Raw genomic sequence first — 144,179 nt, forward strand, 5'->3', positions numbered from 1 at the left:
ACCCAAAGGGTAAACTCTTGTGCAAAGGTTAAAGGGATAACCATTGTCAAAGAAATGAATGCTTGATGAGACCCCTGGGTTAGATGAGGGTTAAGTTAGTCAAAAAGTCTCTAACCATGCCACTAAGGGTTAGTTAACCATTAATGGTTTGAAGATTTCGGGGACAACTTTGTAAGAGTCCTTCCAAATTTGGGGGTATTCAACAAGTTAGCTTGTTGAAGGCATAAAGGCTTTAATGCCTTTTGAAGACTTTACTCCAAATTTGAGAAGTGACCTCCTCAAATTTAGGGAAAAGGGATAATGGATGGGTTTAGGTTAATTGATTAGGATTAGATGGATTCTAGAAAAATTTAGGAAGGGGATTAGGAGACAAGTGGGAGATGTAGGATTTTGCAAGTGGGTGGAGGGGAATTTAATTAAAATAAAATTAATTTATTTCAATTGTGGTTGCAAATTGGGGATTTAAATAAATTAGATTTACTCAATTGGGGTAAACTATTTAATTAAATGTAAATTTAATCAAAAAGTATAGAAAAGGGATTTAATTAAATAAAATGATTTATTCAATTAAATGATGTAAAGGGCTTAAGTGAATTTAAATAAACAAATTGAATAATTTATTTAATTAAATAGAAGAATGTGGGTGTTTTAATTAAATTAGATTTAACTAAATAGAGGAATGAGAATAAAATGAACATTAAATATTCATTGAGGAATATGGTCATTTTTATACGTCTACAGTATGCATATACAAGATTATACAAGACTCAAAATTTACATGAAAAACCTTGCATGAGAAAACCCACCACCGAAAGACATTCAAAATTATATTACTAGGAATCAAATATATATTACAATATGTCCTTAAAAAAGTCTTAATCTATAACATACTTCTTTTGCAGACATTCTAATGTTTCACACCAGTAACATGCTCAATCCAATGCTAACCTATTTGGTTTGTACAACCATCCAACTTTGGTGCCTTCACATGAGATGATATATATACACGTGGACATAAAAATTGTGATTGCCTAATTGTACAACCAACACATGGAATTTACCAAGAGTCGTGCAATTATATTTTGATCATATTTGATACAACATATTAAACTATCACCAAACATGATATCTCTGCATGAATAATTGCCTAGCAGATATAGTCAATGCTACACAATATGAATCAATATTTACATGTTGAAAATAGTCTTCTATATAACCACCGATACCAACTTCATGATTGTAGTAACACATTACTTTTGACTACTTGCAATGCCTTGAGCCATCTTCTAAAACATTATCCTACTCTCATCTTCTAAAACATTATCCCTCTCTCATATTGTACTACATAAACTTTAGCTCTATCGCAAGTGCTTATGCAACATTATTCATGGTCCTAGCAAACACTATTTTCTATATGAAATTATAAGTTCTTCTCCAAGTAACTTGCAATTGGTGTCAAACTACCACCACATGTAAAACAACATAGATTATGTACCACAACTTACTACCACCACATCACCACATGTAAACTAACATGCATTTTGTATCATAACAGTTAAAAACATAACACATTGCATTTTGTAGACAAACTCTTCTTACAATGACTTAATTGCAACTAAATATAACCCAAGTCAGAACGATTCACAAATTGCATTCACTATTTTTTTGCTTCCAATGTGACTCACATGTGACATATTATGCTTTTTTTTTCTACCCTATGCAAGTTGACTTTCAAAATTATTTAGTTTTTTTTTTCTAAATTTATTATCATATTCATGCTTCTCTTCTCTTGTCTAGTCCAATGGTGACTTGGGTTTGTTCACGAGCTTGCCTAATTTTTGGCAAGTTGAAGATCAATGAACAATTCACCAATTTCTATCTCCATAATCTTCTCAAGTATGAGGAATGTATGACATAGTCAACTATTCTTTGACCATTTTAGGTTGTGCACATGTATCTCCCTAACCTTGACAATCACTTCATACCATTTCATATAATAAGATTGTGTCGGCTATACAAGTCAAATATTTTATTTTTTTATATTGTATCAATTCAAATTACAAAGAATGAAGCTACCAACATGGAGCTCAAGGAAATAAAACATTGTCTAGACAAGAGTACAAAGTAGCCACTAAATGGCTAAGAAAGACATTCATTTCATATATTGAACAACTTTACATTGACAAAAGCTAATATCAAACTGAAATTGTAACACCTGCTCTTTAATTTGAAGAAGTTGATCCACGACTTTTGTATTCTTTGTACATTAAGGTTACAAAAACAAAAGGCCACATGTAGAAAAATGTTAGAGTAAAGTCTTAAAGTGCTAGTTGTCTAATGAATTCTTTTAGAAAACACTGTAGAACATATAGATTTCCAAATATGCTTTAAGAAAACCTATCCAATAGAGTTAGAAATATCATTGTTATGCATGCCAAAACCAAAGATAGATTCTTTCCAATTAAGCTCATGATAGGAGATGGAAGGAAATTTTTCAAACCCAAATGTCCATAACTTCTTAACAAATATATAATCCCAAAACACATGTCTCATATTCTCAACACATAGGCACAAAGGGCAATTGATTGATTGAACCGTTAAACATTTCAATCTATCCCCAATAGGTAGCTTGCAATATAAAATTTTTCATGCCAACACTTGCGTATCAAAATCAGTTTTTGAGTTCCATATTTGAGCATTCATTTTGATCCAAAATATAGAGTTGAATCTACATTTCCACTTATGATTAAGACGAGGAGTTATCGACCAACAAGACAAGATTTGAAAAAAAAACCTTTTTCAAAGGAAAATAATTAAATGAACTATATGACAGCTATTTCCAATCTTTGAAAAAATTACAATCTCTAGAAGTACACAACTTCATAGAGAGATCAAGAGGGACTAAGGATTGCACAAAGATTAGAAAATGTTTGAATTTTTCACCCAACCCATACTTCTCTTCGATATATTGCTAAGAAGCCCAATTACATGTGTTGAAATCCCAAATATTGTTGAATTTGTGGACTCCTTTGTTAAAAAGATAGTAAGCATGTCTCGAGAAACTAATAGCAAGTGGCTTTTTATGATAACTAATCGGTCTATTCCACCAAATTGAGGTTGAGGCGGAATTGAAACCATGTTGCAAGGAAGAGTTATTCCATTCCAAATAAAAACAAACTTGTTGCCAAGCTTTCCAAATACATTGAAGAGGAAAGGATGCTCTGATTTTAAAGAAGGGAGCCATTAACATTTTATCTAACCAATTAACTTCTTTCCGTTGCTTTATAATTGATGCTTCTATTATTGGATGACAAACTAAAATTTTCTAAGTTTCATCTCCGCTAACAACCTAAATAATTCATTTTGCCACAAGACAAAGTCCTTGAATTATACCTAAAACCAAGTTACATTATTTTGTACATTCATTGATTTTCTTTCTATATTTTGTTTTTGTCTTCCTCTAACCATGTTGAGTGTCCCCTTTAGTTTTTATAGTACTAACGTGTTTATTTGTTGTTGGAATATGGAAATCTCTTTTCAAAAAAGTTCTACTAGAATTGACATCTTATTACTTTATTAAAATTTAAGCATAAATAAACACATCACATCATCTATCTACTTAATTAAATTTGTCAATATTTATGTAATTTATTAAAATGTAAGCATAAATAAACACATCACATCATCTATCTTTTTAATTAATTATTAATTTTTATTAAAGACAAAGATGCCAATATTTATGTAATCCAATTGTTCATATATGAAACCATATGATAAAGATCTAATATATCAATTTGCCAAAGGGAGGGATGGGACTTACCTAGTGGGAATTGAAACACCCGAATAGACCGCCATTTACAGTGTGATTTACAGAGGGAAAGAGTAGAAGCTAAGCAAGCAAGATGCTTTGACACCATGCATTGTTCTGCTCACGTTGCATACGAGGCAATTTTTGATTGCCCATATCTTCTAATTAATTGTTTTTCCAACTTTGTCGTATGGTGTGATCATAACAAAGCATTCCGAGGTATAAATGCAGGCGCGAAATCCATCCCATCAGTCGCATTCATAAAGCAAAACTTGTAGGAGAATGTTCCCCACCGAAGTCCATATCCGTTTATAAAGCTTCTGTAACGAGCTGCAATTGTATCTGCTTGGAGGGTTCTGAGAGAAGTGATGTGCAAAATCATGGATCCAACAGAGAAGGGTGTGTGGTGGAAAGATGATGGGCAGTGGGTGCGGTACCCACCTGAAATGGCTGCAAAAATCGAGAGAGCCAAGAGGAATGGCGATACAAACGTTATGGTGGGTCCTCTCATATCTTCTCGGTACCCATCGGGAACGAATTATGCGATTGATCTGCTCACAATGAAGCAAAAGAATCTCACCACGGGCTTCTCCAGAGATGTTAAGATAATCCCTGCATCCTCTGCTCAGGTAGGTCATACATTTTAAGGCTGCTTGAATTGCCATCTTAGTCTTCTGACATAAGTGTTTTGTTTCTGATCTGTAAAATTAGGAACATGAGGAATCCGAAGAAGATGTTGATGATCCCGTGTCCCCAATTCTTCGAAGAATGGGGAAAGTTATAAACAATAAAGAAGAAGCAGGGAAGGATGTTGTTCGTATGGTGCCCTCCATTACTGTAGACCTTCAGAAACTGAATCCCCACTGCATCGTCGATGGTCAGTGCAATCTGGTTTTAAAGCTTCCCAAGACTGTCGCGCATTCGGAAAGGCTTAACTCCCTCACCAGAAAGGTTCCCGCTATCTTTTCTCATGTTTTATGTAGTTTTTAAAACCGTGTAATTTGGGGTTTTCATATTTATCTAGGGTTTTGGTGTTCCAGACTCTGGCATTGCTGCTGGAAAAGCTTACGGCGAGAGATTTCATTAAGAGCGTCATTGCAAGCAAGTCGCAGGGTTTCAGCCAATGTAATCACGTCTGGAAGGTCCGTCAGTGTAATTCGTACACAGTGGGGAGAGCAGAAAATCCGGAAATATATTCTTCGTTTCTGAACCACCTCTGCGCCTTAGCAGAGGAAGATGATGGGCTTGTAGGTAAGAAAGTAGCCATTTTTTGGGTTTCTGAAGCCAATTTGGGACTGTCAAACAGCTACTGAGCGATTGCATGTCATATGATTTTATCTATTTTTTTTAGGGTTTTACTGAAGACTCTTGGTTGAATTGCAGACGCTCTGTTTAGGGTTGCAGAGAAGGGCAACACAGGAGCGGGCGACCGTGTTGAGTTTGTGTTCAAGGGTTCTTCTGTGGATGAAGGGAGGAGTGTTTTTGAGCCTGCAGAGAGTGGTGTTGTTACTGGATACACCAGGCTTCTGCCATTGCCAAGCGAAGGTGGAAGGAAAGTCTCTGTCTATCTTACAATGTGTGAGTTTGTTCAAGGAACCCGCTACCTCAATGTAGTGAAGGGTGCATCTCTGTTTATTGCTCAGCTTGTGCCGACTTTAACTGAAATGTGAGAAACAGCTTTCTGATTAGGGATACCATGTACAACCGTATATAACTATATGACTTCATAAGATTATAGAATTTTGGGTTTTGAAACAATATAAACTGCTGAGGATGACCTCGTTTATATGTTATATGAAGTATATATGTTCTGCCTTTAATCGAAAGTAGAAATATTTGTTGCCTTGTTAATCTGATGGTTTCTTTGCTACCATTCTTTGATGATTTATCATCCTTTACCTCAGTCCTCAAGTTCAGATTGTTTTTTTAATCAGACCTTGTGATCTGGCTGTAACTGTTCTTTTTTGTTATTTGTTGCTACTGTATCTTATTATTTGAATATAAAAGGTTTTACTTTTACTTTGTAACTGTTCTTTTCTGTTATTTGTTGCTACTGTATTTTATTAATTGAATATAAAAGGTTTTACTTTTACTTTGTAACTTTAGATTAACCTTAAAAGAGTTCGGCAATTTGTTGAACTGCCCTCGTCAATTTTGGTATACTGTACTCTTTCAATTCTGCATGGTAACTTTCAGTTGCATTTCTGAATTGAATATTTTTGGGCTGTATAGGCAACGAAATGAAGAGCTATCTTTTTATCTGTTAGTTCTGAGATTACTTCATCTTCTGATAGCACTAATGATTCCAGCTTCATTGTAATGAGTTGAACTAGTGGGTCTGGCAGTCTATTATGAAGGCACTAAGGGTATTACATCGATAAAATCAGATACTTTTATGGTGTACGCCATTCTTTTCCCATTCCAGATGGCAGAGTTTGATGAATGTTTGCAAGTGTTTTCTTTTTCAAAATTTTCTCTCTTTGATATATTTTTTTGGTTAAAGTAGACTCTTGTAGAGGAGACTTAATCTCACTGCATAAATAAATGCAATCAATTAGTAAACTATTATAACTTCAGATAAATAGAGTTGGAACATATAATTGTAATAGATATACAAAAATTAAATGCAATGGGTAGAGGTATTCAGGCTAAAATCAATGATGTAAGAATGATACTGAAATTGTACACATCTATTTGACAGTGTTAGAAAATGAATTCACATTCTATGATATTATCTCAATTTAGAAAGCTCCATGATTCACTCTTAAGCACACAAACTATTATAACTATAACTTTGATAAAGAGTTGGGACATATAATTCACATTGTATGATTCTATATCAATTTAGAAAGCTATACAATTCACTCTTGAGCACGGTGAGTTTGATCCTAATAGTTGCAGATTTATATTTGTTGTGTACATTTAATCTGTGTTGTCTGAGATCAATCCGACATGATATGCACTTGAAAACTTGTTTGTTTGTTTTCTTCCAATATCAAGGTGGTGTTTAGGACAGCATTGAGAAGTTTGTGGAGATGATCCCTTTGAATGAGTTTTCTTAGGTCAAACCCCCTAAACAACTTACATCAACAAATACAAATGATCTATATGCAGAATTGTTTTGCTTCTTTAAAAATTATGATATGATCTATTTGTTCAATTCTGAATGGTGACTTTTAATTGCATTTCTGAATTGAATATTTTTGAGCTGTATGGCAACGAAATGAAGAACTATCTTGTATCTGTTAGCTCTGAGATTACTTCATCTTCAGAGAGCAGTAATGATTCCACCATCACTGTAATGAGTTGAGCTAGCGGGTCTGGCAATCCATTATGAAGATTAAGCAAGCGTATTACATCGATAGGATCAAATACTTTTATGTTGCATGCCGTTCTTTTCCCATCCCATATGGCAGAGAAATATACAGAAAGCAAATGGAATGGGTAGGATACTTAAGACCTATCAATAATGGAAGAATGGTATTAAAATTGTACATATCTTTTTGACACTGTTAGAAAATGAATTCACATTCAATGATTCTATATCAATTTAGAAAGCTGTATGATTCACTCTTTAGCAGAGTGAGTCTGACTCCAATAGTTGCATACTTAGATTTGATGTATACATTTAATTTGTGTTGTTCGAGATCAGTCTGGCATAATATGTACTTGAAAGCTTGTTTCTTTCTTCTTAAAAAAAAAATTAACATGTCAAGGTAGTGTCTAGGAATTCATTTAGGAATTTGTTGAGATGATAACCCCTTAAATAAGCTTGGATTAACAATTTCACCAACATGCAAATGGCTTATATGTAGATGCAATTCTCTTGCTTCTTTAAAGTAAGATATAATGATGTTCTCTTTTTTCTCATTATGACTTAATTGCACATTTAAATGTCTTTAAGTATTGTCACGTGCCAATGTATGGAAATAGCATAAAGGAAACAAGACTTTGCAGTTTGAATTTATTCCAACATAGCTTGGGATTGAAGCGAGCCAATGAAGAGTTCATGACAAATATATGTGTATGGGTTAGATTGGGGAGGGGGAGGGTGAAGGTTGTTAAAGATTGAGTTATGAGCCAAACCAAGCACAACACTATGCCACTTGTCAACATGTTGTTGCATTAAGACACCATGTAATAGTGGACACAAAACTGAAAGGGAAATAGCTTGAAAATACTAATTTTACCATTATATTTTGCTTCCATTTTGATGTGAGTGAATCCAATAAAGTATGCATTTCAAAACATATGGACATTTTCCATCCACATGAAAAGTAAATATTTAAATACAAAATAATGTCATTCTTGAATTATTGTTATATTCTCTTTGGTATCAATGCTCCATTGAAATTTACAAAGCAACAAAAAGCTATGTGATGAGTAACATCTCCCACACGATCAAAATAAGCTCAAACTACAAGTTTTCATTTCTATAATGAATGAAAAGAAGAGAGAAGGGGCAATTTTTTTTCGTAAGTATACAAATTGATAAAAAAATACTTCGCACAATGTGGCCATGTAATGTGCTAAAGCTCTATCTAGATATGATGAACCGTTTCTATCTGTCACAAGGAACTATCTAAAAAAATGATCATAAAAAGTGTTGGTGACAATACATGCCCCCCTCTAGTTGGTTACATACATAGTATGCAAGGAATTGAAAGAGAGAAAGATGATAAATGATGGTAAAATGGTAAAAGTAATAAGGTATGCATCTAAGCATGTAAAATTGTATCATTCACTAGAGATGAGCATCAAGACATAATGAATGTAATTGAATGAAAAGATAAATATGATATAAGTGTGAAGACACAAGAATTGTTGCCCACAATATAAGACAATGTGATAAAATGAGGATGGCCATAAAGGCAAGATAAAGATCATATAGGTATTAATGCATTGCATGAGATAAGTTTGTGTGACAAAGGTATCAAATGATTGATCATAAGATAGAGCATGATAGATATCATAAGTCATAATAACATAAGCATAAAAGTATAGAAATGGTAAGATCATAAGTATACAATGATAAACATGAAACTATAAGTAGGTAGACATTATAGAGCTATCATAATTAAACATATATTATAATAAAGCTAGGGACAATGGTCGTGGCACATAGTAGATACTATAAGTGTGTAGTACAATTGACATAGACCATGAAAATATATGCAAAGAAGGAACAAGTGAACATCTAAAGTGGAAACATGGAACATAAACAATGATATAATTTACATCAAGCATGTATAGAAGTAAACAAAGAAACATAAACAAGTTTGAAAAATCAAAACATGATAAATGAAGTCAAAGAACAAAACATAAACACGATATATAAAAGTGAAAGGTAGAAAAAGAAATAGGTTGATGCTATTATAAACTATGTAAGTAATAAAACAACTATACTTCTATCTTTTTCAATGTTGAATAAAAAAAATAAAAAAACTTTAAGATTTCAAACAAATAAGGCCTATTTTGATCTATATCAATTAAAAGAAACAGTAAGGAATTGGATAATACATCATCAAATTAGAAATACTTGTCAGAAAGGAAACTCAAAACGACCACCTTAGTTGGTCCCTTGTTGAGTATATGTCATTTTTATACACAAAAGAACTATGAGAAAGGGATGAATGCAATGTGCATAAAGAGGTGTAAACACAAACCCTAAGGGTAGATCTAGGATTAAGATGTGTAATTGTGATGTAAGAGAGGGAATACAAATGGTAATCACAAAGGACAAGCAAAAGGGTAGAATATTTCAAAGATGATAGGGGATTCAAGGACAACGATTTTCACATTTAGAGAGTTTGACCTATGGATTATGGATGAAGAAAATAGAAGGAATAGATCATGAATATAAAATTTAGAAGAAATACTATAAGGATAACACAAATCAAGGGCTCAAGGGAGACTCCATAGCTTTGAATATTCAATGTTAACTTTGTCACCTTCTTACCTTGACAATGTACCTACAAATTTAAAATTTTAGAAGGGGAGAGAGGAAATTAATATGGAGTTTGACAAGAACCTATAGATTATGGATGGAGAAAACAAGAAGAATTATGGAATAAAAATATGAAAGAAATATAACAAGGATAATTCATGGCTCAAGAACTCAAGGGAGACTAAATCTATTACCTCCTTGGCTTGATAATGCACCTACAATTTTTTGTTTTTGATTTGGAAGTGGAGAGAGGAAATTAAGTTTTCAATTGATAAATTATTTCTTAATAAGTAAAAAGTGGTTTTAAATGTGAATCTAAACTAAAATTTAGGGTTTATGATAAAAAAACATAGTTGTGATTAAATCAATTGATTAGGAAAGTTTGGTGAAGAGGTTTTCCTAGGACAATGGCCCTAAGAGGGTACATGTCCTATCATGTGTGCTAGGGAGTATGGACACCCCTTTAGGACATGAAGTTCTTTCTTCCTAAAGATGGTGTAGGATGGTTTATAGAGTTTTGAGACCTTGTATTATTAGTCCATGACCACCAAGGAGGCTTGAAATAGCTATAAAATGAGCCTAATACACAGACTAGGAAAATGAACACAAAAAATATATAATGTGGAGTTGCAAAGTATGTAATTTATCCTATTTCATTTTGCCCCCACCTTTTTGGGTTGATGACATTAACTAGAAGACACATGCTATAATAAAAGTATAATATATTTATCATTGCATAATGTAAGGATATACAAAAAAGGATACAAGTATTCAATTTTTTATCATTTGTTATTTCATACACATGTACATGTTCTTATAATGCACCACCTTAAGGCAATGTAGTCACCATATTGATACAAGAATGTATATCATTAAATGTATACACAAATATTTTCATGTTTAGTTTATCTAAGTCATATATATATATGATCACACAATTCCCATGTTTAGCATGCCTATTGTGGCAACAATAATGGAGAAATAGGATGATGGTTCTTAGGGGATCACATGATGAGAGATGGATGGATGGGTGTGATTGGTCTATGTAGAAAATGCTACCTTATCGATGGTTCAAATACATCATAGCCATTGAGATGCAATAAAGAGGGTAAGACCAATGCTTATGATGATAAGAATATGATGGTTGTGGTAATCACCTAATTACATGTGGTTGAAATCCAAATTAAGCCAAACTAGGCCTAAGTAAAACAATAAAAAGAGGCCATGTCACCCCCCAAAATAGTAAAAATGGTGATCTTAAAAGCTATATGGTAGCCACTAAAATTGATCAAGAGGATAAGCTAGGCCCAAATAATGTTGATATCGATATTGTTATTGTCATGATGTAAATAACATATTGGATATAAGCACCCCTCTACCACAAATTTATTAGTGAAGAAATATAGATAGCAAAGTTAAGGTAGATGATAAGGGGATACAATATAATGTGCTAAGGTATATATGATGATAGGATATAGTAGAAGAAACAAGATTTTTTTTTAGGTGATGTTCCCCTTGGTTCAATGCGTGATATATATGAGTTTCAAGAGTTATAAAGGGTAATTGAGTGATGAATAGGATACTATTTTGAAATATAGTTACATTAGGAGAAAGGAAAATGTCAGTAAAGTAATGCCCCAAATCCTAGAGAATAATGATATGATCCCAATGAGAGAGTAATTATGATGAAAATAGAAGGGAAAAGTGTTGACAGATATAAGCGAAGGTAAAAGTTGATGATGAACAATGAGATAAAGGCATATTGGTGTTAAATGGTCTTAGAGAGTGATAAATGTATAGAGAAAATGAGGAACTAGATGTAATGTGTCTAAATAAATATTATATAGAGAATACATGAGATAGTAACAGAGACATCTTCAAGTGAAAATGATATAATAAATATAGATGGTATGAAAAAAAAGTATTGAAAGGTTAATAATTGCATATATATATATCTTAAATTCATCTATTTAGAAAATGTCAAGAAGAGTTGTTTTATTTACTTTAGAACCATTTTATTTAGTATATGAGCACACAAATTTTTGTCTATATTTAAGTTATTTTATTTTAGCTTAGTTTATAATTATTTATTAGCTGATAGGCTATTTTTGTTGGGAAATTGGTGTCTCAACCTTGCATTTACATGAGGTTACTACTTATAGTAAGTTTTCATTTGGGAATGAAATGGCGTGAAATTCTCTTCGAAGCTTCTAGTTGCCTAGATAACATTCTGGTAAAGTTACGTTGCAAGATCACAACTAGTTTTGAAGATATTAAAGTTTCTGTTTTGGAGGGGTGCAATGAAAGGTTTAAATTTGATTTTGAGGTCTTTAGAGGCCCCAAAATGACCTAAATAGTTGGCGTAAGCAGCGTAGCTCTTATGAGGCAATAAAGCCTTTTGCAAGATTTTTGGCACTTCAAACAACTCATCAATAGGACACACGGTTCTCAAGTTATGGCCTTCAGAAGTTTGTACTCCTGAAATAGAAAATATAAAATACATCGGACACATAAATGAGCTGTAAAAGAGAGGAACACGTGTTGATGTGTGTTTTAACACGTCACAGGGCATCTAGAAGGGCGATAAGGTCGGCTACACCTTATTGGGTGGTTTTAGCCCATGGTTTTGTAATACTGTTTGACAGTTTCTTGTATTGTATCTCCTATATATGAGGTGCGTGAGATAGAGGTTGTGTGTAAGAGTCTTATGGTGATCGAGTTACCACTGAGTCTCTGATTAGTGGTACTCCTGCGAAGAGCTTGCTCTATAAGTATATTATAATCTGTTGTTGCTTGTTGAATAATATATTGAGCCGCTTTTGGAGTGTGGGGTTTTTCTCCTGAAAGGGTTTTCCCCACATAAATCACTATGTTGTTGTGTTGTGGTATGCATGATAATTTGATTATTTTTGTTAAGTTTCTATAACTGCTATAACGATCTATAAAAGTTTTTGCATTATCCTCCTCTCAAGGTTAGTGTAGGAAGTTTTTCTACTACTTAACTTCCTTACAAGTGGTATCAGAGTCTGATCACCTTTGGTTTTAGTTGTGGGTTGTTAGGTTTTTTGAACTAATCCAGATTTGAGTGGGACCTTGTGCAGAACACACTTTTTGATCTTGTTGCAGGAATTTTCAAATGACAAGTTCGTCAGGGATAATAGAGGTGGAGAAATTTAATGGTAGTAATTTAGAGATGTGGAAGTTGAAGATGTAAGATCTATAGATCCTACTGCGACTTCTCAGTATGATGTTATGGACCGAAAAGATGGGTCTAATCAGATTATGCTTGACAGATTCTATTTTGATCGATGTCCACGAAGAGAACACCGCAAAGAAGTTATGGACTAAGCTTGGTGAGATGTATCAAGCCAAATCTTTATTAAATCAAAATTTCTTGAGGAAGAAATTATATTCCTTGAAGATGGAAGAAGGTGGACGAATTGCAGACCACCTAGAAGCATTTAATATGTTGGTGGCTCAATTGGTATATGTTGGTGTTAAAATGGACAAAGAGGAGAAATGCCTGATCTTGCTTTGTTCTCTGCTTGGTTCGTGGGATTCTCTTGTTATGGCTATCGGTAGTACTTCTGTTGTTTTCAAGTCTGAAGATGTGGTGAGTGCCCTATTTGGTGAAGAGATGTGAAGGAAGGTATCCATCAGTTTGAAGGAAACCCTAACTATTCATGGAAAACCTAAAGAAAAAGGCAAGAAGAATGAGAAGCCCAATAAGTCCAAATCCAAAGGGAGATCCAAATCTCCTGGAAAGTCCAAAGTTATATGCTGGAATTGTGGTAAACCAAGTCACATTCGTAAGGACTGCAAATAAGAAAAGAAGTAAAAAAGAAGAAGTTCGATTCTGATTATGAGTTCGAGAAGGAAGATGGTGATGCATTCATTGAAGCTTTGGCTACTCATGCAGGTAGTGACGCATGGTTAATTGACTCAGATGCATCTTTTCATATGACTTCCAATAAAGATTGGTTTTTTGAATATGAAGAATTTAATGGAGGCAAGGTGTACTTGGGTGATGATTCACATTTAGACATTGTTGGTCGAGGTAAAGTTAGGATTAGGTTTCCTAATGGTAGAATAAAAAAGATTAGCGGTGTGTTGCATATCCCTGGATTAAAAGGAAATTTATTATTTGTGAGAAAACTGATAGATGTGGGTGTGCAAGTATTCTTTTCTGATATAGGATGTATGATGATTAAGGGTGCTATGGTGAATGCTAGAGGTGAAAGGTTCAATACTTTGTATAAGCTAGAGGCATACACTATTGAGTGTAATAGCACTTCTATAAAATGTAAATTTGTGGATACTCCGTCAGAAGATTTGAGGGTTTCACCTTCAGCGGATGGACATGGCTTTTGGGTACCTAAGGGTGCTCTTTCTTCTGAAGCAAAGTTACCTGCATGGAAGACTATGTTATGCACCAAAGACTTGGCCACATTAGAGAAAAGGGTCTAAGGACCTTGAAAAATAAAAACCTTGTTGAAGGTTTGAATGATTGTAATCTTGACTTTGATTTCTATGAGCATTGCATTTATGGAAAACATAACCACGTTCATTTTTACTCGAGTTCTCATAAATCTTGTGGCATTTTGGATCTTATTCATTTTGATGTGTTTGGTCCTATAGATATTCCTTCGATTGGAAAATCCACATATTATGTTTCATTTATTGATGATTTTAGTAGGACATTGGTATATTTTCTAAAGAGTAAATCTGAAGTTTTCAGTCGTGTTAAAGAATTTAAAGCAATGGTTGAGTTTCAAAATGGAAAGAAAATTAAATGTTTGAGAACTAATAATGGCGGTGAATTTTGCGGTAAAGACTGTGGTGTTAACAGACATAAGACAACTCCGTATTATCCACAACAAAATGGAGTTGCAGAAAGAATGAACATGACATTGATGGAGAAGGCTAGGAGTATGCTGAGTGCTAATGGATCTAGAACAATTTTTTTAGGTTGAAGCTATTTCAATTGCTTGCTACCTGATTAATAGGTCTCCTACATCAACTCTCATTGATAAAACACCTATGGAAGCATGTTCAGGTCACAAGACTTCATTGAGATATCTTAGAGTTTTTGGTTGTGAGGCATATGCACATGTGCCAAAGGAGAAGCAAACAAAGTTGGAGAACAAGGCTATGGAATGTATCTTCATCGATTACAATTATGGTGTGAAAGGATACAAGCTTTGGGACCTCGTTGCACAAAAGGTAATTCATAGTAGAAGTGTTATTTTTAGAGAAATTAAGTATCCTTTTGTTACATTGCAACCAAAATAAACTAAACAGAAAGATGTGATTCAATTCCTTTCTACACTTGAAAGAGTTGAATTGAGACCACTTGATAGGTAAGAAGTTGAGGAGATCTCATCTAGATCTGAATCTTTAGAAGAGGAGGAAGAACCTCCAACTTAGCTTGTTCGAAGGTCTACAAGACATAGACAACCACCTGAAAGGTATTCACCTGATGATTGGAGATGTATTTTTTCTTTGAATACAAATATGGATGAACCTAGATCTGTAGAAGAGGTATTAGGTATGAATGATGCGGAATCCTAGAAGGTTGCTATGGAAGAAGAAATGACAACTTTGAAAAAGAATAATACATGGGATCTTGTACCTTTGCCTGAAGGACAAAATCCCGTTGGTTGTAAATGGGTGTTTAAGCAAAAGTATGGTTCAGATGGAAACATTGAGAATTATAAAGCAAGGTTGGTTGCAAAAGGCTACTCTTAGGTTGAGGGTGTTGATTATGGTGAGATATTTTCTTCTCTTGCAAAAATGACATCCATTAGATTTTTGCTTTTTATCGTTGCTACTTATGATTTAGAGGTTGAGAAAATAGATGTGAAAAATTCTTTCCTTCATGGTGATTTGGAGGAGGATATTTATATGAAACAACCAGAGCACTATGTGGTGAAAGGTAAAAGTAATTTGGTCTACAAATTAAAGAAATATTTGTATGGCCTCAAATAGAGTCCTAGGATGTGGTACCAGAAATTTGATACATATGTGTTGAGTTTGGGATTTGATCGTTCTAAATCAGGTCACTATCTTTATTATAAATTTGATGGTGATCATTTCCTGTACATTGCATTGTATGTTGATGACATGTTATTCATTGGTAAAGGGAAAGGTATGATTTCAGAACTAAAGTCTCAACTCGCTGCTAAATTTGAAATGAAAGATCTTGGTGCTACAAAGCACATTCTTGGGATGGAAATTAGAAGAGATAGAGTGAATAGAACGCTATGGCTAGGCCATAGTAAGTATGTGAATTCAGTTTTGTAGAGGTTCAACATGCAAGATTGTAGACCATTATGTGTTCCTTTTGCAGTTGGAACGAAATTATCTGCTTCGGATTGTCCTACATCCCCATCAAAGATGGAAGACATAAGTAGAGTGCCTTACCAGAGTGTTGAAAATTTTATGTATATTATGGTCAGTACTAGACTAGACATTGCTCAAGAAGTGGGAGTTCTTTCCAGATATATGTCTAATCCTTGTAGAGTTCATTAGGATGCAGTCAAAAGAGTCTTCAAATATTTGAAGGGTACCTTAGAGTATTTTTTGGGTTATCATGGTAATTTGGTTGGTGACATGACTTCCCTTGATATTCATGGTTATGTGGATTCAAACTGGGTAGGTGATATTGATAGTAGAAGATCCACCAATGCTTATGTGTTTACTTTATTTGGTGGTGCAATTAGTTGGATGAGTAAGCGACAAGCTGAGGTTGCTTGGTCCACTACTAAAGAAGAGTATATGGAAGATAATCATGCTTGTAAAGAAGCCATTTGGCTTAAGAGACTATGTTTAGATATTGGAATAAAATAAGGTACAATGACAATTTATTGCGACAGTTAGAGTGCGATTTGCCTAGCTAAGAACCCGACAATTCATTCCCAGACCAAACATATTGATGTTCAATATCATTTTGTCAGAGATATGGTTGAAGATGGCAGGGTGAAGCTGGTTAAGGTATAAAATTTGATGAATGTGCAGATGATTTAACTAAGGCTGTGAGCACAAAGAAGTTCAGATAGTGTTTGGAGTCTATGGGCCTTATGGCTCCTAGCAATTGATTTATTGTGTTGATACTCCCTTTGCTCTTGCAAGGTGTTCGACAAGTGGGAGAATGTTGGGAAAAGGTGTCTCAAACTTGCATTTATATGAGGTTACTATTTATAGTAAGTTTTCATTTGAGCAAAAAATGGTGCGAAATTCTCTCCAAAGTTTCTCGTTGACTAGATATGCATTCCGATAAAGTTACGTCGCAAGATCACAACTAGTTTTGAAGATATTAAAGTTTTCATTTTGGAGGGGTGCAATGAAAGGTTTAAATTTAATTTTGAGGACTTTAGAGGCCCTGAAATTCCTTGAATAGTGGGCATAAGTATCATAGCTCTTATGAGGCAATAGAGCACTTTGCGAGATTTCTGACACTTCAAATGATTCATCAATAGGACACACGATTATCAAGTTATGGCCTCCAAAAGTTTGTACTCTTGAAATAGGAAATATAAAATACATCAGACACATAAAGGAGTTGTAAAAGGGAGGGACATGTGTTGATGTGTGTTATAACATGCCATAGGGCATCCAGAAGGGAGATAAGGTCAGCTACACCTTATTGGGTGGTTTTAGCCCATGGTTTTGTAATACCGTTTGACAGTTTCTTATATTGTATCTCCTATATATGAGGTGCGTGAGATAGAGGTTGTGTGTAAGAGTCTTATGATGATTGAGTTACCTCTGAGTCTCTGATTAGTGGTACTCTTGCAAAGAGCTTGCTTTGCAAGTATATTCTAAGCTATTATTGATTGTTGAATAATATATTTAGTTGCTTTTGGAGTGTGGGGTTTTTCTCCCAAAAGGGTTTTCCCCACGTAAATCACTGTGTTGCTGTGTTGTGGTATGCATGATATTTTGATTATTTCCGTTAAGTTTCTATAACTGCTATAATGATTTGTAATTTTTTTTGTATTATCCTCCTCTCAAGGTTAGTGTAGGAAGTTGTTCCGCTACTTAACTTCCTTACAATTCTTCTTCAGAATGCCATCAAAAATGTCAAGTCTCACGCTGGCTTATTTTTTGCTTTTGTCAGAAAAGATGGATGAAAAGATTGTTCTTGACCTAATGAGCAGTACTAATGGAAGCGTACATAGTACCACCATACTAGTTGACTCATTTTTCTATGGATTAAAAATAAAATAAATAAATCATTTTCTGAAAGTTCTGACATTTCATAAAATTTGACTTCATACTCGCTAGATTTTTTTCCTCTTTTCGCACAAGAGGTGCAGATAGTCGTTAAACTGGTTCTTCCCAACAAGCTTGCAAAGTATGTAGTCTAAGTGGGAACCAAGGTCATTACCAAATTTACCTCCGGTTGATATATCACACGTCTGCATTTAGTTATTTAATGACATCTAGATAGTAATGTAATTCTATTTCTATTTTCAGCTATATCGTTTTCATCAATTGAAAATGAGTGGAGGGTTTTTTTAGTTTGTAGCATTTTTTATAGGTTTTATTATAGAAATCATTTTGGATAGTATGGTACATTTTGCTTCACACACGATGTTTGCTATGTGATATTTGAAACATTAATCATGTAGTCATGACATGATTTTATTGTTCTGGTTTTTAGGGTTTACCGTGTATTAAATTGAAAATGCATTTGCCTTATGTGTGTATCCCTAACTTATAATCTTTTCCTGAAAGCAAGTGAATCCATTCAATTATTATATGCTTCTTAGAGCCTCAACTGTTTCTACTACCACTGTTGTTGTTGATTCCCTGAAACAACATGATGGTCTTCACAAAAAAATTGTGGGAGAAAAGCTTAATGTAAGCCTGACAACAAAAAATGAAATAGGGTAGATCTGTAGTGCATCATTATGCTTCTAATGTCAAAGTTATGGCTACTCAAATCAGCAACAACTTGTTGAATGGAGTAATATTTAAGCCATTTACGAAGGTGCAGAGTCAGATTACTCAAATCTTGTAGTCATAATCAGACTTACCAGGTAGAGGTTTTCAGATCCTTGTGAAGCCGATCTCAATGAACAAATGAAGTAATGTCCCGATTAGGGTTTTTCATTTTCAATTTCTTGCGGATGTAAACAAAATCATACGTAGTAAAATCTAGTGCAATAATGATAATGGACTATGGAAGTCTAATCTATCTTATTGCTTTAGCTATTGAGTTTAGCAACCCGAATTAAATCTATTCCTTTTGAGCTAAATGATTTATTGCAATGTAATTACATTATGGTAGATGGTAATTGTATCGACTTGAATTTCATCCTCAGAATGCTACCTGCAACAGGTTAGTTTCACAAAATACAAATGGAAATGCTACAAGAAATCCAAACTCAACCAATGAAACTACATGAAATACATATGAAATAAAAACATTAATATTACCTTCATGGTTTATGTCTCATTGTGTCCTAACTCCACTGTTCCTGGTTGCAGATGATGTGCTCTCAGACAATGCACTGATAGCTTCCAAGATGACATATGAAAAATGGACTGATAACTGATAGTTAACAAATGCTATGATATGAAATACTACATGATTATGCTAAAAATATTATGCTAAAATGCTAATTGCTTCAAGATTAAAACTCAGAGATGCATACATTTTACAATTGATTTGCTTGAAAATACACTTGAAGTCTCTTGAAGTCTAACTCTCTCTCAACTGGAGCTCTTGATTTTATAGACCTTGAGAGGATGAGATGATGTGGCTTAGGTCAATGGTCATGATCAGATCTGCATATTTGGATGGTTGTGAGCAAAGGTGAAGGTTGAGAGAAAGGGGGAAGGAGAAGACAAGTGTCACTCATTTCACCTTGACTGGGTTGCTGACTGAGAGAATCTAGGGATGGTTGGAGAAGATTTAGGCATGATAGGACAAGTGGACTCAATTCCTTCCTAAGATGTAGGGAGTGTTAGAGATAATATAGGAGATGGTTATGAAATATGTGTACGTACACAATATTCATTGAATTTGGAGGTTGGAGATAAATGATGAATTAATATTTAAGAAATATTAATTTCCTTAGCCACATGTTTGATGAGTTGGCAAAGGGAAGATGAAGTGGAGATGGAGGGTGAGTTGGAAAGGAAAGATTAAATAATTTCAAAAATTATTTAATATTTGAGACTATAGGATAGGAGGATAACCATTAAATATCAGATATTTAATTGATTGGAGGAAATAATTAAATATTAGATATTTAATTAACTCGGTTAAAAGATTAATTAAATATTAGATATTTAATTAATTAGAAGAATATGATAGATGAATTAATTAATAAAATATTAATTAATAGAAAGACATGAAAATGAATTAAATAAATTAATCTTTTCAAATTAACTATTTAATAGAAGAATAATTATTAAATAAATATAAAATATGTATTTAATTTCTCATAGCCATTTTTATGTGTATACATTTTGCCCCTCTTTGAAATGATGTCGAGAAAACATTGTTTCAAAGATTAAATCAAGTCTCGATAATGCGCCTGATGAAGATTGAAAATTCTGATTGTGTGCCACCTCAGGAGATTGATCGTGAAATTGTTGAAAACTTTGGTTTGAACGATTGATCTCATGATAATTGATAAAAATTTTGTCAATTAAATTAATTTGTAAAAAAACAAATTAAATTGCCCCATTGAATAACATTAATTACTCTTCAAATAGTAAATATAAAATTAACCAAGGCTAATTTTAATTTCATTGTTATCCTTGTCAGCTTGTGAAGAAAATATTCTTGGTGAGGTGGTGAAATGGTGATTCCTGTGGAGAACCATCGTTTTGAGCATGTTCGACGATATCAACGACCTTCTGAGTATGGGTATCCGGTATGTATTTTATCCCAAGCTTTGTTTTCAACTTGTCATGCAACTTTTCATGTTTTTAGGCGCGTTTTTGATTTTTTTAATTTTTTTTTAAATTTTTTCGGTATTAGGTTAGCGCATTTGCATTTTTATTTAGCACATATGCAATTAGGTTTAGTGCATATGCATAGAGTAGCGCTTATGATCATTTTGTTAGCGCTTATGTTAAGTATGATATCGCATATGCATAGGATAACACTTCTACTTTGTTTGTTTGAACTTTTGCAGCTAAAGTTAGCACTTTTGCTTTGTTTTGCACATATGTTCTTAGGGTTAATGCTTTTGCTCAAAATTGATGTTTTTGATAAGTGAAAAAGCTAAAAATCACTTTGATGATTAGATTTATCGTGTTTGATGCACATGTATGATGAATAGGGATTTGATTGATTGATTTGATTGGTTGATTGATTGATTAGCTCTAAGAAATCGATTTAGTTTCTAATGCAAGTGCTTAGCAGAGTTTTGATTGAACTCAGTGATTGATAGAAAATCATGATTGATAGGTTTTAAAATGATTTGATAGTTTAATTTGCTTCAATTTGATTTGATAGATAGATAGCGTAAGTGTGCTTGAGTTTGATTTGATAGATTTGTGATCGCTTTGATGTGATAGATAGATAGTTGATGATTGATTGAATTCTCTTGGAAAATAGGAGAAACTTGATGTTCTCCAGTGTCGAGAGAAATTACCGACAGTATGTCATTTAGTGCCAGAGCTGACATAGGCTGAGGTTAGACATATAGATTCCTGTGGTTTATGCCATTTGTTGTATATGCTTGAGATTACGCATAATAGAGGATTGTTGACGGTGTTAGCCGAGAGATGGCATAGTGAGCATAACACTTTCCACTTGCCCATTGGTGAGATTAGTGTGACGCTCGAGGATGTGTATAGGATTCTGCACATCCCAGTGATTGGCGAGTTAGTGCAGTATGATTTTCAGGATCGTATTGGGATAGAGGCTTGCAGAGCCGTGTTTGCTTATGATAACATCGCTAGAGGAGAGATCTGATGGGAGGATATGGTGATGTATTATGAGACTCTTCCTGTGATTCTTGCTGGTTTGATTGGAGGATTTATTTGTCTTGATAGGCGATTGTGAGGTTTTGCTGTTGGATGGGGTGAGATTCTCTTGAGTATGATGCAACATTGTACTCGATATGCTTAGGGTGTTTGCATGCTTGCACATTATATCATGATCTTCATGAGGTGGTATATGATGAGAGTGCTAATTTGTCTACAGGATGCACATTATTACAGATCTGGTGCTGTGAGCACATTGCTATTACTTAGCCTATCCATCATAGAGTGCGTGGAGAGAGACAACCATATGTGTATTTTTATCCAGATATCCTTACTCAACATAAGCTGGGTAAGATGGAGTATTGGTGTTGGGTGCTTGATTCATTGGATAGAATTACTTGGAGACCATATGTTGATTGTGAGCCATGGATGGATGATGCACAAACATTACCATTTGTCATGTAGAGTAGATATCTCATTGGTCAGACTCCTTACTTTGTTGAGCGATAGTTGATTAGTTGCATTCTTAGACAGTTTGGTATCATTCAGCCTATGCCTACTGGTGTGATGATATATGCTCAGTGGTATAGAGATAAACAAGATTGGGGACCTTCTTTATCATTTGAGATTGCTTGCATAGAGTTTCTGGCTACTCCGAGAGTGGCTTATGATATGAGATTGCACATTCTTGATCCTGGGGTTATTGTAGATTATGCTTAGCATATACTAGCTCATCCATTTCCTCGTATTACCAATCTAACAGATGCTCCTCCCAACTCAAGAGATGAGGATGATGATTTAGATGATCTAGGTGTGAGGAGACGTAGATGGAGACGAGAGCTCAGAGCTTCTCAGGAGGCTGGGGGAGGTGGAGATGAGGGTGGTGATGGAGGTGGTGGTGGTAGGAGACCTGGATGGAGGGGAGGTTGATTGAGAGTCCATGGAGGACCGTTTGGACCAGTTGGCAGGATTGGGAAACCACGTCCTATGGGTGGGAGGGATGTTGGACGGATTGGGAGGGAGCATGGTAGGGTAGGTATGAGATCACTGAGAGGGTTGCCATTGACAGGAGGAGGCAGGGTGAATGGACTGGATGGGGGTTGCGAGAGAGGCATTGATTTTGGTCAGATTCAGCCAAACCCTAGGGTTATTGTAGCTCATGGTGGAGATGATGAGGTCCAGAGGATCATGCTCCCCTTATTAGATGACGAATTGTGAGAGCTACTTGGACAGAGATTTCAGTAGTTAGACAGAGAGGGGGTGAGGAGAGGATTGGGGTTCATGCACCACAACAGGATTTGCTAGAGCAGGATGCACCAGAGCATGATATGCTAAAGTAGGATGCACAAGAGCATGATGTGCTAGAGCAGGAGACCATTGATAGTCTAAGAGCATAGATTGATCAGCTTCGAGCACAGGTGCAGACTCTTATGATAGAGAGGGATAGAGCTGTTAGGAGACATAAGGATACTCAGGGCCTTCTTGATCATATTCAGCAGGTTGGATTAGGTACTCTCTCGGCTGACATTGTTAGAGCATTAGTTCGGGCAAGGAAGGAGACTTCCCATTGGTGACGATGATATGAGGAGGTAGTTGGAGAGAGCCAGAGAGCAAGTAGTTATCATACCACAGTGTTGATGGATACTAGCAGTGGTGGGGTCATGGGACCTCCTCAGAGGAGTGGTGATCATGGGAGACATGCATTTGGAGGATCTTCTCGCCCACAACCACAGAGATGGACATAGTCAGGTGGTAGTGGTACAAGACATCCATGATTTGATTTGGAGGCACTTGTATTGTTTATTTGATATGATTGTATACTTGGACTTTATTGTTTTATGATGATCTATATGCAAACATGGATTCTATATGATGATGATCTATATGCTTTGATTAGATGGATGCATGATTAGATGGATGATGTTTCGATCTTTATGCATGTTACTCTATTTGATGATGATGCTTTATATGATGATGAAATGATAAATGCTTTTGTTGATTTTCAATTTTGATGATCTTGGATGCAAATGAAAATGATTACTAACTTAAATGATATGTAAATGATGCAAATGCAATGATATATATGGAAATGCAAATGAATGATTGATTTGCTTTTGATTTATGATGATGTAAATGCAAATGATCTACATGAAATGTTTTTGAGTTTTTGTGTAATGCTTATAATGATTATGAATCTAAGTGCAAAGATGCAATTAAATGATCATTAATGGAATGATAATGCAAATAATAATGATGATACACTACATGATGAATGAAATGCACTTAATTAAATGCAAATTAATGAAATGGATGATGATTAAAATGTTTCTTAAAATGAATACACCTATAATGATTAAATGCAAATTGTTTTTGTTTGTCCAAGTATACTCAATCTTTATTTATGACCATTGATCTGTTAATGAAATGATATGCTTATAATGCAACTGACCATGAATGCTTATAATGCAGACGAATAATGAGCTAATCCAAAATCATCTATCTAAAAATTGTACTGCCATTCTTCATATGCTATCTTGTAACAATGCTTGATTTCATCATTGAGCTTTAAAATGTTGTAAGAAAATACAAGCAACTTGACATAATGATTCAAGATGACCTAAGTATTTCTTACATGAATTTTGATATAGCAAGTTAATACAAGAAACTTGATATAATGGATCAAGTTAATTTGAGTATTGCTTGCAAAACAAACAAGGGTTATCTCCTTTCTTGCATGACTTAGAACGTTCTCCTTGATCTTTTACCGATCATATCCTGAGACAAGTTCATATCGTAGTAAGAGATAAATCACAAACAACAATCAAAGAAAAATAATCATACCCCATCATAGCTTCTCTAGTCATGGACATCCTTGAGTTGCATAGAGTACATGATTAACAATAAAATCAAGATATAAACACTGAATCTTGCATGTCATTCACATGTTCTTATGGTCATTAACTGATATAATCATCTTGATGAATGATCTTTGATAATCCTTTATTACTTGTTGATTGATTCTTCGGTTTCTAAGTTTCATGATTCAGTTTGTTGATGAAATGCCTTGATTGATTTGTTGCTTTATTGCTCGTTATCTATTTCAAAACCCTAGGTGTTTTTGGTTTTTCTAAGCTTTTTGAATGTTTTGGATTTTCAAAGATTCAAAAGATCACCTTAGCAAAAGGAATTAGGATTTTGCACCCAACGGAAACAAAAATTTATTATGGATGTATGAATTGATCAAGATCCAAACCATGGAGGGATACAAATGCAGATATGATTGGTTTTGAAAAAATCTAGGATACTGACTATGACAAGTATGTCAAAGATTTATAATTGTTGGTAAGCTGCATATTTTCAGCTAAATGGTTCAGAGCAATGGATGCAAATGATAGAATGGATAAGCTAAGGTAGATGGAAGTGATAGATGCGATAGGATGGAGTGGATAGGTGCGCAAAGCGATCTCATAGATGGAGGAACTCACTTTTTAGATAGTGCCTGTTTACTAGGTTTTCACCATCTAAATTTATTGCATTTTTTCCATATTTTGTATATATATATATATATATATTTTAGGGATTTTTTGCTTTTCGGATGTTTCCTAATTTTTTCAGGACTTTATATGCTTTTTATTGATTTTTTTCAGGACTTATATCTCAAGCATAGAATTTCTTGAGATGGATAGAATTGATAGGTTCATCAAACCAATCACCTTCAGGGGTAGATAACTTGTATGCTCCCGATCCATATGCTGCTACTATGACAAAAGGTCCTAGCCAATTTGGTTCAAATTTTCCCTTCTTTTCTCGATCTTGCTGATTTCTTGGAATCTCCCTTAGAACTATATCTCCAATCTAAAAAACTGCTCGGCTTGAATCTATGGTTATAGCTTCTTGCCATTCTTTGTTGATATACTTTCAAATGATATGTTGCATTTTGGCAACGTTCCTGAATTAGTTCTAGTTCCTGGAGTTGAGAGACTCGTTGTTCTTCTTCTGGTATAAGACCTTGCAAGGATACTCATAGAGAATGTATCTCTACTTCGATAGGTAATATGGCCTCTGATCCATAGACCAAACAATATGAAGTTGTCCCTGTTGGAGTGCAGATGCTAGTTCGGTATGCCCAAAGAGCAGGATTTAGTTGAATGTGCTAGTCTTTTCCAGCTTCATTGACTGTTTTCTTTAAGATTTTTAAGATAGTTTTGTTTGATGCCTCAACTTGACCATTTCCCTGTGGATAATATGGAGTAGAAAACCTATGTTGACTATGAAGTTGTTCACATAGCTCCTTCACATCTTGTTTTTTGAATGGTCTTCCATTATCAATGATAATGGTCATAGGAACTCCATAGCGACAGATTATATAATTCAAAATAAATGATGATATTTGTTTTCTTGTCACTGTTGTTAAAGGCACTACTTCAATCCATTTAGTAAAATATTCAGTAGCTATCAAAATAAACTTATGTCCATTAGAAGATGAGGGATTTATCTTTCCTACCAAATCAAGGCCCCATTGTGAAAATGGCCATGATCCTGTCATAGGATATAACTCTTGTGTTGGCGCATGAATGAGATTCCCATGGATTTGACATTGTTTGCATTTTCTAGCATATGTGAATGAATCTCTCTCCATAGTAGGCCAAAAGTAACCCATACAAAGAAGTTTCTTAGCCAATGTTAAACCACTTGAGTGTGTGCCACAAATACCTGCATGAACTTCATCAAGAACTTTCTCAGATTCTTCTTGTTCAAGACATCTTAATAAAGTACTATCTAGACCACACCTATATAGGATATCAGAAATTATAGTATAGCGAGAGGACTGGCAAATAAAATTCCTTCTCTGATTGTGAGATAAATCAAGAGGAAGGATATGTTCTTTTAAATACTGATAAGTTTGACCATATGAGGATTGACTGGGTCTTGATATATGGCAAATTTGATAGGTATGCTAGGATTGAATGGTAGGGGTTAAGATATCTTCCATGAGAAATTCATAACATTGTTGATTCTCCTTATTTTGCAAGAGAGATGCTATTGTAGCCATTGCATCTGCTACTTTATTCTCATTTCTTGGAATCTAGGTGAATGATATTTATTTAAAGTGTCCTTTAAATTCCTCTACCAGCTGTTTGTATGGCATAAGCTTATCATCCTTTATTTGATATTCATCATTTATTTGATTGATGATAAGTTGTGAATCACCATAGACATGTAGTTCTTTGACATTCCATTCAATGGCCATTTTAATCCCAATAGCCAATGCTTCATACTCTGTAGTATTATTAGTGCATGGAAAACATAGTCTATATGATTTGGGAATTGTGTGTCCTTGAGGTGTGATAAAAAAGATTCCTGCGCTTGATCCATATTGTGTATAAGAGCCATCAAAGTACAATTCCCAAAAGTTTTTACTTATTGTTAAGATATCTACATCAGGAAATTTGATGTGCAAAGGCATGTTATTTTGTAAAGGTGCATTAGCTAATTGATCAGCGATAACTTGTCCCTTGATAGCTTTCCGGTCAACATAATCTATATCAAATTCACTCAGTATCATAACCCATTTGGCTATCTCCCTATCAATGTTGACTTTCTCAACAAATATTTGAGAGGATCTATCTTTGCTATTAATTTCACAGAATGAATCAACATATAATGTCACAACTTCTGAGTTGCAAAGACAACTGCTAGACATGTCTTTTCTATTGAGGAATAATTTAATTCATAGCCAACAAGCGTTCTACTGATATAATAAACTGCTCTTTCTTTTCCTTCATCATCATGTTGAGCTAGGAGGGCTCCTAATGATACATTTGTTGCTGAGATATAGAGCAACAATAGTTTCCCTTTGGTTGGTGATATCAATACTGGAGGACTCATAAGATATTCTTTTATTTGCAAAAAAGCTTCTTCACATTTTGGATCCCATTTGAATGGAAAATTTTTATGTAGAAGATGGGTAAATGGAAGACATCTATATGCTAACTGAGAAACAAATCTCCTGATTGATTGCAATCTTCCTTGTAAAGATCGCAATTGACTTATGTTCCTAGGTGACTCCATTTCCATGATAGCTTTGACTTTTTCAGGATATACTTCAATTCCACGGGCTGATATAATGTACCCAAGGAGCTTTCCAAAGGTTACCCCAAATGCACATTTCTTTGGATTTAATCTCAATTGATATCTTTCCAGCCTGTTAAAAATCTTGGTTAAAATGTTCACATGTTCTTTTCTTGTATGAGATTTTGCAAGTATGTCATCGACATAATCTTTCATAAATGTATGCATCATATCATGGAAAATTATCGTCATAGCCCTTTGATAAGTCGCTCCTGCATTCTTAAGCCCAAATGGCATAACATTCAAGCAATATGGTCCCCATGCACATGTGAAAGCTATCTTTTATTGATCTTCAGGTGCAATTCTTATCTGATTATATCCTGAGAAGCCATCCATTAATGAAAACATCTCATGCCCTGCTGATAAGTCCACTATGATATCAATGTTTGGTAGCAGAAAATCATCTTTTGGACATGCTTTATTCAGATCTCTGAAATCTGTACAAACTCTTATGCTTTTATCTGGTTTTGATACTGGTACAATACTTGAAACCCATTTTGGATAAGCAACAAGTCTTATAAAACCTACTTCTAATAGTTTCTTCAGCTTGGTTTTTACAAGAAGAGCAATGTGTTGAAGCATCTTTCTGAACTTTTGCTTAATTGGTTTTTCTTTTAAATCCACATTAAGATGATGCATGATAAGATCTGGATTAAGTCCTGGCATATCTGCATAGGACCAAGCAAAATTTATTTTCCTTTGCTCAAAGAATTCCATGTATTCTTTCCTCTCTGTTTCTGATAATGAGGCAACATAATGAAGTATTTTAGGATCCTTTGATGTACCAATGTTTACTGCTTCTGTTGGTTCTATCAGGATAGCAGATCTCTCCTAAAAATATACAGGAAGAATGTCAAACTTTCCATCTTTTGGCGCTTCAACGAGGTTTTCACCATCAGATACGTCCTTTGTTTTTGCTTTTGATTGATCTAGTGTTGCCATGAAATGGTTTTCAACAATAGGTCTCTTTCCTTGTTTTATTTCACTTTTGTGACTGGAAAGTTTGGCATTCTCTAGACTATGAGAAACATCACTTGATTTTGCAATGGAAGATATCTTAGGTGGGATGGGTTCAACAACGTTAAGGTACACGACTAAGTCATGATCATTGGAAAAGACATTCAGTTCAAGGTTATCTAAATTATCCCAATCAATCAGTTCAGGATGGAGAAGGGGTAAATCATAATCATTGTCATCATTAGGTGTTTCAACGTTCATGACATAATGATCATAACTTGGCATAGAATAGGTACTATCATAGATTAAATGTTTTTGAGAATTGTCTTTCTCAAGCGTCTCCAAATTAGTTCTAACAAAATCAATATTAGCATTTTGTAGTTCACACTCAAGTGGTTCTTCAACTGACGTTTGTCCCTTAAATGAATGGATTATATCAACACACACATCTTTAATATTGCAAATTCCTTCGTGATTGACCTCATTTGCATTTTGGAGTTGACATACTTGTGTACATGATAAAGAGGATTCTTTTGCTAGATTTTGTTTCCTTTCAAACTCAACTTCTTCTAGACTAATAGTCAATCCAACTTGACTATCTCTTAATTCCTTTATGGTTCTGCCACATTGAGATACATCTTGTTGCTCTTTTGATGATAATATTGTATTTCCAGATGCTTGATCTATCCTTTTTGTACTTCTTGTGGCATTACTTCTTTGTCTTTGTCAGTCCCTTTCCTTTTTGCATATGCCTCTTTTCTCTGAATTCTGAGTTTTTCTTGCCTTCTTTCTAACTCCATCTTTTGTTTTGCAATAGACAAGTCTTCTTTTGTGATAGCTGCTTGGTCTTCATTGTGTTCCTTACTTGATGTAGTAGATAAGACATCTGGACTCTATTCATATTCTTTTGAATCTGTCTCTGAATCCTGGTCTAGTATTACTCCACTATACCATACTAGAATGTCATATGGTGTAAAAAGTTCTCTGATTTCTGCCATCTCTATTTTTACTGCTTTTGGAATATCTTGTTCAGATTTTGCATTTGTTTGTATTTTCAGAACTTGTTGACAAGATTTTTCTTTACCTTGGATGGTAATCTCCTCTTCTTTCTTTTCATGTTCTTCTTGCTTCTTTTGTTTATTGGTTACTATTTCGGCCACTTGATGTAGCTTTTCTTGCCAATTTTCTTCTTTAGAAACTAATTTCTTTTCCCATTTGTGTTGTTGATGATTATGTTGCCTTTGATTGGATTTTAGATATCCAAGCCCGAATTTATCTTCTTTGGATTGCGAGTGTGGACAAATAGATTCTGAAATACCTTGATGTTGCTTACCAATTGGTCCTTTTCCTTCATATCCCATTTTTTGCATGATTTCATAACCTTTGCCATATTGTTTTATGGGAATATTGACTTCTGCTGCTATCGCTATAGTTTTATCTTCATCCTTATATAACCAACCAAGAATGTCTTTGTCTTCATTTTCTTCTTCAAGAGTTCCAGCACTAACAAATGTTTCTTTAAACATATGTTTTGATCTTTCTGATGTCTTTGATTGAATATCTATAGGCTTTCCATATGAATTAGGGGAAAGTGGAAAATTATGCAAATAATATTTTCCCATTCCTTCATCATTTAATTTGAGCTTTTCCTTAAAAGTTTCCCATAACTTTGCTTGAATTTCTTTGGTAGGATATATTGATTCTATGTTATGTGGAACTCTTGTATCCTATGTGGGCTTCAAATTATTGCAATATTGACTCGAATGTGCAATTATAGTGATCTCTTGTCATTCATGAGGAAATTTCACACATTGATGATATGTAGAAGGAATTGCTTGCATTTTGTGAATCCATGGTTGTCTTAGAAGAATGTTGTAAGAGAGGTTCAAATCTAAAACCTGACACAATGTATCCCTTTCCACAGGTCCTATTCATATTGGTAGCATAATAGTTCCTTTAGAAGAATGCTCTACTTCATCATAAGCCTTGATGGTTATTTTCTTTTTCGGGTCCACTGCATTTTCTGAATATCCCAAAGCTTTTATCAAACTTAATGCACAAATGTTTAATCTGACTTCTCCATCTATGAGTACACGTTTGACACGAGTTTTATTAATGGAGACTTTAACATGTAAGGGAGCATTGTGAGGATGTTGTAAGGATGCATCATCATTTTCAGAAAATGATAAGCAATGAGGAGATATAAGGTGTCCTACCATGTTTTGGAACTGATCTATATCCAAATCTTTTGAAACTATTGTTTCTACTAAAGCTTTCTCCAAAATTTCCTTATGCATAAGTGAAACCTTGAGAAGTTCCAGAATTGATATTTGAGCAGGTATTCGTTGTAATTGCTCTACTAAATTGTATTGTTGTGAAGTGGATGTTGGGTCTTTTGCTATACCTGGAAAGGTAACCTTTGCTTTGCTTCTCGTAATAACATTGATTGGCTCTGAAGATGGATTATCTTTAACAATGATTACATTTACCACATCATCATATGTATAAGTGTAATTCACTTTGGCTTTTCCTTTGTCATCTTTTATTTGGGATGGTTCACCTTTGTCATAATTCGGAAGTGGAGTTTTGAAAGCCAGGTGTGATTCATTTGTCTTATGGCTATCCACTATGATGGTTCTATTATCGATTAGATCTTGGATAAGGTGTTTCAATCTTTGACAATCATTTGTTAGGTGTCCTTTATTCCGATGGTAATTGCAAAAATGATTGTCATTCCACCAATTTGGTTTGACTGGTGGTTCATAACTTCTTGCTTCTGGTAAAACACAATTTGTTGGCAAGCAGAGTTTTTAGAGCTGATTCCAAAGGTTCTCCAATATTTGTGAATTTCCTCCGAGGATTGGAGAAAAAGGACTTGGCTTTATTGTTTTCTCGATTATTATTGCTTGGGATTTGACTTGATAGATTAAAAATTGGTTGTTGTTGTTTTGTAGTACTATTATTGTCATTTCCTTCATTGTTGACATTCCTATTCTTTGACCAGAACTTGGGTTTGTCATTGTTGTTTTTATTGTGGTTGTTGTTATTGTTGTAAAGTTTTAGCTCTCCTTTCTTTACCATTATGTTCTCTATTTTTAGACCATTCTCGATCATTTTGGCAAAAGAGGGAGGACATTGCATTCTTAGTCGATAACTCATTTCACTGATAAGATTATCAATGAATATGTCCATTTTTTCTTGATTGGGTACATCTCAGGGATACCTATTAAACATGCGTTTCCATCATTGTAAGAAGATCTTAAAAGATTCACCATTCTTTTGTTTAACATTGCAGAGATCCAACATCGTTATCTCATTCCTTATATTGTAGGAGTATTGTGAAATAAATCTATTCACAAGTTCTTCAAAAGACTTGATTCCAGATGGTAATCTTGAAAACCACTCCATTGATTGTCCATTTAAACTCCTAGGAAAAAGATGCATAAGGTAAGTTTCATCGTGAGAAAATTCCATGCTCATAGTACAAAACTCCCTAATGTGATCCCAAGGATCAGATTTTCCATCGTATTTGTCATATTTAGGAATCTCGCAATGTTGCGGAAATGGTATCATATTCATATTCTTATCGAACAGATATGGGCATATATCTTATAATGAATACTTCTTAGAGCTTGTTCCATTTTGCATGTCTTGTATCTGTTGTTGTAAAGTTTACATTTGTTGAGTAAGGTTTGACAATGGATTATCCACATAGTTTCTCCTTGTTTCTTCGTGAGTTTTTTTATCACTACGTTCTTTTCTTGTGTCATCCCTTTCTTTCCTTGTTTCTTTATGAATTTCTTTGTTCACATCCTCATTATTTGGATCATCTATGTTTTGGGTGTTACTTGCCTCTGCATCTTGTTTCAAGCTTTCTATGTTAAAGTCTTGTGGTAGTTTAGCCCTAGATTTTGCCAACATTAAGAGATATTTCTGTTTTTGCTTTGCCAACAATTTTTCCATTAGCCTATCAAATTTGAAATCTTGCTCGAGGTCTCTAATGGTGCTATTGACTGCTTCTTCGTCACCATCGGTAAACCCACAAGTTTGAAATACAGGATTATCTTCTTCCTCCATTTGTTGTTGTTTTCTAAGTTGTTCGTATTGGGCTCTAGTCCAAACTGGCTTTTGATTATTTCAAAGTTGTTGAAATTTCCAAAGGACAAGGCCAATAGGCGATTATTGGTTTAGGAAGATATGCTTTGTTGATTTTACTGCTATTGTTTGTTTGTTGTGATAAAACGTCTCTTTTTTGAAAAGAATGTCCTTGTAAAATTTCTCCGTCAAACTCTGTACCGCAGCCACGTAAGTAGTGACAAAAATGGTGTAGGAATGTCCTATGTTTTAATAAGATCTTGCGATTGATATACAAGAATCTTATTCTTTTTTGAGTAGCTTTATAACTGGGTTTTCTTTTCTTAAGGTGATAGTTAAAAGTCATATAAGCACTTGATAATTTACAAGTTTGTTTGATTCCAATGTTGGTGCAATTCTGATTTTGATATATCCTAGGTTCAAAATAAGAAAGATATATCCAAGATTATGAACCTAGTATAGATTGATCAAGCTTCGTGATAGAGGATTTGATTATCCTAATGAGAAACTTGATAATGATGTTGATTTTTTTGCACTTAAGATGTTTGAATCAATATCTTGTTAAATGTTGATGTTTATAGAACTTCTTGGGAATAACCTTTGGGATTAGTGACCTAGTTGTTTGAGCTAGTTTGACAATCTGTGATGGTATAGAGACAAACCTACTTCAAGAATAATTTTGATACTGACGTTTTGACACTTTGGTTTTGATATGGTGTTTCAAGTGTTGGAAAGCTTTTTGTATTACCATTTTGATCAAACTTTTTCAGCAATTTGTTGGATTTTTGCTCACGCGTAGATGATAATTTTCTTCAATTTTTGACCATTTGGAACATGTAACAGACATAGAAGACACAATGTTTAATAAACAAAATGCATAAGCAAGTACAAATCTTATGGCAGGCTGAGACAATAGTTGTTGAATCTCACGTGGGGTTTCCCCCGAGGCTACGCTATTCAAAGCGGATATTTAGATGCTTGACCCCACTAGCTCCACCCTCGGCACTCACTTCTTCAGGGCAGCCAAGCACCAGTTTCCATGAAAAATCCTCATGACAAACTTTATATCTCTACTAGGAACCGTATGTGTGTGAGTCGCTTCAGAGGTCCGACCTCCTACACCAACAACTAGAAAGATTTTGGCAACTAGTACAAGTGGTTTTTAGTAAAGGCTTCTGGTCATGTGGCCATACATGCGACACTTTTAGCTCTATAAATACAAAAGGTTCCTAGCCTATAGAGGTTACACTCCATAGGGTTTATGGGGAAACATAGTGTCGGTATGAACTTATCAGCACATGTTGTTTGGGACTTTCGTCACAAACACGATTTATTTATAGTGGATTGGAAGGACTCGGTATTAGCCTGTTTCCACTTTAGGTTGTTCCCCTTTCACTGGCCGCCTCAAGGCAGCTCGGGAAGACAGACCCTATAAAGGATTTAATTGCTTGAAAGTAAAGAAAGCATAAAAGAGTGGGTTTGACTTTTTGGTTACCCAATTAAGGGGAGAGCATATACCTACCACTTTCGAGACACAGAATATAAGTGTTCTTTTTAAATTTTTCAAAGCAATTGTTGGCTAAGTCCTATTTGGAGATGTTGCTCCAACAAGCATGGTGATTATTTTAGCCTTTTTAGAAGTCTATGTGCAACTATTTTAGAGAAGTTACTAAAAATGCAAGTTGCATGCTGTCAATTTATCCTCTTAGTTAGACTAAATGAACAAGACATGATATATTACTTCCGAAAATAAGGCTTTTAATTAACTAGATGAGGAAATGCATAAAATTTGCCTTAAACACCACCCTGCACATGCATGTTAGTAGTTTGAAAAATCTAATTTCTTGGACATTCAGACCTGCAAGAAAATTTTGTTAGTTGGAAACAAAAGCGCTATTCTACCATATGCGCTATCTTTTTCCTCAAATGCACTAATCTTTAGAGAAAAAGCACTAACCTAGACTACAAAAGCGCTGCTCTACGGATACAAAAGCATGATTTTTTTAATAAATGCGCTAATCTAGAGGACAAAAGCGCTAACCTAGAAGACAAAATCGCTAATCGATGATGCTAATGTGCAGATTTTCAGACAAAAGCGCTAACCTACATGGCATATGCGCTAACCTGTGATGAAAATGCACTAACCTATGAGAAAAAGCGCTGTCAGAATTCACATATGCGTGAATCTGCATTACAAATGCGTTAATTTTACTTTTTGCGATATTTTTAAAGGTATATGCGAGGTCCATGAGCCCCACGGTGGGGCCGAAATGTGTTGACTTGAATTTCATCCTGAAAATGCTACCTGCAACAAGTTAGTTTCACAAAATACAAATGGAAATGCTACAGGAAATCCAAACTCAACCAATGAAACTACATGAAATACATATGAAATAAAAACATTAATATTACCTTCATGGTTTATGTCTCATTGTGTCCTAACTCCACTGTTCCTGGTTGCAGATGGTGTGCTCTCAGATAATGCACTGATAGCTTCCAAGATGGCATATGAAAAATGGACTGATAACTGATAGTTAACAAATGCTATGATATGAAATACTACATGATTATGCTAAAATGCTAATTGCTATTTTGCTAATTGCTTCAAGATTAAAACTCACAGATGCATAAGTTTTACAAATGATTTGTTTGAAAATACACTTGAAGTCTCTTGAAGTCTAACTCTCTCTCAATCAAAGCTTTTGATTTTATAGACCTTGAGAGGATGAGATGATGTGGCTTAGATCAATGGTCATGATCAGATCTGCAGATTCAGATGGTTGTGAGAAAAGGTGAAGGTTGAGAGAAAGGGGGAAGGAGAAGACAAGTGTCACTTATATCACCTTGACTGGGTTGCTGACTGAGAGAATCTAGGGATGGTTGGAGAAGATTTAGGCATGATAGGACAAGTGGACTCAATTCCTTCCTAAGATGTAGGGAGTGTTGGAGAGAATATAGGAGATGGTTATGAAATATGTGTACGTACACAATATTCATTGAATTTGGAGGTTGGAGATAAATGATGAATTAATATTTAAGAAATATTAATTTCCTTAGCCACATGTTTGATGAGTTGGCAAAGGGAAGATGAAGTGGAGATGGAGGGTGAGTTGGAAAAGAAAGATTAAATAATTTAAGAAATTATTTAATATTTGAGACTATAGGATAGGAGAATAACCATTAAATATGAGATATTTAATTGATTGGAGGAGATAATTAAATATTAGATATTTAATTAACTTGGTTAAAAGAATAATTAAATATTAGATATTTAATTGATTAGAAGAATATGATAGATGAATCAATTAATAAAATATTAATTAATAGAAAGACATGAAAATGAATTAAATAAATTAATCTTTTCAAATTAACTATTTAATAGAAGAATAATTATTAAATAAATATAAAATATTTATTTAATTTCTCATAGCCATTTTTATGTGTATACAATAATGATCTACATTGAGTTATTTATATTGATTATAGAAAATTTTGGATTCATTTTACTTCTACATGTTTAATTTGACACCATTTAATTTTTGGCAGTGTGGAGTACAATGTCTCATATGTATATAATGCTCTATTTGCCTACTTTGATGGAGACAATGCAACTTTGCCAAGATTTCCAAAGCACTTTGAAACATGGGTTCCGATGACTAGAACGCATGACAAAAACTTTGCTCATTTGTAATTTAAATTTGCAAGCACTTCAAGGAGGCTAGTGATGAGGAACGAAATCATGCAGAAATGCTAATAAGATGTCAGGTTTGTATGAGACCAACACCTTTTGTTTGTGTTCCTTGTCTATTATGTGACATGTTTGTTGTTGCTTTTGTATGTGATAAAACATGAGAGATGACAAATTTGTCCTACAATCCATTTTGATGCCTATCATGGAGTTTGACCATCCCCATAAAGGAGATGCCCTCTATGGTGAGTTTTATATACAAAACAATCTTATATTTAATTATTTTATGTTGCAACATTGATTTAATGTACATCACTGTATTCCATGTTTCTTGATTAACTTTTCCTGTTTTGATTTTTGATAACAACCATGGAACTAGCCTTATCTCTGGAGAAGCTAACTAATGAATAGCTTCTTAACCTGCATAGTGGAAATAGTCTTTCCTTTTCTAATCTTTTGAATTTGTTAGGTATAAAGATATTCCTTGGTTACATTATTAGGACTATGTCTTTAATTGTGTGTTTGATTTGTTGCAAGTAGGTTGCTCAAGAAGCTAATTACGTCGAGAGGTGTGTTCTACAACGACAACACAAATTGAATCTATTTGTGTACATAAAAAAGAAGTCTCAATAGTTACAAACCCATGGGAGTGGAAGTGAAACATTTGTATATCGCGTGAGAGTGTACACATGGAAGTGCTATATTTTCATGTGTAGAAGAACAACAAAATGAACAATGCATTTACCCTTTCCCGCCCAAACCAAACCTCCAGTTTGCTTTGAGAAATATATTTCAAAGAAAAGGTGATAACAGTAAAGGCCACAATTTTATGAAGCAAAGGTTGTTGATTTTGGCATTTCAAAGGCTCTCCAAGCTAGCAAAAAAGAAGCTAATAATCGAATAGTCCTGGTAGGCACTCATGACTACATTGCTCCTGGTGCACATGACCTTCATTTTCTTCCATTTGACATAAATTTCAAGTTTTTTTGGGATCCTTAGACTTCAAATATTTTTATAGATAATTTTTTTCTATAGATTGAAAATACAAATTCCAAGTGATTTTAAATTTTTTGAAGTGTTATAAATCATTTTGGAAAGCGTACCAAGCTACTTTGTGTCTTCGGTTTAAAAAATTGTATTAGAGGATTGATTATGCCTTTCTTCATAACTTGGGTTTGTTGTATAGTTATGTTTGAGAATGAGGTATTTTGTGATTGGAAATTCTTTGGTGTTGGTGTTAATTTCATGACAAAGTTTCCACTATTTAATTTCATTTTAGTTTTTTTCACCAAGGAAGTGATCTTGTCAGATTAAATCGCAAGGTTTTGGTCATTGTTTACTATTTAATTTTAATTTTGTCTTCTCCATTTAATTATTTTATGTTGTAAGGTAAGAAAAAATAATGGTATCTAAGTTAAAAAATAAGCATTTTTTTCACATATAGAGAAATCATTATGAACAAATCTATTATTTTAGAAGAACCAAATTCTTCAAGCGCTGATACCATTTTTGCATAGAAAAAAGTTAGTCTAATGCAAATTTGATATATGTAGCTATTGAGCCATTAAAATTCTTTACTACCATGGAGCAGTAAGGGCTCTTATTGTGTATGACATTACTTGATATATGACCTTTCATAATGTTGAGAGATGGCTCAAGGAGTTGAGATGTTATATTGAGAAAGCTTTCAAACAGATTTTGAATCAGATTTATAGGGTTACTAGCAATAACACCTTAGAATTCATTGAGGAGCAGAAAAATATTCTTGGAAAGACTTAAACAATCCATATTAACAGTAAGATGAAGTTACAACAACTAAGAAGTCTGCATGTTCTTGTTGGTGTAAATTATGTCTCATAATTACACCTTACTTAAGTTGACTTAGGCTAATGCATTTCATAGTAGTTTGGATATGAGACACTTAGGGAAGTGTGCACATAGGGATGATATTTGTAGAAGAAATTCCACCTTTTGTGGTCTTATCTTGTTGTTACATTCTACCTTCAGTGGGTGATCCACCTCTTACGGAATATTATATTATTTCTCCTACCTACCCCTACCTACCCTTGTTTCTCATTGAGCCACATGTCATGATTGTGTGCTCGCATATCCATATGGCCTTTCCTTTATAAGAAGGCTCATCTACATTTTATGTAATTTTGATGATCCAATTGATCAATATTTTGCATTTTGATTAAAGAATATAGTTTATTCTCATCAAATCTATTTGTCTCTCTTTTGTGCCATTCAATGTGCTCTTGATCTTGACTGTTTTCAACAAATTCTTACATGCTATCAGAGCCTATAGGGTGTCATGGATAGTCATTGGAGAGATCTTGATGCAGTTTGAGGCTGATTGGAATCACCATTGTGTCCAAGAGGCCGTTTCCATAATTTTTGACTACAAATATGCCTATATTTCCGGTAAAATTATTTTTGTAGCAATTTTTTTTAATTGAAGGACCATTAGGCACCCTCCCCAACAACAGTTGCAAAATTTTTGTTTGTGTCATTGTTTTATCCCTGCAAAATTTTATTAGATCTGGGAAAAATTCAATATTTTAGGTAAAATGTTTATCTCAGGCAAAATTATTTGTTTGGAACATTTTTGTATTGTCAGATAGATTATTGGGCTCATTGCCAATTCGCAGACCCAAATCTTGTTTGTCACCTCAATTTTTTTTTCCAGATTTGCACTATCTCCTTGTAGGATCGTGGCATACTTTTGTAATCTCTCTGTGATCAACAATTTTGATTGTTTTGTGGCACGATCTATTGTTTTGACTGGAGATCCCAATTTGCACCATTTGTGGATCGAATTATTTAATGATTTGTGGTGACATTTTGGATAGAGATCCAATATGGGGGGGGTAGGGTTCTTTGATTGATTGAATGGGGGAGGGGTGTCTTGTGTGATTGTGGCTCTCTTTTCTTAATGATATTTCATTTTATTGCTATAGGTTCTCCTAAATTTCTATTTTTAACTCCACATAACTGTAAAGTGGAAAATTGGATCCTAGTGACTCCCCACCTAGGAGAGAGAAAGGAAGCCACTAGGATGATTTTCACTTGGAGGAACTTTACATTCAAAAGAGGGGATTGAATCCACTAGATCCAAATCTAAGGGAAACAAGGATGTGAATTCCAAGTGGATTGCAAAGGTTGAAGTGTGATTTACCCTTTTTTGTAATTGAGAAAGTTGACTTGTTGAGTATGTGGAAAAGAGAGAGGAAATGAATGAAATGAGTGAAATGAGGAGCTACCAGTTTGGGATCGTGCTGTAACTTTGGATCTGAGCTAATTAGATCGATATGGACCTGCCCTGCAAATTTGGAAAAAAGTCGTCGGGATTGTGATGGGAATGTACATGGTCCTCCACAAAATCTGTGAAAGGAAAAGGGTTCTTCCATCTCTGCAAATGAAGCCCAAACCTAAAATTACAACTGCGCACCTACAACCTACACATAGAAAAGAGAGGAAAGGGGGGTTGTGGATAGGAGTTTGCCTCAATCAAACCTCGATTGAGGAATCAACCTTGAAACAAAGTAATTGCAAATGCTTCGATGCAAACAATAAAATTGTATACCTTGTAGATTTGCAACTTGTTGATGATGATTGCTTTGCTTCTTGAATGTAATCACAAGTGTTGCATGGAATGGCATGTAACATGACAAAACCCTAACACACATACATGCTTGAAAATGAATGTTGAAATATTTCTCCAATGGATGAATGAAGAAGAATTGAATGCTTGAATGCTTGATGATGTATATCTTCGCCTATGCTTGTTTATCATCCCTTCGCTTGAATTTGAAGCAGTCACCAACGAGGAGGGACCTCAAAGAGATCAGTCCAAACCAGTCAGCAAGAGTAAACACAACGAAAACACACAGATATAATGGAGGCAATGAAGAACATATAATTGCATGAAATTTAATTACATCCAACTGGTAACAACCGGGTCACAACATACCGGCACATAGGCCTGGTAGAATAGGTCACATCGGGGCCTTGAAACAAAAGATATATCTTCTAGGCACAATCTATCTATCTGATACTTCTTGATTCTCTGATTGATTGCATTCTAAAGAATGATTACAAATATATATATATATATATATATATATATATATATATATATATATATATATATATATATATATTGATCCAAAAGATCTAGTCTGCCCAAAAGGGATCAAAACCTGAAGAACAAGACCTAATGTGCAAAGATGAACAAGGTTGGCCTCCGCCAAGAGATTCCTCTGAAAAATCCAAAGGGTGAAACGAAGAAGGTCGACCACACACCAAGAAACATTGAGATCAACATCCAAGTCTTTGCAAGCTTCGGAACGGGTTCTGGTAGATCACCAGAATAGGTCTCAGGTAACCAATAACAAAGGAACAACCGGTAACAAGAAACTGTCAAGGAAACCAATAGCAATATCTTGCCAGAAAGTGATCCAAAAGAGATATGGTTTGAAAGCAAGAAAGATGATCAAGTCTTCAAGTAGAATCCAATTCCATAGGATCTAGTGAGCCAAAACACGGACACACAGAAAGGAAAACTGAAACTGCAAACAAAAAACAAAACAAAAAACAAAAAACAAAATGTTTTTGGTTGATGCAAGATTGCTATGAACCGGGGATGCTCCTGCATCAGACATCCAGGGTTAATGAAAAAGTGAGCCTCTCACTTTGTTGGGGTCAGAGGGAAACCAAGGCAGTTTACCTCTACCTGAGAAATCCAAGACGAATCTTCAACTAGTCTTCTCTTCCACTTCACAAAATATTCTTTGTATTGATTGCTACGGGTACTATGTCAATCCTACTGTCCAAAATCTCTTCAATTTGATCTGGTTCCTTCTAGGGTAATTGTCTCTCAAGGCCTGCAATATTTTCCTTACTAAATTCTGGGTCATGGTACTCATGAAGATCTGAAATGTTAAATATAGGAGAAATGCTTAGATTATCCGGTAGCTCTATTTCATATGTATTTCCAGAACCGAACTTTCTCAAAATCTTACAGGGTTTGAATTTCTTCATCTGCAACTTATTATAAGTTCCAACCAAGAATCTTTCTTTTCTCAAGTATACCATCACTTCATCGCCAACTTCAAATTGCTTGTCTCTTCTTCTCATTTGCCTTCTCCTTATATTTTCTATTCATGTCTTCCAAATGTTGTCTAACCTAAATATGCAATGCTGCCATGTGATATGATCAATTCTTCTGCTTCTGAACTCTTCCAGTCTTCACTACTAATGTCTCTCAATTCTGCTATTCCTCTAGGATGCACTCCGGTAACAATCTCGAAAGGTGTTTTTCCAGTACTTCTATTCACGAAATTGTTATAGGCAAACTCTGCTTGTGCAAGGATCAAATCCCAACTTCTGATTTTATCTCCCACTAAACATCTCAACAAGTTTCCCAAACTCCGGTTAACTACTTCTGTTTGTCCATCAGTCTGTAGATGAAAAGTAGAACTGAACTTCAAATCTGTCTTCATCTTCTTCCAAAGTGTTCTCCAAAAATATCCAACAAAATTAGTCTCTCTATCTGGAACTATTCTCTTAGGTAATCCATGCAATCTTACCACTTAATTGAAAAATAGGTCTGCTATATGCAATGCATCTGATGTCTTCTTACAAGGTATGAAATGAGCCATCTTTGAAAATCTATCCACTACCACAAATATAGAATCATTCCCTCTCAGTTTCTTAGGTAATCCAAGTACAAAATCCATGCTTATATCCTCCCAAGGTCTTACCGATAATGTCAAAGGTTTATACAATCCCACATTTTGACTACTACCTTTTGCAACTTGACAAACTCTACAACTCTGCACACATCTCTTAACATCCTTATGAATCTGGGGCCAAAAGTACTTCTCACTCACCAATGCAACTATTTTATCAATGTCAAAATGTCCAGCTAAACCTCTACTATGCTTCTCTTTTATCAGGTTCTCTCTCGTGGAACTCTTAGGTATGCATAACTGAACTCCCTTGAATAACATACCTTCTTGAATGAAATAATCAAACCATTTTCTCCTATCAACCATAACCAGTTCTCTACATGCTTTCCAAGGTTTTACAAAATCTGAATCTTCATCATACAAGGTCTTCAAATCTTCAAAACCTAATACCGTCACTCTCATTTCTGTCAGAAAATTCCTTCTCCTACTCAATGCATCAACAACTTTGTTAGATTTCCCACTTTTTTGCATCAACACAAAGGTGTAACTCTGCAAGAACTCTACCCATCTCATATTTCTCTAATTCAACTTACTCTGACTGTTCAAATACTGCAAAGCTTGATGATCTGTATACAACACAAACTCTTTAGGCAACAAGTAATGTCTCTATTTCTTCAAGGCTTGAACTATGACATAAAATTCTGATCATATAGTGAATATTTCTTCTAGGCATCATTCAATTTCTCACTGAAATATGCTATTGCTCTCCCTTCTTGACTCAAAACTGCTCTTATTGCTATTCCACTTGCATCACAATCCACTTGAAATACCTTATTGAAATCCGGTAAAGAAAACATAGGCTGCTTAGTCATTTTCTATTTGAACAACTCAAAACTTTTGTTTGCTCCAGTGGTCCACTTGAATTCCTTCTGATCTCCCCTCATGGTCTCAGTTATAGGGTTACAAACCTAACTGAAATTTTTGATAAACTTTTGGTAAAAACTAGCCAATCCATGAAATGATCTTACCTCTCCAATGCTTTTTGGTGTAGGCCACTCAACAATGACTTTCACTTTCTCAGGATCCATCTTTAAACCATCCTCAGATATCACAAATCCTAAATAGACTAACTCATCCTTCATGAAAGTGCACTTCTTGATATTGATCAACAACTTTTCTTCTCTCAACCTCTGTAAAACTTGTCTTAACTGCAACAAATGCTCCTCTTTTTCCTTACTGAAAATCAGAATGTCATCCAAATACACAATAAAAAACTTACCCAATAATTTCTTCAATACCTCATTCATCAACCTCATGAAAGTACTCAGTGCATTAGTCAATCCAAAAGGCATCACCAACCATTCATTTAATCCTTCATTTGTCATAAAATCTGTCTTCCACTCATCACCTTCTCTGATCCTGATCTGATGATATACACTCTTCAAATCTATCTTTGTCAAGTATTTTGCTCCACTCAAGCAGTCCATTATGTCATCCATCCTAGGCAAAGGAAACCAGTATTTCATTGCGATCTTGTTTATTTCTCTTGAATTGGTACACATCCTTCATTTTCCATTTTTCTTAGGTGCTAATACTACTGGTACTACACAAGGGCTCAAACTTTCCCTGATCAAACCTTTCTCCAATAGTTCCTACACTTGTCTATTCAGTTCTATATTTTCTGCCGATGTCAACCGGTGTGCAACTTTGTTAGGCAAACTAGCTTCGGGAACCAGGTCCATGCAATGACTAATACTTCTAACAAGTGGCAATCCATAAAGTATATTATCTGAAATGATGTCCTCATACTTTGTCAACAAATATCTTATCTCTTTCGAGTGTTATCCTTCCGGTTCCGGTCTCTCAGTTGATGCAGAGAGTCTTGAAGCCTTGTTTGATACAACTTCTTGAGTGACTTGTCCTACTCAACCGTACAACTACTCAAGTCCTTCCTATGGCACTTGGCAGGGGTTATGATAATGAGACCTCCAAGGTCTGAACCTTATTGACTTGCCTCCTAGGTATAGCCAATGGTTTCTGGACAATTAACTCCTCCACTTGAGGTTGCCACCTCAGTTACTCACACACTCCTCTCCTGGGCTCCAATCAGTCCTGCAATGATCTTAACACACAATCTCTTCCTATGGTTTCCCAATGCATCAAAAAGTTGTCTTCAATATATTTTTAGGTTTAAGACTCACCAAATCCATCGCCTTGGCTTCTTAACCCTTCTAGGTCTCTACCGACACCTAATTAGGCCTAATTGCATTAGCCATCCCTAGGCGGTTTTAGGGGTTTAATTTGCAAAAGTCCCAAACAAGCCTAGAAATAAATCATGGATTTGAGTACCCCTTTGGATGTTATAGAAAATACTGGAAAAGTGCATCTGGGTTATCTGTACAAGTGGGGTTTCCAAAGCTACACTAATTTGAAGGGTTTTAGGCCTAGCCGGTGAATTGGTAAGATGGGTCTAGAACTCTTCACCAATAAAATCTCCTGGTCCAAACACCTTGGGAACCTTCAAGGGGACTTAGAGGGATTTCCATTCATATGCCACTTGGACCTACACCAATCTTCATGTGCTCACAAATCACACTTTTCTTGCTGTCCTAACTCACCTACTCCCAGTGGTGAGCCTAGGGCTTCATTGTTTCTCCTCCTCCTGGACCTGCAACATCACACACCCTATTCCTAAGCTATGTATAGAACCTAACCTAGCATTCTTAGTGATTTCAATAGGTGCCATCAAATAATTCCTAGTGTTTATGGTGAAAATGGATACAACAATAACAATATTGAAAGGCTAAATGAATTCAACCACAAAACCCTAGCCTAACAACAACAAAGATCCACCATAACATATGAAGATTACCTAAGACAATGCAAATCACATGAAATCACAAAGATTATACCATCACATGTCCAATAGGGTTTTGATCTCCATTCTTCCTATCTCCATTGATCTTGCTTGATATATATTTGCTCTCAGATTTTATGTGCACAAGAGCTCAACAAAGAATGGAATGTGGTTGCAAGTAGGATCGTAATGTAGTCAAGTCCTCCGAATTGTCGATTAGGATGAATAGAACCATTAGGGTTTGATAATGAAGAAAGCATCTCCTTAAATAGAAGACACAATATGAAATGGAGGGATAAGATTGAGAGGTGTAAAAAGGAGGTCGGCTAGGATTAGAGGGTAGGTAGAAGAAATAGTAAAATAATGAAAGGGGTAGGTAGTGTATGAATTAAGAGATGAATGACATGTGTCATGGGTAGAAAAAGCTAATGAATTAATTAAATAAATAAAGATTTATTTAATTAATAGAAGAAGTGGGATAATTAAATAAATAAAAATATTTATTTAATTTAGGAAAAGGATAATTTAAATAAATAAATGTATTTATTTAATTGAGAAATAAGGCTAGAAGAGGATAAATGAATTAATTAAATAAATAAAGATTTATTTAATTAATAGAAGAATTAGGCTTAGATAATTAAATAAATAAAATATTTATTTAATTAGACTGGACAATTTTAGGTGTCTACATTTTGCCCCTCTTTGAGACAATGCGGCTTGTCGCGTTGTTTCAAAGAAGATAAGATGAACTGATACAGAGTTGCCCCAGAATGGGAATGATATGCCCCCTCGAGAGATTGGATGAAAATGTTTGAAAAGATTGCAGACAATCTCTTGATAAGAAAGACAAGATAGAATGGATTGATCGGATAAAGTGACAGAGTCACGGGATAACGAAGACTGACTCAAAAAATGAAGGCGAGGGCTAGGGTAGGCTATAAGATAGACCACGGGGGAAAATACATCCTCATTGTCATCTACACATTCACAAGAGAATAGTGCAGAGCGAAAATAAAGCAGCAACAGTCAGCAGCGATGGCTTTTGTTCACAGATTCGACCGTGTTCGCCGATTCTAGAGGCCAGCGGAGGCAGGAGAGCCGGTGAGTACCACAAAACCTCCTCGTACTTTGATGCATTTATTGTTGTCATTAATGCATGCTAGGTAATGTAATAAATGCACGTTTATGTCAGGAAAGCGCGTTTGTGTCCAAAAATGTGAATTTTTGTCTTCTTGGTCAAATCGACAGTTCTGTGATGAACATACGCTGTCGATTGGATATGATGCTGAGAGGATACACTCAAGTAGGTCCTCTAGGAAGACTAGGATAGATCAAGGCACTTTGTGATGAACATTGAGTACCAAGATAAAGTACTTTGTGATGAACAGGGAGTACTAAAATATGAGCAGCACTTTGTGATGAACAGGGAGTGCAAATGTGAGTAACACTTTGTGATGAACAGGGAGTGTAACACACGTAGTACTTTGTGATGAACAGTGAGTACCACTAGGATAAATAGCAACACTTTGTGATGAACAGTGAGCGTCACTAGGGTAGATAGCCATATGCATTTAGATAGCGAGTAGCATTTTGTGATAAACAGTGAATGCCACTATAACTGACATGATTGAGTTGCTTGACTGCAGGAGTATTTGCCAATGCTAGAGTCACGAGAGAGATGCCTGTCGACGCAAAGGTTGCAACCTGAGTTGACAGTCGAGGACCGAGCTACGATTGAGGTTATGGGTCTGTGACATATTCTGTATGTGCCTGAGTTTCGGGCGAACATGGGACTGTTGACTGCGCTGGCAGAGAGATGGCACTCTGAGACATGTACATTTCATTTGCTGATGGGGGAGATGACAGTCACCCTGGAGGATGTATACAGGATTATGCAGATACTGATTGATGGGGAGCTGATTTCGTACGATCGAAATGAAGACAGGGATGCCCTTAGATGAGTGTTCTAGGAGCCAGGACTGGAGATGAGGGTGGGACAAGTGGCATGGGATACCATGACATGGACAGGATTAGCACTACCAATAGTATTGGCAGAAGTAATGAGTGAGTTCCTCTGTATCAGTTTTGTACCATTTTGTATGATGATGTAGACACCTGCGGGTGATTGTAGCCATATGATTTTGACATCATTGTATCATTACATTATATATATATATATATATGAGATGATTCATCTTTGCGGAAGCTATATGCATGCATACCTATGTGATGAGATGTTCTTATGTGATGCTTATGATATGGATGCAAATATGTATATGATGCAATGTAATATATTTTTGTTCTTTTATGTTTTATATGTGTATGCATGATGCAAATGTGAATGTATGTGATGCAGATGAATATAATAATGCAAATGTAAATTGTGCTAACAGGTGTTGTGTGCAGGATGTGATGCAATTGTGATATCTATATGTATGTATGAAATGCTTATATGTGGTAATGTAGGTGCAAACTACATGAAATGCAAATGTTTTTGGTGTGTCATTATATTCAGTCATGTGATAGCAGGCTACATGGACTCAAGAAGGATGATGGAAGTCAATCAAGAAAGGGGGATGAAAGATAGAAGATATGAACGTGAAAGAGCTTCTTGTGCGTTATCATCATTGAGCTTTATTATGGCAAGTAGGTTATGACAATCGAGGCATATGTTTGACCCAGAAAGTCATTGTACCTGTTTGCATGGAGATAAGACAGTCACAAACAAGGAATGCCCCAGTTCATACTAGACTCATAGTGTCCTCATATCCTTGGACAAGTCATAGCATTACTAAAAGATAATCCACAGACAACAAATACAAATAGGTGACGATATCCCATCCTCACCTTTCTAGTCAAACACATCCTGGAGATAGAATCTCTAGTCAAAGACATTCTAGAAAAGCTAAAAGACATGTCACCAAAAGATAAAATCAAAATAAAACCAAGACTCGACACCAACGTCCACTGTAGTCCTCAAGTTTAGTGTCTCTTGTCACTTGTATAAGTCGAATTTTGATTGTGGTCACAATGTTTACTTTCACAAAAAGGATAGATAGCACTGAACCATATGTTGTCTGAGTCTATTGAAAGATTTGATTTGTTGAAGCCCATTGTTGCTGCTAGCTCATCTGAAACTGACTGAATCCATGAAACTGATACTTTATTGCGGAGAAGACGAAACTTTATTGCGGATCTGTGATGCAAATGTTGCTTTATTGCGGATTGTGCGCGGATAGACTTGAAGGAAGCTGGAAGAAACTGTACTCCTTGAAACATGTGATGCTCTCAGTTCCACACCCATCACTAGATGTAGGAATTGCCTTAGCCACAGATAAGATCTGACTTATTATGGATGGAAAGGGAGTGAAAAGGGGGGTTTATTATGAATGGCTAACCAATCTTGGGTAGATCAATAACAAGCCATGATGGGAATGGGTAATTTTATTATGAACGAATAGGTTGTGAGTGTGTGCAAAGTGAAATGATGAAAGAGAATCCTGAAGGAGGGAGGAGCAATGTCTCTACGCATGGTGCTGGTGACCCAATTTTCACCATGGTACTTGCCCAGGGCGCCACCGAAGTGGTTTTCACCGTTGGATGAAATTATTTCTCTTTACTTTTTTCGATTTTTCAATTTTTTTTTGTGTCACAAGGCGCATGTTTGCCAGGTTTTCACCAAGTAACGATTTTTTTATGTTTTATAATTTTTTTTGTATTTTTGAATGTTTTTTGATTTTTTTTTTTTTTTTTTGTATTTTGGATATTCCAAAGAGCTATGCGTAGAACCTACGAAGGTGCATGCTATTGATAGGATCCTCCAAAGGTTCGCCTTCTGTAGTTGAGAGCTGATATGCACCAGATCCATATGCTGCTGTAATAATGTAGGGACCAAGCCAGTTTGGTTCGAACTTGCCCTTCTTCTCTCTGTCTTGTTGATTTTTAGGATTTTCTCTGAGAACCAAATCACCTACCTCAAATGTGTGAGGCTTGACTTTATGATTGTAGCTGCATCGTTCCTTGACTGAATGGTGTGTAGCTTGAGTGACTGTCTTCGTTGATAAAGGAACTGAGATAGAATTACTAGTGTGTGGACTACACAGGCCCATATGCGTGTCACCTGAAGAAGTTTGGGCATCACTGATAGCAAAGTCCTTCGAGGAAGCTCCATTAAAGGTCCATGATGTATCACTAGAAGGGAAAGGATGTGTGGAACAAGTGGATGAGTTATGAAGGCTTATGACTGTGAAAAGAAGTGAAAGTAGGATAGCATGATGGAGACTTAGGATCAACAAGTATGCTTTTTGACTTAAAATTGTAGAACTTTTGCCCCCAGTTATTTTGATATTAGGGGAGATCAACTCTTGCTCTTTTTTCTTCATATGATTTTTATCCTTGACTTTGATTTTTGCAGAGTCCAATAGCTTTTGATTTTGATTTGGACTAAAGGACTTTTCTTTATTATTGACTTTTAGATTTTTCTTTTCAAAACTTGATTTTTGATCCCCAATGAGTAAGGGCTTTTGTAATTCTTGTTGATCCAAGTTTGGGAGCAAAGTGGAAATGGAATGAGTGGATGAAATGGTAAGGCTATGTGAGTTATCAAGAGGGCTGGCGATATGCTCAATAGATTCTTCGCAGGAACCACTCTTAGGACTATTGATATCAAGAGATGCTTGCACCACTAGAGGAGATTTGCATTCAGACTTAGTAGCCACAACACTAGGTGGTTCACACCCAATTCCTTGGCATTGCAAATTGTTTGTAGGTTGTTCCTGTCGACTGAATACCTTAGGAGATAGTGGGAGTTGGTCAACATGAAATATATACTCACCACATCCCATGTCTTTAAACTTGAAATTTTCTTTGAGTTCTGCTTGTTTGGATGTAGAAGCTTTCAAGGATTCTGGATCCACATATGCCGATGAAGGAATAGCTTCTCGATTGACTGGTATTGTTATTTCTGATCTAGGTCATAGATTGTTGCAATATATGAATGGATTTGGGTCAGCATTAACTGTTATTTCAACTCCATTGTGAGGAAACTTAATGCATTGCTGATATGTAGACGGGACTGCCCTCATTTCATGAATCCAAGGACGTCCTAGCAATATGTTGTATGTGAGATCCAGATCAAGTACTTGACAAACCACATCCTTTGTAACTGGCCCAACTCTGAAAGGTAAGGTGACTGTGCCTTTGGATGAACGCTCTTCATCATCATATGCTTTGATACTAATTTTGTTTGTAGAATTCACAGCTTTGTCAGAATATCCCAATTGTTTAATAGTGCTCAATGTACAAATGTTTAGACCTGCTCCTCCATCTATCAGGACTCGTTTTATTCGATGTTTGTGAATGAAGGCTTCAATGTGTAGTGGTGCATTATGTGGCTGACTTACAGAGGCGTCATCGGCTTCTATGAATGTAAGGGAATGTGGAATGGAAAGGTATCCCACCATGGCTTGAAACTGGTCCACGTTCAGATTAGTAGGAACGGCGGTGTCTCTCAAGATTTTGTCAAGAATAGCTTTATGAGCGGGGGATATGCGTAAGAGCTCAAGTATGGAGATGAGCGCGGGTGTCTTCCCTAACTGTTCTATAAGGTCATACTCAGGCTTGGTTGATGAGGAAGCGGTGTTCTTGGCTGGAGCACCTTGCAAAGTAATTTTACCTCAGTGGGTTGTAACATGACATTCAGAGGTATGTTCAGAAGAAGATCCAACACCTCTTAGGACAATCTTGGGTCTCTGAGGAGGATTCTCAGGGTTTTTGTTCTTGATGGTAATAGTAGAGATATGATTGTCCATCGAGATATGATTGATAGTTGAATCATAGTTGTAAGGTGCTCTAGTATAGTTGGCCTGATCATCTGTGACTTTGGCTTTTCCCTTGTCATGCTTTGGGAATGGTTCCTTAAACATCTCATGTTCTTGATTGGATGAGTGTCCCTCAATCTCAATGTCATCTCTATCAATGAGATCTTGCACAATATTCTTCAGTCGATGACAATTACCTATTTTATGACCCTTGCTCTTATGAAATTCACAATACTCATCATCATTCCACCAATTTGGTTTAACCTTTGGTTCATATGGAGGAAAATCTGGAACTGTGATCACCTTGTTTGCCACAAGCTTTTTGAAGACTGATTCAAGTGGTTCTCCCAATGGGGTGTACTTCCTTCGTGGTCTAGAAGTTGTTTGAGTATTCACTTGATTGTTTGTAGAACTTGATCCCGAAAAGATGAACTTGGGTTGCACTGTGTTAGCATCAACAACACCATCATTGACTGTGTTCTTGTTTTTATTCCAAAATCTTGGCTTCTCTTTTCCTTTAAAGTCATCTTTGTTTTCCTTGAATATCTTAATGACTCCTTGTTCAATTAGAACCTTTTCTGTTGCTAAGCCTTTTTCAATGACATCCTTGAAGGTGGACAAACAAGCTTTCCTTAGATCATAGCCAATGTCTTTGTTAACATTTTGTGTGAACATCTCTACCATTTGTTTCTGTGGAATTTCACAAGAGCATCTGCTAGCTAGATTTCTCCATCTTTGTAAAAATGATACAAAAGATTCTCCTTCTTTTTGCTTAGTGTTGCACAAAGTAGTGATTGATATGTCTGTCTCTATATTGTAGGAGAAATGTTGGATAAATGCCTCTGCTAAGTCAACCCATGACTTAATACCAGGTGGTAGTTGAGAGAACCATTCCATAGCTTGATCGCCTAAGCTTTGTGGGAATAATCTCATCAAATATGTTTCTTCTGCCGCTACCTCAATGCAAGCTGTGACAAATTGTCTTATGTGTGCCTTGGGGTCTCCTTTTCCTCTATACTTATCAAATTTAGGCGTCACAAAGTGTCTAGGAAATGGAGGCATTGGAATGCTCTTGTCAAATGGATAAGGACATATGTCTCTCATTGTGTATGTTGGTTTTGGTGTATTTATGTCCTCCATTTTCTTTTGTAAATCTCTGATTTGTTGCTCCAAATTGCTCTTAGGTGGAGATCGACTTCTTGAAGCATACCCCATGTTTGAGGCACCCATTGGAGGAGGGGCATATTGCATATATGGATGATATTGATCATACACATGTTCATATGGAGGAGGTCTATATTGATGCGGCATATATGGAGCACTTGGTATAGCTTCATGTTGAAGAACCCCATATCTATTTTGTGCATGTATACCATATTCTACAGGCATGTCATGTTCTATTGTGTTGCCCCCAAATTTGACACGGGGTTTCCTTGTGTCCAAATTTTGAGCATGCCTTTGAATGTCCAATTGTTTTGGTTGATCCATAGCTTGAGCATATCTATCTGCATAAGACTTCCATAATGGTCTTCGAAGGTAAGTATCATACGTTTGAGCATGTGTATGTGGGACTTCTGGTTTTTGAAGCAAAGCTGATGGTGATTCAGGTACCATATGTGGTCCTCTATTTCCTCCACTATTAGGTCTCCTTTGATCCATGTTGGAGTGAGTTTGGTGCAAAGGTCGGTTTTCCATAAGTTGAGACATGTCAAAATCATGAGGTATCTTGGCTCCACTTTGTGCCATCATGTGTAAGAAGTATTGTCTATCCCTCATTATTTCTTCAACCAATCGATTGAAATGGGGATTCATAATGGATTCTTCTACATCTGCTGAATGTATTGAAAAGTTGTCCACATTGTCATTGTGTGTAGCATTGTTGTTTGTAGTGTCTGCGTTTTCCACATTTGGAATGTTTCTATAAACATCCATGTCAGGCAATGTAGTGTGCTCAGGATTGAAAAATAAATCATTGTCATACTCATAAGAACTCATGTTTGTGGACTCTTGAGCTTCTTTAGCTTTTCTCCTAGATTTTTGAAGACGGGTTTCAACCATGAACTAGGTATTGACCAAGATGTGAGAGACTAGATGAAAATGGAAAGAGTATGGAAGACCAAGAGTTGTATGGAGTGTAAATGAATCTGAGGTGTACTTGCAATGTCCAAAATGTAAGACCAAGTATGTATGTAGTAGAGTAGGTGTGACTTCCAAAGAGAGGATAGTTTCTCTTGATGAGGTAAGTTGACCTTGACTCTAAGTAAGATCAAATGAGACCCAAAGGTAAGAAACCTTGATGAGGGACCACTTAGCAAAGTGTAGTTGTATGTAGTGTGTTGACAAAGTATGATGAGGACAAGCAAGTGACCTTTTGACCCAAGTTTAGACAAGTATGAATGTAAAATGAGATGTGAAGCAATGATGGGCTGTGTGAGACCCAAAGACAGGTTGAATGCTAGATGAAACTTGAAGAAACAACCTAGGAAGCTCAAGTATTCCGAAACTGATTTCTTTTGTTTGTTGGACTGTAAAATTTTTCCAATTTGTGAAGTTGTTGGTTGTGACCAAATCTGAATGTTTGACTGTTTTTCGTGACAAGAGGACACAATGTTGATGAGGACTCAATGTTTGCAAGTGTTTAGACTGACAATGACTCCAAGAAAAGTGTGTTGTTTGATGTAAAATTGTTTTGCATACACTTGAAGACACAAAAGACACAATGTTTTGTTGTTTGGTCTTGAATGTTTGAATGTTTAAAATAAGTCAAGCACAATTCTTATGGCTGGCCAAGACAATAGTTGTTGATCCCACATAGGGTTTTACCCCCGAGGCTACGCTATTCAGAGCGGATACTTAGATGCTTGACCTCACTGGCTCCACCCTCGGCACTCACTTCTCGGGTCAGCCAAGCATCAGTCCCCACGAAAAATCCCTGTGGCGAACTTTGTATCTCTACTAAGAACCATATGTGTGTGGGCCGCTACCAGAGGTCCGACCTCCTGCCCCAACAACTAGAAGGATTTGGGCTTCTAAAACAAAAAGGTGCTAGTAAGGGCATCCGCTCGTGTGGCCATACATGCGGCACTTTCAGCTCTGTAAATATAGAAGGCTCCCAGCCGGTAGGGGTTACGCCCTACAACTGATCAAATAAATTTGATCAAACGGGTTTATGGAGAGACATAGTGTCGGTATGAACTAATCAACACACGTTATTCATAGTTTTCACCATGAATACATTTGATTATAGTGGTTCGGAAGAGGTGGGTTTTCCTCGCTACCACTTGGGTCATTCTCTTCTCACTAGTAGTCCTAATGACCACACGGGAAGACAGGCCCTCTAAAGATTAAACAAAAAGAGCCTATTGCTCAAGACACAAAAGACAATGATTCAATTTTAGTGCACCAATTGAAGTGTTTGCTAGTCTATGAAAATAAGGTACACAATAAAAATCCAAAAACCCTTGCTAAGGACCTACAACAAAGATTTATTAGTAGTTTGGATTGTTTCAAATGATCACCCCTTCCTGCAAGCACACAAGTTAGGTAAATTTTAGATCCAAAAGACCTTGTGAAATAGGGGCCTTCAACAATGCGTTTTGTTGACCAATTCAAAGACCTGATTCATCATAAAAAAAGACCACCTGTAAAATTTCAAGAAATTTCCAGAAATGTAAGAAAATCCAAAAAATTTGCTAATTTGCTCCAAAAATTAATTTTTTATGAAATCATAAAAAATTCATATAAAATGCAAAATCGATCCAAAAAATCTGAAATTTTTACTAGAGAATGATTATGGTCTTCCAAATGTGCACAAATTTTTTTTTGCAACAAATCCAAGCAGTTTGTGAGATATGAGTAAAATAATGCAAAACCCTAATTTTCAAAGATCTGATTTTTGAAGAATAATTTTGCATCAAATTTAAAATAAAAAATAACATATCCTGTGTATAATTCTGAGATATTTTCAAAAATGTAAGAAAATCCAAAAAAATTTCTAATTTTCTCTCAAAATTAATTTTTTATGAAAAATAATAACAAATTCATATAAAATGAAAAATCGATCCAAAAAATCTAAAATTTTTACTAAATCTTTCTAATACTTTTCCTGACCTACACAAAAAATTTTATGTCAAAATTCAAAGCCGTTTGTGAGATCTGATCAAAATAATGAAAAACCCTAATTTTTAAAGATCCGATTTTTAAGAAAATATTTTCATCAAAATTAAATTCACAAAGAACAGATTCTATGTATAATTATGAGAGATTTCCAAAACTGTAAGAAAATCAGAAAAATCTCTCATTTGCTCTCAAAATTAATTTTTTATGAAAAATCATAAAAAATTCCTAGAAAATGAAAATGTTCTCCAAAAATTCTAAATTTTGGTTTGAGAGCTCCTGATACTTTCTTCAACCTGTAAAAAAAATTTGGTGCAAAATTTCCTATCCGTTTGTGAGATATGATCGAATCTCTCCAAGATCTTGATTTTGTGTCCAAAACCCTAGCTGCACAAGGTTATTCTCCAAATTGTTTTTCAAAATAGCAATATAGGGTTAGAAAAATCTGCAAAAAAACACAGATCTAAGAAAAATCCATGTCCCACCGGGTGTGCCAAAATGTGTATGGTGAAAATGGATAACAATAATAACAAAATTGAAAGGCTAAATGAATTCAACCACAAAACCCTATTCTAACAACAACAAAGATCCACCATAACATATGAAGATTACCTAAGACAATGCAAATCACATGAAATCACAAAGATTATACCATCACATGTCCAATAGGGTTTTGATCTCCATTCTTCCTATCTCCATTGATCTTGCTTGATATATATTTGCTCTCAGATTTTATGTGCACAAGAGCTCAACAAAGAACGAAATGTGGTTGCAAGTAGGATCGTAATGTAGTCAAGTCCTCCAAATTGTCGATTAGGATGAATAGAACCATTAGGGTTTGATAATGAAGAAAGCATCTCCTTAAATAGAAGACACAATATGAAATGGAGGGATACGATTGAGAGGTGTAAAAAGGAGGTCGGTTAGGATTAGAGGGTAGGTAGAAGAAATAGTAAAATAATGAAAGGGGTAGGTAGTGTATGAATTAAGAGATGAATGACATGTGTCATGGGTAGAAAAAGCTAATGAATTAATTAAATAAATAAAGATTTATTTAATTAATAGAAGAAGTGGGATAATTAAATAAATAAAAATATTTATTTAATTTAGGAAAAGGATAATTTAAATAAATAAATGTATTTATTTAAATGAGAAATAAGGCTAGAAGAGGATAAATGAATTAATTAAATAAATAAAGATTTATTTAATTAATAGAAGAATTAGGCTTAGATAATTAAATAAATAAAATATTTATTTAATTAGACTGGACAATTTTAGGTGTCTACATCTAGGTTAGAGCCAATTCTTTCTCTTAAACCCTACTTGCAAGGGTTTTACTCCTAGTTGCAAAGAATGAAATAAATCTCTACAACCTAGAACAATCAAACCTACAAATCAACCTTAATGAAAGAAAATACAATGAACATACAAATATGGTAATGAGTTTACACCATCTATTCCGTACTAGACCGTACAAGCAAGGAAAAACAAGACAAAACTGTCAAAAGCTGGTGGAAACAAGGTTGCTTCACAAACCAAAAGCTTGCTCTTGCATTTCCAATCCTCCAAACCGTAGAATAAAGTAAAATTTGGCTTATATACACTTGTTTCAGTCGGTTCAACCAACTTCCTAACACCTATAACCAAAAATGCAACTTTTGCAAGAAATTGCAAAATGTTGCTCAACAACTTTTGACATCTTTTGCTCCAGGATGTAATTTTTGCATTCTAATGCATTTTGAGGCTTTTAAAGGTCCTCAAACACCCTAGAAGACCTAAAAAAAACTCAATTGACTCCCAATACATGAATACATTCATCTAGAGTATTTTGCCTGTGAACTACCTAAGCATCTCACTTCTTAGGCTAACAACATCCTGAACACAATTGACTCAAACCAAAATTTGGACAACTCAACCATGGTTCTACTGAGTCCTCAATGGTTGGTCCATTATTAGATCACAAATTAACACACAAACTTAAAAGAAATCAAATCTTTCATTCTTGGAGTGCTAGGTGCCCTGCACCATACTCCCCTGGGTCAAAGAACTCAAGTCCCTTGAGTTATAAGGTCTAAAATCTCCACTCCATGCTGAAGTATATCTACCTCCGACATCCACATGGCATCTGAATTAGGTAACCCTTTCCACTTAACAAGATAGTGCTTGTAGACTCCTTTCCTTGTCTTCTTTACTATCTTGGTATCCAAGATACTCTCTAACTGAACCGATTGACTAGGTGGCAAATCCTTTACCCAATCTTCATGAACCAGTGATGGCATGTCTATTTGATTTGTTGGTGTCTCTCCCTTGTATGGATAGAGATCACATACATTAAAAATAGGAGATATCCCCAAGGTAGGTGGAAGTTCAACCTCATAGGCATTCTGCCCATACTTGTGCACCACCATGAGAGGTCAAATTTTCTTCATCATGAGATTGATAGGCTGCCCTTTTGGAAGTCTCTCCTTCCTAAGGTATGCCAACACTAAGTCTCCTACTTTAAATTGTATCTTCCTCCTTGTTTTATCAGCTTGAACCTTATACTGCTCGGATTTTTGTTGTAAGGACTACCTTACCTTATCATGCACCTCTTTAATGCCTTCTGCAAAGTTCTCCCCTTGTGCACTCTTGGGTGCCATTGAACTGAGATCTCTGAGCTCTAATATGCCCCTAGTATGGAACCCATACACTAGCTCAAAAGGAATTTTACCTATGCTACAGTTTATTGAGTCATTATATGCATATTCTGCCTATCCAAGTGCTAGATCCCAAGTCTACCCATGTTGTTTGGTATGACATCTTAGCAAGTTACCCAATGACCAGTTGACTACCTCTATTTGACCATCTGATTGAGGATGATAGTTAGATGAGAAAGATAACTTGGTGCCCAACTTCCTCCAAATTGTCCTCCAAAAGTGACTCAAAAACTTGACTCAAAAATTTCACATCTCTATCACTAACAATGCTGATTGGAAGACCATGAATTTTGACTATCTCCTTGAAGACGAGGCCTACAATATTGGTGGCATCATTGGTACTCTTGCAAGGTATGAAATGTGCCATTTTTCTGAACCTATCTACTACCACATACACACTATGAAATCCACTTGGTGTCCTAGGCAAGCCTAACAAAAAATCCATGCTCAAACATTCCCAAGGCCTCTGAGGTATGACCAAGGGTTGATATAAACCTACATTACTTGAGGTTCCTTTTTCTCTTTGGTAGATGGTACATTGCTCTACAAATATTCTCACTTTTGATTGCAACTTGGGCCAATAATAAAACCTACCAACCTGCTCCAAAGTCTTATCAATGCCAAAATGACCTCCTTGATGCTTTTCTTGAATAATATTTTGCCTCATAGAACATTGAGGTATGCAAAGAAGATGACATTTGAACAAAAAAACCTCTTGTATCATGTATTCTGAATAAGAGACATGTGAGGTATTAGAAAAATCAGAACAAACATTATATATCTTTGCAAAATCCTTGTCATCCTTGTAGAGGTCTTTCAACTCACTCAAACCCACACTTTGCAATTGTATCTCCTGCAAGATCATGATTCTCCTACTTAGTGCATCAAAAATTTTGTTGGCTATCCCTTTCTTGTGTTTAATAGTGAATGTATAAGATTGTAGTTACTCAACCCACTTTAGGTGTCTTTGGTTCAACTTCTCTTGCCCATTGAGAAAACTAAGGGCATGGTTGTCAGTGAAGACTACAAATTCTTTGGGCAACAGGTAGTGATGCCATTTTTTCAATGCTTGAACCATTGCATACAACTCCAAGTCATATGTGGAGTACCTTTTCTTAGCTTCATTTAACTTTTCTGAGAAGAAAGCTATAGGATGTCCCTCTTGGCTTAAAACTGCCCCTATTGCCCTTTGGCTTGCATCACATTCTACTGTAAACAATTGATTGAAATTAGGAAATCTAAGGGTTGGCAGCTCTGCCATCTTGGTTTTCAACCTTTCAAACCCCTTATTGGCTTCCTCTATCCACTTAAAGTGACATTTAATTCCTCAATTAATGGTATTGAGAATAGGAGCACAAACATGGCTAAAGTTTCTCACAAATTTCCTATAAAAAGATGCCATTCCATGAAAGCTTCTAACTTCACTAATGCCCCTAGGGATAGGCCAATTAAGTATTGCTTCTAACTTACTTGGATCCATTTTTAAACATCCATGAGAAATAACAAAACCAAGGTAGACAAGCTTTGTTTTCAAAAACTCACATTTTTCAAGGTTAATCTTGAGTTGAGCCTCCTTCAACTTCTTCAAAACCATCTCCAAATGCTTGAGATGTTCCTTGTTGAACTTTCTATAGATCAAAATGTCATCAAGATATACAATTAAAATTCTACCAATAAACTCAACTAAGACTTCATTCATGAGCCTTTGGAAGGTACTAGGTGCATTGGTGAGGCCAAATGGCATCACCAACCACTCATATAGGCCCACATTGGTTCTAAAGGCTGTCTTCCATTCATCTCTAGGTCTGATTCTGATCTGATGATGACCAAACTTTAAGTCCACCTTTTTGAAGTAGCTTGCTCCTCCTAGATTGTCTAATAGGTCTTCAATCCTTGGCATGGGAAACTGGTACCTTATAGTAATCTTGTTTATTGCTCTGGAGTCCATGCACATTCTCCATTTTCCTCCCTTCTTAGGCTCTAACATAGTAGGAACAACACATGGACTCAAACTCTTCCTGATAAACCCTTTGTCTAAGAGTTCTTGCACTTGTTTGGTGATCTCTTCATTTTGACTAGGTGTCCTTTTGTAGTCAACTTTGTTTGGTAGATTGGCCCCTGGTATTAAGTCTATTTGATGATTTACATCTCTCATTGGAGGCAAAGAATCAGGTAAATCATCCCCTATCACGTCTGCATATTGTTTGAGTAGACCTTGCACGTCTTGAGGCACTTCACTCATTGGATCTGCCTTAGCTTCTTCTCTAAGTTTCAACACTATAGCATGGCCTTGATGTCCTTCTTGTTTCAACACTTTGAGAAAAATTTTTCCACTCATCAACATCACACTTGAGCCTATTTGTTTTTCTTCCTTTGGTTCAGGTAGTGGATCCATTTGATACTTCTTCCCATTCTTGGTGATAAGATAGTTGTTCTTCTCCCCATCATGAGTAGCTTTCACATCATATTGCCATGGATGGCCCAACAACAAATGAAAATAATCCATAGGCAATATGTCACATATTATTATGTCCTTGTACTCACCAATTTCAAAATCCACCCATGCTTGTTCATCAACCAATACATGTTGACCTCGGTTGAGCCATGATACCTTATAGGGAGTGAGGTGAGGCAATCTTTTCAGTTTGAGTTTGTCCACCATTTCAACTAAGACAATATTCTCAGTGGAACCAGAATATACAATCACTTTACAAATCTTCCCATGTGACCTACAAGTGGTTCTAAACAAGCTTTTCCTTTGTGGTGGCTCTTGAGCTTGGGGTATCTTGAGCATTGTTCTCCTCATCATCAAGTTTTCTCCTTCTGTCATTGGCCCTGCCTTGCTGATTGAAGAAGTTACACTCTGAGTGTCCCCCTCTTGCAACAATTGAGTTCTTCTTTCCCCCATGTATGAGCCTGTGGAGCTTGAGGCTTTCCCCGGACACTTACTCATGGTATTCCCAACTTGATTGCAATGATAACACCTATTGGTGAAAATGGTATTTCCTCTTCCTGAGTTTCCAAACCTGCCCCTAAAATTACTCCTTCCTCTATAGGATCCTCTAAATGCTTCTCTCTGAGAGTCTCCACTGCCTTCTTGGCCTTGCTGCTCTTCACTTCTTGGTGATTGCTGCCTTCTACCAAAGTTTCCTCTACCTCTGAAATTCTTACCTCCCCCATGTTTCTGATTTTGTTCACTCCTCCTTTTGATCTTCTCTTTGCCCTTAGGGCCAACTGAAAACACTTATGGATAGTGTCTGGTGTGACGATACTTATCTCATCTTGTATATTCTGTCTAAGGCCATTCATGTACCTGGCCAACTTCTCCACCTTATTCTCATGCTTCCTAGCTCTCAAACTGAGCTTATGGAACTCTTCAGTGTATGCATTGACATCTAAATCCCTTTGTTTTAGATTTTGTAGTCTCTTATGAATTTGAACTTCATAATCTCCTAGAAGGAATTGTGCCTTGTCTGATCTTCATACACTCCCATGAAGTTATCTTCTTTTTGCCTTCTTGTATCCTTTCTTCTTGCATCATATTCTACCAAACCAATGTTGATCCTCTCATTCTTGATTTGGCCACACTGACTCTTTTCTCTTTTTCTACCTCTTTGCAATAAAAGTGATTATTAAGAGCTTCTATCCAATCTAGCAACTCTTCTCCATTGAGGTTTCCTCCATATCTGGGTAATCCTTCCAAGTTGTCTTTAGATATGGATTTGACTGCATCTAAGAATAACTTTTGGTCTTGGGGCATAGCTACTGCTGCTAGTTCCTCTCCATCTTCCACTTCTTCATCAGTTTCATCACCCCATTATGTTTCAACCTTCCCCTTCTTCTTTACCTCTCTAGTTCCTCTACTTCCTTCTACATCCTTCAATCCTTCTATCATCTTTGCCACCATCTATCGGATGGCTTATGGATTCATTGCCTTTGGAGGCATTGAACTTGCTTCTGATTCTTCATAATCTGACATACACCAAATCTTTCAAAGAATGGCTCTGATACCACTCCAATTCAAAGAGTCTTGAAGCCTTGTTTGATACACCTTCTTGAGTGACTTGTCCTACTCAACCCTACAACTACTCAAGTCCTTCCTATGGCACTTGACAGGGGTTATGATAATGAGACCTTGGAGGTCTGAACCTTCTTGACTTTCCTCCTAGGTATAGCCAATGGTTTCTAGACAATCAACTCCTCCACTTGAGGTTGCCACCTTAGTTACTCACACACTCCTCTCCTGGGCTACAACCACTCCTGCAAGGATCTTAACTCACAATCTCTTCCTATGATTTCCCAATGCATAAACAAGGTGTCTTCAATGTGTTTTGAGGTTTAAGAATCACCAAATCCATTGCCTTGGCTTCTTAACCCTTCTAGGTCTCTACCGGCACCTAATTAGGCCTAATTGCATTAGCCCTCCCTAGGTGGTTTTAGGGGTTTAATTTGAAAAAGTACCAAAAAATCATATAAATAAATCATGGATCTGAGTACCCTTTTGGAAGTTACAGACAATACTAGAAAAGTGCATTTGGGTTATCTGTACAAGTGGAGTTTCCAAAGCTACACTAATTTGAAGGGTTTTAGGCCTAGCCGATGAATTGGCAAGATGGGTCTAGAAATATTCACCAGTCAAATCTCTTTCTGCAAAAACCTTGGAAAAATTCAAGGGGACTCAGAGGGATTTCCATTCATATGCCACTTGGACCTGCACCAATCTTCATCTGCTCACAAATCACACTTTTCTTGCTGTCCTAACTCACCTACTCCCAACGGTGAGCCTAGGGCTTCATTGTTTCTCCTCCTCCTGGACCTGCAACATCAAACACCCTATTCCTAAGCTATGTACAGACCCTAACCTATCATTCTTATTTATTTCAATAGGTTCCATGAAACAATGCCTAGGTTAGAGCCATTTCTTGCTCTTAAACCCTACTTGCAAGGGTTTTGCTCCTAGTTGCAAAGAATGAAAGAAATCTCTACAAGCTGGAACAATCAAACCTGAAAATAAACCTTAATGAAAGAAAATACAATGAACATACAAAGATGGAAATTATTTTACACCATCTAGTTCGTACTGGACCGTACAAGCAAGGAAAAACAAGACAAAACTATCAAAAGCCGATGGAAACAAGGTTGCTTCACAAACCAAAAACTTGCTCTTGCATTTACAATTCTCCAACCCATACAATTAAGTGAAATTTGGATTATATCCACTTTTTTCAGTCGGTTCAACCAAATTCCTAATACCTATAACCAAAAATGCAACGTTTGCAAGAAATTGCAAAATGTTGGTCAACAACTTTTGACAACTTTTGCTCCAGGATGCAATTTTTGCATTCTAATGCATTCTGAGGCTCTTAAAGGTCCTGAAACACCCTAGAAGACTGAAACACAACTCAATTGACTTCCAATACATGAATACATTCATCTGGAGTATTTTGCCTATGAACTATCTAAGCATCTCACTTCTCAGGCTAACAACATCTTGAGCACAATTGACTCAAACCAAAATTTGGATAACTCAACCATGGCTCTACTGATTCCTCAATGGTTGGTCCATTATTACATCAAAAATTAACACACAAACTTAAAATAAATCAACGCTTTCATTCTTAGAGTGCTAGGTTCCCTGCACCATCAGTCTTCTTAGGAATTAAGACAAAACACACATTCTCATGTCTTAGTCCATCCATGAACTTCCTTCCATCTACTAGACCGATTCTGGTATTTGTACATACTTCATTCTTCAAAGGTTCCTCCAAAGGAAACAAGGTTTTCTATATCCCATTGGCCACAATAGTGTATGCATTCTTCCCCCCATCATGTATTGCCTGTCTATCAAACTGCCAAGGTCTTCCCAACAAAAGATGTCAAATATCCATAGGCATAATATTGCACAAAACTTCATCATGATAATTCCCAATTTTTGATTTTACTAAACACTGTTCACTTACTAACAACTTATGTTCATCCTAAATCCATGCTATCTGATAAGGCTTAGGGTGTTTCAATCTCTCCAATTTCAAGTTATTCACCATCTCTTCTGAAACAAGGTTATTTGAACTACCACTATCAATAACAACTTTACAACACTTACCAGATACCTTACATCTGGTCTTGAACAGGTTCTTCCTCTACAAGGGTTCTTCATCTTCTCTGGTATAACTCAAAGCTCTTCTAATCATCAATAGTTCTCCATCCTCTGGTTTATTATCTGATTCAATGGGATTCTCTTTCACCACTACTACTCTTCCGGTAGCCTCTGTCTTCTTACATTCAAATGCACAATGTCCTTCTCCTCCACATTTAAAGAAGGTTCCTCTGAATGCCCTCTTGTCTTATCTTCCAAAGTTCTCATTCTGATAACCATCCGGTTCTCTCCTCCAGTAGAAATTCCTATCATCCTTCTGGTATGAATTACCTTCCTTACTCACTTCCTTGTCTTTGTTCTGATCTGTACTGGTTCCTCTTCCTCTGGTATATCCTCTTCCTCCTTGAAATATTCCTCTGGTAAACCTTCCACCTCTACGTCTCTGTCTCTGCTCATGCCTTTTGTTTAATTTCTCTTCAGCCTTTATTACATACTGGTAAGCCTCTTCAACACTCTCCAATTTGATCGTAGTGAGTTCATCTTGTATCGACATCCTCAATCTGTTCAAATATCTTGCAATTTGTTTAACTTCATCATCAACATGTCCGTATCTGATGTTCAACTTGTAAAATGCTTCGGTGTACTCCTTCACACTAGATTCCTTTTGTCTCAGATTCTGCAACTTTCAGAACAAATCTACTTGATAATTCACCGGGATAAACTTTGATTTTAACTTAGCAATCATCCTATCCCATGTCTTAATTTATTCTTTACCTCTTCTTTTCCTATCAACTTGTAGGTGCTCCCACCAAAGAGATGCATGACCTTTCAACTAGGTACAGACATATTTCACCTTTCTCTCTGCTGCAGTGTTTTCAAAATCAAAATACCTCTCAATCTCTGAGATCCAATCCATCAATTCATCTGAATCTAACTTCCCATCATATTCCATTGGGGTAAAATGAGGTTAAGTGTGTTCCCTACTCAAAACCCTTAAAAACCTTTCCTCCTCCAAATCAAGTGCTGATAGGTTCACAGCGGGGCTTCTTCTCCTTCATCTTTGCTCACATCCTCAATATGTCGGCCTCTTCTCTAGGCTATCTCCATGAGTTCTAAACTGGATGCTATTCCTCACAACATCTCCATTACAACAGGGTCTACATTCCCACATGCTCCACAATTCCTAGTTCCTCTTCACGCCATTCATCCATGCTAGTCCTCAATAATTGCAGGTCGGATCCACAATCCACCACCCTACAACAAAAATTCAGGACACGCAACCTTCAGAATGAAAATTCGCTTTGATACCACTTGGAGCAGTCACCGACAAGGAGGGACCTCAAGGAGATCAATCCAAACAGGTCAGCAAGACTAAACACAATGGAAACACACAAATATGATGGAGGCAATGCAGAACAGATAGTTTTATTGCATGAAAGTTAATTACATCCAACGAGTAACAACTGGGTCACAACATACCGACACATAGGCCTGGTAGAATAGGTCACACTGGAGCCTTGAAATGAAAGATCTATCTTTTAGGCACAATCTATCTATCTGATACTTCTTGATTCATTGATTGATTACATTATAAAGCATGATTACAAATATATATCGATCCAAAGGATCTAGTCAACCCAAAAGGGATCAAAACCCGAAGAACAAGACCTAATGTGCAAAGATGAACAAGGTGAGCCTCCACCAAGAGATTCCTTTGAAAAATCTAAAGGGTGAAATGAAGAAGGTTGGACACACACCAAGAAACATTGAGATCAACATCCAAGGTTCTGCAAGCTTCAGAATGGGTTTTGGTAGATCACCATAATAGGTCTTAGGTAACCGGTAACAAAGGAACAATCGGTAACAAGAAACTATTAAGGAAACCGGTAGCGATATCTTGCCAGAAAGTGATCCAAAAGAGATACGATTTGAAAGCATGAAAGATGATCAAGTATTCAAGTAGAATCCAACTCCACAGGATCCAGTGAGCCAAAATTGAGACATGGAAAGGAAAATTGAAATTGCAAACTGAAAACAAAACAAAAAAGAAAATGTTTTTGGTTGATGCAAGATTGCTGTGAATCGAGGATGCTCCTGAATCAGAATTTTGCCTCCCATTCCCCCTTATGCAAATGAGAAAACCAACTCCCTTTTATACATGCTTCTTGAAGATTAATTCATATCATAAAAGGTCGACATCGGGGAGATTTAGGATCTTGAAGTGCAGATGGGGCCGAGGGGAAATATCTCGGGGCCACCCTAAGAGGGTGGGACAGGGGTGCCACACCCCTATCTTGCCATATCTTGGGGCCTGGACAGGGTCTTGAGAGTACCTCAGGGCTCAAACAGGAAGGGGACAAGGGGTGAAAATGCAGAAAGGCGTCCCGACTAGGGAGGAGGGTGTCGTTGCCAAGGTGAGGACCTAAAATATGGCTAAAATTGGAGGAGGCATAATTTTATGACACTACATTTAGCTCCCACTTTAGCGGGAGCATGACTTACACTACTACTACCGATAAAGTAGAAGACAAGAGAGATGAAGATGAGAGATGCAAAGCAAGTTCACATGGAGTATAAGATGCCATTAATATTGAGGAACAAAAGACCCCAATCCTAGGATCTTAACTCACTCAAACATATGCAAGAGCACGCACAAAAAAGGAACAAGATGCACAAAACAAAAACAAAGACAAAATGCAAAAGACACACGATAAAAACAATACACAAGACGTCAAACCAACTACCCGAAGAGACCTCGAAACTCAGATATCTCAACAACTAATCAAGACACAAATACCAATACCATCACATAAGCAAAAGCGATCACATAAAAGAGAAAAGCTGACATCATCCATGAACCATCAACAAAAAAACTATGGGTTCATGAGAGGAAGAAGAGAGAGGACATGAATACATACTTTGGTGATCCATGAGAACAAAGGTGAACAAGAGAGAAACCATGGACATCTCGCCCCTAAAACTAGGTGATCCATGGAGAGAAGGACATGGAAATCTAGCCCCCAGAGCCTGTTCGTGTGATCCATGTAAGGGAGGAGAGTGAGAACACCATTAGTTCCACCCAACCTCAAGCATGTGTGTGTGCAAGTGAGGTTCAAAGTGCCTCATAGGAGTCTATTCTCAAGTACGCTACAACCTATATAAGATGCATAGTGCAAGTGTTAAGAAAGGTGTGACATCTCGCTCTAAGAGTCTGTGCTTTGGTTCTAAGAATAATCACCCTGTATAAGAGAAAAGTGACATCATCTCACTCTAAGAGTCCGTGATCTAGTTTAGAGAATGACCCACTGTACAAGAAAAGAAGAAGTGAATACATCTCGCTCTAAGAGTCTGTGCTTTGGTTCCGAGAATGACCCACTGTTCAAGAGAAAAGTGACGACATCTTTCTCTAAGAGGATTCCCTCTGGTTCCAAGAATGTCCCACTGTACAAGAAAACTGATGACACCTTGCTCTAAGAGGCCACCCTCTAGTTCCAAGAATGTCCCACTATACAATTCATGAGAAAAGTATAGTACAAAGGAGCAGTGTGGGTGGCCCCCCCAATATGTCAACATAGGTTGATGTTGATATATTAAGGAAAGTAGAACAAGGATACCTACCTTCATCACAAAGAAGATATCCGTTATGAAACCATGTCATAAATCCAATCAAGAGAGGGAATACTCTTCAAGCAAGGATAAGATAGTTGAAAATAGATATCTTGCTGTAAGTTTAAAGGTGATCCTTGGAGGAGAAGAGATCTTTGTTCAAAAGGCATCTACCCCCAAGAGGAGTTGTCTTAGACAAATACAACATCTTCTAGAATGAAGCGCATAAGACAACAAGCATGCAATCCTTCCTCCTATTGCTAGGTGAAAGGGATTCTTGATGAAGGATGACTCACATTTAGCCCCAAGAGGGATGGGTGAATTTATCATAGATGTACATTACCAAGTGGAAAAGAGGTTGTAATCAAGGACTTACAACTCTTGTATAAGAGAGAATCCTTGAGCAAACAACCAACAATTTCGCACAAGGAATGACAATAAGTAATAAACTCACACCATCCACACAATAGGGAAAGGTGGATCCTTAGAGAAAGAGAGAGGGAGAGAGCTCATTCCCCCCCAAGTGTAGGACAATGAGAATAATTACACAACTTCTAGAGAGATATTACTCATAAAAGACGTACCGTTTCAAGCAAGGAATACATCCTAACCATGGAACAGGCATGCGCTTGCATGAAGGATAACTCCATTCAAGAAAGGACACCAAGTTATGAATAACACAATAGAAGAGGTAATTTTCAAAGACAAAGAAAGAAGAAGAAGGTTTACAAAAGTCCTCTAAGAAGAGATTGTTCATAATAGACACACCGTTTCAAGCAAGGAGAAGATCCCACTCACGAAATAGACATGCGCTCGCCTAAAAGAATACTCCATGCCAGAAAGGACATCAAGTTATGAATAACACAATATAAGAGGTAATTGTCAAAGAGAGAGAAAGAAGAAGAAGGTTCACAAAGCTTATCTAAATAGAGATTATTCATAATAGATGTACTATTTCAAGCAAGGAGAAGATCCTACTCACAGAACAGACATGCACTCGTATAAAGGAATTCTCCATGCCAAAAAGGACATCAAGTTTATGAATAATATATTCCATAATAAAAATAGTGAAACCTTAGAAAGAGGAAAAGGAATATTCTTTCCCCCAAAGCATAGATTCAAAAATAAATAGACTATTATGTTTCTCACTAAGTATGATTGCACCTGAAATTGTACCACCACGAATGACAAGGAGCCCCCAATAGGTAGGCTAACTATGTCACATAGTGAAGAGAAACATAATAGGAACTTGAATGTTATTTTAAATGATCATGATGAATATGCCATTCATTATCAGATGTTATTATTAACATGCCTGAAACAATGAAATGTTGTATTTGTCTTTTCAAAGCTTGACACTCGTTAGTAGAATGTCCATGGTTTTGTTGATATTTACAAAAAGAAGAATTTTGAGAATGTTGTTTATGTTTTCTTCTTCGTTTAGGACAAAGAGGAAATATTAAGTTGGAATTTAAAAGATTGGTCAACACATTTCCTTGTTGTTACTCAAAATTAGAATGAGAAGGTGTGGATTTACAAGACAATGGAGAAGACGATGTGGACAAAGGAAAGTGTGATTTCTTATGACTTTGTTGTTCACATTCAAGAATTTGTCCATTGCACCCATGTTTATGTTCAAAAGAAGGTTCACTCTTAGGGGGAATGAGATTGAAGTTTAAAGAGGCCCAATCATTTTCAAGATTTGTGTTAAGAGAAAAAATTAAAATGTGAAATTCAAGCATCTTAGACTTGCTAGAAAAGGTGGAAGTGAAATCTAAGGACCCCCAATCATCCTCTAAGAGTTCTTCTTTAGGAACTTCTTTGGTAGGAGATAGTGTATTTGAGTGAATTGAAGAGAGGATTGTAGGAATGAAGAAAGCATATGATGCTTCACTTATGTTCTCATCAATTACCTCATTAGTATATGTGCAAGGCACAACATGATAATCATGAATAATTTTTGGTTTCCTACGAACATGAATGGCATTGATTTGATTTTTGTCAAGGTCTTGATTTTTGGGAGAGAGAGCATTATGATGAGAAATAATATCATCCTCTTGTTCTAAGGTATCTTTATGTTCAAGACACTCATTAGAAAAATGACTATTATATGCAATTAATGCTTCATCGTTAGAGGGAAGATCATGAAAAGAAGGTATGGTATCACTAGGATAAGTAGTCATAATATCATCCTCTTGCACCAAATAGTCCTTATGAGGGAGGTACTTTGTAGGAGAAGAAGGAACACAATTCTCCAAAGATTCATCTTTAGGAGGGAGATCTTTGAAAGATGTGTCCATATTCCCTTTTTGCACCAATGTGACCTCATTAATGAGATTAATGTTGGGAGAGAGTAAATCATAACTATGAATGAAAAGGAGAACTAAATTATCATCATATGCATGAAAGGGAACATCATGAACATTTGTAATGTAACTCAAAGTTGAATTAGAAAAACAAGATAAGAACTCCATGTTCATTGATGATAAAACAAGAATAATGTTCAATCTATACATGTAGAGAAAATTTAATAAAGGAGGAAAAATGGTATTCGAACTGCAAACTTGAAATTTGAATTTGAATTTGAATTTGTGTTTGAACTTAGAGGGTGTTAAAATTGATAAAGTACACCAATTTTCTGGATTTAAGCAGAAAAACATAGTCAATTCCATCTCCTAATATTTCGGGAAAAAAGCCGAGGACCGTGGTGAAAGTGCATACGGTCTGACCAATTTTTTTTGAAATTTTTAGGGATGATAGGTATTATGATATTATTGTGGAATCCAAAAAACAGCTGATTTGGAGATGTCTAGATCGATCAAATTTGCAGTCAAAGGTTGAAAATAGAAAGATCTTAAAAAATAGGGTTTTATGATTTAACCACTGAATTTTCAAAATAAAGAGACAGATTTGAATTGCAATTTTGAAATAGAAATCAGATCTGAAAAAAAGTAATTAAAATTTTACACTTCACAAGCTTAATTTGCTCAAAATAAAAAATTAGTTTTTATGCAATTAACCTCTAAAATTTGCAAATAGATCAAACTTGGAAATGAAAATTTGAAACCCAAATTGCAATTGATCAGATCTAATAATGAGAAATCAGATTTAATGTGTAAGACGACGGGTTCACCAAAATGTAAAGTGGAAAATTGGATCCTAGTGACTCCCCACCTAGGAGAGAGAAAGGAAGCCACTAGGATGATTTTCACTTGGAGGAACTTTACATTCAAAAGAGGGGCTTGAATCCACTAGATTCAAATCCAAGGGAAACAAGGATGTGAATTCCAAGTGGATTGCAAGGGTTGAAGTGTGACTTACCCTGTTTTGTAAATGAGAAAGTTGACTTGTTGACTATGTGGAAAAGAGAGAGGAAATGAGTGAAATGAGGAGCTACTAGTTTTGGATCATGCTGTAAATTCAGATCTGATCTAATTAGATCGATACGACCTGCCTTGCAAATTTGGAGAAAAGTTGTCGGGACCGTGGCGGGAGTGTACATGGTTCTCCACAAAATTTGCAAGACAAAAAGGGTTCTTCCGTCTTTGCAAATGAAGCCCAAACCTGCAATTACAGCTGTGCACCTGCAACCTACACACATAAAAGAGAGGAAAGGGGGGTTGTGGATAGGGGTTTGCCTCAATCAAACCCCGATTGAGGAATCGACCTTGAAAGAAAGTAATTGAAAATGCTTGAATGTAAACAATAGAAATGTATACCTTGTAGATCTGCAACTTGTTGATGATGATTGCTTTGCTTCTTGAATGTAATCACATGTTGCATGGAATGGCATGTAACATGACAAAACCCTAACACACATACATGCTTGAAAATGAATGTTGAAATATTGCTCCAATGGATGAAGGAAGAAGACTTGAATGCTTGAATGCTTGATGATGTATATCTTCACCTATGCATGCTTATCAGCCCTCCGCTTGAATTTCGCCTCCCATTCCCCCTTATGTAAATGAGAAAACCAACTCCCTTTTATACATGCCTCTTGAAGATTAATTCATCTCATAAAAGGCCGACATCGGGAAGATTTAGGATCTTGAAGTGTAGATGGGGCTAGGGGGACCTATCTTGGAGCCACCCTAAGATGGTGGGATAGGGGCTCCATGCCCCTGTCCTAGGGGGGACATGGGTATGATGCCCCTTTCCTTCCCTATCTTAGGGCCTGGACAAGGTCGTGAGGGTACCTCAGGGCTGAAACAGGAAGGGGACAAGGGGTGAAAATGCAGAAAGGGGTCTCGGCTAGGGAGGAGGATGTCATTTCCAAGGTGAGGACCTAAAATATGGTTAAAATTGTAGGAGGCACAATTTTATGACACTACAATAACTTTTCTTCTTGGAAAAATGATGCATGTAGTAAGCTAATGGAAAAGGGATTAACTCATTATATTGATGGAACTATAACTACAACAATTGATCCTAATGCTCACATGGAATGGCTCACTAAAAACACTATGGCTATTGGTACATTGAGGAACTATACATCAAAGGATCTCATCTTTCACATTGACAAGTGTAAAATAGTTAAGGATGCATGGGATGTCTTGGGAAAATTGTATTATCAAATTGATGAGATTAGAGGCTATCGACTTGATATTAATCTCACCATGTTGGATCCCAAGAACTTTGAAACAATCCAAGATTGTGTTACCAAGGCAAATGACCTAAGAGAGCATCCAAAGGATTGTGGCATTGATAAGAAGGATGCATAGTTGGTCTACAACCTTTTGGGAAAGACTCCACTAGAGTATGGAATATTTGTTTCTAGCTTCCAAACCCATCGCTTGACAGTGGGTAGTTCTTTCACTATGCCTTTATTTGATTCATTCACAAAAATATTGATGTTAGAGCAATCAAAGTTGTTGAGAATGGGGATTCTCAAGTCTTCAAAGTGCAAGGCTTTGGTGGCCAATCAAGAGAATCAATGAAATGATTCCAACGAGAAGTAGAAGAAGTCTAATCCTAAGACACAACAAGATAGAGCACAATCTTCCTCTCCACAAAAAAAGGATTCTACTTCCTCACTAAGGGAAAATCACATAAGGAGAGGCTTTCTTGTTCATATTGCAAGAAAAGTGGTCATGATGAGCATTGTTACCACACTAATAAAATTGATGAGTTGATCAACATACTCAAGAAGAACAACACTAATTTTCCATTCACTTACAAGAAGAAGGATTCATCTCCCTCCCCTTCCTCACAGTCAAAAGGAAAGGGACAAGCTCTTTGTGCTACTATAAGTCATGATTGAAGGAGATGGCTTCTAGATTCAGGAGCTTCTCATCATTTGGCATCTTTGCAGTCTATGTTCTCTTCATTTGAGCCTTATAACATGCCACCGATTTTCATGGGCAATCATACCTATATGAATGTAATTGGGAAAGGATCTATTGCCATTTGGGATAACTCCTTGAATGATGTGTTGTGTGTACCTCATTTGACAAACAATCTTCTTTCCATCTATCAGATCACTCACGGGGCAACAAGGAAAACTGTGGAGATCACACCTGATTCAATTATCATTAGAGACTTGGAGACTAGAGCTATCATTGCTACATGGGTGGTGGATCTTGCATCTCAGTTGTATTCCTTTGCAGATTTTATTCCTATTGATGAGGATGATTCTTCATATGTTGATTAAATTCTTGTGTTGATTCAAATATTGAGGTGAATTTTGGGTACTTGAACTTGGGTATTCTCACATGCGAACCCATTCTTGAGCCTTGTGTTTCATCTCCTTCTATTGATATCACATCACTTATTGCACCTGATGATGTAAATATTGCAACAATTTTGCCTTCTTGTGATTCAGTGCAACATGATATACCATGTCTTCCAGCTTAAGTTCCATGGGATGACTACTTGACAGACATTGCAGGTTTGTTTGTGGAGTCCTACATTATAGATTTGGGAGACATCATTGATGACATTCATCTTCTCTTTGATGAATATGATCCTTCTTCGATTGTTGCGAGGGAACACTATGACCGTCTTGTTCATTCTCTACATGATCATTCTTTCGGGGTTGGTCACATGATTGTGGATTTTTATGTACAACACTTGGAGGAGGTATCTTTATTCTTAGAGGAGACATGTGAGTCTTTGGATCTTGTTCTACATTCTTCTCCACTAGATCTTGTATCACCTTTTTCAACACTGTGGATCAGTACACCTAATTTGGAGGGGATACCTTTTAGCATCGACATGGAGACACGAGTAGTTTTTTCAGAGATTCCATTTATGTTGAGTTTTTTTTCCTACATCTTCCCTTCATGATTGGGGAGACTTCATGGATACACCTTTGGTTTTGTTTCTTCCTAAGGGGAGGGACGTTGTTCGACGATCGTGGAGCAGTTTCTTCATTCGATTTTGACCTTCTACCATTGGTGCAGATTCTACATTGAGGGGGGGCTACTTGGTCTCTCTTCTTCTCTCTTATGGGGGGGACTTTTTCCTCACATGGGGTTTTTTCCTTCTCATACTTCTTCTTTGAGAGTTCTTTTGTATAGTTTTCATCTCTCTTTTGGGGGGGGGGGGAGTTATTTTCCATTGGGTTTTTCTCTCTTTCTCTATTTGTGAGAGATTGCATTGGTTTGTGTGCATTTGCATTTGTACATGAGTACCTAAAATAACCTCGTAGCTAGGACCCATCTTGCATTGTTGACTTAAGTCTACATTCTCCTAAGTTTCACTTGAGGGGGGGTGTTGGTATAAATTATGTCTCATAATTACACCTTACTTAAGTTGACTTAGGGTAATGCATTTCATAATAGTTTGGATATGAGACACTTAGGAAAGTGTGCACACATGGATGATGTAAGTAGGATAAATTCCACCTTTTGTGGTCTTATCTTGTTGTACATTCCACCTTCAGTGGGTGATCCACCTCTTGTGGAATATTATATTATTTTTCCTACCTACTCCTACCTACCCTTGTTTCTCATTGAGCCACATGTCATGATTATGTACTCACATATCCATATGGCCTTGCCTTTATAAGCAGGGTCATCTACATTGTATGTAATTTTGATGATCCTGTTGATCAGTATTTTGCATCTTGATTAGAATACAGTTTATTCTCATCAAATCTATTTGTCTCTCTTTTGTGATATTCAATGTGCTCTTGATCTTGGGTATTTTCAATAAATTCTTACTATTCTCAATTCTGAGATCTTGGTCCTGTTTTTCTTAATGATACTTATATTTCCAAATTTCTGAATTTACATTTATTTTTGTTTACACTCTATAAGTTTGTCTCTAAGGCTAGAAATTGCATGGAGAGTCTACACCCATAGTCTCCTGTTTTTATTTATATGCAATTGTCCCCTATTTTTTCATTCATCATACATGCTTATTATAATAATTTCTAAAGTCATAGATGACAAAAAGAAATACAAGAAATTATGACAAATTGTAGATAATGCAAATACAACTGCCATAGAAGAGTGAAAGATTTCGATATCTTGAGTGTTTTGAAGACGAATTCTCTATGTTTGGGTTGTTTAGGAGAGGAGATTGTTAGACAATTTGTAGATTTATCAAATTTAATAGAACTTTCTTATAGTATGACATAAAAAATACTTTTATCCCCCAAAAAATAGTGACGTAATTTGTTTAAATCAATATTACTTTTCTATTTGTTTGAATATTTCTTCAATCTCTTATGTACATCAATTAATGTATTGTTCATTTTTGTATTCAAATAGATGGCATGCATAAATAATCTTTCTCATAATTGTATAGGGATCATAATTATAGTTAGATGATAAATTACATTGAGGGCAACTTCCTCACAAAGCAGGTTACAGTAACCTGTTCTTATTTCTACTTGAACATTTAGCTAGAAGGTTTCTTCAAAATATATATTAGTTTGGAGGGATTTCCATCTTTATAAGATTAAGAAAACATAGGTGTTTTGGTGAAGTTATGGCTAATAGTTGAAGTGATCTCATTCAGGTGGAAGCATTTAAGTAGGTTTCAGAATATGTTTCCCAATTGAGAAGGATAGGCAAAGGACATGGTATGCCTAGGATAAACCCATTTTCTTATTTTGGTAAAAAATTAGTACAATGAATGGGATTTGATAAATTTGAAGTTTAATTTACACTGGGATTGCATTTGAAAATTGAACTCAACTTTTTTGATGCAGCTATATGACATTTTGATCAAGTGCTTCTGCATGGCGACAATGTTGTCCATACAGAAGGAGTTGCAGTTGCTTGATATGTTTGTTCATATATCTCTTACATTTATAGAAAGTTGACCTCGATCCATGAATTCACATCTTTGAATTAACATAATTACTTTTGTATTTTACCCTTACATTTATCATCTTAGTTAGAAAGAACTATTTTCACCTTCGTGATTATAAGTAATACTACCTCAATTTCATATGCGCATCGATTTGTTATTATATTCAAATATTGGTTTTGTATTACATTTTGTTTGAAGATGAATTCTGATGATGTGTTGTAGATAACATCTAGAGTGAACTCGACGACAATTTTGAATTTACTGTAATATTGCAATCATATTACTGAACCATTTTGAATCGGTTTAGTTGTTGTACACTTGTATCTATAATTCATGGAATGGATTATAGATACGACTAGAATCTTGAAGTAGGTCACTTGCCATGGTTTCATTAGAGTCCTTAGAGTTATAATTCAATTAAGGTTTAGAATTCACTCAAGTTCAAATTATAAGTTGCATTAGTTCACATTCAATTTTTTTCCACAATTCAAGATCAACTCAATTGTATTTTAATTAATTACTCCTAATAAAGACAATGTTTGTTTCTTCTAACTTTTGCTTACCCACTAATAAATTACCCAAAGCATATCTTGTTATCGGCGTAACCATTACACCTCGTTGGGGTGCAAGTGTTAGTTTTATTTTATTTTGATCATAATACACTGATTTTACTTCTATACAATTTTTTTTATTTTACTTTTGAAAAATCATTTTCAGTAGTTTCATAATTACTTTGTTTTTTTTCCTTTGAACATTATAATCAATTTATTATATATCTATAAATTGAGTTTACCAATATGTGAAGAGAAAAATACTTAAATAATAAAATTTATCTAGGATAATTAAATAAATGCATTCAATTAAGCAAACAATTAACCTTGATAAATGAATTGAGATTGAAAATTGAAACTATTAGAATTAATTGAAGAATTGAAATAAATTAAATATGGTATTTAACTTGAAATATGATAATGAAGTGTTGCACGATAAATGCTAGAAACTAATTAACCAATACTCTAGAATTTTTTGATTTCCTCAAAAGAAGATCTCAAATTCTATTAAATGACTTTTTATTTTGGATCACCTATATAAGTTGAGAATTAATATCTATGTGCAAATTTAAACATATATGTAGATCTAATCTAAAACTCACATATCTGATCTACTAGAATGTAGATTGTTAGGATTTGTTCACCTTGTTTTTAATGTTTGAATGTTCTTATGTAAATTGACTAGATTTGTTCACTTTAATTTTGATGTTTGAATGCATATAAGAAAAACATTATTGAAAAACACATTTAGAAAATCTAATTGATTGCCAAGGTCAAGTTCTCTCAAATTAGACTCCTGACAAAAACAATTATCCAGCCATTAGGATGCACCATGGCATCGATGACTTGATGTTACACTGAAGTTTTGACTTCTTATTGATGAGGATCACTTACAACCTATTCACTATACCATCATCTTAAATGAATTTAACAGCAATGCTCATCGATGAGAAGTCAAAACTTTAATCACGTAACATCCAGACATCGATATCATAATGCATCTTAATAACTAGATAACCATTTCTGATCATGACAAACTATAACTTTAACACAAACACTCTTATATTCATAGCCATCAACCATAGAAATAGTTTCACTTATGAAAGTATATTCTTGTCTTTAGCATAAAAAAATAGTTTCTTGTAGAGTAAGGGAGGCAGAGATGAGTAGCCATGGCCATGACATAGATCTCTTGGTGCTCCACTTTGGCGAGGGAATCGCTGCATTACAGAGATTCAAAAGCGAAAAATTAAGAACGTTTAAATTCTAAGAAGATTACAACAAAGAAAATGATATACTAGCGCCTGCAAGTTAATAAATATTTTAATTATTTTTAACAAATTTTAATGTGTAGCGCCTGTAGCTCAGCGGATAGAGCGTCTGTTTCCTAAGCAGAAAGTCGTAGGTTCGATCCCTACCTGGCGCGAAACATTTTTACTGAAGTAAAAAGAACTTTTTAACTTTTTCCGGTGATCATCGTTCGTTAGGAGATTTTTTTTTTACTTTTTCCTGTGATCATCGTTTGTTAGGAGAGTTTTGTTTTAACTTTTTCCTGTGGTCATCGTTCGTTACGATAAATTTTTCTTAGTCAACTTTAATTTTATGAAAAATTATATAAAATGTATGTCGTTTATTAAACGTATCGTTTATAAGATCATTTAAATAATCTTTATTACGAAATGATTAAAAATATTGAAATTACATATTTGTCATATCTAAAATTTCTTAGAACTAAATTACATTATGTCTAAAATTTTGAATTTGGTATCATTGTTGAGCTTGAAACATAAAAAAACGAATTTGGTGCCATTACGGATCTCAATATGAAAATTTGAATTTGGTATCATCATTGATCCCAACATGAATGCTTTGGAGGGGCTCAAAATTCTTAAGGGCTATGGTGAAGAGGAAGATGAAGATGAAGATGAAGAACTAGCTGACAAAGGAGTGACTACTAAGAGAAAACATTTAGTCAAGATCAACGGTAACTTCATGCAAAGGTCTATCATTGGAGTGGTTACAGTGGGGAGGGAAATTGATAGGAAGAGGAAGAAAAGGGAGCCAAAGAACATAGGCAAAGACAAGGCTAAGGGAAAGAACATTGTTGCTTCATTTGCATGGGAGAATGCACTAGATTAGATGGTGGAGGACTGAGACTATATCCCTTAATGTCCCAATGTTTATTGTGATGCTTTATTTTTTGTTGTTCTTAAAATGTCATCTGTGAATTATGTCTTAAGCATTTATAAGAAGATGAAGATGAAGAACCAATTGACAAAGGAGTGACCACTAAAGGAAAAAAATTCTTAGAATTGGGAGCAACATAGGTGGAAGATCTTGGAGTTCGAGTGGAGAATTTGGAGACTCCACATAATTGTATTAGGTGTGAAAACAACAAAGGAGTGGATTGCAGATTTGGAAAAAGACAAAAAAATTAGTTCTAGATCAATGGTAACTTAATGCAAAGGTCTATCATTGGAGTGGTTACAGTGAGAAGGGAAATTGATAGGAACAGGAAGAAAAAGGAGCCAAAGAACATAGGCAAATACAAGGCTAAGGGAAAGACCATTGTTGCTTCATCTGCATGGGAGAATGCACTAGATCAGATGGTGGAGGACTGAGACTATATATCTTAGTGTCCCAATGTTTATTGTGATGCGTTGTTTTTTGTTTTTTGTTTTTTGTTGTTGTTAAAATGTTATCTTTGAACTATGTCTTAAGTATTTATTGTATGTATTGGTTATCTAGATTTTGTTCATTCTATGGTGCTCTGTTGACTTGATCTCCAATGGTTTTTTGTTATGAATTGTAATGGTTTGGGGCCCTTCCCCACTTAATTTAATTAAAAATATGCATGTATCTTAGAGGGTGTATTGAAGTCAAAATATATTTTTTAATAGAGTTTGAAAGTTTCCATCATGAAAAAATAGGTGGCTCAATCATGAAAAATCTCACTAGCCACAAGTGGGTTCTAAGTGTGAATGTTAATCTATTTTATATTTTCATTAATGTAACTATAATTTCTTCTAGAAAAAAATACCATCCTTATCACTAATTACCATTTTTGGTACTTGGGTGAATTGTAGAACTACTATTGACTATTTTATTTTTATAGTGTAACATATTTAAGTAGAGTGTAGAGAGATGTAACACCTTTGTACACAAAACCTCTCTACATAGGATTACCTCAATAAATTTTAAAATATTATTTTAATCATGAGATCATAAATTGACAACATACATTAAAAAATAATCTCATTTAATAAATTTAAAAAATATATTAAAGTTGAGAATGAAATTAGTACAACATTTAAGAATATTAAAAGCTAAAATTACAATTAATATAAAATAAGTTAAAATAGTGGTGAAGATCTCCATAGATAAGCATTTGTTAGGATGGGCATAAATACAAAACATTAAAACAAATGCCTTCTTCTTTTCACTCTGGGTAGCTAAGTAGGGTGGTGTGGTTATTCATCCTTTGTGTGATCCTCTCACACGAGGAAGGTTAGTGTCACTAAGGAGATTTTTTGAAGCATGACATTCAAATCCATCATGAAATTTGATTGAAGTTGTGGTCAATACACATACTAAAAAAATATCTACCAAGCATCATCTTTGCTATAATGCACTTGCATTTCACCTATCCAAAATACTTTATCCAAAACATTGAAATTAACTCATTTTTTCAAAGACGCTAAAAAAAGAAGAAAGAAAACAAAGGAAACAATCTTTCATTGGTAAAATCAAATACTTCATTAAAGTTTTTTTTGACTATCCAACTTATCTCCAAGATATCCTTCCCATATTTAGTGTAGACTAGGAATCTACAAAGAAAGGCATGGAATCATACAATCAATTAAATAATAGAAATATACAAAACACAATATAGAAATGATGTGTATACCTTGTGAAATAGTGTGAAAAGTGGTTTTCCAAAATAAGGTGGTCAGAAGCAATGGTGTAAATGTCCAATCTAAAGAGGAAACCTCCTTAAAATCAAAGATCCAATGAATCCCTCAATATTTCATAAGATTTCATAAAGATATGATGTTCATGTTGTGTGACTTAACATCAGATGTTCATGCTTATGCTCCTTACCCTCATTGGGCTGGTGTGCTCGTGGGCTCTATGCCCTTGTTAGACTACCATGTGTGTGGGCTAGGATTGTTATGCATTCATGCCAAGGTTGAGGTCTCTTAATTATGGCCTCTCCTAATCTATGAAAGGCTAAAAATCCAAAATTCATTGATTAAAAAAATATTTGATAAAGATAAATAACTATTGTTCACAACTAAATCAGATCAATGATGTCAAATGCTATGAAATCAAACATAAAATCACATAATTTATTTTGTATAAAAAATATCATACAAGATTTACATAAAGAATTTGTAACACTCTATCTATGACTTTTACCACTTTTTTCAAGAAAATAAAAATATGTTTAATGACCATTTTGAGTACACGCAATGGAATAATTAGCACAAGAAAATTTAAATGCTTTCTCCTTGCAATTTTTTAGTATTTAATAATTGAATGGATTGCGTTTGATTTAGTTAAATTTTTTTATGTTATCTAAATGCAATTTTCTCATTATGTAATAATTGAATGAATCTAGACTATATGGTCAAAAGTATCTATTTACTCTCTTACACTTGTGAAGAAATGATTGTTATAAGATGCTCCTATAGGTGCCTGACATGATATAATAGAAGGCATGATAATGCATGTTTATAACGACAACATATTTATGTGGGTAAAAGTTTGAAGTTGTATCCCACTTAATGTCAATTTATTAATACAAATGAATTTAATCAATTCTAATAGAAAATTAGTTTTTGTTGAAAATATATTTTCTACTTGGATCCATTCTAACTAAATTAGATTTAGGTCACAACTTTTTCAATTGGAAGTGTCTACTAAATACTTAAATACATAAGTAGCATCACTTTGGGGTCAATTTATAAAACAAATAAATTTATTTGAAAAATTTAATGTTCTAACAACTTTTAGTTACATACATAATATTTAAATAAATCTAAAAAATAGTCTTTTGTAGATCGATAAGTGTAGCTTTTAAAAATATAATATTTTAATTAATGTTAATATTTTTAATAATTTTTTAACTAAAAGTAGCTCACCAACACCAAAACATAAAGTTAATTCTTTTCTCAAGAAATATATTAAAGCTATAAAAATATAGTGCACTAGAGGAGACATTCCATGTGGATGTAATAAATGCATTTTTTTTTTTTGGATAATAAGTTAGGACAAAAAAGTTACATCCAATTGAAATAGTTGTATTTTCACTACATACAACTTTCAAGATTGATTATAAAATATATTTATCAAAATGAGAGAAAACAAAATTAGTGCACTAATCTTAAATTGTAAATATTTTTTAAAAAAGTGAAATAAAAAAATGAAATTTACTATATAAAAAGCGACATTCCATTTAACCTCATTTGTTAGTATTTTATCAACAACTAAATTATAATGCCATTTATCAAAAAAACATATTCAAATATTTTTTTATTTTAAAAATACAAGCAATGCACTAAAAAAATGTATATTTGATTAGTTTACATCATTTCAAAGTTTAAAACATATATCAATTTATAGCGATTCGAGTTAAAAATATTAGATCATTGTTGTCCATTTCCTTTATTAAAGTGAGACATAGCTTGGAACTTTCATCCATGCAATAAAATCTTAAATACATGAATTATGTTTTAAAAAATAACATTCATTTAAATAATTTTATTTTATAGCTATGATAATCATGAATGTTTTAAAACAAGCATATATCATCAGAGTACAAATACTAATATGTTTCAACATCATATAATAACTCATAAACAGCAATTACACTTCATTCATATATTTTCTCAATGATGACAAAATACAACAAATCAACTATATGAAATGTGTTTATTTATGTGAAGACTAAATGTAATTTTTATCTTCATAAAAATAAATTAAATTGGATAGAGAAATTTAAATGTAAGTCCAAGATCTTGTTGGTTCCCCATCATTTATGACTCTTTAAATAGGAATTATTTAAAAAAATCAGTAAATGTTCATATATAAAAAAATGAATTTATATCCAATCATTTTCACATATATTGTATGATTGAATTAAATATGCACTTTTTCTTCTACAAATAAAAAATTAATTTAAAAAAATAAAATAAAATAAAAATATAATTAATTAATTTATTTCTACCCCTTAAGATAATGAACTCTTTTAGAAACCCTTGCCCAATGACCTCACCTATTCCCTTTAGGTACTTATATTCTAGGTTCTTCCAAAATTGCAACAATTAACAATACCTACCCAAGGGAGATGAAGTTTCTTGAATCCTTAATGACGTAAAATCAGTACAATTCTCTTTATTTTATGTATTTTGGTGTGTATTGTTTTATTATAGACGTAAGTTACAATTGTTTGGTGATATTTCAATTGACAAAATAAAAGTATGTTGAGAGGTCATAAATGTAGATTGGTGAATATTATTCGATGGACCTAATGAGATAGATGCAAGTCAAGTTTGATGTCAAGTGAGACTTATGTGTGTGTGTTATTTAGAGTAATATTCATTTTTTTGTGATTTTGTAGTGATTGAAAGTGTCTTAGGATGATGACCTTGAATAATCAACTTTATACATTCAATTTCAACTTTTTGGTACACACACCAATAAGTAATAACTATAACCCAAGGTTATTGGTCTTGCAAAGAAAGATTTTTGAAATTTGAAATTAAGTGACTAGATTGTGCTTGCGATCTAGTCAAGGATGACAAATGTTCTTGAGAACTAATTTTATTATTATGTGAGAAAGGGGCCCAATTTTAGTCCATGTTCCAAATACCATTCACTCCTTGCTCATACAACCCCCCATAACTTTTGTATTTTAACCATTACAAAACTTATAATAGACGAATAAAAAATTTGAAATGCACCAATACATGTTCACAAGTGAAGGTGTATTAAACCAATAAATGTGAACAAGGAAAAAAAAAATGCACTTTTTCCTCTACAATTAAAAAATGAACAATAAAAAACTGTAAATGAACCAATAGAAATTCAAATAAAGATGCATTTGACCAATTAATATAAACAAAAGATAAAAAAAAGACTAAATATGCACTTTTTCCCTCATTGAAATGTTTAAATATGATAAAATTATTATTAATTTATTTCCACTTTTAGAAACCCCGCACACTCACCTCACCCATTCTCTTAATATTAAATTCAAAACATATGGCGCAAGGAATTATAAAATCAAAAGCCGTACCGATCAGAGCGAAGTTCAAACAACTATTATTTACGGAAGACCGTACGAATAAACGGGCAGGAGCATAATGGACTTGGCATGTAGGCATGCAGTTATATATATGTAACATGTATTGTATGCATAGGATGTGGTAGACGTTGCCATGCAGTTATATGTATGTGTAACATGTAATGTATGTATAACATGTATTGTATGCATAAGATGTCGGTGCATTGTAGGGGCTGAGTAGACATTGCCTTCTATGATATTGTAGGGGATGGCGTATACGCCCTCCAAGATCTCTGGAATCAATCTCCACCTTACAAAACTTCACCGACGTATAATGTATACATATGTCGATATTTTAATAGTATGTACCTTTGACCTTATTTAGTAATTAATTTAACAACGGAATAGTATGTATTTTGTATTTCCAATTAATTAATATATACAGTCAAACGCCCATCCCAGAGGTCGTCTGTCAAAGCGGTTCTCAGCAACCCGTGGGAGAAAAGGTGGAAATTACAGAAAAGTCTGTGCTCAATCATGGGCAATCGAGACTAAAATATATGGCACGAACTTCTAGTGGAAATATCAAAGAAGCAGAGAGAGGAAAGTGAGATTCAGCGGTTGGGTGTTGGGTTTCCATGGTTGTTTCAGGATGAGCTGGACCTATATAATTGATTCATCTGCCAGAACAAATCAAATCACAGAGAGAGATCGAGATATTTCAAGTGTTTTGAGAAAAAAAAATGGAGAAGGGAAAGAGAAGCACGAGCTAAAACCTCTTGAAGCACAAGACTGAGAAGCAAAGAGATTACAATAAGAATAAGAATAAATAGCAGTCTAAGAAAAGATTGCAGGAAAGAAAGAATATGAATACATAGTCAAACAGTTGAAACCACCAGTTCACAAGGCTGCAAAAATACAATGATAAACCTAGCTCATCCAATCAGCTCACTATAGTTGCATAGAACTATTCTACATATACAAGCTGAAATATTTATAGAAACATATCCAAAGAGTGACTGAAAAGATAATAAACTTTTATTTTGGTAGAATAACTGCGGAAGATTCATCAGTAGGCTTTATTTTAATTTTATTTTGTTAAGTTTTTTCCCCTTATCCACACCTCTGGATCGGCCAGCCTTAAACCACACACACTAAACAACATATTAAGCTTAGAGAATGTTAGTCAACTATGAGTGTTTAACACTTTTAAGCCTAGAAGTGTATTCTTAGTGTGACCACACACCTTAAGCAAAATATTAAGCCTAGAAAATGTACTTTGAGTGTTTTAACACTTTCAAGCTTAGAAGCGTAAGGCTAGTGTGTGTGATTTAAGTCATTCCCTCTGGATTAGCTTTCACCTTACAATTATAGCAATTATTTTCCAGGTGGGTAAGTGCACCAAGATGGTGAACAGAAAAGTGGCCACATGCAAAAAAAAATGATAGGATTAAGAGAGGGAGAGGAAGATAGAGAGAGTAGGGAGTAGGAAGAGAGGGATAGAATACGATAAGGAGAGGGGGACAGAGAGAGAGAGTTAGAGAGAGAGAAGGGGATAGGAAGAGAGGAAGAGATAGGGAAAGAAAGAGGAGAGAGAGAGAGAGAGAGAGAGAGAGAGAGAGAGAGAGAGAGAGAGAGAGAGAGAGAGAGAGAGAGAGAGAGAATAGAGATAGGGAGAGGGAGAGAATAGGATAAGGAGAGAGGGAGGGAGAGAGGTGGAGAGATAGAGAAAAAATTGGGAGAGAGGGAGAGGGAGAGGGAGGGCGGAGATGGGGAGAATAGGATAAAGAGAGGGAGATTGGGGAAAGGAGAGAGAGAGAGAGAGAGAGAGAGAGAGAGAGAGAGAGAGAGAGAGAGAGAGAGAGAGAGAGAGAGGGAGGAAGAGAGAGGGGGAGAGATAGAGGAGAAATTGGGAGAGAGGGAGAGGGAGAGGGAGATTGGGGAAAGGAGAGGGGGAGAGGGAGAGAGAGGGAGATTGGGAAAAGGAGAGGGGGAGAGGGAGAGAGGGAGGGAGAGAGGGAGATTAGGAAAAGGAGAGGGGGAGAGGGAGAAGGAGAGAGGGGGGATGGAGAGAGGGAGGGAGATTGGGAAAAGGAGGGAGAGAGAGAGAGAGAGAGAGAGAGAGAGAGAGAGAGAGAGAGAGAGGAGAGAGAGAGAGAGAGAGAGAGTAGGGGGTAGGAAGAGAGCAATAGAATAGGATAATGAGAGGGGGAGGGAGTTAGAGAGAGAGAGAGAGAGAGAGAGAGAGAGAGAGAGAGAGAGAGAGAGAGAGAGAGAGAGAGAGGAGAGAGATAGAATAGGATAAGGAGAGGGGGAGGGAGAGGGAGTTAGAGATAGAGAGGAGAGAGACAGGAAAGAAAGAGAAGGGAGAGAGAGAGAGAGAGAGAGAGAGAGAGAGCAGGGGGGGAGGGGGAGAGAGTTAGAGACAAAGAGAGAAGGGGATAGGAAGAGGAGGGAGAGAGATAGGGAAAGAAAGAAAAGGGAGAGAGGGTGATAATAGGATTGAGAGAGAGAGAGAGAGAGAGAGAGAGAGAGAGAGGAGAGAGAGAGAGAGAGAGAGGAGGGAGAGAGAGAGAGTTGTGAGAGGAGGAGGGAGAGAGAGAGATATTAGGGGGTAGGAAGATAGGGATATAATAGTATAAGGAGAGGGGTAGGGAGAGAGTTAGAGAGAGGAGTTAGAGAGAGAGAGAGAGAGAGAGAGAGAGAGAGAGAGAGAGAGAGAGAGAGAGAGAGAGAGAGAGAGAGAGAGAGGAGAGGGAGAGGGGGAGGGAGAGAGAGTTAGAGAGAGTGAGAGAGTAGGGGGTAGGAAGATAGGGATAGAATAGGATTAGGAGAGGGGGAGGGAGAGAGAGTTAGAGAGAGTGAGAGAGTAGGGGGTAGGAAGATAGGGATAGAATAGGATTAGGAGAGGGGGAGGGAGAGAGAGAGTTAAAGACAAAGAGAGAAGGGGATACGAAGAGAGGGAGAGAGATAGGGAAAGAAAGAGAAAGGAGAGAGGGGTGAGAGAGAGAGAGAGAGAGAGAGAGAGAGAGAGAGAGAGAGAGAGAGAGAGAGAGAGAGAGGAGAGAGAGAGAGAGAGTAGAGAGAGAGAGAGAGAGAGAGAGAGTAGGATAAGGAGAGGGGGAGGAAGGGAGAGTTAGGGACAAAGAGAGAAGGGGATAGGAAGAGAGGGAGAGAGATAGGGAAAGAAAGAGAAGGGAGATAGGGTGAGAATAGGATTGAGAGAGAGAGAGAGAGTAGGGAGATGGGGAGGAAGAGAGAGTAGGGGGTAAAAAGAGAGGGATAGAATAGGATAAGGAGAGGGGAGGGAGAGAGTGTTAGAGATAGAGAGAGAAGGGGATAGGAAGAGAGTGAGAGAGATAGGGAAAGAAAAAGAAGGGAGAGAGGGGTGAGAATAGGATTGAGAGAGAGAGAGAAGGGGATAGGAAGAGAGGGACAGAATAGAATAAGGAGAGGGGGTGAGAAAGGCAGTTAAAGAGAGAGTAGGGGGAGAGGGGGTAAGATAGAGAATAGGGAATAAGAAGAGAGGGAGAGAATATGATAAGGAGAGGGGGAGGGAGAGAGAGGGGGAGAGAGAGGAGATTGGGAGAGAGGGAGAGGGAGAGGAAGAGAGAGAGGGTGAAGATGGGAGAATAGGATAAAGAGAGAGAGAGAGAGAGAGAGAGAGAGAGAGGAGAGAGAGAGAGAGAGAGAGAGAGAGAGAGAGAGAGAGAGAAGGGTCAAGAGAGGGGGAGGAGAGAGAATAGGATAAGGTAATGAGAGGGGGAGGGAGAGGTAGGGGAGAGGGAGAGGTAGGGGAGAGAAAGAGAGAGAAGGGGAGAGGGTGATAATAGGATAGGATAACGTGAGAGAGAGAGAGATGAGGTAGAGAGAGAGAGAAGGAGAAGGAGAAGAGGGTGAGAGACTTGGCAGAGAGAGAAGTGTGAGGGGGAGAGAGATGAGATAGAACTCAAGAAGGATAATTAGGGCTCAGAATAGACAGAGAAGGTGATGGGGGAAGGAAGACGAGAGAGAGGAAAAGAAGAGAGAGGAAAAGAAGAGAGACATGCATGTATACAAACATATATACATATATCTATATAAATATATGTATATATATAACTATAGATATGCATATATACATACATAAACACATATTATATATGTATTTTATGAAAATCAAAATAATGGTTTTTCATAACTCGTACAGGTTTTGTGAAACTCAAAATGATATTTTTCATAACCAATACGGGTTATGAAAAACCATAATTGTGGTTTTGCATAACCCGTACGGGTTTTGCATAACCCGTACGGGTTTTGGGAAATTCAAAATGATGGTTTTAGTTCTACATAACCCGTACGGGTTATGTAGAACTATGAATGTTACTTTTTGTTTTTCAAAATCCGAGCGGGTTATATTGCACATCAGAACTCGTGTGGGTTTTGGCTTGGTAAGAGGGGTTGAAAATGACCCTATGACTTGGAAGCCCATTTTCCCTCCATTTCTGTCCCTTTACATGTTTTTTCATCTTCCAACATGATTTCTCGACTTCATCATCATCAGGTTTACAAATGGTCAAGTGGGTATCTCTAAAATTACCACCATAATCTCACACGTCTTCTCATCTTTCTGACCATATAAATTTTTCTATTTTTAGACAACATTAGCATAGTAAACTTTAATTTTCTTTACTAGTGCCTTGACAGTTCTCAGAGACATACATCTACCATTTTTTTGATAACTTTTGATATACTTGACCAAATTCAAAATAAATTACATATTATTATTCTACACTAGCTTCTATACAATTAAAAAAAAAAAGTTTTCATTTTCGATTATTTTGATGCAAGTTATGCCCAGCGCACGAACAGGTACCAAATTTTCAGGATGCAGTCACTTCAAAAAATCATTAAAAAAAAAACTCATTGAAAAATTACAAAAAAATACACAACTTCTAGATCTCAATCTTACCTATCATCCTACCAAAGGGTTTTGCAAAATACTAAATCTAATTATATATTTTGTGTAGCGCACGAAAACAACTATGTTATGTTTTTCAGAAAAAATCAAGAACAATTTTTCGTGTGAGAAAGGTTTGACCCTCTTAATCTAATCCAATTTTTAAAAAATTTAGTAGTTTAGAAACTAGATTTAGAGTACTACAATTCTTATTCTTTTCTCAACTCCTAGTTTTGAGTGCGTGACCTTCGAATATCTCTTTGAAGTTCAGGTTTACCTGTTTTCAGAAAAAAAAAAAAAAAAAAAAAAGTGGCCACTTATACCCCCCCTTTTTGTTCACCATCTTGGTGCACTTACCTAGGTGTATGGTCCCCACCTAAATTTATATTTCTTTGATGGACACTGCTATTGCTTTAGGGCTCAACACTACGTTTAGAAAGAAGAAAAATATGAAGTCTAAATTTTTAGATGTTTACATGCATGTCTAAAATGATGATGTGTCATGTTTATGTTGTTTTCTCTATTGAAATTCGCTTTGCTTCAAAACATAATACTAAGTCTAGAAAGAATGGATACTGAGTTTTGTAAATTTGCATATTACATTGTACATGGTTTTCTTAGGGTTTGTATTATGGCTTAAATGAATTCTCCACTATTCTTCACAAATGAATGTTAAATTAGATCTCACCTAAACTTATATTTCTTAGCTATATGGAGTATCAATTTCTCTTATCTGGCCTAAATTTATATTTCTCTAATGGAAGTCGATCTTTCGTTAGAGCTCAATACCAAGCCTAGAAAGAATAAATGTTAGGTCTAAATTTGTAGAGATTTTACACACACGTGTCTAAAATGACGACCTATCATATTTAACTTTTTTTTTCTGAATGGAAGTTCACTTTGTTTGAAAGCACAATCACAAGTCTAGAAAGATTGAAGATTATGTTTTGTAAATTTGCATAATATCTTGTGCATGATTTTGTTAGAGTCTATAATATTGTTTAAATGGACCATTTACTAGTTCTTAAGTGTTTTATGGTTTAATTTTCTTTTTAAATGTTGTATTTCAATCATTTCTAAATATGTCGTGAGGTGGGTTGTTAAGCTGAAGGATTTTTGCACCTGGCTTTGATTTTTAAACAAAACTTTGTTCTAACAATATTTTTAGATATCTTTACGTAAATTGTGAATCTGTATTAGTTTTGTATAGAAATAGGTGTTACATCATATGAAATAGAAACTTGGTAACTTGGATAAGCTTTAAACTTCGTATGCCACACATTTATATAATGTAATGTTAATCACAAATTCTATTACAACATGAAGACATGTGAATATTAGTAGATTTCATTTTGTTTATGACATTCACGTCACCATTAATGTTTTTAATGATGTCTCCCTTCATTTCTTTTGTAGTACCATTGTATCACTTCATTTCTATCATTTTAAAATTTGTTTCTTAGCATAGTTTTAGTATCTTCCTCTACATTCATTCTAGTTCATGGTAACATGTATCTCGAAAAAAATACATTCACTATATAAACGTAGATAACTATAATTTCAAGTATATATACAAACACAACTAATGATGATAGATTTATATAAATATTGTAAGCACTACATTTCAAAATATTTTGTCTCAACTAAGATTAAAGAGTAAATTATATTATAATATACAATTGCAAAATATGGCATAATGATTAGAATTGAAGGTGGTGATATGATAGCTTTTAATCAAATAATTTGGACATATATTATATAAATAGTAGAATTATTTACAAAAGTTAGAATTAAATATTTTGTTCAAATATACTAGAATATTTGAAATAAAAAAAAACAATTAAATAAGTAGTAGTTGAAGGAAATGATTGAAGTCAATATCATTTGATACATTAAAATACATACTTAATATTTCAAAATATGATATTTTCTTTGTCTCTTCATTGGATTTGCTATTATATTTCCTTGTTAACTCCCTTATGATTGATTTAGTTTTAAAGGTATGTGGATAACTTCCTCAATTATGACCTCCAAAAGTTGAGGCTCCCATATTGGAAATACAAAAATTTCTATATGACACATAAAAGAGTTTTAATGTGGCACAATGATTAGAATTCAAGGCGATGATATGGTAGCTTATAGTCAAATAATTTGGCAATATATTACATGAATAGAAAAAATATTTACAAAAGTTGGAATAAGATATTTTGTTCAAATATACTAGAATATTTTAAATAAACAACAAAGAAATAAAATAATAGTTGAAGGAAAGGATCAAGGTCAATATCATTTGATATATAAAAACTCATACTAAATGCTCCAAAATATGATATTTTCTTTCTCTTCATTGGATTTTTCTTTTATATTTCTTAGTTAGCTCTCTTAGGATTGATTTAGTTTTATAGGTATGTGGTTAACTCACTACATTATGACATCTAGAAGTTGAGGCTTCTACATTGGACATATAAAAAAATTTTATAACACATAAAAGAGTTCCAATAGGTAGTTGCTCTTATTGGACATTGGATATATAAAAACGTTTTCATAGCAAACAGTTTTAGCAATGTGGACTCATCTTGGGAATTGGGTGTGACATTTGGGAACTTGTGGCTCATGGTTTTCCAATCACCATTAAATAGTTTCATGTATTGTATCTCCTATTTATTGTGTTCTTGAAACATAATTTTTATAGTGCAGTTTAAATGTATTATTATGTTGCTAGAATTAATATAGATATTTAGTTGATGATACTTATGTAAAGGCTTATACTTTGCAAGTGTACTATGAAGTTTGATTAATAAATAATACATTGAACTACCTTGGAGTGTGGAATTTTTCTTCCACAACAATTTCACAATACAAGTCACAATCATTATGACATTTTATTTTATTTTTATTTCCTTGTAATTATACAATTGGTTATTTTTTCATATGTAATGTCAAGTTTTTGTAACATTTTCCAATTACAAAACCTATTGATGCTCTGCAAAAGGGATTAGAAAATCTGCTTGATGGCAACACACACAAGAGCACAAGAAACAAATGTTAATGTTAGCAACAAAAGATTATCCTAAATAGGCATATCAAGAGAGATATTAAGCATGAAATAGAAAGCATACAAACATAGAATAGATAAACTATACTCCTCCAAATGCTAATCAAGATGCTCATAGGTGCTCCTCCCTTGTTCCTCTCCTCTCCAAGTCCCACATGAGTGTAGCTCTCAGCTTTTAACACTAGCCATGGATGCCATATGGAGATTCAAGATGGTTGAATATGATAAGCAAATGCTATGCAAGTGTAGATAATGATGCTATGAAAAATCTCTATGTTAATACCAGTATAACAACAATACTCTAATTCTTCCTCTTTATTTGAGGAGAAGGGTTCTGTTTATAGAAGAAATGGGGAAATGAAGGGTTAAGATTGAGCAATCTTAACAAGGGTTAGGATTGAAATATATTCAATCCATGTGAGACTTTCAACCCAATCTCATGTTGACAAGTGTCACCATGAGGAGGCTTGAGAGGAGAGATAATGAGCATTAAATGCTTGAGGGGACATGATGGTTACCCTAGGGGGTTGGGTTAGGGTTAGGTTAATGGATATTCCTTTTATCCAAGGGATAAATGAATGTGCAAGGGTTAAATGGTTACCTTAGTCAAAGAAATAAATGCTTTGAAGAGACCCATGAGTCAAAAGGATGGTTAAGTTAGAGGAAAGTCTCTAACCAAAGGTAAAAGGTGAGTTAACCATAAATGGTTATGTAAGAGACTTTAATGGTTTGGAAGACTTTAGAGGTTAACCATTTGAAGATTTAAAGCCTTAAATGCCTTTCAAAGACTTTGAGGGCTTTGAGAAGTGACTCCAAGTTGTTTAGGAGGATAGGATTAGGATAATTAGAAAGAGTTAGAAGAATCTAGAAGGGATTTAGGCATGCAAGTGGATTTTGTAGGAGAATGCAAGTGGGAGGAATTTTGGGATTTTCAATTGAAATAAAATCATTTATTTCAATTAAATGGTGTAATTTGTATTTGGATAGATATTTAAATAAATATTTACTTATTTAAATGTGAATGTGAATTTTGGATTTTATTTAAATAAATCTTAATTTATTTACATGAGAAAAAGGAAGATAAAGCATTTAAATGCTTGAAGACTTTGAGGGAAACCATTAAAGGCTTAAGAAGACTCTAGAAATAAGCCATTAAGTTTGAAGACTTTAAGGGAAACCATTAAAGGTTTCAAGTGGGTGGGGATAAATAGGTTTTTAAATAAATAATTTATTTAAAATAGCTGTGCAACTTGCATTTGTAGGAAAATGCAAGTGGGTGGAGGATAAAGGTGATTTAAATAAATGTTAATTTATTTAAATGCGAGAGATGGGATTTTGGGGGTTTTAAATAAATATTAATTTATTTAAATGTGAGAGAAGATTTAATTAAACAAATATGATTTATTTATTTAATTAATGGTCTCAATTTGGTTAAGTGAATTAAATCAAATAAATTAAATAATTTATTTAATTAATAAGAGAAGAGGGTTAAGATGAATTAATTAAATATTAATTTAATTAATTATTGATTGATGGTTAAATAATCAAATAAATACTAAATATTCATTTAATTAAGTGGACAGATTTATGTGACTACATTTGCCCCTCTTTGAGACGGTGCAGTTTTATCACGTCGTTTCAAAGAAAGAAAAATAGGTGTGAAGAAATATGCCCCATAAATGTTAATTTAGTGGGTGGTATACCCTCTCGAGAGATGGGCCAAAAAATTTCAAAAAATTGGGCGATCTCTCGAAAAAGAACGAGAAGTGGAGGGGAGGTAGAATAGAAGAAATTAGCAATAACGGTGAAAGAATGGAAGAAAACAGAGTGAATATTGAGAAATGGCAAGCTAGTGAGTACCTGAAGGTTATGCAGGAGATACAGTGCAAATGTGGTGTTGTGCTTTTAATTGATATGGTACAATTGATCAAAATGGTTGGACAATCTGGTGCAATCGGTTTAATTGCCCCAGTCGAGTCAAAGCATGACAGTTGATGTCAGTTGTTCACTTGGACAGGATAAAGTCTGAGTAAGTGAATCAAAGTGACCTAATGGTGACTTAGACAACTGATGTAATTGCCTGATGAAGTCAAGGTATTTGAAGCAAAATACTCATGGAGACTTAGACAATTGATGTAATTGTCTATTATCATTGTGTTTGATTAGTTGATCAATTGATAGTGTGTGTGTGTGAGATGGATGGTTGTGGTGAATCATAGCAGCCCCGTCGAGACTAGGTCATTGTGATAAATGCTTGTTGTAGTCTAGGTTTGCCATAATCGATTACCTGTTGAGACTCGAAGATACTTGATCAGAGTATCTGTTGATAGTCTAGGTGTGTGTGAGTCGATGTGCCTATGTAGATAGAGTAATTGGCTTGATTGGGTTGATGGGAGATGATGTAGGGTATGCGATGTTGATTACCAAGATGGGGAGGGTGAGGGGGGTTCGATGTTAGATAGAAGAAATGGAGGACCTATGACGCATTCCTATGGAAGAAGAGGAAAATAGAGTATCCATTATCATTACTATGTATGAATGATATGCAGCTATTTATGAATGTATGGATGGATGGAATGCAACAGAATGCAATATATATAGATGAGATGGAATGACGATCCATAGTGCTTTATTTTCATCGTTGAGCTTTTAAATGTTGTAAGAAAATACAAGCAACTTGACATAATGATTCAAGATGACCTGAGTATTCCTTTCATGGATTTTGATATAGCAAGTTAATACAAGCAACTTGATATAATGGATCAAGTTGACCTGAGTATTGCTTGTAGAACAGACAAGGATTATCTCCTTTCATGCATGACTTGGAACGTCCTCCTTGACCTTTCGCTGATCATATCCTAAGACAAGTTCGTACCATAGTAAGAGATAAACCTTTATCAAGCTTGGATGAGGCAGGAGGAACCAAAGATGGAGCATTCGTACTTGCAAACAAACAACATATACAAAAAAATAAAGAATAAAGAATATGGATCCTCGATAATGGTTCATGCTCATATGGTCAAGGTATACACTGTAGTCAGCAAGTCGTAATGATCTATGACTGTATTTTGCCTATGATCACGTAGCTTAGTGAACTTCCCACGTAGACACCATTAGTACATGCCCCAGAACTTCATCGGAATAATTCGCAGAGGATACACAAACAATGCTGTAAGATCCTGATATAAATAACCCACAAATCAACCAAGTATTTGATAGCTTAAACAAAATTTTCTTGTCAAAGAAAATGTCATCTTGTCTTTGTTTTGGTAAGGAAGGATGCATCCTTGTTGAAGACAGGTTGAGTGTTTCGTTGATTGATAAGTGGTCATTTGTTTGGAGTATGTCACAATGTTGTTTGGTATCTGCTTTGAAGAATATATGTATAGGGTGTTGCCATGTTTTTGATTGATTTTTGATGTTTTTTGATGTTTTTGGATTTTGTGAGATAGTTTTCAAATGTTTTTGGTATTTTTATGATTGTTTTCAATGTTTTTGGTATTTTGATTGTTGTTTTGAATGTTTTTGGATTTTGTGAGATAGTTTTCAATGAAGAACCCAACGAATCACAAGATAATGTAGAATCCACTTCCATCAAATAGGTTAAGGGCATTGCCCCCAGGTTTTTTTTTTAGATATGACTATGGAAAAGCGGGATATAAGATGCATGAAGTACTTTCTTGTTTGCAGATCAATAACCAGCCATGACTTTGGATGGATGGATGAGTGGATGAAATGAATGTGATCGCAACAAGTCTGAAAGACAATGGAGCCATAGCCTTTACGAGTGGCGCCTGTTTACCAGGTTTTCACCATTGCACTTACCCAAGGTACCACCGGAGTGGTTGTTCACCGTTTGGATGCATGATTTTTCTTTATTTTTTGATGTTTTTGTATTTTCTTCAGGACATTTATCTGAATGTTTTTGGATTGATTTTATGGTATGTATGAGAGCCTGATACTCTGTACAACTTTTACGTATAAAACCATTTGAGGTGCATGTTGTTGATCGGATCTGTTAGCGGTTCTCCTTCTGAAGTAGCCAATTGATATGCCCCGAACCCAAATACAACAGTGATAACATATGGACCTAGCCAATTTGATTCAAACTTTCCCTGATGTTCTCTGTTTGGTTGGTTACGAGGATTCTCTTGAAGAACAAGATCACCTACCTCAAATGTACGAGGTCGAACTCGATGATTGTAGCTTCTGCTCATACGCTGCTGATAGGCTTTGAGATGATTGTATGCAGCTTGTCGCTTCTCATCAAGTAGTTCTAAGTCCTGAAGACGTGATACTCTGTATGCTTCATCATCTATCAGATTATGCAAGGAAACCTGTAGTGATGGTATCTCAACCTCAATAGGTAAGATAGCTTCGACACCATAGACCAATGAGTAGGGAGTTGCGCCTGTAGGGGTTCGAATTCTAGTTCGATATGCCCATAGTACTGGATTCAATTGAACATGTCAATCACGACCGGCATTGTTGACTGTCTTCTTGAGGATTCTCAATATGTTTTTATTCGATGCTTTAGCCTGACCATTGCCTTGTGGGTAATAGGGGGTGGAAAAGCGGCATTGGATATGAAACTTTTCATAGAGCTCACGAACATCTTGATTTTTGAAAGGAAGCCCGTTATCTGTGATAATGGACATGGGGACACCATATCGGCAGATGATGTAATTAAGGATGAATGAGGCGATCTGCTTGCCGTTGACTTGGGTAAGTGGAACAGCTTCGATCCACTTTGTGAAGTATTCGGTGGCGGTAATAATGAATTTGTGGCCGTTGGATGAAGATGGATGAATTTTACCCACAAGGTCAGGGCCCCATTGACAAAAAGGCCATGGTGTTGTAATTGGTTGTAGTTCCTATGCTGGTGCATGTATCAGGTCTCCATGGACTTTACATTTCTTGCACTTTCTGACAAAGTAGTAGGAGTCTTTTTCCATAGATGGCCAATAGTATCCATTGCGCAGGAGTTTCTTGGCTAGTGACGGACCAATTGAGTGAGTCCCAAAAATTCCTTCATGTACCTCTTCCAAGGCCTTTGTTATCTCATCTTGTTCCAGACATTGAAGGAGAGTACCATCAAGACTGCGTCAGTATAGGGTTTCAACAATAATGGTATATGGAGCGGTTTGGTGAATGAAGGTTTTACGTTGGTTATTCGATTGGTTAGGAGGAAGGGTGTGATCGCGGAGATAGGTGTAGAACTCACCGTACCATGGGGATTCATAATTGATTAGGCGACATATCATCTCGGATTTAGGGATATCATAAGTGGGGATCCAAAGCTATTCTACCAAGAACTCATAGCGTGTTGAATTATGTGGAAGATCTAAGAGAGATTCAATGGTAGCCATAGCGTCAGCAGCTCGATTCTGATTTCTTGGTATCTGCTCAAAGGTGATAGTAGTAAATGACGCCTTTAATTTGTCCACCATTTGTTTGTATGGCATGAGTTTATCATCCTTGGTCTGATATTCATCTGTTGCTTGTCGAATGACCAGTTGGGACTCTCCATATACTTGTAGTTCTTGTAATTTCCATTATACGGCTAGCCTGAGTCCTGTGATCAAGGCCTCTTATTCAACTATGTTGTTTGTACACATAAATGTAAGCTTGTAAGACTTCGGGATACTGTCACCTTGAGGTGTGATAAACCAAATGCCTGCACCCGAGCCATGCCTAGTGTATGAACCATCAAAGTATAGTTTCCATGGTTGTGTTATTGTGATCATGAAGATCTCTTCATCTGGAAAATTAGAAATGAGGGGATGATCAACTATGAGGGGTGCATCGGCCAACTGATCTGCAATAACTTGTCCTTTGATAGCCTTACGGTCCACATACTCGATGTCAAATTCACTTAGAATCATCACCCATTTGGCCAAGCGGCCTGTCAATGCTGCTTTGCTAAGTAAGTACTTGAGTGGATCAATCTTTACAATGAGCTATACTTTATGTGTTAACAGATAGTGCCTCAGTTTAGTGGCTGCCAAGATTACTGCTAGGCAAGCTCTCTCAATAGGTGTGTAATTGAGTTCATAGCCAACTAGTGTGCGAGAGATGTAGTAAACAACACACTCTTTCCCTTCTGCATTGTGTTGTGACAATAGTACATCCAATGCGGTACTTGTTGCGGATATATAGAGTAATAGAGGTCTGCTCGGATCTGGTGGGATCAACAATGGTGTATTTGTGAGATAGTCTTTAAGCATCTGGCATGCTTGCTGGCATCTGGCATCCCACTGAAAGCGTATGTTCTTGTGTAATAGGTGTGTAAAAGGATGACACTAATCCGTCAGTTGTGCAATGAATCTTCATATGGATTGGAGCTGCCCTTGTAATGTCCTTAGCTGATTGATGTTCTTTGGTGCTGGCATGTCCATGATTGCCTTGACTTTTGTTGGGTCAACCTCAATACCTTTTCTTGAGACAATGTATCCGAGAAGCTTCCCTGAGGTTACTCCAAAGACACATTTCTTTGGGTTGAGTCTAACATGATATTGTTCCAATCTATCAAAGATTCTCTCTAATATGTCCAAATGACCTTCTCTTGTGAGTGATTTTGCTAGCAAGTCATCAACATAATCTTCCATTATGGTGTGCATCATATCATGGAAGATAGTGGTCATTGCTCGTTGATAGGTTGCTCTTGCATTCTTTAGACCAAAAGGCATTACATTCCAGCAGTATGTTCCCCATGGACATATGAAGGCCATCTTATGTTGATCCTCTGGTGCGATCTTTATCTGATTATACCCTGAAAAGCCATCCATGAGTGAAAGCATGGCATGTCTTGCTATTAGGTCCACTATGATATCGATATTTGGTAGGGGAAATTCATCCTTAGGACATGCCTTGTTAAGATCTCTGAAGTCAGTACAAATGCGGATGCCGGAACCCCCTTTTGGTTTGGCTTGACAGGCACTATGTGTTCAACCAATAATCAATGTCCAAAAGAAAACAAAAAAAGAAAAAAAAAAACAACAAACAAACAAAAAAAAACACAAAAAAACAGGCACAATGTTGGATATCCAATCCGCATAATCAATGGGTCTAATGAGGCCAACATCCAGAATTTTCTTGAGTTCAGCTCTGACTAATAGTGCTATTTGAGGATGCATCTTACAAAGTTTTTGCTTGACAGGTTTGGCTCCTTCTACTACTATGAGGTGATGCATGACTAAATCAGGATCAAGTCTAGGCATGTCCACATATGACCATGCGAAGTTAATCTGGCGCTTTTGGAAGAATTTGACAAACTTGGGTTGTTCCTCTGAAGTTAAAAGAGATGCCAGATGTATGAGGTGAGGAGTTTCAGGAGTCCCCATATTGTATTCTTTGGTTTCTTGAATGAGAATTATTGATCATTCCCGCTGTGTGCTACAGGGAATGATGTCAAACCTTTCATCCTCAGGTGCCTCAGAGAGGTTTTCACCGTTGGATACACTCTTTCTTTTTACTTTTGTAGAATCAAACAGTGCCACAGTGTGGTTTTCACTGGAAGATCCATGCTTTATTGTTATATTTTTGCAGCTGAAAGGTTTGGCATCCGCCCCAAAGTATGTTGCGCTATTAAGTTCTATGGCAAATCCAGCTTTGTGATCCCCGCTTGGTATGTTATCTCGTAAGTCCAAGAAGTCAATAATCGCCTCATCATTTTGGAAGTGGTCAAGACATGGGCGATTAGGTTGGTTCCATTTGATGAGTTCAGGATGGATAATGGGCATTACTTCATCGATTAGGTTAAGTTCATTAGATGTATCAGTGAGGGTTAAGACATTATGGTGAAGGCCATTGATGGTACTCTCCCTGTCAGATTCAAGCGTAGGATGAGACGTAGGGTCTGTGGAAGATGTTTCCAGCTCAGGAACCCAAGAAGTCTTTATCTGTGTTTCTCTGTAAATAGGGATGTCTTTGCAGGGTGGAGGTAGTGATGTGTATTCCTCATCTGAAGTGTTAAGCTGTACTGAATCAATTTTCCACTCATGCGAGTCGGTTTCTGAGTCACTTTCTAGTAACCAGTCACTATACCGTATTGGGATATCTTTTGAGTCAAATACTGGAGGTATGATTGGTGTTGCAGGAAGGATTATGGGGATCAATGAATCTGATATGGGTAACATTGGTAGTGTTCACTCTACTGCTTCTACTAGAATTGCTGATGTCATAGATACTGCGGTGGGTTTGGGTACAGTTGTTGTTGCTAGGGGTGTCTCTGATGCTGTTACTAATGGTGTTGCTGGTTTGATTGATGGGACGACTGGCATTGCCGATGATTTTGCTGGGATCTTTAGTTTCAATGGGACAGTTGTGATGTTCTGGGGTGCTGCTTTTATAATCAAGGGCGGTCTCTTTGTAGTAGGTTGATACAACGGTTTGTTGGGTTTCCCTTTGAATCTGAGCTTAGGAAAGATCTCTTTTTGAAAGCCTAAGCCTGCATTATCTTTGGGTTGCAATTCCGGTAGTAGTGGTTCATGTCGCCCTTGTTTACAATACCCCAAAGCACTTTGACCATCATATCCCATTATTTGCATAATGAGAAGACCTTTGCCATATTGATCTATGGGAAGCTGAGCTTGCGGAATGTCGGTGGTGATAGCATCCTTATAGATCCATTCTGCTACGTCTTCATCTTTGGTTTCCTCTTCTTGACTCTTTCCAAGGATGAAAGGTGTCAACGCACATGCTGGTTTAACCAGTGCCGTTTGAAGTACTTGTTGAGGTTTGCCATGTGTTTTAGGAGAAGCAGGCATTTATCCAACACAAAATAGTTGGCTTAGATTGTATTCTCCCGGACCTTCCTCTACAATTTTCATCTTGAGCTTTTCTTGCTTGGGTATAATAGTGTTTGAATTGGAGAGGGAAGTTGGACTTACATATGATGTGGAGGAGATGGCTTCTTTATTGTTGGGAACAGTAATCTCTGGTTGATGACTTATGTTATGATAATATGCAAAGGGGTTTGCATCGCCCAGGATTGTGATTTCTACACCATTATGTGGGAACTTGATACACTGATGGTAAGTGGATGGAATGGATTGCATGGCATGTATCCAAGGTCTTCCCAGCAACAAATTATATGGCAGAGGAAGGTCTAGAACTTGACATATGATGTGCTTCACTACTGGGCCCACTCGGATTGGTAGGACAATAGCTCCTTTGGATGAACGCTCTGCATCATCATAAGCTTTGATTGTGATCTTCTTGTGGGGATCCACTGATTCAATCACATATCCCAAAGCTATGACCAATTGTAGTGTACAAGTATTCAGGCCTGCTCCATTATCAATCAAGACTCGCTTGATCCTATGCTGGTTGATAAATCCTTCAATGTGTAGTGAGGCATTATGAGGTTGTTGGAAGGAAGAGTTGTCACTTTAGGAAAAAGTGAGACAAGGGGATGATCTTAGACTTCCAACCATGGCTTGGAACTGATCTGTATTCAAGTTAGTAGGGACTGACGCCTCTTGGAGAGCTTGATCCAAGATTGTTTTATGAGACGGAGATAGGCACAATAGCTCTAAAATGGATATCAGCGCAGGCATTTTGTCTAATTGTTCCACAAGATTATACTGCTTTGGTATGGAGGTGGTGCCTTGTGGAGCTGCTTTTATGGTGATCTTGCCACGATGTGTAACAACATTGCAATCAAAACTGGGTGGATTTTTTATTGTAATAGTTGCAATTTGTTCATTGGCATCGTATAGGTGATTTACAGTGTAATTATACGCAGCTTGCGTATAATAAGTGGTATCAGTGCCTCTCATGGAAGTGGAAGAACCCCTTTGATCTTGTGATGGAAGTGGATTTTTGAACATCAGATGATCATTGTTTGTTGTCTTTGGGTCATGCCCTTCAATTTCAATATTACCTCGATCAATAAGATCTTGAATAAGATCTTTTAATTGATGACAATTGCTTGTCTTATGTCCTTTTCCTTGATGAAAATCACAGTGTTCAGTATCTCTCCACCATGCAGGTTTGACTTGTGGTTCATAGTTTGATGTTTTGGGTAGGGTTACCAAGTTTTGAGAAACCATTGTAACACTGTTTCGATGGGTTCCCCTAAGGGAGTGTACGTTCGCTTCGATTTTGGTTGACGTTGTCTAGGTTCATCTTGAGATGTGATTCGGCCTTGATTTTGAGGAGCAACTGTGTTAGTCTTGGGTGGGGGATTCTGTCCTACAAATCGAACCACAAGTTGTGCACTTTTGATAGTTCTGGCATCCACAACCCCGTCGTTGATGACATTTTTGTTTTTGTTCCAGAAGTTTGGTTTGTCACTATTGAAGCATGGACGAGGGCCATCCTTTGGTTCATTGTAGATTTTGATAAGTCCTTTCTTGATGAGGGCCCGCTCACATTTCAAGCCTTTGGTGATCATATCATTGAAAGAATCTGTGTCTTTTACGTCCAGGTGAAATTCCATTTCTTCGCTTAAGTTGGAAATAAATATTTCCACTAGTTCTTGTTTAGGTAACTAAAGAGAACGTCTGGTAGACATCTGACACCATCGTTGCAGGAAGACTAAGAAAAGTTCACCTGGTTTTTGTTTAGTATTACACAGATCAGCCATGGTGATATCACGTTCAATGTTATGTGAGTAATGTGCTGGGAATTTCTGGATGAGTTCTTCAAATGTCCTAATGCGACCTAGTAATCGAGAAAACCATGACGTGGTTGTTCCTCCCAAGCTTTAGGGAAAAAGGCGCATTAGGTACGTATCCCCATATGCGACTTCGAGGCAAGCTGAATGGAATTCTCGAACATGATCACGAGGATCTCCTTTTCCTCTAGACTTTTTGAACTTGGGTGTTTCAAACCCTTGTGGAAAAGGTGGCATATGAAGATTCCTATCAAAGGAATAGGGACAAATGTCATTGAGTAAAAATTGATTAGTTTTCACACCACTATGAAGTTGTTGGGCGAGATTTTCAACTTGTTGCCTCAACATCTCTATTTGATTTGGAGGAGGAGGAGGTGGATTACCTTGATGAAGGTTGTATCTGATGGGATCTCGACCTCTTTCTTCCTCATTGCGACTTTGTCATTCTGATGCTTGCCTTAGTTAGGCAACATCAAAGTCAGAGGATAGTTTGGCTCCTTCTTGAGCAAGTCTTAAAAAGTGAGCATCAACATTGCTCCTGAGTATTTCATCAAACAGTCGATTAAAGAGAGTGTTGTGTTGTGCCCTTTCTATTGTCGTAGGAGTAGGAGTAATTGGATTTTCATCATTTACGTTTCCTCCCAGGACTTCTTGGAATTCATTGATATTGTCTTCCTCTTCTTCTTCAATTTCTATTTGTCTTGTTCTAGATCTGGTTTGAGCCATTTTGTTTACAAGTTTTTGTTGAAGTTGGGTGAAAATGATGATGAGTTGTTGATGAAATGAGAGATTTATGTTTGGTGGGGTGTTTTGCATATGGATCTCTAGCACTAAAGGTAGATGTTACCAAAGTTCTTTCTTGATTTGCTTGTTGTGTTTGATTGACAAAGTTTGGTGTGATAAGGTTCAGAGGGATCTGAGATGTGTTACAGATTCAACTACCTAGTAATGAGAGGATTTACTCAAAGACTAGTTTTAACCTGAGTAGAAATGCCTCTTTAGGATGAATTTATCCTAGATGTCGAGACACTCTAAAAAATGATGTATTTGTGTTTGATTCAAGCAATATTGAAATAGAACTTAGGACAAGAACCTCTTAATGTTTTGAGAGTCGAAATGGATTGATGATGTGAATGTGGGAATGGATGAGATGCTAGCTTCAATAAAAACTTTGTGTCACATAGGGGACAAATTCTTCTTCTTCTCTTTCGGGAGTTGGTGGTTCTTCCCGAGCTACGTTATATGTGATGCAAATGTCTGGGAAGAAGTTGGGATTGATCTTGCCTCCTTGGTTTTTGTGATAACTCAAAGCTCTATATTGCATAAAAGCTCTGCGGTTCAATGATTCTGGATTAAATTTGTTTGATTTTCCTTGAAGATAAAGGTGCATGTGACACAAAAAAGCTCTATGAGAGACAAAGATTTGTCTATTTAGATAGAAGAATTTTTGCCTTTTGATTAAAGCCTTTGAGCTCAAGGTTCTTGTTTTCAAGTTGATGTGTTGATGAAGATTCTTCTTTCTCAAGATGTGAAGAATGGTCATATATTTTGATACTCTTCTCTTTGTTTTTGATCTTTTTGGTTGTTTTGAAAATATTTGGTTGGATGAATACTTGTTCTGAAATTTTGGATTTTATGATGTTTCTTTGACAAGAAAACAAAGCAAGCACACAAACACAAGCATGTTGCCTCAAAGACACAAATGAGTATGGGTCTAGATCAACCCAATCCTTGTACCTTTTATGACCCTTTCCTTTAAGTGTATTTTAGGTGTTTTTCTTTCCAAAGCCTGAAGTCGGCTCAATTTGCACTTGGTCTTGACTCAAAACGAAAACACTTCAAACACTCTTTATCCCTAAGGTCAAATGGCCAGTTGCGATAAGTTCAACCCACATCTTGATATTTCTTCTTTGGTACTACATACCTTATGAATCCCATCGTGGTAGGTAAGGATGTGATTTACTAAGTCTTGCACGAGCATAACAAATAGATGATCCCTATGATGGGGGAGTCACCACTTTCATCAAGCCACAAGTGACTTTTCAAAAAGCTATGTTTCTACTCAAGGAAATATGTATGGTAAGTATCTTGGGAGCAAAACCTTCTATGCTCTTGCACTGAATTTATCACAAATATCCTCAATCAATAGAACTGATGGGCTACTACTTAAAGGTGTTTAGTAATGTTCGATGTTTTTGGACATAAGTTCATTCTGCAGTGACTCACTTAAGAGCCTTGTAACTTGTGGTGGGGCCCATTTGTCCTTTCGGCAAGTTACATTGTAGGAACAACTATACCCAAGGCCACAACTTTCGCTCTCACCTGATTTCTATAGTGGCTTGAAGGATTTACCGCGCGAGGTCATTCCCAAGAGTGATGTGTCTCTTGGCAGGCCTCTCTTAAAAATATAAACTTTGAGTGTTACTAACACTTTTCTCTTGCACCCAGGACCACGAAAGCCAAGGAAGAGGATAGTGTGTGTTAGAAATAGGACCACTCGACAAACTTTGCACAAGCGTGCCAAACATAAAAGATACTTGTTCTTTTTAACTCATCATTTGCAATGTGATCTAACTATTTGGAGATGTTGCTCCAACAGTCATGGTATTCTTTTTATCCTTCAATGGCAAAATGTGTTGTAATATAGGAACTTGAAATCCTGGTCAACTAAATTGAAAAACATGTTTTTTCTTGAAGTAAAATTGCTTTTGAACTTTGAAGAAAAAAAATTTGCTTGTTCTTTTTAGTTGGCCCCAAAACGAAATGTTGATTGTGAATTTCCTTAAGTTGATGCAAGAAATGAAAGTTGTGTTGTTGATTTTAAGCACCAAAATAAAGATTGTTCCTAACTTGCAAATAAACTTTGAAGTTTGTGGTTCTTTTTAATTTGCAAGTGGGGTTCTTTTTACAAACCAAAACTAAAGATGTGATTCTTTTTATGATCCAAAATGAAAATGTGAGTTTCAATTTTTAAGGCAAAAGAGGCAATGAATTTGTTTTAATCCAACTTTGAAAACAAAGTGAAAGAAAGAATTCAATGCTTTCTACTCTAACTCCTCCAATCCTGCATAAACAAACAAACAGTTATTCCAAAAAATTAAAAATAAAATGAGGTATTGGTGGGCTTCTACAAGCCTAGGTTTTGATTTTCGGTTACAATAAAAAAAATTACAACTCTCTGTTAAAATAGCGCCACTCTGTGTAAACAAAGAAGCGCTATTTAACACAAAAGCGCTAAAGCGCAACTTGTGTGGCAATTTAAACAAAAAAGTTAGTAGTTTTGTAGAGAAATCTTGTGTTGGATTCACGTCGGGTTCACCAAATGATGCTCTACAAAAGGGATTAGAAAATCTGCTTGATGGCAACACACACAAGAGCACAAGAAACAAATGTTAGTGTTAGCAACAAAAGATTATCCTAAACAGGAATATCAAGAGAGATATTAAGCATGAAATAGAAAGCATACAAACATAGAATAGATAAACTATACTCCTCCAAATGCTAATCAAGATGCTCATAGTTGCTCCTCCCTTGTTCCTCTCCTCTCCAAGTCCCACATGAGTGTAGCTCTCAGCTTTTAGCACTAGCCATGGATGCCATATGGAGATTCAAGATGGTTGAATATGATAAGCAAATGCTATGCAAGTGTAGATAGTGATGCTATGAAAAATCTCTATGCTAATACCAGTATAACAACAATACTCTAATTCTATCTCTTTGTTTGAGGAGAAGGGTTCTATTTATAGAAGAAATGGGGAAATGAAGGGTTAAGATTGAGCAATCTTAACAAGGGTTAGGATTGAAAGATATTCAATCCATGTGAGACTTTCAACCCAATCTCATGTTGACAAGTGTCACCATGAGGAGGCTTGAGAGGAGAGATAAGGAGCATTAAATGCTTGAGGGGACATGATGGTTACCCTAGGGGGTTGGGTTAGGGTTAATGGATATTCCTTTTATCCAAGGGATAAATGAATGCGCAAGGGTTAAATGGTTATCTTAGTCAAAGAAATAAATGCTTTGAAGAGACCCGTGAGTCAAAAGGATGGTTAAGTTAGAGGAAAGTCTCTAACCAAAGGTAAAAGGTGAGTTAACCATAAATGGTTATGTAAGAGACTTTAATGGTTTGGAAGACTTTAGAGGTTAACCATTTGAAGACTTAAAGCCTTAAATGCCTTTCATAGACTTTGAGGGCTTTGAGAAGTGACTCCAAGTTGTTTAGGAATGTGACAATGATTAGGATAGGATTAGGATAATTAGAAAGAGTTAGAAGAATCTAGAAGGGATTTAGGCATGCAAGTGGATTTTGTAGGAGAATGCAAGTGGGAGGAATTTTGGGATTTTCAATTGAAATAAAATCATTTATTTCAATTAAATGGTGTAATTTGTATTTGGATAGATATTTAAATAAATATTTATTTATTTAAATGTGAATGTGAATTTTGGATTTTATTTAAATAAATCTTAATTTATTTACATGAGAAAAAGGAAGATAAAACATTTAAATGCTTGAAGACTTTGAGGGAAACCATTAAAGGCTTAAGAAGACTCTAGAAATAAGCCATTAAGTTTGAAGACTTTAAGGGAAACCATTAAAGGTTTCAAGTGGGTGAGGAAAATGCAAGTGGGTGGAGGATAAAGGTGATTTAAATAAATGTTAATTTATTTAAATGTGAAAGATGGGATTTTGGGGGGTTTAAATAAATATTAATTTATTTAAATGTGAGAGAAGATTTAATTAAACAAATATGATTTATTTATTTAATTAATGGTCTAAATTTGGTTAAGTGAATTAAATCAAATAAATTAAATAATCTATTTAATTAATAGGAGAAGAGGGTTAAGATGAATTAATTAAATATTAATTTAATTAATTATTGATTGATGGTTAAATAATCAAATAAATACTAAATATTCATTTAATTAAGTGGATAGATTTATGTGACTACACCTACTAAATTAGGACACTAAAAAGTGAAGATAGAGCATTTGAATCGTAAATTTTTTGAAAACATATATTTTTTACAATATTTTACAAATAATTAACAAAACTAAATTAGCAGACATTTAAGCAAAGTTTGCTAAACAATCGAAATAGTTGAACAACATTCTTATCTTCAAATCCTACTAAAGTTTTCCTTCAAATACCTCTAAAGTTTAATAGTGATTTTACTTATACATATGATTACATAATATTAGACAATGAGAATTCTAAAAAAAAAAAAAAAATTATATTTAGGAATGTTTTTGCAATATATTAAATTATATAATATTTTATGAAGATTTAACTCCATCATTTTAAAATTAACCAAAAGTATACACAATTAGGTATGAATAAAACATCATAGAATTTGAAAAATAACTTCGCAAATTCATATGCCATTGTCATTTAAGCAACAAAAATGAACCAAAAAAAAAGGGAGCTCAAAGCATAAGAAGCACGATGTAAGAAAATGGTAATAAGTCTCACCTAAAACTATCTAGAGCAAAAAAGATGCAATTGTAGATTCTCCTAGAAATTTTAATTTGACCTAAATTTGGGATTAAATTATCAAAATCAAGAAAAACTTCACAATATTTAGATATACAAATTATCGTCTGTAGAGATTTGATGAACAAAGAGATGTTAAAAATGAGGATATTCAAGAAAAAAGAATTGTGGAAATACCTTGGTTTTTTTTTAGGTAGAAGACAATAAAGATTTAAGAAATACTCTTTCAATTTAATCATCCTATTTCACTATTTATAATATACCCAATCGACGAGTTATTCTTGATTTGTTGTTGGCTATTACTATTATATTTCTTGCATGAGCCTTTACATTAAAATCTAGGCTGATCTATCTTCATTATGCCCAAATGTAGTATTTCTTTAGGAAACAAAATTAATTAATTAATTTGGAGATTGGATCCTTCGTCAAAGGTTTGAGACATTGGAAAGCGGAGATAGTAGATTCTGAAGGTGCCTCGAGGGGATTGTCTATGCTATGGAATCCCTTTACAGTAAATGTTGAGACTTTAGGAAGAGGAAAGCACTAGATTGGTGGGAAAGTATCAAGTCTCGACATGAATTTGTAATTAGTAGTGATAAAAATTTATGGTCCTGTCTCTTGCCTTAACAAAAGGATGCTATGGGAAGAGCTGGATAGATTTATGGAAGTCTTTTATCCCCTTACTACATTGTTGGGGGTGACTTCAATGTCATTCTTCATACTTGGGACAAGAGGGGTGGCATCTCCAAACCAAGGCAGTCACAGATGGACTTTGTGGATTGGTTAAATAAGAACAACCTCCGGGACATTGATATTAGGAACATATCCTTCACATGGAAGAATAGGAGATTGGGTTTCAGCAACATTGTTGAAAAACTAGATAGATTTTTTTTCAAAGGGGATCTTGCCACATTTCCTTTCACTCTTGAAGGCGATATCCTCTAGGGTTCAGAGATGAGATTTTTCTTAACCTCATAAGAAACATGGTGGAAAGACAAAACTTTTGAGGGCTCCAAGCTATTTTGTTTTGTTTCAAAACTGGAGCATGCCAAAATGAGGTTGATAGAGTGGAACAAAGAACACTTTAAGAATATTTTTGATACCAAAAGGTTGATTGAGGAGGAATTAAGGAATCTCAATAAGGAGGTCATTTGACAAGGTATGAACAAGGATTATTTTTTAAAGGAGAAGGAATTAATGAAGGATTATGAGGATATTTTGACAAAAGATTTCATCTTTTGTAAGCAGAAATCTAAAGAAATTTAGATTGAGGGCATTGATAAGAATACTAAATACTTCCATAATATTACAAGGCAGTGTAGAGAGGTGAAAACAATCTCTAAACTAGAAAAGTATGATGGTTCACAAATGAAGGATCCAAAAGAAATATTAGAAATGACAATGAATTTCTTTTCTTGAATCTGTTGAATAATGAGGAAGGTTCAAATATTTCTTCATAGAGAGATCTTTTAAGCCACATACCCACCATCATTAGTCATGAACAAAATGATAAGCTAAAGGCTAAATTCTCAATTGAAGAAGTGGAAATGACCCTAAAACAACTCCACCCTGATAAGGCCCTTGGGCTTGATGGGTTTCCGATAGACTTCTTCCAAAAAGAAAATTAAGCCACAAAACACTTAAGAACTAGTAAATAATCCATTTAAACCACAATATTGACACTAACAAGATCATTCACAAGACATTATGTAAATTTACAAAAAATAGTATTCATTCTTTCTAGACTTACTATTGCACTTTAAAAGAGAATGAACTTTCATTAAGAAAAAAAGATAAATATGATAGGCCACCATTCTTGACATGTGTGTGTCAATATTTGCATATCTAGTCTTAATATTTCTTCTTTCTAGGCTTAGTATTGAGCTCTAAAGAAAGTTCAAATTCCATCAAAGAGTTATAAATTTAGGTGGGACAAGAGAATTGATAATCCATATAGTTGATAAATATAAATTTAGGTGGGAAACTAATTTATCGTCCATTTTTCTTTCTGTAAGGGGTAGGTTATATACTCCTAGTTTATAGCATGGAGTAGGGCAATCCCATATACTATAAGCCATTGGTAGACCCAAAAATAGATCACCCAATGCAATGGACTATAAAAAGATCCATTTCTATTTATATTTCATTATATAAGTACATACCATTATTAAAACATATCAATAAAACAAAGATAATATGTTGATAGAAACTAGTAAAAACTTGGTGTTTTAATCATTAACATAGACCAGGATTTATATAATGAACAATGTATGTAAGGCACATGGACTTCACTGGCTAGGCAATATTATATCATGTGCATTCATATTGGGGGGTTTAATATCCCAAAAATGAGGGTACAATATATTGCCTATCAGTGAAAATAGGGGGCTTTTTAATTCGGGCTATGAAAAATACAATATCTGATGAAAATAGGGGGTTTTTAATTCAGGCTGTGTATTAAGAAGGGGTGACAAAAATGAAGTTTAGGGCAATATTTTTTGAAAATAGGGGGGTTCTTTAATATTCCATGAACACACATGCTATAACCCAAGTTCACTAAGTGAAGCCCTCGTGATGTAAGGGCTAAAATGTTATGAACATTTATGCCAACATTCACCCTCTTAATACATTGTTCCTATATATATACCATTCAAACCTCAACTTTCACCCTATCAAAGGGATCCCCCGTAATGGCTTACACAACAAAATTTCTTGATTAAATAAAATAAATACATATATTTGGGAAGATATTTCTTTGAAGAACCAAATCATGATCAAGTGGAACTCCCCCAAGTTGCCTTGCGACCCTCGTAAAAGTGTAGCTCCAAGTTAAATCTTTGAACTCTTAGTCCCTAACACTCGAATCACAGACACTGAATTATTCTCGACAAAAATCCTCCAAGTTGTCTTTTGACCCTTGTAAGAGTGATAATTATTGATCACAGTTTTATTAAATTTCTAGGCAACCATCTATACTCGAGCTCTTCACCAAACCCCTAAACTGTCTCCAAAAATAAAAACTTCAAATACATGTATTCCTTGAATATATCAACATCTACAAGGAAAACTAAAAGGAAAAAATGAAGCCGAAAATGCTTCTCATGTAAAGAATCATCTCAAAGCGAGAAACTAGCTTGAAATGATGGAAATTCCTCCATCTTTTGATGCCGCGAGCCTCCAAGGTGATCCTATTACAATCTATCCATTTAATAACTCATGTGAGCCTTTGGAGGCCCCAAGAGAAGTACCTCTAATGAGCATTATCTAATGCTATCCCTTTTATTAAGCCACTAGAAGATATCTTGATAGGCTGCATAAATATCTCAAATGTTTCACTTTGAAAGATACAATTGAAGAACTCAAGCTTTCCATGGTATCATATATTTGTAATGATAGAGCACCACCACCTTGTTGTATAACCAAGCCAATAATAGCTTCCCTTGGGAGTTCTATAGGATTATTGGAACACTAGTATGAATTATTAACCTTATCCCTCCTTGAAATAAGCATTCCAAATCATCTCTCAACTTTGATTTCATAGACAAAAAAAAATTATTTTTAATAGGATTACCTTTTGATTTTTTGAAATTATGACTACCATACTATTATCAAATCACTTCGTGAAAAAGACCAGAAGCAATAGCAGGAAGGATAAAATGCAAATGGTTAGCTAGCACTATTGAGAACAAAAAATGAATGTACATTGACATGGATTGTCTTCACGAATATCTCTTCTTGCATTCAAGCTTTTATGCAAGCTGGCCACTTTCAGTGAGGATGTATTCAGATCAGTGATACTCCGGCAAAGGCCTATTACTACGAACTTAATCTACCTTCACACAAAGCAATAAAATATTCTCCAATGAAATATTCTGCAATTCACACGAGCTCTTTATTCAACACAACAGAGAGGAAAGAAACCTAACAACAGTCACACCAATATTCCTCACACTTTTATAGGTCCTCTTAACATCTTCACTTTAATCTCCCACTGGAATAACATTTTTTAACAGCTGCACTATACATTTCAATGCCAATATCAACAATTTTCATTGCTTTCCAATAGGAGATAGCTAGTAAATTCTGCTCTGGCGCCACTTTGAATAGAGGCCAACCAACATGATTATCATCACACCAATTCTATTCAGAAAAAGAACCAAATCTTACACTTGCCCCAAAAACAATGTAAGGGAAGGCTTGCTCGTTAAAACTCTTAGGACACATCAAACCCTGAAAAGGGACCGCATGCCATGAGATTACATTAGGAAGACACGGCCGAAAATTGTGATTTAATTGACAGAGCACACCGCCCTGCAAAACCTTATACACCTCAGAAAGAGGATCGATGAGTTAAGGAAAATAGCGTAAGGTCACTCTCTTCCATCACACAGGCACAGAAGTTTTACGCCTCCAAATAGCTTGTAATGCCTTCTCTACACGCAGCGGTAATGATCTATAGAATTTGCAATATCCTGCAACAGCTTAATATGGGCCACACTCAACCATGGCAGGCGTACGCATTTCCTGGAGAATCACATAGCTTTCAGTCTACGTCCATGTCTTCTATCCCATCACTTTGCCGCCACTGATCTTCACATATTCCACAGCACAGGAATTTTTTATTTTGTATTTATTATTTGTATTGTAGAAAAACAGCACAGGAATGGTTTGCGCTCTGACACCATATGATAGAAACTGGTAAAAATTCATTAACGTAGACGAGGATTTATTCAATGAACAATGTATGTAACGACTAAACTGTCATGAACAGTGAAACCAGCGTTATGAATAGTTACGCCAATGTATGCTGTGTAAGAGTCTCAAAATAAGCATTGCGACCCCAATTTTGTCCACTCCACACCTTGCAGATAGGTTCTAACGAGTGAATAACAGCAGATTTACAAAACTTACTATTCATTTTTTCCAGACTTAGTTTGTACTTTGAAACAAAGTGACCTTCCATCGAGAAAACAAGATAAATGACACATCACTATTCTGCCAAAATTACAAAAAACCGTACGGACTAACAATATAAACTGTGGAAAAGAAAGGCGTGGAAACATAGAAAGTATCAAATAGTAAGGTGCTGTTGAACGTCGAGGATGGCCCGGGCGGACTTCATGAGACTATGCCTCTCCTCTTCTGTCAAGTGGATATTAACAACGCCAAGTACACCACCTCTTCCAAGCTGTGCAGGCAGGCTAAGAAAAACCTCGTCCTCAATTCCGTGAAAGCCCTTAGCCAGAACAGAAACCGGATGGATCCTTCTCTGGTTCCGCAGCAAACTCTTGGCCAAGTTAGCCGCCGAGTACCCAATAGCCCAGGAAGTATAGCCCTTAAGTTTAATGACCTCATACGCACTATTAACAACAGTGTGATGAATGGCCTCAAGATGGTGCTTCTCATAGGGAATCTGATTCTTATCCAGGAAGCTCAGCACGGGCATCCCTCCCACACTGATGGAGGACCAGAGCGCCACAGAGCTATCACCATGCTCGCCGATCATGTACGCCTGCACATCCTGCGCGTTCACATCCAGGTGGTCGGCTATCATGAATTGGAAGCGCGAAGTGTCCAGATTTGTACCGCTCCCGATTACTCTATTCGCCGGGAATCCCGAAAGCTTCCAGGTAATATACGTCAAAACATCCACCGGGTTCGACACGACCAGGAGAGTGGCATTGGGGCTGTATTTGACGACCTGGGGAACAATGCTTTTGAACAGGTGGAGGTTGCGCTCGACCAGTGCGAGCCTGGACTCCCCATCGCGCTGGCGAGCCCCTGCTGTGATAATACAGAGGTCCGACCCAGCTGAGACGGCATAGTCTGTGTCGGCCATGATCTTCGTTCGAGGGAGAAAGGCGGCGGCGTGCTGCAGGTCCAGCATCTCCCCCCTTAGCTTTTCAGCCTGCACGTCTATTAATACGAGCTCGTTTGTTAGCTCCTGTGTTAGAATGGTTTGGGCGACCGCCATGCCTACATTTCCGACGCCCACAACAGTGACCTTTGTGTTTCGTGTGCTGGGTGAAAGGGGTCCAACGCCCTCTATCGACTTGAAGAAGCTCCCGGCTATGTCTATGCCGAAATCGCCGTAGCTCGTACTTCTCTTTCCCTTCTCCATCTTTTTTTTCTTCTCAAAACGCTTGAAATTTCTTAATCTCTCTTTGTGATTTGTTGTGCCAGACAAGTCATCTAATATAGGCACAGATCATCCATGGAAACCGAACCCCCAACTGGTGAATCTCACTTTCCTCTCTTCTTCTTTGCCTTCCCTTCCAGAAGTTTGTGCCAACTATTTTGGTCTCAATTGTCCACCGGTGAGCACAGACTTTACTGTTAATTCTGCCTTTTATCTTGCAAGTTGCTGAGAACCGCTTTGGCAGATTCTGCATCTTCGAGAACGCTTTAGTCAAATGTTTTGAGTCTGTAGCGTTGACATTATATTTTATGAATCATACGTCGTTGCAGCTTTGTAAGGTGCAGATTCATTCCAAAGATCTTGGAGGGCGTATACACCATCCCTTACAATAATGACAGAGTCCCCTCGGGCATTTCGTTAAGCTCCCCTTGTGTTTTTTCTTGCCGCCCAGGCAGAGTTTTAGGTCCGAATTGGAGCGCAGCCATTATGATCAGATTTCAAAAATTCATTCCATCACAAGATTCGTAGGTTGCTTTTGAATATAATATAGGGGAACGGGTGAAGACGGTAAGCACTTACCAAGTACCTTTGAACGTATTTATTAACATCATGTGATACATTGATAAAGTAATGAAGGGTAAACATCAATGCATGTTAACATTATGCGATGTAAATAAAAATCTATAAATGAAAACAATTATAATTTTCAATGTCATTTTAAATGTATATGAAATTATTAAAAATTTTAATTAAAAAAATATATAAGAATTATGATGACAACAATAATAATTTTCAATGTTTATTTTTGGGATGTAGATCAGTTGGTCAAGTTGTTGAAAGACATAGACGATCAACGTAGGTTCAAGCCTCGACTAAACCTATTGTGGGTGGGGTGGGTCCTCTGTGGATTAATACATGACTTTAGAGGAGGACAGGGGAACCCACAATAGTGGCTTACAAACCTAACCATGAACAGAAATTGTGGGTTGCCCAAAAAAAATTTGCAAACACCTTCAAGCGAAGGTTTGCTTTCAAAAGGAGGAGTTTTTTAATTCTTTACACCTTCATTCGAAGAGGATACTTTGAACAAAGGCTTTGTCCACATAACCTTCGTTTGAAGGTGTAATCATCATTTTTATTTGATAAAATAACATGCCTTAATTCGAAGGGGGCCTTGAATGAAAGCATTTTATATATATATTATCGGTAAATGGGCTTATATTGCATAATAAAAAAAAAATTACATCCTTCAAGTTTTACAAGAGATCTAGATTAGAGTAAACATGCAATATCATCCATACCTCCTCTATCAAAACCAACTTATACCTAGAACGTCTGCTACCGTCCCCATAGTATTAGCAAAGATATTACATTGTTTAATACACAAATGCATTCATAAACAAAATATAGCAAGGCTCGATAATGCTCCGTATTCAAGAGACAAAAACAATCTCCTTGCCTTTTAACTTTGGAAGCTTCGACATGCTTCATTTCTTCTTTCGGGTCTTCAATGTCATCGTTGTCCTCAAGAGGGGATCCAATCCACAGTGTGCGCCTGCCTTGCCTCTTTCTTGACTTCCTCAGACGCCCCCTTTTGCGTTTGGTAGATGTAGAGCTATCGGACTGGGAGGGTTTAGCTTCAAAGTCACCCCATTTCGACAGTTCCATCCTAAGTTCCTTCTTCTCCCACGACCTCAAGAATTCATTGACACTATGCAATCCTATCTGTGCAGAGGTGCGTCGGGCCTCCTTGTTGCAATTAGTGCTCCACATGAAGTAGGGGCGCAAAGGCTCGGTTTGAACTCATTTGCATGCATCCAGGAACCGTTTGGACACACGAACCCCGCCCCATCCCCGGTCATCCTCAAAAAGCTATCTAGACCACCACAACACTCCTCTCGTACACAACCTCGAATTATCCAGTTCGCTCGCTCTTTACTTTCCAGCTCCAAACACTAAGCTACGAACATAGAAGCGATCTCGACGTTCGTCTGGTATTTGCATTCCACCCTCATATACTCATCTCCGAAAACTATCTTCACTCGAGTGAGGAAAGTCTGCTCCTCGAATAGAAAGATGTTGGTCAACCTCTCATCAGATATCGGCCCCCAAAACACCATCATCGGCCGTGAAGCTTTGATAGAAAAGTTCGGCTCCATGGTGCATTCTGTAATTTTGGTTCGCCAAAGATATTTGGTTTGAAAAAGCTACAACTTTTTCTTGTCCCTTTTATCTCTTTACTTTGTGCTTGTCGAAGAAACTAGCCCAGCTTCCATTGTGTCCTTACGATGCAATCGAATTCGTTGTACCCTTGAGGCTAGCAGAAATTAATGTGAGAGACATCTTCTCTCACATGTGTGGGTAGGTAATTCTCGCCGCCACCTTCTCCACTATATCTTCGCGACATAAATTTCCGCCAACATCGGTGAAGATTTGGGGATCTACCATATCATCACGCACCCAAATTAAATAACCATTCGTACTTTTTATTTAATGCTTTCTGTGTGACACCATTATCTTGGCATTCTTGACATTTTAAGTTGGCAAGGTTGCAAATACTATTACCAAGCTACTCGTTGGGAGAGGGGAAATCCCAATTAATTTAACCAACATGTAATTCAAAGGCCTGGTTGGCATACACATCAGCGTCCATGTTCCCTTCTCTTAGAATGCGGGAAATTTTGAAACTTTGGAAGTCATTGAGAAGGCACCTAATCCATTTGATCTCCTTATCTAATCTCCATTTTTTAGCTTCACCCCGAATTAGAGCCTGCGTGATAATTTGAGAGTCACCGTCCAAGTGAAGCCTCTCAACTCCCAGTCTTTTCCCTACTTGAACTGCTAGAGAGGCAGATTTTACCTTTGCTTCATTGTTTGTGCCTAGATTTAAGTGTTGTTTACATCTAGCCACTACCACTCCATTACAATCTTTGGCTACACATCGGACATTAGAGGGTCCTAAATTACCCCGAGATGCACCATCAAAGTTGATCTTAATCCATCCCGGTTCTGGTGGAGACCAATGAACATAACTCACTTCCATCTGAGAAGGATTAACCCTTAAGGACCCATTAACAGGTTTATTTTATATATTTTTGCAAAATTTTATCTCTCAAATGGCACTTTAACTATCATTTGAGAGCGACCTTGAGAACGAAGTTGTGAGCATTTAAAGTCGTAAGCAAATGCCTGAAGTAGTGAAGCAACCAAGTTTGAGGGCCCACATCATGCATCCAAGTTTGAGGGTCCACCTCATCCACCTTCCTTACTGATAGCTACCACATCAACTGAGCACATACAGGTTGGGCAATTTATCTATTTGGTATTTTAGACAGTGTAGATTTATCTAAGTTTTTTGGATTCAATGCATTGAAAAATTTATGAAATGCTCAATGTTTCTTTAAATAGTTTATATTTATATGAGTTTTTTATTCTTTCTTTTCTCTCTCCTTCATTTGGCTTCTTCATTAATTTCAATATTCTAGAGTTAACTTGTAGATTAATAACCATTTGTGCCACCACTATCCTTGAAATAAGTCCATACTAAATTCATATCCCACTCTAGCCTTAGGCTTCTTAATTTTTTACTAAACAATTTATAATATTCGCCATTTCAACACCCACTATTTAAAAACTAGAGAAATAGCTTCACCCATATTTGATATAAGTTTACAAATGGTAGGTTAACTAAAAGAACTCTAAAATAATTAGAATCCAACAAAAAAATGATATAAATAATCATCCAATAGGATACCACAAAACATCAACAAAGATCGAACTGCATCAATACAAAATCCAAGAACTTACCATGATGTAATTTTTTACTTCTTAATCACATGACAACCAAAATCTCCAAAACATTTTACTTGCAATAAGCTATCTAGATCCTCAAAAACCAAAGAATATCTATGTAAAGTAGAAAAACAATGAAATATAATTTAAAAATATGCTAATGGAAACAATCTATCTACCTTAATCCTCATCCAGTGGCCCCCTATTTAATCCCTTTGGCCCCTTGTCAGATCCTAATTCAGTGGTTGAGTTCTCAGGTACCCCTATTATAAAACCTGGTCCTAAAGTTGCCTCTTCTTCCAAACCCAAGCTAGTTCCTAATCGCTTTAACCCTATCATAGGTGAGAAACAGGAAACCTCCCCTAATCCGCCTTTAAAAGATGTGGAGTTTCTAGAATCGGGTGAGGAGGAGTGCTTGAGAATTTTGAGTCCTCCTTGACCTTGGAATCTGACTTGTCTCATGCGGCCTTTGAGGAGGATGCCCCCTTTCCCCCTAAACAACATGTCCCTAACCCCAGTCCTGACCCCCTACTTTGGTTGCTAAGATATCAAGGCTAGAAGATAGCTCATTGGGTAACATGAACTGGTTATTAAATGGATCTTCTCTTGGTTTGATCTAGCTATTAAAAATATCAATGGGCTTGAGGCAATGGTTGAGGCGAGAGCTAGGGCTGATAAATGGGCGATGGAGGAAAAGGACAAACGAATCTGGGAGGCTGCTAGTAATATGGCAAGAAAGCTTGATAAATGGGGTAGGGTTGAGGGTATTCTAAATGACCTTAGTTAAAAGGTATCTTTGATGGAGCTGAAGGAGAGCCAAAAAGTCTTGAGGTGAAAAATTGAGGAAATGTCTACGCTAATCCAAGAGATGGCCTGGAAGAATTTGGCTTCCTTACAAGCTATTCAGGAGGAAATTGATCACATGAAAGAAAAACATAATAGACATGTGTTGTCTCCCTCTTCTAGAATGGAGCCCCATGCCTCTACGGTCAAAGCTACTCCGAATTCTGGTACTCTGACCTCTGGTAAGGACTCTAACAAGAAAAAATATTTCTCTGATAAAGTCATTGGTCAGTGTAAAGTTTGGCAAGAGGTTAACGCCTCCACTAGTAGACTATCCCTTTGTGTCTTTGGCGGGTGGCTAGTTGGTTTTAGTTTTTTTGTTTTGTCTTTGGTCTTTGTTTGGTCATTGGGTGGTCTTTCATTGGTTTCGGTGTTTTTTGTCTTTGGCTGGGTGTGCTTTTCTCATGTGCCCTAGGTGTTGTTGTTTAGCAGTTATGTAAAGGTTCAGGCCTATCCCGCTTTTAATTAATCAGAACAATCTATATGTAGATTTTTAAAAAGAAATATAAGTGTAATCACATAAATCTGTCCATTTTAATTAAATGAATATTTCGTATTTATTTGATTAAAAATCCACTAGCCATCAGTTAATTAAATTAATATTTAATTAATTCATCCCCAAACATTCTTCTATTAATTAAATAAATTATTCAATTTATTTTAATTAATTCATTAAAATCAAATTCCAATCAATTAATTAAATAAAATCTATTTATTTAATTAAATCCCCTTTTCTTCTTTTAAATAAATTAAATAAAACATTTATTTAAATCATTATCCCCACCCCACTTGCATTTTCCTACAATTGCAACTTGCACACATTTTGGAATAAATGAATTTTTATTTTAAATAAAATCCTATTTTCCCTCACCCACCAAATCCACTTGCAAAATCTAATCCCCTTCTAGATTCTTCTAACCCCTTCCTAATTAGCCTAATCCATCCCCTAAATATTGTCACATTCCTAAGCAAAGGAAAGTCACTTCTCAAAATCCTCAAAGTCTTGGATAACTATTAAAGGTTTTCAACCTTCAACCACTTAAATCCTCAAAGTCTTTGATAGCCATTAAAGGCTTCCAACTTTCAACCACTTAATCCACAAAGTCTCCAATAACCATTAATGGTTAACCCAAACCCTTCCACATGGTTAAAACATTTGTTTTGACTCAACCTCTACCCAACCCAAGGGTCTCATCAAGCCTTTAATGCTTTGACCATGATTATCTCTTAATCATTTGCACAAAGGTTTATCCTTGCATTAACTCCTAATCTAGTGGGTAATCCTAATTTAGGCTTGACCCTTACCTTCTAGATAACCATGAAGTCTTCTCAGGCATTTAATGCCTCCAACCTCTTCTCTCAACCCAATCTTATGTTGACACTTGTCACCATTTCATTGGTGCAAATTGTGCACATGGATCCCCAACTTTCAAGCTTGACCCTTGATTAAACCTTTCAATCCTGGCCATCCATTGCTCCATTTTTCCTATAAATAGAGCCCATTCCTTCATAATCCAGATCCTGAAAACTTGTAAGCATTTAGACTATAGACATTTTAGAGAGCATTTAGCATAGCATAACTAAATCTTGTCTTTTTGGTTAAAATATATCATTTTAGCATAAAAATAGCTTTTTATTTCATATTTGGAGCTATACTACAATCTCAATCCTCCATAAGCATCCATAGTGCAAAAAGCTGTTGAGAGCTACACTATTTTGGAACTTGGAGAGGAGAGGAACAAGGGAGAAGAAGCTAAGGCCATGCGAAGAGGCAGTTGGAGATGTCTCATGATCTTTGTTTTACTTATTAGATATATTAGCATGTCTTTTTAGTGTCTCTTTTGGAATGCCTTCATATGTTTAGTTTTAGATTGACTAACATTAATGTTTTGTGTGTTTTGTGTTCTTTGATCTTAGACTAACCATTGTGCCATTTAGGAGGGTGTCAATAAGAATTATGTTTCAATAGAACTGAAGATGTAATTGAACACACACAAATAATATTAGATATATATTAGGAGATCCTCATGACATCAATAAAAATTATAAAAGAAATTTGATCACAAAGTCTCAAATCCATATTATTACCAATATTCTCACTTAAAGTGATCTTAAGAAGCACACAGACCAATGGAAAAGTCACCCAATTGAATATCATCAATGACCCTCATACAAACAAAGAATATGATTTTAACACTAGCAACTCATAGTTGGGACCATGATATCCAAACAAGAAGATATTATATTGACTATATGAATGTGACCTTGAGCCTCTCATGACAATATAGTCAATTTTTGTAGAAACAAATTTTAGCTATGTGAGTAAATAAAAATTCCATCTCTATCTATCTTCAATGAACATACCAATGCACCAAGATGGTCCAAAACAAACCAAACAAAAAAATCGAAATTAGCACTATAAATTTACTCTAGGTATAAATAACCCATGTATACGAGTTATTAATGTAATTTTTACATATAGATATCTCCTAAAATTTATCAAGATATATATTTAAAATAAATAAGGTATAGGCTAAACACCAAAAAAAATATTGAATACAAGATAGAGACGAGCAGATATGACAACGTTATATTCTCCTTGACTCAATCATTAAATCAGAATAATTGATAAATCCATAATAAAGCGACCATATTAGAAATTTAAGTTTGTTTTCATGATTAGTTGACACATAGTTTGGCTAGATACTTAGGTGATTTGATTATGCACTTTGAATATTCTAATTTGTTTGTATAATGATGGAATGTTAAAAGAACTTTGCATAGGAAAAGTGTCTTCATCATTCATGTTCAAACCTCAATAATTGATATCATGATAATCAACATTAATAAATGAATTATGATGCATGATATAAGTTTTCTTGCTTCTCTAAGCACCATGAAGATAAGAAACCTAATTTGTAGAATTAATATTCCAATAAACTCATACTGCTCACATAAGGTAGGTATTGAGAGATCTTTATGACATCCCTTACCATTGAACACAAATCCATCATAAACTAAAAAATCCACATTTCTACCAATGCTCTTACGAGAAGTAATCCTAAGATACACATGGCATCATGAATTACATCTCACAGTTCTAAAGATCATATACAAACTTTATATAAAAAAATCTTGAATACAACAATGGTAGCTTGAAAGGTCAACCATGATCTCCAACCAAGATGATAGGATTGAATATGCATCTGGATAAAGTTGGTAGTAAAACACGATCTAGAGCATCTTATACCATAATAGTAAACTATTAGAGGTACCAAAGTATAGTTACGTAGTCACTCAAAGAATGGTATATCTACCTAACATGAGTTAATATAGAAATGTACCAAGTTGACCAAAAAAACAAACCACCAAAGTATGCATTAGAATTATGAAATATTAACGGTTATAGATAATCAAAATTTGAGTTTTCCATGCAACTTAAAAATATATATAGTCTACAAATCTACTAAACTGGTAGAAATTGAACACAACAATATAAAAGCACTAATATCATATAATTTAGAGGCATTTATATATATGACATATATTCTTAATTGCTTAAGTATTAGATCAAATTTTGATCCATCTTGCTTTAAATCTATAATATAGTAGCCATAATTGAATATACTGGTTTGAGTTGCTAGCCTGAGACAAGGTTTTATTATTTATTAACTTATTAGGATCATCCTAATATTTCAGCATCACATGAACATTATTTGATTTTATATGCATTCTATCATTAAATATGAATCTAGGAATATGCACATGTTTGTTACCATATTCTATTAACAATATTGAGCATAAGAACATCACTCCAAATGTCATAATTGAGACATTAAAAGTTCACAAGATTCTAAATGAGGAAAAAACAAAACTATAGAAAGAAGCTAGAAACCTGAAAAAAAAAATCAAGAAATAGAAAGAGACAAAATACATGACAAACTAATAAACAACCAGGGTAAAAGTAAAGAATATGTTTCCATCAAATTATTTAGAGCCTTAAATAAAATATTTAAATTGATCAATGGGCTTTTTTTTTTTTTTTTTTCTTAACAAGTGTTAGAATATTGTTAGTAATATAAAAAAACTTAGGATCCTTCTTAGAATCACTGACAATTTCTTTACCTTCTCAATAGCTATTCATTGTTTTATATTGAATAAGGGCACCAAACTATATTAAGTAATATGTTATATTATAAATAGGTCTAAGACCTTTCAATTATAATAAATTTCATTTCATAAGCTTCACAAAATAAATTACTACATATATTTATTTTCTTAGGTTTATTTTTAATATAGGGTGTTTGAATAGTGCATCCATAAAGCTTTTATAAAAATTTAAAGGATATCTTCACTTTCTGGTGTTTTCTAGAATATCACAAAATCTAGAGATTTTTGACAAAATACATAGGAAATATAGAGGTCCATATTCTATTTACATGTACGTTAATTTTTTAGATCTATTTAACTATAGACATGTATCTATACGATGTCAAAATTACTTCAAGATTTTTATGTTATCAAGTTATTATTAAAAAAAATTCTTGTTAATGCATGGAACTTGAATTTAAAAATTAAGATCTAAATAATTTATTTGTGGACAAATCAAGTCAATATGGTAAATGCACTACCACCTCAAGGTATATTTATGCATACAAACGATGAGATACATTGATTAAGAGGCATACTAGTTGACCCTAACACAACAAGGGTTTATAGGGACACATGTCAGACTATTTTAGCTAGCTTAGAGTGCATTAGACAAATACTAGGTGAGACTTGTGCTTATTCTAGTGAAACTCTAGTAGTTATTATTACCTAAATGTGGCAAGAGGTCAGTGGTGATGTTTCACTTGCTATAGTTTAGCTCAATATCCCCAAAGACAACATCAAATCAAATTTTTTTTTTCACATTACACTTGTAGATCCCAAGTGAGGGCATATTAGGTGACTAGATGTGTTGATGCTCAAATAACCCCTTTGATATACCCACATTTTCTTGCACCTCATGATCATTATCCAAATAATGACCAAATTCCTTTATATTTTGTACAATAATTATACTTTGAGGTTTATTTGGGCCTCAAAATCAAGTACTTCGACCTACCAACATATTTTGGTTAGAGACATGGTAGGGTTGCTGATAGGGAGCCCTATTGTAAAGAAAATAAAGGCATCCAACTAGGGCCTTGGTTGAGCATAGGTTGCTTGCTATCTCCCCAGTCCTAGACCCTACAACATAACAGGTTGTTATTCCTTTCCAAAGGGAAACAAATTGATAGTATTATTGATATTGTAGCTACAACATCTAAGATATCTTCTAATCGTGTGGGTCAATATTTTAGTAGTCATCTACAATCCAAACCATTGGATCATGCTATTGATCCTTATGCTATCGCGGGTGTCCCTTCACTTGCAAACATAGATGATTTTATAGGAAATAGTTTTCTTTGGAGTACAAGAAGTTGTTTGTCTGAAGACCTATCACTTTCATTGTAGTAGAGTCTGGGATTCCTTTACATGAGGACATGTAGGTAGATCCTGTCATTCACATTCGAAATCCAGCTAGGCTGCAGGACCTTCACATCATTCTCATCACCTGGACAACGTTGCACATCATGATCCACCTATAGATTATTTGGCTATTGTAGAGGCGAATACACCTACCAATCCTTCTACGAGCGTTGAGCATCATACATCCCAGAGCTTGGATTCACTTGAGGAGCAGTTGCATATGATGGGATCATCAGGTTATATGGATATGCTTCTACATTCAGACTCATTGTTGATGCCAACTCGCATATATAGTCCATTTTGCCTACTCTACACCTTGCACATAGGTTTTGACGAAATAACAACAGCAAATTTACAAAACTTAGTATTCTTTCTCTCTAGAAAACAAGGTAAATATGACACATCACTATTCTGCCAAATTTACAAAAAAACGTACGGGCTAACTCATTAAACTGTCAAATAGAAAGGCGTGGAAATATAGAAACTTTCAAATAGTAAGGCGTTGTTGAACGTCGAGAATGGCCCGGGCGGACTTCATGAGACTCTGGCTCTCCTCCTCTGTCAAGTGGATATTAACAACACCAAGCACACCACCTCTGCCCAGCTGTGCAGGCAGGCTAAGAAAAACCTCTTCTTCAATTCCGTGAAAGCCCTTAGCCAGAACAGAAACCGGATGGATCCTTCTCTGGTTCCGCAGCAAACTCTTGGCCAAGTTAGCCGCCGAGTACCCAATAGCCCAGGAAGTATAGCCCTTAAGTTTAATGACCTCATATGCACTATTAACAACAGTGTGATGAATGGCCTCAAGATGGTGCTTCTCATAGGGAATCTGATTCTTATCCAGGAAGCTCAGCACGGGCATCCCTCCCACACTGATGGAGGACCAGAGCGCCACAGAGCTATCACCATGCTCGCCGATCATGTACGCCTGCACATCCTGCGCGTTCACATCCAGGTGGTCGGCTATCATGAATTGGAAGCGCGAAGTATCCAGATTTGTGCCGCTCCCGATTACTCTATTCGCCGGGAATCCCGAAAGCTTCCAGGTAATATACGTCAAAACATCCACCGGGTTCGACACGACCAGGAAAATGGCGTTGGGGCTGTATTTGACGACCTGGGGAACAATGCTTTTGAACAGGTGGAGGTTGCGCTCGACCAGTGCGAGCCTGGACTCCCCATCGCGCTGGCGAGCCCCTGCTGTGATAATACAGAGGTCCGACCCAGCTGAGACGGCATAGTCGGTGTCGGCCATGATCTTTGTGCGAGGGAGAAAGGCGGCGGCGTGCTGCAGGTCCAGCATCTCCCCCCTTAGCTTTTCGGCCTGCACGTCTATTAACACCAGCTCGTTTGTTAGCTCCTGTGTGAGAATGGTTTGGGCGACCGCCATGCCTACATTTCCGACGCCCACAACAGTGACCTTTGTGTTTCGTGTGCTGGGTGAAAGGGGTCCAACGCCCTCTATCGACTTGAAGAAGCTCCCGGCTATGTCTATGCCCAAATCGCCGTAGCTCGTGCTTCTCTTTCCCTTCTCCATCTTTTTTTTCTTCTCAAAACGCTTGAAATCTCAATATCTCTGTGATTTGTTGTGCCAGACAAGTCATCTAATATAGGCGCAGCTCATCCATGGAAACCGAACCCCCAACTGGTGAATCTCACTTTCCTCTCTTCTTCTTTGCCTTCCCTTCCAGAAGTTTTAGCCAACTATTTTGGTCTCGATTTTCCACTGGTAAGAACGGACTTTTCTGTGAATTCTGGCTTTTCTCCCCCACATTGGTGAGAAGCGCTTTGACAGATTCTGCATCTTCGAGAACGCTATAGTCAAATGTTCTAAGTCTGTAACGTTGACATTTATATTTTATAAATTGTGTCGTTGCAGCTTTGTAAGGCGCAGATTCATTCCAGAGATCTTGGAGGGCGTATGCACCATCCCGTACAATAATGACAGAGTCCCCTCGGGCGACTCCGTTAAGGTCCCGTTTGTCAGGACCATACTGTATTACGTGATGAGACGACGTGTTTTTGTCTTGCCGCCCAAGCAAGGTTTTAGGTCGTCATTACGATCACATTTTGGAAATTCTTCCGCCACAAGATTCGTAGGTTGCTTTTAAACTTAATGTAGGGGAACGGATGAGGTCATTGAGCGCGCACGATGCACGTTTGAACGTATTTACTGACACTTGCAGTTACACTTACTGGTGTAAGGATACATCGGTAAACTATCGAAAGGAAAATATAAATGAATGTTAATTACGTAATGAACTATATAAAACTAGCAATTGCATCATTGGTATGCAATGGGCACATCGAAGAGGTGGAAGTTTATTCGACAAAATTTTGGTTTTTTTTGGTATAAATTTGTGTGGTACATGTTGTTAATTGGTAGATCATTTAAGAAATGATTTAGTTTGTGCAACAAATGTCTTGATGGAGACGTGATAGCTTTAAATTAGCTATGCATCCACTTACATGTATTCAAACATGACTAAAACATGACTGTTGAATCAAGAACATAATCAAGCTCAATTACCCATAGGCTCATATTATGTTTGCAATAAGGAGAGAGAGAGAGAGAGAGAGAGAGAGAGAGAGAGAGAGAGAGAGAGAGAGAGAGAGAGAGAGAGAGAATGTTAATTAGGAAAATAATGTTAATTAGGAAAATAATGTTTATTTTTTGCAAATGAAATGGAAATGAAATGAAATTGGAATTGTCAATGAAATAAGATAGGAGATCGAATGCACTAAAATGATTTATTTACAATCGAACAATCAGTAATAATTTTTATTGCAAAATTGGGATCGTCATTGCTAATGAGCAACTGAGTGCAAGTGATTGCAGGAAAAGGTGAACATCGACGAAGGAGAGAACATGGTTCAAGTAGAGTTGTCTTAGCTCTTGTATTTCGTTAGAATATATGGAATCTCTCACACACCACATTAGGATTTATAATTTGTAAATTGAAAAGATGGATGATTTAAATGACCTTATTTGAATGTTTGTTTAAATAGGAATGATGAATTTGGAATGAGTAGAAGATTGATTTAAATATTTGTACATCAGCATTTATTGCATGACTTGAGTGGTGATTGAATTAAATCTAAGTTGCATGAGTGATTGTGAAATATTATGCTTTATTGTTAAAAGAGATGAAATGTGTAAATGATTTAAAAACGAATATTGACCCTATATTTATATTATCTTTTTCTTCAGATATGTATAAATGCATGAAATATTGTACTTACGAATTTACTTTGGTAAATTGATAATAGTATAACATATATATGTATATGAGATATTGATTCAATGATATACATATATATCTATATAGTTTTTATATATGATCATGAAATTTAATTACGCCATGAATCTTGTTTATACCTATATGTAATCATTTGAGATTAAATAAATATATATACGTATTATATATATGTATATGAGTTCTTTATTTAATGAAAATCCAATATATATATATATATATATAATTATGGAAAGTGGTTTATTAAAAAACATGTTAACTAGTTTATGTTATATATTTTGGTCGATATATAAATACCAACCTGTTTGAAATATTGGCGGATTTATAATGCATGCTAGAGGAAGTCGACATGACTGGAGTCAACTTGAAGTGTTCTAATCATACACTAACACTTGGAAAATTAACTAAGACATGTAGAAATGACTTGCCTGAAGAGAGATCAATATTAATATCGACTTATCACCTTATCAAACTCATTGAGTACAAACAGGATAAGGACTTTGTGCTACATGAGCACTATGAGGATTATTCCACGTAGCCATACGCCTACCAGATAGGAGTTAATATCAGCAATTCAATTAAACAAAATATATTATGTTTAAGTTTAACATATATATTAATGCTTATATTAGAAAGAGGTGGCGGTGGTGGTTGGTGGGTCGACTGGTAGAAGTCGACAAGTCGACTTATTGCAGTTCAACTCCAATGCAACCGAACTGCAGATTGACCATTGCATAGTGGCTTGCGACCGATGGGGGAGGAAGCAACTTGGCATGTAGTGCCATGGCTTTATAGCAACCGCAAACTTCTCCATAACCCACGGTGGCAGTAGGAAGACTGTAGTCTCCGCGGTGATAGTGGAGAAAACCAACCATCTCCTCCACAATCCAAGGTCGACTCAACTGCAGGAAACAACAATTAGCATCCCACCACCCCAAACTTGTCGATAAGTTAGTTAATCAAAGGCAAATAGAGTGGAAAATCTCTTAGGAAGGAGTAGACGTGGGGTAGTAAAGTGATAGATCTGTCAATAATGCAGTGAAGGTGTCAAACTCATAGCATTATCTAAGCCAAAGATATAGCAGATTACGTAGGAAAAAATAGTTTAAATAGAGGCAAGGGCTCGAGAAAGAGAGGAGCATAGTAAGTTAGAGCTAGTTAGAAGAGAGAAATTTAGAGTAGAGATAGAAGGAGAGATGCAACAAAGGATTAGAGAATGGAATGTAGAAGAGATGAGTAGTGGAGGTTTAGACGTGTTTACGACCAAGTCATAAAAAATCAATGATGATCATCTCCGACTTAGCGTCGAACTTAAGGGTTAGGCTCTTGAATGTGTGTTAGTTGTTTTATTATTATTTGAGAAATATTCAGAATATAGAAAGGATAAGAACCAAGAATGGAGAGCTCGTGAGATAGAAGAGCGTCGAGGTGGAAAGAATTGGAATCCGAACGTATTGCAAGCAATTTGAAGTTATCAAGGATCATAATAGACATGGATCGCGTTTCTTGAGGTAGGCTAAAATCTAGCATGTTTTGTTAGATAGAGATTTAAGAGTTAAAGAATGATCTAGTTTTAGCTTTATGCAATATTCTAATGAAAGAGTTAGAGTCACGATATAAATCATTGTTAATTGTTTAAATTATGATCATGCAAATATAGATGCAATAATGAAATATTTTCTAAAAGATTGTTGATAAACATAAATGAAATTCATAGAAATTAGACCACCAAATCCTCTAGGAACAAAGTAAGAGGATAGAGAGAGAGACTTTGAAATTGAACTGCGAAGAAGATGAAATATTAGGATTATGACTTATTAAATAGTGAAGCTAATTTTGATATCATAAAGAAAAGACTTACACTTTCAAATTAGATCTTTGCATGAAGAGAAAATATGGTTATCAAGTGTCTCATTTGAAAGGCCATATAGATAGACGCTTTATGAATTTTCATCATGTTAGATTATTGTTTTGGTAAATTAGTAAAATCAGTGAGTTGAGTATTTAAATCATGAAAAGTCACAAATTAGTATTAAACTAAATATGATGCTTTGAGAAAATAGGTAAATGAACCAAGACACATGGGAAGATAGAGAGCTTAGATGATATAAACTAAGAATTCTAAACCATAAGATATGGAATGCATGCTAATGATTACGTTATTTAAATGTTTTGATAATTGAATAAAAGAATGTGTGCTCATTTTATTCAATTTCTATGTAAAGATACATACATGTGTTACACCTTCTTAATATTTAATTATTGTCTTTAAATTGCTTGAAAGATAGAAGTAAAAGATTGTTTTCTTTTCATATATATATTTGTTTATCCATGAAAGATTGCTCCATGTCAGATAGGATTGGTTGTAATAAAAGATTGATTCTTTCAATTTCTATTCAATGAAAGATTGTCTTCTTTAGCATTGTATTTTTATCTTGCAAGAAATAGGAAGCTAGAATTGAAAGGCGAAAGATTGTCTTCTGCATATATTTATTCTAAGATTTATGTGAACAAACCTAGATAGGTTTGTGTTTGTGGAAACTTACCTTCCAAGACGGGTGCCAAATGTGGATTATAGAGAGAATAGTTTTCTTTTCCAAACTATCTATTTTTTCTATGCATGGCATTATACTCGGCCAAGTAATCAAATTGAATAAACCATTGAAATAGATGAATTTCTTTTATTTCTACTCTCTACCACATCCTTGATTGATCTTGCTTGTTTCTTAATAGAATTAGAAAATTGAAAATGCATGCATCATCTAGGCACGCACCGGATTTCATCTTGTCTTTCGAATTATTTTGCTAAGCAATTTGTGCAGGGTCAGGTATTCTTGATTGACTAAGAATTTTGGGGAAGCGTAAGCTTCAAGATTGGGCGGAAAAAGCGCCTAAGTCTTGTTCTCGTCTTCATGCTAAAGATTTCATTGAAGATAGCTTGCGTTGCAGATCAACAGACGCATCTCACCCTTTACTTTGTATTATTTTTTTATTGCTTACGACAACTTGAAATGCCTAAGTATTGTATGATTGAGATACTACTTTTATCGATTTATTGAATGAAGAATCTTTATCTTTTATAGAAATTTCATGTTTATTATGATTTAAATGGAATGATCAAATGAAGCTATGGATGGAAAAGTGGAATGAAATAGATTTATTAACCGATTTATGAGTTTATTTAAGAATAAAGAGTATTTTGTCTATTATTGAAGTTAGCACGATTTACGTCTTTACATTTTGGTATCAAAGCACAGTTTATAACTCTAGGGCCTATGAGTCTGCTTCATGAATGAAGTCATGTGATTAACAAACTTGCTATTTGATATATAACGCATGACACTTGCAAATTAAGAAGGAGCATGAAGCTTTTACAAGGTGAATTGATGACAACAACCTAGAAGAGGAGGATGGTTGATTAAGGAAGAAATATTTCCCTCCTACTATGAAATGAATTCAGGATATTCAAGATGAGAATTATAAGGTCGAGGAAGGCAGATGTCTACTTCTAGGATGAAAGAAGAAAGGAATCAACTTCTAAACCAAGAGAGAAGAAATAGCTAACCAAGTTGTGTAGGGTAACGAAAATCTCACCTACCATTCGCTTGGGAGACAAAAATAGTTGGACTATACTATTGAGGAGATAGATGAAGAATGAGCATCTCCCTACTAAGTCAACTATATTTAGTTCATATGAGTCGAAAGGATGTACCCCATTGACTCCATGAGAAGAGATATAAATTTGGGTGATATCATTTATGAACAATCGATAAGTAAAGTTGCTTTTTGCGAAATCAACATGGTGTTTGGATAGATGGAGAAAGAGTATCTCCTAGAATGACATACTTAATGGACACATATGTTGGATAATAGAATTATGCCTTTCTCATTGAAACATCTTTTATAAATAGAATTATTATTTGATGATTAGACAAACATGCTAAGGTAGCATTCTTTTCATATAGTGCATGCTTGTAAATTTCATTTTTTGATGATGTCAAATGTGATTGCCCATTTTATATTGATGTGATCTTCTAGTTTCACTTGTAGTATGTAATTGCAGATGCAAAATAAGGTAGATTGACCATATTAAGATTACCATTCCTTGATTCTCATTTAATATTTGAGAATAACTTAACAATGATTGGAGATGTAGGCAATGTTAAATGGAAAATTAGAACTTTTAGTAAAGTTTGTAGAAAAATACCCCTAACCACTTGGGGTTATAGAACATTTGCCAATCCTTTGTTGATGTAAGTAAGAATAATTGTAAATCCATTTTTTATGTTCTATATAAAAAAAGGTAATTAACCATTGTGCATTCACTAAGTTTTATTTACTTTTATTTTATTTCCTCAATTAAAACACAAGATGTCTGACAATCACTATGAGAATTTGATTAACATTTCATTTTAAAGTGTATAACATAACAATGATTTGAATTGCATGTTGCATTGATGAAAATTACAAAAAAATTATAGTACATTTAAAAGAAAAGAAAAGAATTATTTGTTTCATCATAATGTACAATAACATTTTGAAATTTCTTTCTTAACTAATTAATACTATCAAATCAAAATTTGAAAAATAAACGAAATATAGAATAATATAAAAAAAAAGTTTTACTTTAAAACTTTATAAATAAAACAAAAATCTTACTATTTGTGATTAATAAGTAGAAAGTAATTTTATACTATAATTTAAAACTAAAATTCAATATAAAATTAAAATTAAAATTTTGAAAATTTGATTTTTCTATATACAGTAATTACATTTTGAAATATATTTCGTACAACAAATTTTTTACTTTGAAACTTGTTAAATAAAACAAAAACAAAATTACTATTTATAAATAATACATTAAAAATTGTATATTAAAATTAAAACTTATCTTCTAGTTTTCAGATGTGGGTAAATTTTTTTTACCTCCATTTATTGTCAAGTCCCTAAACTATTAGTGTTGCCATCTATGCAGCTACATGTTTCCCAGGTATCATCGATTTACACTTGAAACCATGTTGCACCATGCTTGGACTGATATATGTTACAAGTGCGATTGTCGTTGCTCCAAAAGATTGACCTATTAATGCTTGATACAACCACTAGACTTATAGAATCCATAGGAGGCGGTTAAACCATGTCACAAACCCGAGCATTGCACTGCACAACATAAGGAGACCAAGGGCACACACCTTGCAACAATCACCTATTAATGCCCGATACAACCAATACTTATAGAATCCACAGTAGGCGGTTAAACCAAGTCACAAACTCGAGCGTTGCACTGCACAACACAAGGAGACCAAGGGTACACACCTTGCAACAATATATGCAATATGGGCTCTGATAAGGACTAGATGCCATATGTGCCTATTTCATGAACAATAATGAGTTGTAGTTGAGACATGGATTCAGTATTTGTAACCAAATTTTTGTGGCAATTAAATCGGCTTGTCAAAGTTGCAAACCAAGACAACAAAAACCTTCTACAAAGGATTTATCGAAGAATCAACAAATTTGGAAGTGGCGCTTTTTTTCTCTCTTTGTTTCTTCTTCAAGAAATACAAATTATCTATGGCTATAGATGTACATTGTGTTGTGCTCTCCATAATGCTGTGGAAAATAATGGTCATTGTTTGTCGGAAAACTATTTAGAAACCATGCCAAAGCATATTTTTACGTGGTCCTCACTACCACTAGACCTCATTGTAATGCCCCGCCAGGAACCCTAAAGGAAAACAACACAACTAGGCAACTAAAAGGTGAAATAATTTATTTATTTTTTTGTTAAAGACTAAGTGCACTAACTAAAACCATTGCACGTTGAATAACACAACGGAAGTCTATCATATGTTTTCCTAAGGGTAACCAACGAAGATTAATTTTGTAGATTATATTAACATCACAGTTAATCCATTTAATTAGATAAATTGAATGCTTAAGTTTAAAATTACACATGTAGACACCTAAAATTGTCATGTCTAATTAAATGAATATTTTATTTATTTAATTACTTTAGCCTAATTCTTCTATTAATTAAATAAATATTTATTTATTTAATTAATTCATTTATCCTCTTCTAGCCTTATTTCTCATTTAAATAAATACATTTATTTATTTAAATTATCCTTTTCCTAAATTAAATAAATATTTTATTTATTTAATTGATCCTATTTCTTCTATTAATTAAATAAATCTTTATTTATTTAATTAATTCATTAGCCTTTTTCTACCCATGACACATGTCATTCATCTCTTAATTCATACACTACCTACCTCTTTCATTATTTTATTATTTCTTCTACCTACCCTCTAATCATAGCCGACCTCCTTTTTACACCTCTCAATCTTATCCCTCCATTTCATATTGTGTCTTCTATATAAGGAGATGCTTCCTTCATTATCAAACCCTAATGCCCTAATTACCTAACTACTTGATCAATTGACTACATTATGATCCTACTTGCAACCACATTCCGTTCTTTATTGAGCTCTTGTGCATATAAAATCTGAGAGCAAATATATCAAGCAAGATCAATGGAGATAGGAAGAATGGAGATCAAAACCCTATTGGACATGTGATGGTATAATCTTGGTGATTTTGTTTTATTTGCATTGTCTTAGGTAATCTTCATATGTTATGGTGGATCTTTGTTGTTGTTAGGCTAGGATTTTGTGGTTGAAATCATTTAGCCTCTCAATTTTGTTATTATTGTTATCCATTTTCACCATATACATTTTGGCATGCCCGATGGGACTCTTGTCCCTTTTGCATTTAACATCCTTGTTGCAGATTTTGTGTTTTTGAAGTTGCAGATCTGACATTTTCGATGACATTTTTGGTATTTTCGCGTCTGCGAACTTTCGGACAGCGTCTAGGTTTTTTAATCGCGTCTGTGGAATTTTGGAGTGCGTTTGTGTTTCGGCAATATTTTTGTTTTGCAGGTTTTGCAACTTGGGTTTATGTCTTGAAGGCGCGTCTGTGCTTGTTTAAGCCGCGTTTGTGTCGTATAGCCGTGTCTATGATTTATAACCGCGTCTGTGACACACAGAACCACATTTGCGTCACAGAGCCGCGTCTGTGTCTAAGGTAACCGCATCTGTGTTCGACAGTTTCAAATTTCGGGATTTCTATTGATTCAATTTTTGGATTTTTTGTTTAGGGTTTCAGATCTGGTTTATTTTGAGCTAACATTTTCAGATCTAGCTAATGAAATTGGTGCAGCTTGTTTTGAAGGCAAAATCGTTTGGTTGAAGGCCACTATTTCACAAAGTCTTTTGGGTTTTAAAATTTACCTAACTTGTGTGTTTGCAGGAAGGGGTGATTATTTCAAACAACCCAAACTACTAACAACTTTTTGTTGTAGGTCCTTGGCAAGGGTTTTTGGATTTTTATTGTGTGCCTTGTTTTCATAGACTAGCAAACACTTCCATTGGTGCACTAAAATAGAATCATTGTCTTTTGTGTCTTGAGCAATAGGCTCTTTTTGTTTAATCTTTAGAGGGCCTGTCTTCCCGTGTGGTCATTAGGACTACTAGTGAGAAGAGAACAACCCAAGTGGTAGCGAGGAAAACCCACCTCTTCCGAACCACTATAAACAAATGTATTCATGGTGAAAACTATGAATAATGTGTGCTGATTAGTTCATACTGACACTATGTCTCCCCATAAACCCATTTGATCAAATTTATTTGATCAGTTGTAGGGCGTAACCCCTACCGGCTGGGAGCCTTCTGTATTTACAGAGCTGAAAGTGCCGCATGTATGGCCACACGAGCAGATGCCCTTACTAGCACCTTTTTGTTTTAGAAGCCCAAATCCTTCTAGTTGTTGGGGCAGGAGGTCGGACCTCTGGTAGCGGCCCACACACATATGGTTCTTAGTAGAGATACAAAGTTCGCCACGGGGAGTTTTCGTGGGGACTGACGCTTGGTTGACCCAAGAAGTGAGTGTCGAGGGTGGAGCCAGTGAGGTCAAGCATCTAAGTATCCGCTCTGAATAGCGTAGCCTCGGGGGTAAAACCCTATGTGGGATCAACAACTATTGTCTTGGCCAGCCATAAGAATTGTGCTTGACTTATTTTAAACATTCAAACATTCAAGACCAAACAGCAAAACATTGTGTCTTTTGTGTCTTCAAGTGTATGCAAAACAATTTTACATCAAACAACACACTTTTTTGGAGTCCTTTTTGAGTCTAGACACTTATAAACATTGGGTCCTCATCAACATTGTGTCCTCTTGTCACGAAAAATAGTCAAACATTCAGATTTGGTCACAACAAAAACAACTTCACAGATTGGAAAAAATTGCACAAATTTTATAGAAACGCGTCTGTGTCTGTTTAAACCGCGTCTGTGCTGTCTAAGCGCGTCTGTGAAGGGCAGAATCGCGTCTGTGTGTCTAAAAGCGTCTGTGTTGAATAGAGACACGTCTGTGTCGGGGAACCGCGTCTGTGCAGTATACAGGCGCATCTGTGTTCAGAATTGCAAAATTTTTTACAATCCAGCAAACAAACACAACCAGTTTCAGAATTCTTGAGCTTCCTAGGTTGTTTCTCCAGGGTTTCATCTAGCATTCAACCTGTCTTTGGGTCTCACAAAGTCCATCATTGCTTTACATCTTACTCTACATTCACAATTGTCTAAACTTGAGTCAAAAGGTCACTTGCTTGTCCTCATCATACTTTGTCAACACACTACATACAACATTACTTTGCTAAGTGGTCCCTCATCAAGGTTTCTTACCTTTGGGTCTCATTTGGTCTTACTTAGAGTCAAGGTCAACTTACCTCATCAAGAGAAACTATCCTCTCTTTGGAAGTCACACCTACTCTACTACATACATATTTGGTCTTACACTGTGGACATTGCAAGTACACCTCAGATTCATTTACATTCCATCCAACTCTTGGTCTTCCATACTTTTTCCATTTTCATCTAGTCTCACACATCCTGGTCAATACCTAGTTTATGGTTGAAACCCGTCTTCAAAAATCTAGGAGAGAAGCTAAAGAGGCTCAAGAATCCACAAACATGAGTTCTTATGAGTATGACAATGATATCTTTTTCAATCCTGAGCACACTACATTACCTGACATGGATGTCTATAGAAACATTCCAAATGTTGAGAACATGGGCACTACAAACAACAATGATACACACAATGACAATGTGGACAAGTTTTCAATACATTTAGCAAATGTGGAAGAATCCATTATGAATCCCCATTTCAATCGGTTGGTTGAGGAAATAATGAGGAGAGATAGACAATACTTCGTACAAATGATGGCACAAAGTGGAGCCAAGATACCTCATGATTTTGACATGTCTCAAATAATGGAAAATCGACCTTTACAACAAACTCACTCCAACATGGATCAAAGAAGGCCTAATAGTGGAGGACATAGAGGACCACATATGGTGCCGGAATCACCATCGTCTTTGCTTCAAAAACCAAAGGTCCCACATACACATGGTCAAGCATATGATACTCACCTTCGCAGACCATTATGGAAGTCTTATGCAGACAAATATGCTCAATCACATACTCAAGCTACGGATCAACAAAATAGATATGGTGTTCCTCAATATGAATCTATACCAAGTGGTCCATATACGCAGCATCACTATAGACCTCCTCCATATGAACATGTGTATGATCAATATCATCCATATATGCAACATGCTCCTACTCCAATTGGTGTCTCAAACATGGGGTATGCTTCAAGAAGTCGATCTCTACCTAAGAGCAATTTGGAGCAACAAATCAGGGACTTACAAAAGAAAATGGAGGACATAAATACACCAAAGCCAACATACACAATGAGAGACATATGTCCTTATCCATTCGACAAGAGCATTCCAATGCCTCCATTTCCTACACACTTTGTGATACCTAAATTTGATAAGTATAGAGGAAAAGGGGATCCTAAGGCACACATAAGACAGTTTTTCACAACTTGCATTGAGGTAGCAGCAGAAGAGACATATTTGATGAGACTATTCCCACAAAGCTTAGGTGATCAAGCTATGGAATGGTTCTCCCAACTCCCACCTGGTATTAAGTCATGGGGTGACTTAGCAGAGGCATTTATTCAACATTTCTCCTACAATATAGAGACAGACATATCCGTCGCTACTTTATGCAACACCAAGCAAAAAGAGGGAGAGTCTTTTGCATCATTTTTATAAAGATGGAGGAATCTAGCCAGCAGATGCTCTTGCAAAATTCCACAAAAACAAATGGTAGAGATGTTCACACAAAATGTTAACAAAGACATTGGTTATGATCTAAGAAAAGCTTGTTTGTCCACCTTCAGGGACGTTATTGAAAAAGGCTTAGCAACAGAAAAGGTCCTAATTGAGCAAGGAGTCATTAAGATATTCAAGGAGAACAAAGATGACTTTAAAGGAAAAGACAAGCCAAGGTTTTGGAATAAAAACAAGAACACAGTCAATGATGGTGTTGTTGATGCCAACACAGTGCGACCCAAATTTATCTTTTCGAGATCAAGTTCTACAAACAATCAAGTGAATACTCAAACAACTTCTAGATCATGAAGGAAGTACACTGCATTAGGAGAACCACTTGAGTCAGTCTTCAAAAAGTTAGTGGCAAACAAGGTAATCACAGTTCCAGATTTTCCTCCATATGAACCAAAGGTTAAACCAAATTGGTGGAATGATGATGAGTATTGTGAATTTCATAAGAGCAAGGGTCATAAGACAAGAAATTATCATTGACTGAAGAACATCGTACAAGATCTCATTGATAAAGGTGACATTGAGATAGAGGGACTCTCATCCAATCAAGAACATGAGATGTTTAAGGAACCATTCCCAAAGCATGACAAAGGAAAAGCTAAAGTCATAGATGATCAAACCAACTATACCAGAGCGTCTTACAACTATGATTCAACCATCAATCACATCTCAATGGACAATTATGTCTCTACCATTATCATCAAGGACAAAAATCCTATGAATCTCACTCAAAGACCCAAGATTGTCCTAAAAGGTGTTGGATCTTCTTCCGAACCTACCTCTGAATGTCATGTTACAACCCGTCGAGGTAAAATTACTTTGCCAGGTGCTCCCGCTAAAAACATCACTTCTTCATCAACCAAACCTGAATATGACCTTGTACAACAATTAGGGAAGACACCCGTGCTCATCTCCATCCTCGAGCTCTTACGCATATCCCCCACTCATAAAGCTATTCTTGACAAAATCTTGAGAGACACCACCGTTCCTACTGATCTGAATGTGGACCAGTTTCAAGCCATGGTGGGATGCCTTTCCATTCCACACTTCCTTACATTCACAAAAGTCGATGATGCCTCCGTGAGTCAGCCACATAATGCACCACTACATGTTGAAGCCTTCATACACAAACATAAAATAAAGCGAGTCTTGATAGATGGAGGAGCTGGTCTAAACATTTGTACATGGAGCACCATTAAACAATTGGGATATTCCGATAAAGCTGTGAATTCTACAAATCAAATCACCATCAAAGCATATGATGATGAAGAGCGCTCATCCAAGGGCACAATCACTTTACCTCTCAGAGTTGGGCCAGTCACAAAGGATGTGGTTTGTCAAGTCTTGGATCTAGATCTCACTTATAATATATTGCTAGGACGTCCTTGGATTCATGAAATGAGGGCAGTCCCATCGACATATCACCAATGCATTAAGTTTCCTCACAATGGAGTCGAAGTAACGGTTAATGGTGATCCTAATCCGTTCATATATTGCAATAACCTGAGATCACAACCTGAGACCATCATTCCCAGTAATCGTGAAGCTATTCCTTCTTCGGCATACATTGATCCTGAGTCATTGAAACCTTCGACATCAAAGCAAGGTGAGCTTAAAGGCAAATTTCAAGACAAAGGCATGGGAGAATACACTTTAAATCAGACCATTCACTTACGACAAGTCATGAGTTCCCCAAAAGAATATGGAAGACCACATCCTAACAAGCAAATATCCATCGTGGTACTCGAATGGGACCCTACTACCTTTCAAAGATGGGGCAAACTGGAAGAGGAAGACTTATACAAAATTCTCTACAAAGACATTGAAGATGATACACAAGATCACATCAATATACCCTATGAGAAATATGGCAAAGGCTTCAAGATTCTACAAAAAATCGGGTATGATGGAAAAAGCCCTCTTGGGTTACGAAAGGAAGGTATCATTGAACCTTTACAACCTGAATTAACTTTCAAAAAGGAACGCTCAAAGAGACTTAGTTTCCTAACTTCCAAGGTCCACACTAAAAGCACAGAAGAAGCATTACAAATCAAAGTTGCCAAAATTCAACAAGAGGATCGCTATTCCACAGACTCCAACGAATGGGAATGGGGTTCAGACAAATCCTCCAGTGAGTACGAGCTCACCGAGACATTCATAGAGCCAGATGAACCTACAGAAGAAGAGGAATTTTATAAAAAGTTCAGAGTTGGTCAAGGAACAACCCGTGAGGATTCCACACAGTCTTTGTCTCAAGGTTCTAGGTTGAAATCACATAGGATGAGAACACTTGTCCCAGAATGCGCTACTAGTGATGACAATTTGGATTCACTCGCAATCGAAACTGATGAGGAGAGTGCCATCGATGACCTCGATAATTACCTTGACATACCCGAATATAACTGCATCTTCACTCTTAGCCCTGCTAACTCCAAAGACATTAAAGGCCTTCCCCTTGTTCACCATCAACTCATTGACTGGGATCATGAAGGACCAGCACAATTTGACACATTCCAAAATGATGAAGCTATTATTGACTATCTTGGCATACGAGACGATCTTCCCCCTGGGGACCATAAAGCAGGATACACTATAGAACTCAACAACATGGCATATTTTGGTGAGGGTGTTGGACCTTCCAGTCGCAAAAATATGAAAATAAGAACAAACCAAGGGTTTTATGGCGAAAACTACACTGTGGCGCTGTCTGACCCCAAAAAAGTAAAAAGAAAGGACGTATCTGAGGGCGAAAACCTCTCTGAGGCACCCAAAGATGGAAGGCTCGACATTCTCCCAGCATCATATGAGGAAAAGTCATCCATGTTGGTTGAAGAGACTATCAAAACAAACATTGGCACAGAAGAGGTTCCACACAACATATTCCTGGCTCAATCATTGACAGAGTCCGAAAGGTCAAAATTCATAAGTTTCTTCAAAAAATGACAAATCAACTTTGCATGGTCATACGCTGATATGCCTGGACTGGATCCGGATTTGGTAATGCATCATTTGACAGTCAAACCGAGGGCAAAGCCAGTGAAACAGAAGTTAAGAAAAATGCATCCACAAGTGGCATTACTAGTCAAAGAAGAACTTGAGAAATTATTGGATGTCGGATTCATACGCCCAATTGATTATCCCGAATGGATCTCCAATCTAGTGCCTGTCAGTAAACCAGATCACAGCATCAGAATATGTACAGATTTCAGAGACATCAACAAAGCTTGTCCAAAGGATGACTTTCCATTACCAAATATTGACTTGATTGTTGATCTCATAGCAAGTCATGAAATGTTATCATTGATCGATGGATTTTCTAGTTATAATCAAATAAGGATCGCACTCGAGGATCAACACAAAACATCATTCACTTGTCCTTGGGGAACTTTTTGCTGGAATGTCATGCCCTTTGGGCTAAAAAATGCAGGTGCTACATATCAAAGAGCCATGACTACTATCTTTCATGATCTCATGCACGTAACCGTGGAATATTATGTTGATGACCTCTTGAGTAAATCAATAAACAGAGATACACATTTGGACATACTTTCGGTCATCTTTGATCGGTTGGAAAAGTACAAAGTGAGATTAAACCCTAAGAAATGTGTCTTTGGAGTAACCTCCGAGAAGCTCCTAGGATTCATTGTGTCCAAAAGAGGAATTGAAGCCGATCCAGCAAAAGTCAAGGCCATCTTGGAAATGCCACCACCTAGAAATATCAGTCAACTTCGATCCTTATAGGGAAGACTCCAGTCTATAAGGAGATTCATAGCGCAACTTGCAGATAAGTGTAATCCTTTTCAACACCTGCTACATAAAAACATCAAATTCAAATGGGATGATAACTGTCAACAAGCTTTCCAGACGCTCAAAGATTATCTTTTGAATCCGCCAGTTTTGATGCCACCAGTTCCAGATCAACCTCTGTTACTATACATTTCAGCTACTCCAACAGCATTGGGGGCACTCTTAGCACAACAAATTACTGAGGGCAAGGAAAAGGCAGTATATTATATCAGTCGCACATTGGTGGGATATGAGCTAAATTACACACCAATTGAGCGTGCATGTCTCGCCGTGGTCTTTTCTTCATAGAAACTACGACATTATATGCTCACTCATAAGACTAAGTTGACTGCAAGAATCGATCCGTTGAAATACCTTCTCAATAAAGCAACACTTACTGGGTGACTAGCCAAATGGGTAATGATCCTGAGTGAATTTGACATTGAGTATGTGGACAGGAAAGCAATAAAAGGACAAGCCATCATAGACCAATTAGCAGATGCTCCCATGATTGTTGATGTTCCTCTAAGTTCAAAATTTCCAAATGAATCCATTTTAACAATGTCATATGCAAAGCCATGGCAACTATACTTTGACGGCTCATACACACAGCATGGGGCAGGAGCGAGCATCCTCTTTATAACTCCTCAAGGAGAATCTATACCAAAATCATACCGCTTATCATTTCCTTGCACTAACAATATAGCAGAATATGAGGCATTAACAACTGGATTACGGATTGCAGTTCAGTGGAAGATCCAGGAACTTCGTGTTTTTGGGGATTCTCAACTGGTCATCCGTCAAGCAACTGATGATTACCAAACAAGAGATGAAAAATTAGTGCCTTACAAACAAATGGTGGATGACCTGAAACAACACTTCACAAAGATAGATTTTGAGCAAATACCAAGAGAGCAGAATCGCACCGCAGATGCCATGGCTACAATTGCTTCACTAATTGATCTACCTCCAAATGAGACCTGCTATGAGTTCTTGGTGGATAACCTTTTGGTTCCTTCATATGAGATCACTCCTATTGAGATGATATGTGTTGTCGGTCCCGAGTCCCAATTATACGGTTCCATTTTCACATACCTTAGCGACAATACCCTACCTCCTGATCTATCAAATAACCAACGTCGCACCTTCATTCGCCAATCCTCTTGATATGTCATTTTAGCTGATATCCTATACTGGCAAGGTCTAGATGGCACTCTTCTTAGATGTCTAGAAAGCGACGAAGCTCAGATTGCGTTACGTGAAGTACATGAAGGGATATGTGGTCCACATGCTAGTGGTCCTGCCTTGGCCAAGAAACTCATTAGGACTGGATATTACTGGCCCAATATGGAAAAAGACTCATACTAGTTTGTCAAGAAATGTAAGCAATGTCAAATTCATGGAGACCCCATACATGCACCAACACAAGAACTACAACCAATTGCATCTCCTTGGCCCTTTTGTTAATGGGGACTCGATCTCATAGGTAAGATTCACCCTGCTTCTTCTCATGGCCATAAATTCATTATCACTGCCATAGAGTATTTCACAAAATGGATTGAAGCCGTGCCTCTCACACAAGTTACTAGAAAACAGATTGCTACATTTATCCTTAACTATATCATTTGCTGATACGGTATTCCTGTTTCCATTATCACTGATAACGGCCGTCCCTTCAAAAATCAGGATGTTCATGAACTCTGTGACCGCTTCCATATTTCTCATCATTTCTCCACACCATATTACCCCCAAGGTAATGGCCAAGCTGAGGCATCTAATAAAACAATTCTTAAAATCCTCAAGAAGACAGTCGACGACGCTGGCCGTAATTGGCATATCTAACTTAATCCCGCACTTTGGGCCTATCGCACAAGTGTTCGCACACCTACAGGAGCTACACCCTATTCACTTGTCTACGGCACTGAAGCAATCTTGCCTATTGAGGTAGAGTTACCTTCTTTACGGGTCTCTTTGCAAAACATCATCAACGATGAAGACTATAGGGTCTCTCGCTTACAAGAACTTGAATTGCTAGATGAACGGAGACAAACTGCTTTTAATCATCTCAAGGCTTACCAACAACGAATGAGTCGCAGCTACAATCACAAAGTCAAGCCTCGCACATTTGAGGTAGGTGACTTGGTTCTCAGAGAAAACCCCAAGAATCAGCAAGATAGAGAGAAGAAGGGCAAGTTCGAACCAAATTGGCTTGGTCCTTACATCATTACAACAATATATGGATCTGGGGCATATCAGCTCTCAACTACAGAAAGTGAACCTTTGGAGGATCCTATCAACAACATGCACCTTCGCAGGTTCTACACATAGCTCTTTGGAATATCCTAATTCAAAAATACAAAAAAAATCAAAAAAATTCAAAAATACAAAAAAAATTATAAAACAAAAAAAATCATTACTTGGTGAAAACCTAGCAAACAGGCGCCTTGTGACACAGAAAAAATCAAAAAAAAAAAAAAAAGTAAAAGAAAAATAATTTCGTCCAACAGTGAAAACCACTTCGATGGTGCCCTGGGCAAGTACCGTGGTGAAAACTGGGTCACCAGCGCCATGCGTAGAGACATTGCTCCTCCCTCCTTCAGGATTCACTTTCATCCTTTCACTTTGCACACACTCACAACCTATTCATCCATAATAAACTTACTCATTTCCATCATGGCTTATTATTGATCTACCTAAGATTGGTTAGCCATTCATAATAAACCTCCCTTTCCATAATAAATCAGATCCTATCTGTGGCTAAGGCAATTCCTACGTCTAGTAATGGGTGTGGAACTAAGAACATCACATGTTTCGAGGAGTACAGTTTCTTCCAGCTTCCTTCAATCTATCCGTGCACAATCCGCAATAAAACAACATCTGCATCGCCAGTCCGCAATAAAGTTTCATCTT

At 36.0% G+C, this 144,179-nt stretch overlaps 3 protein-coding genes, 1 non-coding gene and 1 pseudogene across 4 annotated transcripts; 3 read left to right on the plus strand and 2 right to left on the minus strand.

The window, feature by feature from the left end:
- The first annotated feature begins 3,818 nt into the window (after positions 1 to 3,818).
- On the plus strand, positions 3,819 to 5,659 carry LOC131050154 (uncharacterized). The gene is made up of 4 exons (XM_057984327.2): positions 3,819 to 4,437; positions 4,520 to 4,759; positions 4,849 to 5,059; positions 5,192 to 5,659. Exons 1-4 carry the CDS (start codon positions 4,177 to 4,179, stop codon positions 5,476 to 5,478), a joined length of 999 nt encoding a protein of 332 aa, XP_057840310.2. The 5' UTR covers positions 3,819 to 4,176; the 3' UTR covers positions 5,479 to 5,659.
- A 2,842-nt stretch (positions 5,660 to 8,501) lies between these two features.
- LOC131050152 (ferritin-3, chloroplastic-like) lies at positions 8,502 to 75,698 on the plus strand (annotated as a pseudogene).
- Positions 75,699 to 77,632: 1,934 nt separating this feature from the next.
- Positions 77,633 to 77,705, plus strand: TRNAR-CCU (transfer RNA arginine (anticodon CCU)). Its single transcript has one exon. It is a non-coding gene; the product is annotated as a tRNA-Arg (tRNA).
- A 35,039-nt stretch (positions 77,706 to 112,744) lies between these two features.
- On the minus strand, positions 112,745 to 113,794 carry LOC131050350 (L-lactate dehydrogenase B-like). The gene has a single exon (XM_057984515.2). The coding sequence runs from the start codon at positions 113,792 to 113,794 to the stop codon at positions 112,745 to 112,747; it is 1,050 nt and encodes a 349-aa protein (XP_057840498.2).
- A 10,058-nt stretch (positions 113,795 to 123,852) lies between these two features.
- LOC131050361 (L-lactate dehydrogenase B-like) lies at positions 123,853 to 125,675 on the minus strand. Its single transcript, XM_057984525.2, has one exon. The coding sequence runs from the start codon at positions 125,496 to 125,498 to the stop codon at positions 124,449 to 124,451; it is 1,050 nt and encodes a 349-aa protein (XP_057840508.2). The 5' UTR covers positions 125,499 to 125,675; the 3' UTR covers positions 123,853 to 124,448.
- Between the last annotated feature and the right edge of the window lie 18,504 nt (positions 125,676 to 144,179).

The sequence above is a fragment of the Cryptomeria japonica genome, chromosome 3 (genome assembly GCF_030272615.1).
Source record: "Cryptomeria japonica chromosome 3, Sugi_1.0, whole genome shotgun sequence".
In the NCBI taxonomy this organism is placed as follows: Eukaryota; Viridiplantae; Streptophyta; class Pinopsida; order Cupressales; family Cupressaceae; genus Cryptomeria; species Cryptomeria japonica.

Excerpts from the sequence above, each read along its gene's own strand:
- LOC131050154 (XM_057984327.2), top strand. The coding sequence starts at position 4,177 with ATGTGCAAAATCATGGATCCAACAGAGAAGGGTGTGTGGTGGAAAGAT. Across the intron at positions 4,438-4,519 it reads TCCCTGCATCCTCTGCTCAG|GAACATGAGGAATCCGAAGA; the intron begins GTAGGTCATACA and ends CTGTAAAATTAG. Across the intron at positions 4,760-4,848 it reads TTAACTCCCTCACCAGAAAG|ACTCTGGCATTGCTGCTGGA; the intron begins GTTCCCGCTATC and ends TTGGTGTTCCAG.
- LOC131050350 (XM_057984515.2), bottom strand. The coding sequence starts at position 113,794 with ATGGAGAAGGGAAAGAGAAGTACGAGCTACGGCGATTTCGGCATAGAC.
- LOC131050361 (XM_057984525.2), bottom strand. The coding sequence starts at position 125,498 with ATGGAGAAGGGAAAGAGAAGCACGAGCTACGGCGATTTGGGCATAGAC.